Source organism: Neolamprologus multifasciatus, chromosome 5, assembly GCF_963576455.1.
Source record: "Neolamprologus multifasciatus chromosome 5, fNeoMul1.2, whole genome shotgun sequence".
In the NCBI taxonomy this organism is placed as follows: domain Eukaryota; kingdom Metazoa; phylum Chordata; class Actinopteri; order Cichliformes; family Cichlidae; genus Neolamprologus; species Neolamprologus multifasciatus.
In genome coordinates this window covers 18814622-18919767 of record NC_140443.1, presented here as the reverse complement: position 1 = coordinate 18919767, position 105146 = coordinate 18814622, and the positions used below count along the sequence as shown (strand labels likewise).

Genomic DNA, 105146 nt, shown 5'->3' with positions numbered 1-105146 from the left:
TTCAAACTTAAAGGAAGAAGAATTGGTACTCTGCTGCTCTACTTTTAGGGATTGTCTCAGTCTCCCTTGTGTATCCCTTAAGAACAAGACTAAGAACAGCTGTTGGCACTGTTGTAAAATGTAATGCCTTGGCAATCCTTCCTTTTCTTTAAAGCTTTTTGGCACTCATTTTATTTTATAATAATTTCTGACTTGTAAGGCCCCTGAAACAGTACCTCAGTGACTTTTTAAAGCTTCCCCAAAGCACTTCGAGGGACTACTGTTGTGCCAGAGACCAATAAAAAGATCCATTAGTCACACCTTTGGACTGTCTGTAACTGCTGACTTGACTTTAGCCAAAAATGAGCCAATTTCCTATCTGTGCTACACATAAACAACCAAAAACCAACTGCACATCTGTATGTTACATAAAAATTTAAAACAATACAGGAGTATGGAGTTCGAAATGCTGCTTCATCTCTGTATTTTTGCTGAAGGCAACACAACCTGACTGTGTTAGTAATTACAGGTACAGGAATTCTGGCATGTAAGACGTCCAGAAGACATAAACTGTGCAACGACAGAGGCGGAGGAAAGAACTGGTGCACAAGGATAACACCACACAGCATGACCAAATAGAGAAACCCACGTGTGATAGGCTCCCATCATTTGATATAAAAGGAAGAGCAAGCCACCACCAAGCACAGGCACCCAGCAAAGGTAAGTATCTTGGGGAGGTCATTTATTCCAGTACTTTGCCATATAATAGGAATCAGGCTGGTTATTCACATTTTTATGTTTCCAAACAGATTTTTCTTTAGAAAAAATAGAAAATTAATTTCTATTTAATACTATTTTAAAACAAAGAACCACTGACTTAACTGTCTAATTTGTGAATCTTTGTTCCTTATTTCAGAAGTCTGCAGTGAAGTCTGACAGGAATACCCATTTCTCATCTGGTGTCCTCCAGGGTAAATGTGATCAGTTTTCTTGATCAACAGTACCAGTGCATGAGTAGGACAGACACAAGAGTGGATCTTTATGAGCATCTCTTGTTGGTACTTATTGAATCCCTCTTCTTAAAGGAATAGCATGTTTGGCTGTATAAGTAGCTATAAGAGTGTGAATATATATAATATATACACTGCTGACAAATAAGATGAATGACTCCTCTCTTGTTTCCTCACTTGCAGTAAAGAGTCATCATGGGAGACTCAGAGATGGAGTGTTTTGGCGCGGCGGCCATGTATCTCCGCAAGCCAGAAAGAGAGCGCATTGAAGCTCAAAATACTCCATTTGATGCTAAAACAGCATACTTTGTGACTGAGCCCAAAGAAATGTACCTCAAGGGGAAACTTATTAAGAGAGAGGGCGGCAAAGCCACCGTGGAGACTCTGTGCAGGAAGGTGAGAGTAGTGACACTTGAATTTGTGCAGCTTCAAATGTGAATTCAGACTGCTCAAGTTATGAATAACTATATGGATATGTTAACTATATTTAGCATGGTCCAAATATCTGAAACCAGAGAGGTTTGGGTATATTTACATGTAACATGTAAGATATATTTGGAATTTTCAGAATCTGACAAACTCTTTTCAGCAATCAAATTTAAACTTGTGAGATTGCCCTGAAGCCATTCTTCACCACGTGATAGCAGAAAACATGGCATCACAACTGAGTGAAAATGCCATAACTGAAGTTGTTATGCTAAGAAAGAAGGAGCTTTTCTCAGCATAATGGTTAGACTGAAAGTTTCACTTGGTTCAATTCAAGCCAGTTATGTGAATTTCCTTTGGAGTTGAACCAAGCTGGTGTTGTAAAAAACAACAACAGCAACAACAAACAAAGCAAAAAAAAATGCAGGTGCAGCTATAATGCTAAATTAAAACACTTCTCAGAAGGAGGAAGAACAGAAAGAACAAGGCCAGACATACCCAGAATTTCACTGTTGATAAAGCATTCAAAGTTGTTTGACACCAGCCTTGAATCTCTAAAAAATACACCAAAGAATACTAGCACTCCTTTCTTCTGAGATACGGTCAAACCTCCGGTTTTCATTGCTGTGAACAAAACAGACAGCAAAATCTTTGCATGAACTACTTGAAGAGTAACAAAAGCCAAGTACTGTTAACTGTCACAGCTTAATGGGTGGATGAGTGTGGCAAGAATAGCATTGTCAGATTCATTGTCTGACAATGCTATTCTTGCCACATATTAAATCTGAAATACAACCATGTGCAAAGTAGACTAAGAAGAAGTAGCTTTTTGGACCCATTTGGATGCATCCCACAGTCAAAAACTGATCAGAAGGCCAAATGAATAATTCGAAATAAGAATGAGAATAAAACAAACAAGATTATAAACAAATATCACAAGTTAGACAAAACTGCTTAATTCTATCTGAATTTACATTTGTGCCTTCTTTGGCAGACTATCACTGTGAAAGAAGATGAAGTCTTCCCCATGAACCCTCCCAAATTCGATAAGATTGAGGACATGGCCATGATGACCCACCTCAGTGAGCCTTCTGTGCTGTATAACCTCAAAGAGCGCTATGCAGCATGGATGATCTACGTGAGTTGATCAGAACTCCATAGCTGATACTCGTGTTCGTGACAAAAGGAAGATCTGCATCATAAATGATCCTCTCTGACTCCACAGACCTACTCTGGGCTGTTCTGCGTCACTGTGAACCCCTACAAGTGGCTCCCAGTGTATGATTCAATGGTTGTTGCAGGATACAGGGGCAAGAAGAGAATTGAGGCTCCACCCCACATCTTCTCCATCTCTGATAACGCCTATCAGTTCATGCTCCAAGGTAATAAACCTTTTTAAGAGACAATGTGTCCTGATCATTTTGTAAGCTACAATTCAGAAATAAAACAGATGCAATTCAAAAGTGAACTTATTATTTTTAGCTTGATGATTTTGGTCTCTTACAGACAGAGAAAATCAGTCCATCCTGATTACGTAAGTACAAAGCATGCTTTTATATGATGAGCATTTCCAAAAGTATTATTTGCAATATCAAAATTACACCTCTAAAACTTCTTACTCTAACCAGTGGAGAATCTGGTGCAGGAAAGACTGTCAACACAAAACGTGTCATCCAGTACTTTGCAACAATTGCAGTGGCTGGAGGAAAGAAAACCGAGCAAGTTCCCGGCAAAATGCAGGTAGATGAAGTTGCAAAATATGAGATCTAAAAATCAATCAAAGAATTCCTGTACTCACAGCTCATGAACGGTGTCTTTAGGGGTCACTGGAAGACCAAATCATTGCAGCAAACCCACTGTTGGAAGCTTATGGTAATGCCAAGACTGTGAGGAATGACAATTCTTCACGTTTTGTAAGTTATTTTGGTGATTTTACCTTAATTCTGTGGTAAAAATTCACAGTTCATGTTCACTGTTGCATTTATAATTGAAACGTTATTCTCCTGCTTAGGGAAAATTTATCAGAATTCACTTTGGGACAACTGGAAAACTGGCTTCGGCTGATATTGAAACATGTATGATTTTTGTTTTGGTTTTACTTACAGTGGGGCAAAAAAGTATTTAGTCAGCCACCGATTGTGCAAGTTCCCCCACTTAAACTGATGACAGAGGTCAGTAATTTGCACCAGAGGTACACTTCAACTGTGAGAGACAGAATGTGAAAAAAAAAATCCATGAATTCACATGGTAGGATTTGTAAAGAATTTATTTGTAAATCAGGGTGGAAAATAAGTATTTGGTCAATAACAAAAATACAACTCAATACTTTGTAACATAACCTTTGTTGGCAATAACAGAGGTCAAACGTTTACTATAGGTCTTTACCAGGTTTGCACACACAGTAGCTGGTATTTTGGCCCATTCCTCCATGCAGATCTTCTCAAGAGCAGTGATGTTTTGGGGCTGTCGCCGAGCAACACGGACTTTCAACTCCCGCCACAGATTTTCTATGGGGTTGAGGTCTGGAGACTGGCTAGGCCACTCCAGGACTTTCAAATGCTTCTTACGGAGCCACTCCTTTGTTGCCCGGGCGGTGTGTTTTGGATCATTGTCATGTTGGAAGACCCAGCCTCGTTTCATCTTCAAAGTTCTCACTGATGGAAGGAGGTTTTGGCTCAAAATCTCACGATACTTGGCCCCATTCATTCTGTCCTTAACACGGATCAGTCGTCCTGTCCCCTTGGCAGAAAAACAGCCCCATAGCATGATGTTTCCACCCCCATGCTTCACAGTAGGTATGGTGTTCTTGGGATGCAACTCAGTATTCTTCTTCCTCCAAACACGACGAGTTGAGTTTATACCAAAAAGTTCTACTTTGGTTTCATCTGACCACATGACATTCTCCCAATCCTCTGCTGTATCATCCATGTGCTCTCTGGCAAACTTCAGACGGGCCTGGACATGCACTGGCTTCAGCAGCGGAACACGTCTGGCACTGCAGGATTTGATTCCCTGCCGTTGTAGTGTGTTACTGATGGTGACCTTTGTTACTTTGGTCCCAGCTCTCTGCAGGTCATTCACCAGGTCCCCCTGTGTGGTTCTGGGATCTTTGCTCACCGTTCTCATGATCATTTTGACCCCACGGGATGAGATCTTGCGTGGAGCCCCAGATCGAGGGAGATTATCAGTGGTCTTGTATGTCTTCCATTTTCTGATGATTGCTCCCACAGTTGATTTTTTCACACCAAGCTGCTTGCCTATTGTAGATTCACTCTTCCCAGTCTGGTGCAGGTCTACAATTCTTTTCCTGGTGTCCTTCGAAAGCTCTTTGGTCTTGGCCATGGCGGAGTTTGGAGTCTGACTGGTTGAGGCTGTGGACAGGTGTCTTTTATACAGATGATGAGGTCAAACAGGTGCCATTCATACAGGTAACGAGTGGGGGACAGAAAAGCTTCTTACAGAAGACGTTACAGGTCTGTGAGAGCCAGGGATTTTCCTTGTTTGAGGTGACCAAATACTTATTTTCCACCCTGATTTACGAATAAATTCTTTACAAATCCTACCATGTGAATTCATGGATTTTTTTTTCACATTCTGTCTCTCACAGTTGAAGTGTACCTCTGGTGCAAATTACTGACCTCTGTCATCATTTTAAGTGGGGGAACTTGCACAATCGGTGGCTGACTAAATACTTTTTTGCCCCACTGTATGTATTTATTTTTGAGGGAATTATCAGACTGCTTTGACTGCTACAAGGTAGATTTGTCATAACCACGAAACTTAAATCTGTACAGATCTGCTGGAGAAGTCTCGTGTGACGTTCCAGCTCTCTGCTGAGAGGAGCTACCATATCTTCTATCAGCTCACAACGGGCCACAGACCTGAGCTCATTGGTTAGGGAATTATACCAAAATTACACCAAAAAACAAAATATAGTGTTTATATATATATATATATTGTTCATTATGTTTTATGTATTTTGTTTTTCTCATTTAGAGGCTCTCCTGATCACCACAAACCCATACGACTATCCCATGATCAGTCAGGGTGAAATCACTGTCAAGAGTATCAATGACGTTGAAGAATTCATCGCTACTGATGTAAGAACAGCTTCACTCACGACCTTTCACTAATATTAATAACTATATAAACAGAACTCCGTGAAGCCTATCATATTGATGTTTGGCTTTGTTAATGGGGAGTTTGAATTAAAAATGTAATAAACGCTGAATCAAAAACAGCTTTCTATTTTACATTAGAATATAATGGGTTCTGTTTGTGCTTATTAAAACTTATTCATCATTTCACAGACTGCCATTGACATCCTGGGCTTCACCGCAGACGAGAAAGTTGGCATGTATAAACTAACCGGAGCTGTGATGCATCACGGAAACATGAAGTTCAAGCAGAAGCAGCGAGAAGAGCAGGCTGAGCCAGATGGCACTGAGGGTATGAAGAACATTGTGCACTTTAAGCACTGCTGATTTTGTCACTTGAAAGAGGACCTTTGAGGTAGAGGTTTATTTATTTATGAATTTGTGTTCATATAGTTGCAGATAAAATCGCCTACCTCATGGGTCTGAACTCGGCTGATTTGCTAAAAGCGCTGTGCTACCCGAGAGTGAAGGTCGGGAACGAGTATGTGACCAAAGGTCAAACTGTTCCTCAGGTACAGATGTTACAAAGAAAACACACAAATAACAAATGATTTCCTGTAAGACAGTGTCTTTAAACCAAACCCTTCAAGACACTAATACATATTGATAAGGCTTTTTTTTTTACCAATAGGTTACAATGGCACTATGGTTCTTAAATTTATAACCACTAATGATAAAATCAATATCCCTTCACTTCAAAATCAGGTCAACAATTCCGTCAATGCTCTCTCAAAGTCCGTCTATGAGAAAATGTTCTTGTGGATGGTCGTCAGAATCAACGAGATGTTGGACACAAAGCAGTCAAGAAGCTATTTTATTGGTGTCCTGGACATTGCTGGGTTTGAAATTTTTGATGTAAGTATGCAGAACTAACACTGCATAGTCTTATGTTCATGTTGATAATTATATAAAACATTTTCAGGGTTTAGGGTATGTCAGGAATAAAAGCACAGTCTTGTTTTCGGTGCTCTTGCTGACCTTATCTGTATTTTTTCAGTTCAACAGCCTGGAACAGCTGTGCATCAACTTCACCAATGAAAAACTGCAACAGTTTTTCAACCATCACATGTTTGTCCTGGAGCAAGAAGAGTACAAGAAAGAGGGCATTGAATGGGAGTTCATCGACTTTGGTATGGACTTGGCTGCCTGCATTGAGCTTATTGAGAAGGTGAGCCGTGTGCTGTCCATTTGTACACATAAAACAATAGAAAACAACTTGAAACTGTTTTTTTTATGCTTCATGTTTCATCATGGCAGCCGATGGGCATCTTCTCCATCCTTGAAGAGGAGTGCATGTTCCCCAAGGCAACAGACATAACCTTCAAGAACAAACTCTATGACCAGCATATTGGCAAAAGTGCCCCCTTCCAGAAACCAAAGCCTGCCAAAGGCAAAGCTGAGGCCCACTTCTCCCTGATGCACTATGCTGGTACTGTTGACTACAATGTTAATGGCTGGCTGGAGAAGAACAAAGACCCCCTGAACGACTCTGTGGTACAGCTCTACCAGAAGTCTTCAACAAAGCTGTTGGCTTTCCTGTATGCGTCACATGCCTCTGCAGAAGGTGATGATCATATTTTTAGGACAGAATTCAAAGTTTCTATTGTTTTCATTATATTTCAAAATGATCAGATTTAGTACAGAACAGAAAAAAATTAAATTATAAAATAAAAAATTATATTTAAAGTCATTTAAGTTTATATCTGACATTTAATGTTTCAGCTGAGGGAGGTGGAAAGAAAGGTGGCAAGAAAAAGGGTGGGTCTTTTCAGACTGTATCTGCTCTGTTCAGGGTAAGCATAAAAATATTATCTATTTTTTTCCTCAGATGCGTAGGTAGCATCCAGGGTTTACTTCTCATCATGTGAAAATTTGAATATTTTCATATTTCAGGAGAATCTGGGCAAGCTGATGACGAACTTAAGGAGCACTCATCCTCATTTTGTACGCTGTCTCATTCCAAATGAATCAAAAACTCCTGGTAAAGACTGGTAACAATAATGTAAATTAATGCATTTTAAGGTAAATGTAATGCCATGTACATGACTGAATTTAATATGGGTTTAAGGTCTCATGGAGAACTTCCTGGTCATCCACCAGCTGAGGTGTAACGGTGTGCTGGAGGGGATCAGGATCTGCAGGAAAGGTTTCCCCAGCAGAATCCTCTACGGTGACTTCAAGCAGAGGTGATTACTAAGAATAAAGACATTTGTCACAATCTAAAGATCAACTTCTCCTTAATTCATCATGTACCCCCAATCAGATACAAAGTGTTGAATGCCAGTGTCATCCCTGAGGGACAGTTCATCGACAACAAGAAGGCCTCAGAGAAACTCTTGGGCTCCATTGATGTTGACCATACCCAGTACAAGTTTGGCCACACAAAGGTACAGTAACAAAAAATGCAAACTTTTGTGGGTATTTTAAATAAACTGCTGCTAAATCATGATACTTTAAGCAGGTATTACAATTTTTCTTTTGACAATGCTGTATGTGCTCTGTATGACTATTTTTCAGGTGTTCTTCAAAGCTGGTCTCCTGGGTCTCCTGGAGGAGATGCGTGATGAAAAACTCGCTATCCTTGTCACAATGACGCAGGCTCTCTGCAGAGGTTTCCTCATGAGGAGAGAGTTTGTCAAGATGATGGAACGCAGGTACTGTAGGCATAGTAGCTTTACACACCAAAGGGGATTTTTACAAATGCAGATGACAACTTCAATGTAATTTCTGCACCAATTTTTTCTTTCTGGTTCAGCGCGTAGTTTTTATTACAGCTTTTCAGATCTAAAAATACCAATTTTTCTCAATCTTCTATCCTCAGGGAGGCAATTTACTCCATCCAGTACAACATCCGTTCATTCATGAATGTCAAAACCTGGCCTTGGATGAAGTTGTACTTCAAGATTAAGCCTCTGCTGAAGAGTGCAGAGACGGAGAAAGAGATGGCCGCAATGAAAGAGGACTTTGAAAAGACCAAAGAGGAGCTAGCAAAGGCTCTGGCTAAGAAGAAAGAGCTGGAAGAGAAGATGGTTACTCTCCTACAGGAGAAGAATGACTTGCAGATCCAAATTCAAGCGGTATGTTAAAATAACAAAGGAATTTGAACTATGTCTTTATGAATAAGGAAATCTTAATCCATTTGTATATTACTATTAATTTAGGAAGGTGAAAACCTTGCTGATGCAGAGGAAAGGTGTGAGGGGCTCATTAAAGCAAAAATCCAGTTCGAGGCCAGACTCAAAGAGACAGCTGAGAGACTGGAGGATGAGGAGGAAATGAACGCTGAGCTGACTGCAAAGAAGAGGAAGCTGGAGGACGAGTGCTCTGAGCTGAAGAAGGATATTGATGACTTGGAGCTGACCCTGGCCAAAGTGGAAAAGGAGAAACATGCCACTGAGAACAAGGTTGGTGCATCAGTCTCAAGGCTTTGAGGTCAAATTGTTTGCAAACTGCAAAGACGTTGTTTTTTGGGGTTATTTTTTTAATACTGTCAATATAGGTTAAAAACCTGGTTGAGGAGATGACTTCCCAAGATGAGACAATTGCCAAGCTGAGCAAAGAAAAGAAAGCCCTCCAAGAGGCCCATCAGCAGGTCCTCGATGACCTGCAGGCAGAGGAAGACAAAGTTAACAGTCTGACGAAGGCCAAGACCAAGCTGGAGCAGCAAGTGGACGATGTGAGTATTTTTAAAACTCATCTGAAAACCAACAGTCCACTAATACACTTTCTAAATCCATGAAATATCTCTGTCTTTGGTAGCTTGAAGGTTCCCTGGAGCAAGAAAAGAAGCTTCGCATGGACCTTGAGCGGGCTAAAAGAAAGCTTGAAGGTGACCTTAAACTGGCCCAAGAAACCATCATGGATCTGGAGAACGATAAGCAGCAATCTGATGAGAAAATAAAGAAGTAAGCAAAATGCAATTAATCAAATTTTGTATCTAATATAACTGCATTTGCTTAGCAGACAGCAGCAACGCTAAAGATCATTTCCCGACCAACCAGCACACGTTACTGAAAAACAAATCATAATAAAAACAGAACGGTTCGCCCACTCTTCCGCAAAAGTGAAAAAACAAAAACTCTCTATTTCAGTGTAAAAATCAGCAGTCAGAATGAGGGTTACCTATTTCAAGAGAAGAAATTTGGTTTGAACTTTTCCCCACAGGAAGGATTTTGAAATAAGCCAGCTTCTGAACAAGATTGAGGATGAGCAGTCTCTTTCTGTTCAGCTTCAGAAAAAGATCAAAGAACTGCAGGTTGGTGTATCTGACAGCAAGCTGCCAAGTCTATTACAAGTAACAAGTATATTCAGCTTTATTATTACAATTTGATTAGATGTCTGTTTCTTTCAACATGTGAATCGTAGGCTCGTATTGAGGAGCTTGAGGAGGAGATTGAGGCTGAACGCGCTGCTCGGGCCAAGATGGAGAAGCAGAGGTCTGATCTCTCCAGAGAGCTGGAGGAGATCAGTGAGCGGCTCGAGGAAGCTGGCGGGGCCACTTCTGTTCAGATTGAGATGAACAAGAAGCGCGAGGCCGAGTTTCAGAAGCTGCGGCGTGATCTCGAAGAGGCCACCCTGCAGCACGAAGCCACCGCCGCAGCTCTCCGCAAGAAGCAGGCTGACAGCGTGGCCCAGCTAGGAGAGCAGATTGATAACCTGCAGAGAGTCAAACAGAAGCTGGAGAAAGAGAAAAGCGAGTATAAGATGGAGATTGATGACCTCACAAGCAACATGGAGGCCATCGCTAAAGCCAAGGTACGATAAAGTAAAACATTTGACAAGCAAGAGAAAACATACATTTAACCTTATGTTTGTTTACATTTGGCTCTTGTGTCCATTACTTTAGATTATTGCAGCTTTTGTTCATTTCAGGCAAATCTGGAGAAAATGTGTCGCTCACTGGAGGATCAGCTGAGTGAGCTGAAGAGCAAAAATGATGAACATGTGCGGCAACTGAATGACATTGGGGTGCAAAGGGCAAGGCTTCAAACGGAAAATGGTGGGAAAACTATTTTTTAGCTATTTTTTCATTCGATATATGATCATATTCAAATGTGGATTGTTTTTTTCTTTCTTTCTTTTTTTCTGTCTCACCTTAGGTGAAATCGCTCGCCAACTGGAGGAGAAGGAAGCCCTGATCTCTCAGCTGACAAGGAGCAAGCAGGCTTACACTCAGCAGATTGAAGAGCTAAAGAGGCACGTTGAAGAGGAAGTTAAAGTAAGTGCACATTAAAAACACCTGCACTACCTCGGAGCTGATTAAACCACAATTTAAGAAATTAAATCATTTTTTCCAATTTTCTGTAAGGCCAAAAACGCCCTGGCTCATGCTGTCCAGTCAGCTCGTCATGACTGCGACCTCCTCAGAGAGCAGTATGAGGAGGAGCAGGAGGCCAAAGCTGAGCTGCAGCGTGCATTATCCAAAGCAAACAGCGAGGTGGCTCAGTGGAGGACCAAATATGAAACCGATGCTATTCAGCGCACTGAGGAGCTGGAGGAGGCAAAGTAAGTCTTCGGTTTTAGTTTTGTCCTATAGCAAACTACGTTTATAATAGAATATAAAGTCTGTTAACTAATTGTTACCAGGAAAAAGCTCGCCCAGCGTCTCCAGGATGCTGAGGAGTCCATCGAAGCTGTGAATGCAAAATGTGCCTCTCTGGAAAAGACCAAACAGAGACTGCAGGGTGAAGTGGAGGACCTGATGATCGACGTGGAGAGAGCTAATGCTCTGGCTGCTAACCTTGACAAGAAGCAGAGAAACTTTGACAAGGTACCATTTTCATTTTTGAGTTATTTATTTTAATCAAAGCTAATGAATCATGAATTATGCAAATGCATGGGTCTGCCTTATATCTAAGATTCTTGCTGAGTGGAAGCAGAAGTATGAAGAAACCCAAGCAGAACTAGAGGGATCTCAAAAAGAAGCTCGTTCTCTCAGCACTGAGCTGTTTAAGATGAAGAATTCATATGAGGAAGCTCTTGATCACCTGGAGACCCTGAAGAGGGAGAACAAGAACCTGCAACGTATGCAAAGCTTTAGATATTCAGTCAACTAACAAAAATACCAGACAGTAAGCTAACTGTGCAAAATTTTTAACGTTTTTATAACGTATTTCAATTATTATACCCAAGGAATTTTACCCAGTTTCTAATATTGTTTCATGTATTTTATGTTAGAAGAAGCGATGGTGACCCGCACTACTGCTCAGAGATTTAAGTCTTTCAAATGTTATACTGTACGCTACAATCAATGCAAGTTTGCATTTATTAGACATCAAGATCCACCGAAAGTAAGCAAAATAATGAATTCTGCTTAAACTTTAAACTGATTATTCTTTATTATCTTACAGAGGAGATCTCTGATCTAACTGAGCAAATCAGTGAGGGTGGAAAAACCATTCATGAACTGGAAAAAGTGAAAAAGACTGTAGAAACAGAGAAGTCTGAACTCCAGACTTCACTTGAAGAGGCAGAGGTACTGTTTGATAAAAAACTACTCTCCAATCAGCACAATTCAATTTTAATGATCCTGGAGCTACATGGTAAATATTTTATTTTTCAAAGGCTACTCTGGAGCACGAGGAGTCCAAGATCCTCCGCATTCAGCTTGAGCTGACCCAAGTCAAGAGTGAAGTTGACAGGAAGATTGCAGAGAAGGACGAGGAGATTGAACAGATCAAGAGGAACAGCCAGAGAGTGATCGAGTCCATGCAAACTACTCTGGATGCTGAGGTCAGGAGCAGGAATGATGCCCTGAGAATCAAGAAGAAGATGGAGGGAGACCTGAATGAGATGGAGATTCAGCTGAGTCATGCCAACCGCCAGGCAGCTGAATCCCAGAAACAGCTGAGGAATGTGCAGGGACACCTGAAGGTGGGTCCACTGAAGGATTTGCCTGAACTTTCTATCTGAAAGGTGTGCACTAATACCTCTTAACGTTACACATTTCAGGATGCCCAGCTCCATCTTGATGAAGCCATTAGAAGCCAGGAAGATATGAAGGAGCAGGTTGCAATGGTGGAGCGCAGAAACAACCTGATGCAGGCTGAGATCGAGGAGCTGAGAGCTGCACTGGAGCAAACAGAGAGAGGCCGCAAGATTGCTGAACAGGAGCTGGTTGATGCCAGCGAGCGTGTGGGACTGCTGCACTCTCAGGTTAGTTACGATTCAAAAACTTCATATGTTTTCAATTTGACAGGTGAAAGTCCGAATATGTAATTCATTATCTTGTATTTCCTTTCAGAACACCAGCCTTATCAACACCAAGAAGAAGCTGGAGGCTGATTTCATTCAGATCCAAGGTGAAGTGGAAGATGCTGTCCAGGAGGCCAGAAATGCTGAAGAAAAGGCCAAGAAGGCCATCACTGATGTGAGCCACCCTGATGAATGTCTACACAGTAACTCATTCTCTGGCAACTATATTAGCCTAACAGTTACAACAATACATATGATATGACATTTCAGGCTGCCATGATGGCAGAAGAGCTGAAGAAGGAGCAGGACACCAGTGCTCATTTGGAGAGGATGAAGAAGAACCTGGAGGTGACAGTGAAGGACCTGCAGCACCGCCTTGATGAAGCTGAGAACCTGGCCATGAAAGGCGGCAAGAAGCAGCTCCAGAAACTGGAGGCGAGGGTGAGTCTCATGAGAGCCATCTGACTGATTTGCTGTAAGCTGGGGAAACATTTTCTCTTTTAAAAATAACTGCACACATCCTTTGTCAAGGTCCGTGAACTAGAGGCTGAAGTTGATGCTGAACAGAGGCGCAGCGCTGATGCTATCAAGGGAGTGCGAAAATATGAGAGAAGAGTAAAGGAGCTCACCTATCAGGTCAGCTGATTACTACTACAAAACCACAGTAATGAAAATACCATGCTTAAATGAGTATTACATTTATACCAGAATAACTAATTAATGCTTTACAACAGACGGAGGAGGACAAGAAGAATATTGCCAGACTTCAGGATCTGGTGGACAAGCTCCAGCTAAAAGTGAAGTCCTATAAGCGACAGGCTGAGGAGGCTGTAAGTAGACCTGATTCTCATGAAACACACTGTGTATAACTCAGTGCACAGGGTTTAACTTCACTGTGGCTTCTTCTACAGGAGGAGCAGGCCAACAGTCACCTGTCCAGGTACAGGAAGGTGCAGCATGAAATGGAGGAAGCTCAGGAGCGGGCTGACATTGCTGAGTCTCAAGTTAACAAACTGAGGGCAAAGAGTCGTGAAATTGTCAAGGTAAAAATAAAAAGATCTAGCATGAATCAGATTTGTAGAAATATTCACCCTGTTAAAATCGAGACTATCCAGCCAAATTTTTAAGTGCCACTGTTTTGTCATTTCAGACCAAGGATGCAGAGGAGTGATGAAGAAATCAAGGTTGTAAATTAACAAGAAATCATACAATATGATTGTCTTGTTAGCTGTTCACATAAGCAAAGTGACAGTGCTGTGACAACCTAAAGTCAATAAAAGTTAGATTGATGCACCTTTTGTCTCTGTGCTCTTATTTTTGAATGACTCTGAACCTTTTTAAAGTCTCTAACACCCTGGTTATTGTTGTGTAAACCTATCAGTCTGGTTCTAGTGTGAAAGCATGAAGCTGCATTCATACACAAGATTACATGTGGATTTTCACCTTTCAAAAACAGAAATTTAACAGAGCACAAACAACAGAGTTTGTGTGCTTTTAGTTGTTCCAGGCACAAACAGATTTGTCCAAAATTCAATTCAATTCAATTCAATTCAATTTTATTTATATAGCGCCAAATCACAACAAATGTCGCCTCAAGGCGCTTCATAGATACAGAGAAAAGCCCAACAATCATATGACCCCCTATGAGCAAGCACTTTGGCGACAGTGGGAAGGAAAAACTCCCTTTTAACAGGAAGAAACCTCCGGCAGAACCAGGCTCAGGGAGGGGCGGCCATCTGCTGCGACCGGTTGGGGTGAGAGAAGGAAGACAGGATAAAAGACATGCTGTGGAAGAGAGACAGAGATTAATAACAGATACGATTCAATACAGAGAGGTCTATTAACACATAGTGAGTGAGAAAGGTGACTGGAAAGGAAAAACTCAATGCATCATGGGAATCCCCCGGCAGCCTACATCTATTGCAGCATAACTAAGGGAGGATTCAGGGTCACCTGGTCCAGCCCTAACTATATGCTTTAGCAAAAAGGAAAGTTTTAAGCCTAATCTTAAAAGTAGAGATAGTGTCTGTCTCCCGAATCCAAACTGGAAGCTGGTTCCACAGAAGAGGGGCCTGAAAACTGAAGGCTCTCCCTCCCATTCTACTTTTAAATACTCTAGGAACAACAAGTAGGCCTGCAGAGCGAGAGCGAAGTGCTCTAATAGGGTGATATGGTACTACAAGGTCATTAAGATAAGATGGGGCCTGATTATTTAAGACCTTGTATGTGAGGAGCAGGATTTTGAATTCAATTCTGGATTTAACAGGAAGCCAATGAAGGGAAGCCAAAACAGGAGAAATATGCTCTCTCTTTCTAGTCCCTGTCAGTACTCTTGCTGCAGCATTTTGGATTAACTGAAGGCTTTTCAGTGAGTTTTTTGGACATCCTGATAATAATGAATTGCAGTAGTCCAGCCTGGAAGTAATAAATGCATGAACTAGTTTTTCAGCGTCACTCTGAGACAGGATATTTCTAATTTTAGAGATGTTGCGCAAATGGAAGAACGCAGTCTTACATATTTGTTTAATATGTGCATTGAAGGACATATCCTGGTCAAAAATGACTCCAAGGTTCCTCACAGTGTTACTGGAGGCCAAGGTAATGCCATCCAGAGTAAGAATCTGGTTAGATACCATATTTCTAAGCTTTTCAGCACCGAGTACAATGACCTCAGTTTTATCTGAGTTAAGAAGCAGAAAGTTAGTGGCCATCCAAGTCTTTATGTCTTTAAGACATTCCTGCAGTTTAACTAATTGGTGTGTGTTATCTGGCTTCATGGACAGATAGAGCTGGGTGTCATCTGCATAGCAGTGAAAATGTATGCTATGTCTTCTAATGATGCTGCCTAGGGGAAGCATGTATAATGTAAACAGAATTGGTCCTAGCACTGAACCCTGTGGAACTCCATAATTAACCTCAGTGTGTGAAGAGGACTCTCCATTTACATGCACAAATTGGAGTCTATTAGATAGATATGATACAAACCACTGCAGTGCAATACCTGTAATACCTACAGCATGTTCTAATCGCTCTAATAGGATATTATGGTCAACAGTATCGAATGCTGCACTAAGGTCAAGAAGGACAAGCACAGAGATGAGTCCACTGTCAGAGGCCATAAGAAGATCATTTGTAACCTTCACTAAAGCTGTTTCTGTGCTGTGATGAACTCTGAAACCTGACTGAAATTCTTCAAATAAACCATTCCTCTGCAGATGATCTGTTAGCTGTTTGACAACTACTCTTTCAAGGATTTTTGATATGAAAGGAAGGTTGGAGATTGGCCTATAATTAGCTAAGACTGCTGGGTCTAGAGATGGCTTTTTGAGTAAAGGTTTAACTGCAGCCACCTTGAAGGCCTGTGGTACATAGCCGATTATTAGAGATAGGTTGATCATATATAAGATCGAAGAATTAATCAATGGCAGGACTTCTTTGAGCAGTTTTGTAGGAATGGGGTCTAAAAGACACGTTGATGGTTTGGAGGAAGTAATTATTGAAGTTAACTCAGAAAGATCGATTGGAAAAAAAGAGTCTAACTTAACATCAATGAAACTAAGAGTAGCTGTAGATAATATTACATCTGTGGGATGATTATTGGTAATTTTTTCTCTAATGATAAAAATTTTATTTGTGAAGAAGTTCATGAAGTCATCACTAGTTAACGTTAAAGGGATGGTTGGCTCAAAAGAGCTCTGACTTTTTGTCAGCCTGGCTACAGTGCTGAAGAGAAACCTGGGGTTGTTCTTATTTTCTTCAATCAGTGATGAGTAGTAAGCTGTTCTGGCTTTGCGGAGGGCTTTCTTATAAAGCAACAAACTATTTCTCCAGGCTAAATGATGATCCTCTAAATTTGTGACACGCCATTTCCTCTCCAGATTACGAGTCATCTGCTTTAGGGTACGTGTTTGAGAATTATACCACGGGGTCAGGTACTTCTGATTAGAGACCTTAGTTTTCACTGGAGCTACAGTATCCAGAGTCATACGTAGTGAGGAGGTGAAATTATTAACAAGATAATCGACCTCTGTTGGGGTAGCGTTCAGATAGCTGCTCTGCTCTGTGTTGGTACAGGGCATTGACGATGATAACAGTGGCTGGATTATATTCTTAAACTTAGTTACAGCGCTTTCAGAAAGACATCTACTTTGATAAAGTCCACTCTCCACTGCTGCGTAATCAATTATTGTAAATGTAAATGTTATCAAGAAATGATCAGACAGGAGAGGGTTTTCAGGAAACACTGTTAAATGTTCAGTTTCTATGCCATATGTTAAAACAAGATCTAGAGTGTGATTAAAGTGGTGGGTGGGTTCTTTTACATTTTGAGAGAAACCAATTGAGTCTAACAACAGATTAAATGCCATGTTGAGGCTGTCATTTTTAGCATCAACATGGATGTTAAAATCACCCACAATAATTATTTTATCTGAGCTCAGAACTAAATTAGATATAAAGTCTGAGAAATCAGACAGAAACTCTGTGTAAGGCCCAGGTGGACGATAGATGATAACAAGTAAGACTGGTTTCTGAGTTTCACAGCTGGGGTGGACAATGCTAAGCATCAGGCTTTCAAATGAATTAACAGTCTGTCTTGGTCTTTCATTAATGAATAGACTGGTGTGAAAAATTGCTGCCACACCGCCCCCTCGACCTGTGCTTCGAGATTTCTGGTAGTTAGAATGACTCAGGGGTGTTGATTCATTTAAACTAACATAATCATCCTGCTGCAACCAGGTTTCTGTAAGGCAGAGTAAATCAATTTGTTGATCAATTATTAAGTCATGTACTAACAGAGACTTGGAGGAGAGAGACCTAATATTTAATAATCCACATTTCACTGTTTTACTCTTTGGTTTAGATGTGGATACTGTATTGTTCTTTCTTTGTAAATGTTTAAGTTGTTTGTTGCTGGTTTTTAGTTTGTTTTTTGTCTTTTTGGAAGCAGACACAGTCTCTATGGAGATGGGTTTTTGGGGGGGTAGCAGGAGGAGAGAAGCTGCAGAGAGGCGTGTAAGACTGCAACTCTGCTTCCTGGTCCCAACTCTGGATAGTCATGTTTTGAGGGGTTTAATAAATTTGTCGATATTTCTAGAAATGAGAGCTGCTCCATCCGAAGTGGGATGGATGCCATCTCTCCTAACAAGACCAGGTTTCCTCCAGAAGGTTTGCCAATTATCTATGAAGCCCACATCGTTTCTGGGACACCACTCAGACAGCCAGCAATTTAAGGAGAACATGCGGCTAAACATGTCACTCCTGGTCTGATTGGGGAGGGGACCAGAGAAAACTACAGAGTCCGACATTGTTTTGGCAAAGTTGCACACCGATTCAATATTGATTTTAGTGACCTCCGATTGGCGTAACCGGGTGTCATTACTGCCGACGTGAATTATGATTTTATTGAATTTACGTTTACCCTTAGCCAGCAGTTTTAAATTTCCTTCAATGTCGCCTGCTCTGGCCCCTGGAAGACAATTGACTATGGTTGCCGGTGTCTCTAGCTTCACATGTCTGAGAACAGAATCACCAATTACCAGAGTTTGACCCCCAGCGGGTGTGTCACCGAGTGGGGAAAAACGGTTAGACACATGAACGGGTTGGTGGTGTACCTGGGGCTTCTGTTTAGGACTACGCTTCCTCCTCACCGTTACCCAGCCGTCTTTCCCCAGCTGCTTGGGATCTGCCGGGGAACAGCTAGCGGGGCCTACGCTATCTTCGGCTGCACCGGCTACAGGGGCCTGGCTAGCTAAGGGTGAGAGCAGGGTGCAAAGCCGAGTCTCCAGTTCAGTAATCCTGGCCTCCAGAGCTGCAAATATGCTACATTTGTTACAGATATCATTACTGCTAAAGGAGGCCGAGGAGTAACTAAACATCTGACACAATGAGCAAGAAAGTGCAGAAGGGACAGGTGAAGTAGCCATGGTGATAACGGGTCGGCTACGAGCTAAGCTAGCGAAACAGTACAGAGACAGTGAGTGAATACTTTGGCTATAAATTAGGTAGTGAGTACACAGAAAGTGTGCTTCGGATGAAGCACGTGAAGATTATACTGTGAAAAAAGAATGTATATAAAAGTTGTTAATTAAACTGCTAAGCAAATAAGCTACTCAGAAACACCACTGTGTTTGAGCAGGAACAGGAAGCGATACTATACCACAGAGCGAGCGAACACCAAGTGACAGCGCCACCGACCAAAATTCAGCTTCAGCTTTCAGGCCCCTCTTCTGTGAAACGGGCTCCCAGTCTGGATTCAGGAGACATACAGCCACCTTATTTTTAAAATTAGGCTTAATGTTTTCCTTTATTAACTATAAAGCTTATAGTTAGGGCTGGATCATGTGACCCTGAATCCTCACATTGTTACACTATAATAGGCCTAGGCTGCTGGCCGAGTTTTTTGTTCACTCACCCTATTCACTCTCTATACGTTTATACACCTCTCTGCATTTAATCATTAGTTACCATTAATCGCTGGCTCTCAACAGTGTGTCTTTTGTCCTGTCTTCCTTCACCCTCAACCAGTCACAGCTGTTGACTGCCCCTCCCTCAGCCTGGTTCTCCCAGAGGTTTCTTCCTGTTAAAAGGGAGTTTTTCCTTCCTACTGTCACCAAGTGCTTGCTTATAAGGGATTGTCTCATTGTTACATATATATATATATATATATATATATATATATATATATATATATACATTCTAATATAAAGGCTTTGAGGCAACTGTTGTGGGAATTAAGCACTATATAACTGAACTGAACTGAATACCTTCCAAGCTATCATAGCAACACTCTCATGCTCATAGTACCTAATATCTATTACAGTCTCAGCACATGAAAGCTCTTTCCATCATTTTTGGAGGCGTGTCAGAATGAAGTCCTGAGGATAATTACCTACAAGTGACCTATTTCTGAATGACATTGTTATCTGTATTAAACATCAAATATAAGAGTCAAATATAGTAGATGGCAAAACGTAATACATATATTAGACTATAAATAACCAATTAGAACATATAAAAAATAATCTACGATTCACCACTAACAACAATTGAATCTTCAATTTTTCTGCAGAACCTGCTATTCTATACATACTATACATACATTGATTCTTATATACATTTGTGTCCATGAGAAAAGAAATTATCCCATTTTACTGCCTTAGTAGTCAGTATTTTGAATCAAAGTACTATACTTTCAAAACTGTTTTCAAATGATGGGCCTACTGCTACTTCAAAATAAAACTACTTTTACTACTACAAGCATTTTCTTCTTCTTCTTCGCTCTGTTTAAGGGTCACTCAGTAGCATCCTCCTCTGTTACACCAACCCTCTGCATGTCCTCCATCCCTACATCCATGTATGAAAGCTTGTTTCCGCCACTAAAAAAATGCGATCCATATTCAGTTATCCAGTTATTTTCAGTTAATACGAAAATAACTGGAAATTTAGAGTTACGGTTAGCAGTAGGGGGGGTTAGTGGGGAAACAAGCTTCGACACACACCACACCCATTGCCCCAGACAAAGTTGTTTTTTTTTTTCATTTTTTATTTCTAAAACTTCGTATGAAACTTTGAAAACTTCTCTATTAACCTGGAGCAGAAATACTGAGCTGGGTGCACAATAAAGACAAACTTACCTGCTCTCCAGGTTGTAGCTCTTTGAACCAAACAAAGATGGCAGCAGGAAGTGACTAGTTGGCATAAGTACAAAAGCTAAATATCCATTCATTCAATACATGAATTATTAGGATGTTCAGTAAATGTTCGTATTACTTAATTATTTACTTAATTATTTTTTGGAAAACTGAGCATCTTATCCCAATGAAGTTGGGATGATTGCTTGATCAGACATCCAGGTTTAGGATAAATGACAGTCCATTCAAAACAAAACTTTATTAAAACCATTACAATACATTCAACATTTAGCCACCTAACATATTGAGACGCTGGACCTTTTGTAAGCAGAGGCCCTGCCCCGCACTGTGTGGAAATCTTAAAGACGGGGACGCGTTATTGCCGGAGGTCGCCAGAGGTCAGCATTGCACACTGCACATGCTGTTGCTGTCAGCGGGGAGTTGCTGTTACGGCGTGTAAATAAGATCGCAGATTTCTTATTTGCAGTCGAAATAAAGCTGATTTTTTTTTTTCTTTTTTGTTGTTGACGGATTTCGTCGGTTTCAGTCGATGCGGGGTCAGCTTTACGGACCGCGTGTGTGAGATGAGTTTCGCAGTGCTTTGGGATGCGCAGTGCGCTTTGCTGACTGGAACTGCTGCAGTGTAAACAAGACTGTCCGAGGCTGCAGCGCTGCTATCTGCACAATAAAACATACACAATTCCGCTCATAGCTGACTTCTAGGCTCGGAAAAAAAGAGCTGTATTTTCGCCGCGAAAAATCAGACATCTTTTTTTTTTCCAAAATGCGCAAGGATTTTGGTTAATTTTCTCCAGGGGAAGAAAAAAGAAACTGGAGCTCTTTAGGGATTTTCTCTCTTTTTAAATGTAATCAAACTAGACATCTGTCACTCGGCACATCTGCTACTTCTGGGGACACATAAAAGGTTTATCTCGTCGCCTGATTAAACAGATGGACCTTGGCTGCTGAGGACCCAACAACTCCTCCAGCCAAGATGACTGACAACCAGGAAACCCAAGATGCTGCTGCTGAGGACACGTCTCCGTCCGGGAGCGCGACCTTGCCGCTTCGTCAGCCGTGCGAGCGCCTTTCCTGCCACAAGAGCAGCGTGTGCTCCCGCTCCTACTTTGTGGTAGTGATGGTGTTTTTTCATGTTTACATCATTAACGTGATCGCGCTGCTTTTCTACGTGCACTACAACAGTGGGCAGGAAGACGCGAGCCGAAGTCGTGATGCTCCCAGCAGCGGCCACCAGCGCCCCGAGTCGCGACGTCCGCCATCGAAAGACGAGCTTCAGCGCGATATTTCTCTGCCACGGATAGAGGGAATAAGGGTGAGTTAGGGTGAGTACTTGAGGATGATGATGATGCATCGCTCCTTCTGTCATTCTCTCACACGCCTTTGATTTCCCTTTCAGGTGGGACATGTCCAGAAGGTGTCACTGGTGTCAGGGAGACTTCACGAGATGAGGACTTTGAGCCTGAAACCGCTTCTTTTTGGTAAGAGGCTGCACAGCCACGTAGCTAAAAGAAAATAAAAACGAAGATCTGCCTCAGATGCCCAAAAGGGGAATAAAAAAAGAAGTGCTGCAGCTTACACTTGGCTACTTTACCTTAACATAACCCAGACTGGGCTGAGTATTGTGCTACATCCAGGACTTCATAAAATAGGCAAGTAAGTCCTAAGGCAACTACTCTATTCAAAGTCGGTCCATTGCACATGGGATGCAATTAGGGTCTCACAGCTGACTGGGTAAAGGGCAGAAATGCATCTGTACCTGAAAAACATAATGCATCAGCGCACAGCATGCAGTGAGAATGCTTTACAAGTATTATGAAGTGGGTGAAATGTAGGCCTGTAGTCATTTGGATTGCTTCCTGATCTATTCACGTTTTGTTTTGTTTTTATAAGTAATGCGATTTCCTGCAGATTTTAAAGAGCTGACTCAAGGTTGATATAAGAAGATTTTCTGTAGGTTGAACTTTGGTTTGACAATATTTGAAATTTAAATTAGTCTGATAGTTATGTTTTTTTCCTTAATCAAGTAAATTTTGAAAATGTGAGACACAATATTCAGAATTTCCAAAAGTCAACAAGTCCATCTTTTAAATCAGTCAACAACTGGTTAAATTCCAGCCTGAGGAATGTAGCCTGACATTATAGAGTGGTACTTGTATGGCATCATTCTACTCAATTTGAGGACTCAAAGTGTTTTTCTTTTACCGGTCTCATTCACCCAATCACATTCACACTCATACACTGCTTTTATCTATACCTAACCACCGTTTTCTAACATTCATGTACATACTACTATTTAATGCAGGAAATTCAGGGTTCTTGCTCAAGGATTCTTTGAATTATGGGGCTCCATCCACCAACCTTCTGACTGACCTTCTTAACCAATTGGTAGATGACCCTTCCTACCACACTTTCTAAGCTACCCCATTAGTTTAAAAAGAGAAGATGAAGAATCAGACAGATAATGCTGTCTTAATTTCCTCCGTAGTGTTTCTTACTTTTTGTGTTTCTGCAGAGATCCCGGGTTTTCTGTCTGAGGATGAGTGCCGTGTGGTGATGCAGCTTGCCCAGCTGAAGGGTCTAATGGAGAGCCAGTTAATGGTACAAGATGGTCAGGAGGAGCTGGCCAGGGAGCTCAATCTCAGCCCAGAGGAGATCTTTAACCTTCTAGATATTAACCAGGATGGACAATTGCAGCTCCATGAGGTGTATGTCAGTTTGTGGACTGAGAGGCATAGTGCGCAACCTGAAGTATTTTTTTGTTACTTTTTGCTTCAGAGGTCTCTAACTCATTCCATCTTAAACACTATGACTCCTCCAGATACTGACTCATTCTCGAGTGAGAGATGGCATCTGGCTCACACCAGAGAATCTGCGAGAAATTTATGCTGGGCTCAAAGCTGACAAGGATGGCAATGGTAAGAAATTAACTTAATTAATCATTTCCACCAAGACCTTGTAAAAAAGATGCAAGGTAATGTGTATTCTGATTTTCCATTGAGAATTTACTTCACCTTGTATCTTTATCTCACGTGTCTCAGTGCAGCCCTTCACATGATTTGCTGTTATTTTTATAGGCTGCAGTGCTTTTGAGCTCTCAGGGCCACAGTAATTACCTCCTTACAAAAACAATGTATTTGTGGATGATTTTGAAAAGATTTTAGGTGGCAACTAAACTTACTTATCTTCTGCTATACATTTAATTTCTTTTCCAGTACAACGTTTTCAAGCAAGTTTCAGTGCTATATGTCCATGCTAGTAACAATGATGTGATAAGAATCTTAATCAAATATTGAGCTCTATTTAAACATAAAAGAGAGTTAAAGAGGAATTAAAGAGTGTAACTAGCAGAAAAGTGCTGCCAATCAGAGGTGTTGATTAAGTGATGTGGTGGGGAACTTGTGAACTTGACCCTGGGACTGAGGAGACAAAGGGATGGAACGTAGAGAGAGAAACATGGGAACAGGAAAGGGGAAAGCACACAGAGCCACACTACAGCTGTATTAACTAGACAAGACAGGGAATGCAAACAGACATGGAGACAGAACACGGGGACCGGACACAGGGACATGACTCGGGAGACAGGGATCACAAAAGGGACTAACATCAACCAAGGAACTGTAATAGAAAAATGCATAAGAACTAGAACATAAACCACTTCACTAAACCCACAAAGCTCAACACAGTGGGTCATCGACCCATGAACCATGACAGGTGTGTTAATGTGAGGCCATCTGTCCAAAGCTAAAGCTTGGCTGATACTGAGTAATGCAACAGGACAATGATCTCACTTACACCAACAAATCTACAAAAGGACGGCTGTTAAAGAAAAGAATTAAGATCTTGTAATCGTTCAGTCAAAGTTCAGAGGGTCTGGAGGTAACAGAGGCTTCAGGAGAGCTGTGCAAAAGTTGCAACAAGTTCTAACAAACCTCAGTTAACTGAAGCTACATTACTAAGAAGAGTGTAGAGAATTCTGCCGCAACAATGTGAGACACTGCAGAAAACAATTGCTTCAAGTTATTGCTGTTGCAGGATGTTCTATGAGCTAGAACTCATAGAACTCTGAAAATGTTCATATGACTGTACATCCTCATACTTTGGGTAGGTTTGCTGAGTCTAGAAGAGTTCAGGCTTCTGAGCAACGATGCTTTCCAGCGCTTCCTGTTGCAGCGCGGGGTGAAAAGGAGTCAGCTGGTGAGAAACAGCAGACACACGTGGTTGTACCAGGGCAAAGGAGCACACCAGGTCCTCCAAGACATCAAAGAGAGGTAAGAAAGGCAAACCGTTACTGGTATTCATCCTGTGCTTACATTTATTTAAAACATTTCTTTTCACTTGTCAAAGGGTGATTCGCCTCACTCGACTCCCACCCACATTAGTGGATCTTAGTGAACCTCTTCAGGTGGTTCGCTATGAGGAGGGGGGACATTACCATGCCCACCACGACAGTGGCCCAGTCTACCCTGAAACAGCCTGTACACACACACGCCTTGCTGCAAATGCTTCTACTCCTTTTGAAACATCTTGCAGGTGAGAACCTAGAAGCAGCACTTCTTAACAAATATATCCACGTTTGTTCACATATGAATTCATCTGTCTGACATCATTTCTGAACTACTCACTGTTGCTCCATTGTGACAGCTGGCATGCTAGTTTGTGTGACTCAACATTATCTTTCAAAAAATTGTGCACGCTTGTTGTTTGTGTGTGTGTTTGTGTGCTGTTTGCTTGCACTATACATGTGTGTGTCAATTTAAATCTGTGTTGCACACTTAGGTACATCACAGTTCTCTTCTACCTGAATTCTGTTGATGGGGGCGGGGAGACCGCATTCCCAGTGGCAGACAACAGGACCTATGATGAAGTGGTGCGTAATAGTCAGGAAAATGGTCAGGAAATGTGTGCAAAGTGTCCTGCAAACGTATTGTGTACGTTCTGCGCATGTGTTTCATAACTGTGGCGACTCACACATATGTCAGCAACTGCACAAGTATGACATCAGGCAAGCTATGTGACTGATTTTGAACATGTGTTTCAGTCTCTCATACACAATGACGTGGATCTTTTGGACACCAGAAGGAATTGTGACAAAAGTAACCTGAGGGTGAAGCCGACCAAAGGGACCGCTGTTTTCTGGTACAACTACCTTTCTGATGGAAGAGGTGGGTAAATGAAAGACAAATTTCCAGTAAAAAAGCAAAAAGAAAGTGCAGCAAACCAAACTGCGTATTATTTTCATTACGTATTTCCAGTACACAGATTGTGTACCAACATTCAAATACAATGTTTATGAATGACTTCATTCATAAACAGTGCAGGTACATAAATTTGTAGTTTTTGTACCTAATTTTGTTTTCTGCTCTCTGAACAAATTTAGAAATGGCTCAGACCATAATAATAACAAATGACAATGATCTGTTCTCGCAGAATTTAAATATACATCTTAAAAATACTACTACTTACTATTTTTACTACTACTACCCTACTAATAATGATTGATTAAGTAATCAAATTAATATTTTTCCTTAACTTTGATGTCCAAGCTTCTTTTTTGCCTTAGTGCAAGCTTCTATCTTACAGCATTGTCCCGCTTTCACCTACTCACGTCAAGATAAACATGTTTCCATATAAAGGGAAATTTGTAATATACTCATAGGATGCAGATTCCACTGGACTGTTGATTTAAATTGATTCAAATTCCCAAACAGTTGCATGCGATGTGAAAAAAATTGGACAGTGCACACATTTGTGAATCCAGTAATTTTGTGCAGGGTGAAAAAGTTTCTGTGCACATTAGCGAATGAGTCTCGATGTGTAATTTGCTTTTTTTTCTATGAAAAGAAATTCATAATCTTAGTAAGTGTTGAATAAGCCTAAAAATCCACCCTAAGAGCTTACATAGACTCAGTATTTCTTGGAAATTAGTGCATACCAACAGTGTTAACATGTTTACAATGTTAGATTTGCATGCAAACGTTTGAGACTAAACAGTGAATAGAGGCTGTTAATACTGATGGTTCACTCTGGTATATGATTGGTTGGTTTGTTGTCATAGAAACATATATTGGAGACATATATCTCATGGTGATGTTAGATCAAAGTGAAGAATACAGTAGATACAGTGTCAGGGATTCATGAATGTCTTTACCACAGTTGACTTTGACTTTGGTGTCAATAGGTAGAAGTAGATGAAAAAATAATGGACATCTGTACAGTCCTGATAGTTGATCAAATTGTTTACGCAATTAAAAGTTAAATGAGATCAAGAAAATATTAGAACTGTTGTTTTGGAGCCTAATAACGTAGAGTTAAATATTCATGTTAATACAGTGATAAATACTTCTAATCTGAACTGCAAAATGCTCTGGTTGCCACCAAAGTGTCAGTATGTTAATGTAAATTTGATTTTTAAATTAAAATAGTTAAAGGATGTTTTTAGTCAAAGGAAAAAAAACACATTTTTTCTTATTAGGTTGGGTGGGGGAACAGGACGAATACGCTCTGCATGGAGGTTGTATGGTCACCCATGGCACTAAGTGGGTTGCCAATAAATGGATCAACATTGATCCGGATTACCAGAGGCAGGTTCGCTACCAGCAGTTGGTGTTACAACAGCCAGAAGAGGAAGAAGATGACGATGAAGATCTGACTATGAACACAGGAATACAGAGTCCTAGCATCCATCAAGACTTGTAGCTTATCTGCCAAATAATACAAATAAGAAATCCCAGCCTTCCTCAGTCCTGTGCACAATGTCTTTGGTAACACCCCTTGTGGCCAGTATGTAGGGACAAGATTTATTCAGGGAATGAGGTCACAGTGGGTTTATGCAACAGTAAAGAGATGTTTTGTTGTTATATTTTTTTGCTTGGATATTGCTATCCTGTTATTTTTATCTACCAAAACCTCGTGTGTTAGAAGTATTGCACTAGAAACACAGTCAAGGAGTTGCAATTTTAAAAGCTTTTCTTTGCATGCGACAGATGTGCAACAATTGCACTTGAAAACTGAAAACAAAACCCTTTCAGTGTTCTACCTTCTTATTGCTGCCATTACCAAAAAATAGGCTCACACACTGTCAGTGTGATGCATGTTGCCTTTGTTTTTCTCCCTTGAATTCATCGGTATCTTTTCCATGTGGAATGCACAATACATGAAATGCACAAGATATCTTCCAGATTTCATTTTATTTATTATGTATTTATTTTTGAATGCACTCTCACTCTCCCACATTGAATAAAATAAAGTGAGCTCTTCTGTCTTGAACACTAGTCTTTCTTTTATGTAAGTTAAATAAAAAAAGTGTATGAAAATGAAGGAGACACCCTTATCACACAGTGGGATAGCTCAGAAAGTAATAAATTGATATTGCATAAATTCATTATTCCTTCTACTCAACGTTTTTCCACATGTGTTTGCATGAAGGCCTTAAAGTTTCGTGCTGGTATGCAGCTCCTGCAATCAAAAAAGTGTTTTAAATATTTAATCGTCAGCCATAACATATCCATACCCAGACGGATGAAAGTGTTTGAAAATGAAACCTGAATGCTGGCTGGACGTACCACTGACGGCTCATATCTTGGGATGGTTGTCGCTCCACGATGGTTTAGACAGTGGAGCACAGCGTCGTGTACGGAGGCAAAAAGATGCCTCTTTGTTATTTTCTCAGAGAAGAAGTCGCCATGCTCTAATTGTTCCACCACAGAGGCTGCAAACAAGAGTCTATGAGTGAATTATCACCACCATAAAGTGCAGCACAATACACCTGCAGCAGCAGTATTCACTTACCTTGACAACCAGCCATGTAGACATCTACATCAATCTCACTGAAGTCCTGGAAAATCTGTCGATATAATAAACCTCTGTTATTTCAATAATTTATATTAGAATGGATCTTAGGGTCAATTTTGCTGTGACAAGCTATGAATCTATTACAGAAAATTTTAAACACCAGCATTCAAAAAGTATGCTGCTCTGTGTCTATATTTGACATTGCTATTTAAAAACAACCCTTTTTCCCTGAATTATCTTAAAGTCTTATGGTTTTGTTCCAAGCTTTTAAAACAGCATAAAATGTGTGGGTATTTCACTCATGAAATAATTGCCTGCTTATCACTTACATTTTTCATGGTCTTGCTAGCCACTGTGTCAATGAAGTTAGCTGTGGAGAGGTCAAGAATGATGGAATGAATATCCCAGGTCCATTTGCCCAGGGAACCCAGAGAGATTCGCTCAAGATCCTGGCTCAAGGTGTCCTCACTGCTTGAGCCCAGAGTGGTGGTGTCCCCATCCTGCAGCTCAGACATCCATCCTAAGCTGGTGCAATCTGGATCTCCTCCTTTGAGGTATTCCCATCTACCGTCTGGTGTTCGGGGAGTGGTTGGGATGACAAACACTGTCCCGTTTTCCCTCTCAGTCCCACCCTGCTCGTCCTCCACTATAATGGTCCCATCTATGGATGTTTCTCTCCAACAGCCACCCTCTTCCTCCACAGAGAACTCTGAAAGTTGTCTAGCTGCCCTCTGTGCTCGTCTCTTAGGAGTTGGATATAAAGGAAATTATTGTTAATATTAGCTGTGAAGGTTTTAGGTTTAGAGGAGTTGGGCTACTGATGGCCCACATCTTTCATTATTCTTTCGACTGCTCCCTTTAGAGGTCACCACAGTGGATCATCTGTCTCCATCTCACCCTACCTGCAGCATCCTCTTCTATTACACCAACCCTCTGCATGTCCTCCTTCAGTATATCCATGGATCTTCCTCTTTTTCTTCTGCCTGGCACCTCCATCCTCAACACTGTGTTCAGCATATCCACCATCCCTCCTATGGACATCTCCAAACCGTCTCAGCCTTGTCACTCTTACCTTGTCTCCAATACCGCTCAACTAGAACAGCACCTTTAATATACTATATATAATCCTGTCCATTCTGGCCACTTCGAGTGATCATTTCCAGCTCTGCCACCTATAAATTGGCCTCCTGTCTTTTTTGTCAGCTCCAAATCGTGCATCATAGCATGTTTCACTACGTCTTAAACCTTCCTTCTCACTTTTTCTGCTGACCTTCTGTCTCAAATCACCTCTGACATTCATCTCCATCCTGCCTGCACTCTTTCGCATCTGTGTGACTCATATTATGTAGAGGACATATACTGGTTAAACTGGGAAAAGGTTGTTGAGGTGGAGCTGCCAGGCAGGAGAAAAAGGCCCAAAAAGGAGGCTTTTGGATGTAGTGAGAGATGACATGTATGTGGTTTGCATAAGAGAGGAAGATGCAGTGGGCGAGAAGAGATGCTGCAGTGACCCCTAAAGAGAGCAGCTGAAAAGAGAATAAGATACTGAACATTACTTCTCTCTTGGCCTGCCTCTTTGCCCGTCTCTCAGCCCGTCTTTCTCTTCGTTTCTGTTTAGCCTCCTGCCTCCTTTTGTAGATAATCATTTTGCTGATGTTAAGCCCACTCTGAAAACAGGAAGAAGAATAAAATACAGGATGAGGATAATATAAATTTAAGAATACGAAACATGAAAAATGCACACAAAAAAGGGTAGGGATCTTTAATTGTCTGGTTTTATGTTCTCAAACTGCTTTTGTCATGTGTGATAATAAATGATTGGAATTGGGACTGACAGGGTCATTTTGGTGATACATTTCTTTTTCCACTGTGCAAGACGATTTGATTATTGATCAAGAAAATAGTGAATGATCAGACTATTCAAGAGATAAAGTCACAAGTTGCAGTCGTGGGCATATCATTCTTACAGACCTTTTCTTTCAGGGCTTCCAGGTAGAGATCAGCATTGGCAAAATAAACTGTTGCAGACGAGCGGAATATAGTAACACCTGGAATCCCTCTCGCCTGTCAAACACAGAGACATCGTTAATTATTTGGCAGTCAAGGGAGACAAGCTTTTACTCATGGCTTTCTGCCTCACCTCTCTGTGCATTTCTATATCCACATAGAGCTCTGTACCTGGAATATTTCCCAGAACAGAGTATGTCGGCCTGAGAAAAGAAATAAGAGCACTTAATGTGTGTGCACATTATGTTTGCATACAGCCAATTTGTCTAATCTGGCAAATCCTGCAGTCTAACATCTTGTCCCTAATGCTGCATCTCACAAACAGCATGACTGACAGACTGCAGAGTGAATTGCTATGATGAGGTGAGAGGTGTCTTACAGCTGAGTCCTGAAGATAACCGTAAACAAAGCAAACGTGACGGATGCTGCCAGACCCAGGTCAAGATTGAGGAGCAATGTTGATACCCAGGTGACCAACCAAACCACCTATGAGACACAGGGTTACACTGCATTATCCCGTTCCTGTGACAATTATTGTGAAACTCTGTAACTACATTTCAATATGATTTAAAATGATACACGATCACAATGTGTTATCCTCTCACCAGGTCGATCTTGCTGCTCCTCCACAGTGTAACAATGTCATAGTACTGCTTGAACATCCCTTTCAAATTTACAAACACAATTGCTGATAGGACGGCCTAAAGCAACAAGAATAGTCAGGAATCTGGTCAGAAATGCCAGAAAATCTGTAAAGCATCATAAAAACAGTAAAGACATGCAGGTTATAACACAATCTGACCTTTGGCAGTTCCTGAAACAGTGTCCCAAGTTTAAGTATGGTCACTAACACAATTAGAGATGAGGCAACTCCAGCCATCTGCACAAACAACACAAAGATATGACAGCATGTGTGTAATACATATATTCCTAACATTTAGCAGTCCCCAAACAACTATTTGATTGCTTCTTGTCTCCATTTAGCTTTGGGTTTGCATAATAACTAAACATCATAAATGTCAAATTTCTGGTTTACTATCCTTTTTTTCCCTATTTTTTTTAAATTAAGGTACTCAACTGGGACATATTTGTAGCCAGTTTGCTGTACAGCTCTCGCACATGCAGCGCTTTTTTGGAATGACTTTGGCTTGTGATGTAACGCTTATTTCTAGGCTGCCTCTGTGTAAAGTTTTAACTTCAGGTGATCACTCACTTGTGTTTTGACCCCAGTTGTGTCTTGTATTAGACTTCGAGACATAGAGGAGCAGACAGAGAAGCACTGAAAGAAGCCTCCAACTGTATTACTCAGACCCAGCGCCACAAGCTCCTGTGACAGGGTGGAGACAAAGACACACAATTTGGAGAGAAAAAGATGAAAATAACAGATTTTTACTGAATGTAGAAAAAGTCATGGATTATTTGTTCTGAGGTCTTATTCACCTGGTTACTGTCCACCTTGTATCCATGTTTTAGTGCAAATGTTTTTCCAAGGGAAATAGTTATGGCGTATCCAACAATGGCCAGTGCAAAAGCATCACCAATAACTTCTCCGAAAAGACTCACATCTGGTACACTGGGGGAGCTTAAACTGGTGCACAGGTGGAGGATATGAAGGAAACCAGTTAGTTCTAACATGCTCGAAAAATAACTTAAGCAAAGTGACAGCAGTAGAAGATAAAGTTAAATGCATACCCACTAGGAATTTCTCCAACAACTGAAATTGTGTAGTTGGTGTTCAAGTGGGCATAGGAGGATATCAGTGTCCCTGCCACAATCTAAAATGATCACAGCAAACACGAATGTCACAAACATAAAGGTGCAAAGCTAAATTTTGCAGCACATGTCTACCTTAAAAATCAATCATTAAAATTCAGTCATTCGTATGACTAAATAGATGATGTGCACTTAATTATTAGCCATAATGTTTTGCCATGAAGTGCAAAAAGAGAGAGGCCCCTACGGTGCTGCTGATTCAGCTGCTCTTTTCCACTGTGTCTGTGCTTTTTCAGCACCGCTACATCAGCACAGAGCACAGAGGTGATAACCTAAAGAGCAGCCAGAGAGGTTCTCCTCCGGTCAACTTACCGTGATAAGCTCCACTGGGATGGGAACTGGCAGCTTTGAACTGAGAAATGAGTTGAGCTCCTTGGCTGCAATTAGAAGCACTATAGTCACAACGCTGACCAGCAGTGTGGGAAGATGAGTGTTTGGCAGCAAAGAGCAAACATCCTTCAGAGTCTGTAAAATTTTTTAAAAGTAGGAGGTGGTTATAGATTTAAGCTATATCTCTATCTATCTATCTATCTATCTATCTATCTATCTATCTATCTATCTATCTATCTATCTATCTATCTATCTATCTATCTATCTATCTATCTATCTATCTAGATATCTATATATATATATATATATATATAAGGTTATATAAAGTGACATAAAAGTGACATTGTACTGATTTTGCTCATATTAAGTCACGAGTACAGAATGGTGTCTTTGACAAGCCGTATTGCCTGCAAAGGTAGAAATCAAACTATGACAGATAGCTGATTTCAGTTTATCACATGCCTTGTAGTTAACTCTGGAACCACTCAGTACTTTTAAATACTTTTTCCAATGTATGCTTTAGTACTCTGAGACAAAAACAGATTAGGATGTGTCAAATCAGAAAAATCATTAAAAATGCATAAAAGATGTCTAAATGAAAGAGACAAAGTCCTAAAAGCATTTGTGCTACTTAGGTGAGAGCATATATGCAGCTCCTCTGTGAGTGTCAGTGCTGCGATTTAACACATACACTCAAGTTGTTCCAACACATGTAAAAGAATAAGGTAAGACTGTTTTATTAACAGAAACACAGAGAACACTTACTTACAATACTTCATAGTACTCACATACACCAATGACAGCGGACCACTAAACCGCGTAGGGAAAACTCCAAAGATGTACTTGAATTGTGCCACCACAGCATGGGCTGCTGCAGCTGTTGTGTAAGCTCGCACCAGAGGTTCAGACAAATATGTCCCCACAAATCCAAACTTTACCACACCCAGTAGCACCTGTAAATGCAATATTTTCAGTACGTATGTGTTAATGTAGCTGTAATAGCAAAATAGGGTGTTATTGTTTTCTGAGATGTTCCAGGTTTGCAAACCTGAATAAGTCCTCCTAGCACAGTAGCAGCTGCTGCCACTTGCACCCTGTATGAGTCCCTGGCAGTCACATCTACCTCTGCAGTGATGTTGGTCCCATTCGCTTTCTGGAAATCTACATCCGGAGCAAGTCTTTCTGTCACACTACCCACCATGATGCTGAGCACCGTAAATGTGCCTGAACACAATAAAACATAGCAACTCGTGTTATTACAACAGTTACCACAGCTGTCATGGCACAGTGTATGTCTCCCATTTGCATCACTACCTATGGAAACATGGCGTGATGTTCCAAAAAAGAAGTAGACCAGTGCTGGGTAGAGCGATGAGTAGAGGCCAAATACAGGAGGTAAAGAAGCCAGTAATGCATATGCCATACCTGTAGACGGCAGATGTTTTCTTACACCAGCTGACAGACAGGTATGTTTAAGGAGCTATGCTATTTGAATACAACTGGCAAGTCATACTAAAATATTCCCATACCTTGTGGCAGGTGCATTATACCCACACTAATCCCGGAGATGAGGTCTGGCATGCCGTAGTCCCAGACTGAGTACTTGGGGAGCCAGTATAACACAGGCAGTCTCCTCACTATACTTTGCTTGAGGTAAGGTGCGTTGCATCTGGGAGGAATTTGAAGAATTCAAGAAGAAGAACTGTGAAAATCTTTGTGCTGTAGAGCTGCTGGTAGGTATTCTTTAGGACCTTACCTTAAGGAATTCTTTAGCTGCTCACTTAGAGAAGAGTGGATATCAGCATAGGATTTCCTCTGTGTTACCTCTTCCAGTTTCAGTTCATCAAGCACATCCCTCTCCACTCTGAATCTCTCAGATCTGCGTGCTGACTCCATCTGTCTAACTCTGTCTGAGTACAAAGATTCTTTCTGACTGCAAACGTGCAACCAAAAGCAGATTCCAGAGAAGTGTTGTGGAAGCAGCAACTGCATCTGCATATGTACACCATATTGCCTAATGATTAACTACAGCCAGGATATTGTGGGCAGAGCTATTACAAAGATAGTGGACCGGATGAAGCAAAATATGTCATTATGTGCTGTAAATAGAAAAAGGTTAACTCAGTGATCATGTGTTTCCATTCATGTTGTTTTATTTTTTTCCATTCAGCAACAAAACTGAAGCTAATGAACCATGAACTGTCATTTTAAACCCAGCGTACCCAGGTAACTATTTAATGAAGTCTTCCTCAGAACAAAGTGACAAAATCAAACATGGGTTCTTTTAAAGCTTTACGTCCCTTTTTATGAGAAAGTCTGATTTCTGAAGCTTGTGCACACACAGTATGCACTGGGTCTTTAAGAGAACACAGTCATGAAATCTGAATCCAAACTCAGAGCAACATCTCATGCATTTCAGAGCGGCATGCATGTAACCAGGGCAAACAACCTGGAAAGAATTTCCCCAAATGGTGGGCAATTTAATTCTGATGAGTGAAATTATGAATGACAACATAAAATATAATAACAGTTATTGTTGTGACTGCTTTAAAACCTTCTCTTCAAGGATCACTCAAAACCTTCTGACCCACTTGTTGTCTGCCACAACACTATCTATTTTTGGGTTACCAGCTCAGAGGGCAGCAGCAGAGGAGGGGGTACATATCTTTGCCACGCATTTGCTCAGGCCTCTCTCACCCCACCGACTGTGACATTCGGCAACATCAACAACACATGTAGCCTGTTTAAAAACAGATATGCACTGGTCTTTTTAGACTGAAGACGGTCTTTTTAGTACGCCAAGAGGAGCTGATGCATTTGGTAAGACTGATTTTTTTAAAGGGAATAAATGCTGCAGTATGTGTCTGCTGTCATAGTGATCTGTTACAGTGTGCATGTTACTTTGCTTCTACACTTCTATATGTTGATCTATATATTGTACACAAAGGCTAATCTGAAAATGGCATGTCATCATGTCATGATGGTGGTGAAAATATAAGGCACTGCTTAAAGTCTCTTTTAGACTGTACTGATCTTAACTGAAACATTACTTCCTTTTTATCCACATAAGCTTGATTTGATCAAACTTTTTTAACCAAATTTCACACTATCATGCACCAGTGAAACATCGGGAGTGACAACCTTTAAATCTGTGTGCATTTTCTTCTGTTTTTCAGAAAAAGCCTCATTAGTTGTTCAGGGTGTATAAAACCTCCTGTTTAAATTTGTAAATAACATTTTCACCGACGTTTTGAAGCATAATGGATCTTACTGCTAAACATGGGCTGCTGCTGCTCGACCAGCTGAGGAAGATGAGGGACGCTGAGCATCTGACAGATGTGGTGCTGGTTGCTGAGGGCGTCAGCTTTCCCTGTCACAGAGTTGTCCTGTCCGCCTTCAGCCCATACTTCCGTGTTATGTTCACCTGTGGCCTGCGTGAGTGCAACAACAGAGAAATATTCCTGCGTGACACTCCTGCAGACAGCCTGGCCCTCCTCTTGAATTACATGTACTGCTCAGATCTTCCTCTCACTAATGGCAACGTACAAGGCATCTCCATAGCAGCTTTTCTTCTACAGATGGATGATGTCTTCACTCGCTGTCAGCTGCACATGATGGAGAACATGGATGCTTCCAATTGCCTCGGTGTATATTACTTTGCCCGTGACCTCGGTGCAGAGGAACTTGCTGACCAAGCTCAGCGCTTCCTGAGGCAGCACTTTGTCCAAGTGTGCCAGAATGAGGAGGTCTTGGAGTTGGAGGCCCATCAGCTTGGAAAGCTTCTGTCAACTGACGATCTGAATGTGTCCCGGGAAGAAACCATTCTGGATGTGGTCCTTCAGTGGGTCAAACACAGCACCCTGGTGGATGGAGAGGTACGTGTTCGGCATCTCCCAGAGCTCCTGCGGAAGGTCCGTCTGCCACTGATAAACCCTGACTACTTAAGAGAAGCAATAAAGAGAAACACAGCCCTCCTGGCTGATGCTGAGTGTCTGGAGATTATGAACGAAGGACTGGAGGCCACGGCTTTGCATCCCGCGGCTGCACCACGCAAACTAAAGCTGCGTTATGGCATGGAGACCACAGATCTGCTGCTCTGCATTGGCAATGACAGTGGCGGTATCAGGTCAAGGTATGGCAGCTATGCTGAGCGCAGCTTTTGCTTTGCACCGTCCACAGGGCGAATTTATTACATCACCTCACCTCGCTACGGAGAGGCTCTGGGGTATGTGTGTGCTGGGGTTGTGACTGAAAGAAATGACATCATTGTAGCAGGAGAGGCAAGTGCTCGCAGAATGGCACGACAGAAAGACACCAGTGTTGAAATCTGCAGGTAAGAAAAGATATCTGACAGCACTTGACTGATTTGCCTTTGGTTACCCCACATACAGAAGATACTAAATGTTGCCAGATTTGATTTCCAGGTACATGGTGGAGGCCCAGGGAAGCTGGGAGCACCTGACATCAGCAGAGTACCGTGATTCTTATGCTCTAGCATCACTGGGAGACACTCTATACTTGCTGGGTGGCCAGATGAAGCTGAAGGACCAGTTTCTCATCACAAACTGTGTGGAACGCTGGTCTCTGCAGGGTGGACCCTGGCGGAGCGCAGCACCCCTTCCTATGCCTTTGGCCTGTCACAGCGTGGTCAGAATGAAAGATCGCCTTTATGTGGTGGGTGGTCGAACCCCACAGGTGAGGCAAAATAAAAGAAATTCATTTTTTAGCTGTTTAAACACATTCACTTTAAGTCTTATAAACTAAAGATACTTCTTTTACACATTGAAGGAGAGCTCTTACTGTGTCCCTATGTGACCCTTCCCTGACTGCACCTGCTCTGCTTTGTCATATCATTGCTCCCCTTCGACCTTCCAGTCATACCGGATGGATGAGGAGCCCGACTGTCTTAGTAACCGCCTCTTGGAGTATGATCCAAACACCAACAAATGGACAGAGCTTTGTCCCATGAAATACTCAAAGTACCGCTGCAGTGCTGTAGTACTCAATGGGGAAATTTATGTGATGGGTAAGATTAATTATTTTGTTAAGCTGCCAATACATTTGAAGGTATTTTATTAGTGCCATTATGGTGGCCATCCTCTTTGAACTGCACTGATTTTTGTCTTTGGGAATGTTGCCAACTTCTTTCTCAGGTGGTATTGGTTGTGAGGGTGTGGACCGTGGACAATCCCGTCACTGTCTCAACGCTGTGGAGATTTACAACCCAGATGGAGATTATTGGAGGGATGGACCTCCTCTGCCATGTTCTCAGCTTTCACTGCGTACCAATGCCTCCAATGCTGGTGTTGTGGGAGGAAAGATTTATGTTTGTGGATATTACAAAGGAGCAGGTAATGAAAAAGTATCCATACCTATTATGCATAAAATATTTAGCTTTTTCCCCCCCTGTGACTGTATTTCCACTCTGTGTATTAACTATCCTTAGATCGCCATGATGACATAACAAAGGACATTCTGGAGCTAGACCCGTGGGAGAACCGGTGGACTGCAGTGGTTCGGCGTGCTTTAATGCATGACAACTATGACGTCTGCTTAGTGGCAAATCTCAACCCAAGGGGACTCGTATCCCCACCTGCAGACTTAGTAAAGCTGTGACAGCACTGTCAGTCAGATCAAAGTCTGCGAAGGAGAATTAGTGAAGGAAATTAATCATTAATGCACTTATTGCACAGCTTATGGCAATCACTTTTTTCAAGCAAGAAAGCTCTTAGTACTCTGCATGAAAGAGACGTCTATGGTTAATTGCTTGGTTGCACACCGGGAAGTAGGAAAGCAATTTGTAAATACAATATATTTGTTGCTTCTTAATGTGTTGTGTAACAGCTGCAAAGCGGATTATCCCAAACCTGCAGCTGTGTAGTATATCTGGAGTGTTATTAGCAGCTCCAGGAAAGGATTTTCTTTGAGGGATATATGATTATAATAGTGGACTTCACACTTTGATAAAAATAAAAAAAAATGATAGCAAAATTCTGGCACTCGGCCTGTTTTTGACAGGAAAAAGAATTTTCAAGACAACCATGCTGAAGTTTGAAGCCACTTAAAAAAGTTATTTTTTTTAAATTAAAGCACATTCATATTTATTGAACATATTCTTTTAAGTGCAGTGTAAATGGCAAGTAAGGAAAAAATGAACAGTTTACCATAAATTACATATATTAATTCTAATGGCTAAAATCAATGTAGGTGTAAAGGCGTGATTAGGTAACCACCACTCCTGTGTTCTAAGAGCCCAGTGCAAGTTGAACATGTTTAAAGATGCACTTAATAAAGCTGCAGTAAACTTGGTCATGTGTGTGTCTGGACAGACGAGGGCAATATTTCTTCTTTCTTTAGAAACTTGGATGATTCTTGCTCTAAAAAAATGGTTATTAAATGCATAAAATTGAAAAGAAAGAAAATAATGCTAAAACACACCCTGGGTCTTACAGATGTTTGTGCCAGTTTGTGAAATGTCAATAATCTCTTTCTCAGACTGGGGGTCTCTGATGCACTTTCCACCTGAATAGCTGTGCAATTAGGTTTCCTGGCTGCTTTCCTGCTCTGGTTCTGGTGTATATATAAATACATATAATAAAAAAAAAAAAGAAATGATAAGGTCAACAATTTTAATGCTTTGTGTACAACACAGTGCTCATCTTTTTACACAAAGACAAAAGGGAACACATTTCCAAGAGAACACAGGTCAGAACTAATAAATACAAATAATAAATATAGATATACTTTTAGTATTTTCTCCTCTATGCTCTGAAAATAAATAAAGAACGCATTTTGGCACCTTTAATTATTCTTTAAAAGTCTAATTCAGAATCAAACAGCTGCCACAAGCTTCCTGGTTGTACAGTGGAGCCCTGCTCTGCTGACAGCTTCTCTAAGATGGGATCTATTTCTGTGAGGCACACAGAGGTGCTGCTGTCCTGAGACCAGAAGCTCAGAGGCGTGATGAAACAACCTTCAGTTTCACTGGATCTCCTCTCTTTGTTAAGTGGCACCAGACTGCCTGGACGGACACTGTCCTTGCTGCTCACCGTGCTCATGTCACAGCTCTCAGGTTTCTGCTGTTTGTTCACGAGAGGTTGATGGTTTTCATCCGAGACTGCACCCTTACTCCTCTGTGACAAAACCAGGGGTCTCTTTTTGGGCCTTCTTTGTCTCTGAGTGAATTTCTGCTTTCCAGCGAGGTGGCTGCCAATACGACGGGGAACTTCAACCTGATGTTGTTCAGCGTTGTATGATGCACATGTAACCTGTGTGCCTTCAAGCTTGCTGTTGTGCAGGATGCTGGACACTGACTCCTCTGGTGCTGGTGACGTCTGCATGGCGTTATCCATCACTCCCTCAGAGCGGGGTTTGGACAAGTGCTCTGAGAGTAAGGCGCTGAGCAGCTTCAGGGCCTCTTCGAGCATGTGTCCTTGTCTTCCCTGTTCCTCTCTCAAACCCTCCAGACTACTTTTTAAGTTCTGCAGATGTGAGTCAAGCTCTGCTACAGTGTCTCCATTCTACAGGGTATAAATGAACAGTTATACTCCTCACTCATCAGAAACATTGCCAATTAAATCTCATTTCAAAATAAAGAACACAATAGACAACATCTTCACCTTTTGCACTGTTTCTTTAAGTTGTGTCATCACATCCTGTTGGGAGTCCATATTATTTACCAAAGTCTTAAACTGCTGGGAGATGTGGCCCTGATGATTGTCCAAATTATTTTGCACTGGGATGAACAAATAAAAACATTAAACACAGAATAAAAATGACAACGGCGTTAGAAGTGGATTGCTGCTTGGCAAGCAGCACCATCTGCTGGTGTTAATATTTCCTTTTCAATACATCAACTTAACCATGTTTTATAAAAACCCACAATTCAACAAGGAAACCTACAAGTTGATGTGAAACTGTCAATTTTTTCAGAAACTATTTGGCACACTGCTGCGTTTCTCTCAGTGCCAGCAACCAGCTGTTGAATCTGAAAAGAGAAGTAGTTTTGATTTTTTTGTTTTCAAATTAAAAACATTTTAAAGAGAAGGTAATCTGAATTTGAATAACTAGAATCAGTTTACATTATCACTTACATTGCTAAGTGTTTCTCTGATATGCTGGCATTCTTTGGCTAAGTGATCACTGTTAAAGCAAAAAGCGGGAAAAAAAAGGTTACGTAGGGATTTAGAGTTGCATATTTGAAATGACAAAAAGACGCACCTGTCCTTTTTTTCTTTTGCCTTTTTCTTGTCTTCTTCAAATTTATCTAGTATTCCTGAAGTTCTGGTTTTATCCTTCAAGTCTCCAAGGAGGAGAGGCTTAGTGTGATAACTGCTTGAAAACTTTGGGTCACTCCCCTAAACAGAGACAAAATACAAATGTTAGGAAAGCAAGAATTATTTAATATGTTTGTATGTGCGCGCTTATGATCCCATTAGTTTTTGTCACACACATAAACAGCTTTTATGGCATTGGAAATTCAGAAATGCTTATTTTTCATACAATGAACACCTACTCATTTCTTTACCATATTGTCTTTGTCATTTAAATATTTGACATTAATGTAAAAAAGGGCTAAGCTTTAACAATTTACAGGTAGAGTTAATTGGCTTTGGAAAAATCCAGATTACAGACAAGAGTTAAAACTAAATAAGAGCATGCTAGAAATTAACACAGTATTGCAAATGAAAATAGGAGAGCTGCAGCTCTATAAAAAGAGAATAATTAGCTGAATGAAAACAGGTGATCTGACTGGGGAATTGGGTTAACAGTAATAAGTGTGATGAAACAAAGACAGTAAAATGCACAGTGGTTTCATGTAAAGAAGGGCTACAGTCAAAGACCTGTAAATGTTAGTACAAGTGGGAGCCAAAGTTATAGATTTGGTTGAGTATGTAGTTTCAAGACTGTATAATATACACAAAGAAAATGCAAACCATTACTACAATATTTGCCTCGTCGTTTGGCCTTTTGTGAAGTTAACACGGTGGAGGGAAAAAATCAATACAGCATTGTATTGCAATTTTGATAGAAACACCAAATACTGATATTTTATTAAATAAATTTAAATATTCTTGGAATACTATGAACAAGAGCACTCATCTCCTGAAATAACATCAGGTGAGATCTAACAGATTGTCAACATGTTGCCATCAGTGTGAATGAGTCTTTGTCAATGAGCACAATTCGAGGGGACTTGACTCAACTGGCCGCTAGCTGACTGTAGTCTAGTTATATTCCCATAGAACAGAAAGGCTGGTGAGCACAAATAACCACAAAAAAAATATCCAAAGTGAGATCACTTCTCTTGTATTGGATAAAATAGACATTTACAAAGTTTAACTGTGAGGAATAATTTGCGTTCAAAATAAGGTGACAAATTGCAAAGTAAGTTATTGCAGTACTCCGACATTAAAAATTGCAATAATATCATATCCTCATTGAAGTATTGTAATACTATCATATCGTGGGGTGTTTGGTTATTCCCATTTCTAATGCTTGGCTTTGCATTTCGTAACCAAGAACCATCTGCAAGGTGAACATGGGAAATCCTACCTCTTGTGAACTTTGCTGGGAATTTCTGGAGGACAAACTCATATCCTGAGATGCACTCTGAGAATTTTCATGCCAAAACTGAGACTCAAAGAAGATCTGAGAGTCTGACAAACTGGAGAAACCACTGGTAGATGCATTTCTGTTTGCATTTTCATCCCCATAAAGTGTAACAATAGAGAAGAAAACACAAACACAGTCAAATTATGTAGCAAAACCATTTAGTAACGTTTTATTTTATAAATTGTGTTTACATAAAAAACTTCAAATGTTTTTAGAATTAAAGGGAAAATAGCAATGTTGTATGTCAATAACAACAGAGATTTAAGAAAAGAAAAGAAATCGTGTAGTGGCACATTTTAATTACCTGCTTCCAGTTGGGATATTTAGCATTTCCTTTATATTTCTTATATGATTCATTGCTTTTTGGTTATCTGTTTGTAAAGATAATAAGTTAGCCACAGTCTCATCTAACTGTCATATTAGCAGTACAGTAGCTGACAGGTAGATATTAGAAAGTTGTTCACAGCTAGAAAATCAATAAAGGCCTTCAGTAAAAAGTAATCTTGTTAACGTTAGTGTGTATAGATGTTATATCAGTAATTCACCACTGAAATATATTATTTAAATTACCTCACAGTTCTTACAGATGTTATTATTGATAGCTAGCTGTGTGGAACGTAATTAAAACTCCCGCCATCTGCAGATTCTGCGCTGCGTTCAGTGGCCGTCGGAATGTGTCCAACTGCAACACACCTGAATAAAATTAGTAGGTCATTATTAGTAAGACTATAGAACTTGATTGTATGCTGAGGTGGCAGTTTAGCCATTTGATTTATGTTACAGCAGCTCATGAGTGAATGAACATGGTGCAATAAAAAGTACTTTTAGAAGTACATTTTCCAAACACATTTGCTTACATTTATGTAAATTTACTTGAGTAGGGTTAGGGGTCCCCACCTCAGCATCCAGTAAAGTTCTATAGAGTCTTGCTAATGATCTACTGATTTTATTGAGGTGTGTTGCAGCAGGGACACCGGTCCTTGAGAAAGTTTTTCTTATCAGAGATACTTTATCAATCCAAGTATTTATTGACATGCCTTGCTCACCTACCCATGGATCTATCGGCATTTATTTTCAAACATCTGCAGAAATTAGATTAAAGATAAAAGCAATACAACAAGCTAAACAGGACTGTAAAGTGGTCCATTATTATTAAATGAATTATTACTAACACAATATTGTTTTGTACTTTGTTTAAAAAAATTCAGTTACTCTGTAAATCCTGTGAAAATATTTGAGTGTTCAAAACTGCAATTTATAATTTCCAAACCCTCGCAAATTCAAGAGCGTTGTGTGTACTGATCCATTATTAATATTATCAATATTACTGGTACTAGGAGGAGGAGGAAATGGAGAATGAGAAGAGAAATAAAACAAATGTTCTGCTTTTTATTCTTCTGTTCTTTCTCACAGGAGCGTCGCCGTACTTATGACTCTTATTTTGAAAGGCGTTTCCGGAAGTTTACATGCTAAATGTAAATCCGGTAGCTGTGAGCCAGTAGTTGTAGGATTTTCTGTTTGTGGGTCAACATCAGAGGTGTGTGGATGAGCAGTCTGGCAATAGCTGTTACTATCTGAGTGGTAACACCTCCGCGGCGGACGAGACCAGCCGGTTACTAAACCGCGCCTAGGAGTTTGGTCAGGCCAAAGCCTGGTGTTTGGCTGGTAAGTTAACTTTTTCTGGCTCCACATTCAGCGGCTACTGATGTTGTTAGATTGTAAATATATCCGATCATGTGAAAAGGGTTTAGATCTTCAACTCGGTAGTTGGGCGTTATTTTAACTGCTACAACAATCAAGTTAAGCCTTCAGCTCGGTGACAGGTGCTAGCTACTGTAGCTGAACCGCTGTGTAGCTTCATTGACGTTAGCTCGTTGCGTGCAGTTTTCTGATAATTTAGCTTTGCTGCTTTGCTCCTCAAATAATTGTATTGTGCTGCAGGGTTAGATGTAAAAGTGTAGTTTTTCCACAATAAAAAGTTGTGGGGGGAAATAGTGAAAACTACTTTATTAACAACAAAAAAGGGCTATGCATTTATTTGTGTTGTCATGAATGTTCAAACTGTTTAATGTTAACTAAATTGTAGTTTAGTATCAAGCATATACTGCATCTTCCACTGTTGTGATCAGACAAATGTATTCTTATATTAGCTAAGTTAAAGCAGTTAGAGACAAACATATTTACCTACAGTACTGTGCCTTGAGTCATCCTTCATATCTTATTTTGTTTTCTGAAGATCCTTTAAAGTTTTTCTTTGGACATTGGATGGTTTTTCATTCCTTTTCAGTCCATTCCTTGTACCTGACCATTTTTTAAAATTTTGTTAGACCACTTAACACTGACCTGTGAATCATTCAAGCATAAAAGACTCACCTAATTCAAAGGATGAAGCAGTGTTGTGTCTACCCATAACAGACAGCTTAGCACCTAAACAGTTTTTCTGTCTTTAGTCATTTTGTTACTAGTAACCTGTCACAAAACCACATAATTTGTTGCCATTTATTTAGCCGAATCTCAAAAAAAGAAAGAAAAAGTTGGCTAAATTTGACAGACAGAAAAAAGTATCTTAGCGACAACATGATTTGTAAAGTGTTATTAACTGAAAACTTAACATTTGCTGGCATGGTGTGCAGCATGACCTTAAAAAAATAAGGAAACAGGACAAGTTTGTTTAAGTAATCCAAACCGATTAATAGTATGTGAATGTAACTAACTGCCACAGGATCTGAAAGATCATCTGGCCCAGTTGATCCACCTACTGTTCACTGAACACTCATCAGAAATGGTCTGAGTGTAATCTTTAAGAAAGGACAACCATAGTATTCCAAATTATTAAATAACTGGAATGAAAATCAGCGGCAACAAGTGTTGCTAAGGAGTGATGAAATTGGATTTTTTTTTTGTTAAATTGTTGGTAAATCTTTAGTGACAATAGGGAGTGAATAATTCCTGTAACAGGAAAAAACAGATGCAGAACCTGACTATGGGAGGGCAGACATCTGCTTCGACCGGTTGGGGAAGAGGGGAAGGTGAAAGCAAATAGTTTTACAACAAACACTTGGCAGGTTAGACGGGCCCTTAACTGCAGAGGGCTCAAATAAAGTCTACAAGTTGCATTAGGGTTGAATAAATAAAAAATATATATGATTTAAGATGAGAAAATCTGAAGCCAGCTCTCATTACTTACTGGTTTTCTAAAAGGAAATTTAGCCAGTGTGTAGGCTTTATAGACATCCTGTTTATGAAATGTATTAAAAGTTGTGTCTGCTTTTTGTTTTGGTTTTTTTCCCCCAAGGGTTCAAATATGGCTCTGCCATTCCTTCTGGTCTTTGCTGCCACCGTGATTCTTATCAGACCCGAGACGCCTGTAACTAAGGTAGGAAATGAACGTTACCTAAGGCAAAAGACCAGCTCATGCTATGTTCTGCTGATGTCGATCTCTTAATCTACGCATGCTTCTCTGCTTACAGGCCCTACATCAGAACTCACTTGAATGTTGTGGTGATAAGCAAAGAGCTAACAGTTCATGCTCAAATGACACCCACTGTGAACCAGGTAGTGTGGATGTTTTTAATGTCTTATCACTGACGAACACTGGGAGAAATCATATTGGCCTTATTACGTTGGCTACCACTGAGATTTGACCTGTTTGACATCATTGTTGTTATCAGTATACGATTAGGCAGAGTTAAAAGACTCAGAATAGTATTTTGTATTTTGGAGATTTGTGCGTATGGTCTCTTTAGTCTAGTTGACCTAAATTATTCCCTATAATGACTCAGAATAATTCATTTCTGAAGTTTGGAAAAAGGCTTGCTGTGCATCGTACTTGTGTGTTAATGTTTAACTACGCATTTGAAGATCTCAGGGATTAAAGGTGTATTGAACACTTTGTTTACTTAAGATCAATGTCGGCTGTATGTGGACTTTGATATAAAATGAGTTTGACATCACTGATATAGATTATTTATTCTGTACAGTTGGGATTCAAAGATAAGTTAAAAACAATTCTGCCTTTTTGATACATGAATGGAAACAGAATGGGCTTGCATTTAGCAGCTACTTAAAGATATCCCTGGTACCCTGCCCTGGTACCTCATCGGATTATAGAAACTGCAGTTAATTTAGTGTATCAAACTGGAGAAAGACTTGTAGTTTGTCGCTACAGCACTATAAATACTCAAATCAAAGTGTGTAAAAATTCCCACTATGTAATACAGATGTCATTCTCTTGAATTTCACAGGATGTTTCCTGCGCGTCCTCGAGAACACCAACACCATCTGCATATTGTGCGACTCGGCAGCTGTCGATTTAGAAAACGTAACCGTCTGCACCTACAGTAAGGACTCTGGGCTCTCTGCGTGTTGGATTGTGTCGCGCATGTTTGGGTCGTTTGTGTTAACACGCCTTTTTCTGTGCTTTCTAGACTACACACTGGAGCGTAAAAATCATACAACTGTAACGACAGTTGTTCCTAAAATTGGTAAGATGTGCAGACTGATTTCATGCGGTGTAATATTCCTTGCATGGTTAGAAGAGACGGGAATGTTTGATGCAGTAAATGTCTGTCAGTTCATTTCCTGTTTTTGTGCTGTGTGTTTTTGTGCAGGTGGCCCTGGTGTGGCAGCCTCTCTACTTCTGGGAACGCTGTTGATCAGCCTCTTCCTGATACTCTCTGTCGCCTCCTTTTTCTACCTCAAACGCTCCAACCGACTTCCAAGTATCTTCTACCGCCGCAACAAGGGTGAGGAGCACTACACACTGACTCGCAGTGACACGCTTTTGGTATTGGCTTTGATTTTGTAACTTTCTTTTTTCCCCTCCAAATGCAACATTATGTTTTTGTTCTTTTTCAGCCTTCATATTTCAACCAAGTGAGACAGTAAGTGGATTTTGACTTTTTGTTTTTTGTTTTTTTTTAGTAGTAGTAGCATATTCAGAGTGTAGAATCTGCAAATCTGTTTTCAACTAAGCCTTTGTGCATCAACTGTTTAACCTTTGCTCTTTTCCTTCCAGGCTGTTATGATACCCTCCTCGTCAGGTGAGATGGCCACACTCTCTTTTGTAAACTGTAATCTTTGACCAGGAAGTATTATGTGAAGCAGCAGTATTTGGTATTGTTCATGAGGATGCATGGCAAATTTTTCTATTAAAAAAAAAACCTAAACAATACAAAAACACACAAAATGAGCTCAATCATGCTAATTGTGATTACAGTGAATATGTCCTCCTGTTCCTCTAACAGATGATTTTATGACCCTTAATTTGCTCTCTTTTCCAGTGAGGAAACCCAGATATGTCCGAAGAGAGCGACCCTCTGCTTCGTCAACACTGAACAGTGCAACCATCACGACAACTTCATCTGCTCAAGTTTATAATGTGTAGGGTGGGGGGTGCAGGTAGGAGAGAGAGCTCAGGAACGCTGTAAGATTTACAAAAGGGCGAAGGAAGACAAGATGACTCTAATAAGGATGGCCAAATTTAACTGTAGCTGCTTTTGCTGCATTCATGTCAATAGGGCTGTTAATCTTTCTCTATGTATTGAGAGTATAACAAAAAACTGACCAGTATCAAGTAACTAACTTTCTGGGGCTCTGAACTGTCTTGTACTCAATTAGTTATTTGTTAAAAATGAAGCAGACACACAGTCTAGCCGTCCCAGGAAAAATGGCTCGCGTTCATGTGCAAGTTTGTCTTTTCTCGTGGTGAATGAGAGTTGCTCGTCTCATGATCATGCCTCAGTTTAAGTGGAAATGCTGTCGGCAAGCGTTTTTTATCTGCTGCGTTTGGTCAGAGAATCTGAATGAAGAGTTTGGTGAACATGTGGATGCCTGTCAGGTTTGACTCGTAAACCGTTTGTCGTGTTGACTTAGCGACAGAACGGTAACATGCGATAGACATTTTGCTTTTACTTGTGTGCTATTTATTTGCATTTTGTAACTGTGCACTGAGTTTTACTGCTTAGAATTAGGCTGACAGGTTAAAAGACGTGTCATCATAGTTTTATTTCTTCTCTGGTGGACCAGGTCTGTAGGCACTGTATTGATGATGGATTGATTGTATTTTGTACTTTTGTTGTTGCCCTTGTATTTATTATTTTTGTAATCAGCCAAGGTGAATGTATTCCACGTGCATAACACAGAGCATGCATTGCAGTTACATGCTCTCTTTTTTTTTTTCATTCCATGAGCAGAGCCACTCCTTCACTCTTTGCATATAAAATAAGAGTTCCTGTTTTTTCCTGTCAAAATTTAGAATTTCCAAACATCCCCGTGCACTTTATACATCTGAGGTCTTCACTGGACTTTGGACCTTGATTTTATTTTATTTTATTTTTTCAAAGAAATCAATGTTGCTATTTAGTGTGATTGAGATTTTTTTTCTTTCTGTTGCATAGACGGCAGCTCTGTAGTTGCATTTTGAACATTACTTGATTACCATTAACTTTGCCAAATGTATGAAGAATATGGCTTTGTCCTAAATGCTGTTACTGTGATGACTCTGCCATTATGAGCTTTAAATGGAGCCAGGAAGCATTTAATCACAATGCGTCTGTGCTAATAATTGGGTATTTGAATTATGACAAGTGGCCTTTTTACTGTAGCTCCAATCCTAAACCCTATCCAAGTTCTACATTGTAGTTTTGATTCACAAGATCTAAAAGTTATGTCTGTCTTTAGCATGTGTGGAGCAATCTGAACCAGATAGAAGGCAGCAGTCATTCCATGAATATTCCTCTTTTCGCTTCATGTGTTTACTGTTGTACAAAAAACCATAAGCTAAAAACATGTACATATTGTTTTATACAAATGATGTATCGTTTTTGTAATGATGTACATATTCTAGTTTCAGTGCCATGAATAAATTCAGAAGATCTAAGTATTGTTTGCAGAAATAAAGCACCTTTCATAATCCAATGCAAAGTTGCCTTTTTTTGTCTTTACTGTTGTTTTGTAAACTCGAATGAATTCTATCCGCTGGTTGTCTTGAGAAGGGTAAAAGGTTAAATTGTTCAAATTAACTTGCAAAAAAACATTATTTATAACATTGACAATATTTTTACAATAAAAATAAGAATACAGAGAAAGCAAAACCACAGAGAAAAACTTTAAACAATATACAATCTATATCAATCGCAGAGAGTGCAAATCCCCCTGAAGGACAAAGGCTATACTACAACTTTACGATGTTTTTTTTTTTTACAACATGCTGATGTCAACCTTTTATTAAACATGCTAACTTCAGCCTTTTCCTAATTTGTGTGGACTATGACCTTGAGGCATTATTGAAAGTGTATTTTATGATCATCTTTACTTATTCTTTACAAACATTCCTATTCCATATGACTGAAGGTTTTTTTTCTACAAACTGTAAAGTCTTTAATCTGTACAAATGTTAACATATGTTTGTGCAGTGGGTGATTTTGTGAAACTTAATGATTTTTAGTGTGATGCCACAGGGTGTCATACTGAAAAAAATAAGTCTGTTGTGCAACTCTTTTAATGCGATATATTACTTGATATGATGTCTTGGCATTTCTTTTCAAGGTTGACCTTGGACGTTAACAGTGAAGGTTAAGGTCAAATGCTTTGCCATCCTAGGTGCTCGTGTCCCCCAAGACCTAGTATTTTGTTGTTGTTTCAAGGTGATCCATACAAAATTTAGGGTAAAACTTTAGGTAGTTTTTACTCATTTTCATTTTTGGTGAAACCCTGACTCGTTTTTCACAAAAATTAAATCAGCAGAGTTGTTAGAAGTGTCTACAGATGTGAAAACTGCAAAAAGCAAGACTACTGACGTTACAGCCAACAAAAATTTAAGAAATCAATCAAACAAGAACACTATCATTTCCTAAATGTTGCCCATACAATCGAAGAAAGAATGTTAAAAATAATTTTCAAGATAAAAGACATTTTATGAAAGTTTTTATGAAAAGATTTTGTTTTTTGGAAAATAAATGAATGTGTTCATGAATGACAGTAAAAATGTTTGGATTTATGTCGTGTTTTAATGTAATAATAGAACTCATATTGCTGTTATTATTATCAGGGTTAATATTTTGGGGTGCTGGAATGTCTCGTGCCTGGCAGTCGAGGGAAGGACGTTTGCACCAGGAGCTACATGTGACAGGACATACTACTCTATTTATAACATCTGAGTGCAAGGGCCCAGTCTGACATATGCAAGGGCAGATGGACATCGTAGCTTAACTATTCCTGCAGGAAAACGCAAAGCTACCTCGAAAATTGGATGATTTAAAAAAAAATAAATAAATAAATCTGCATCAGGTAAGCCTCTGTATATTTTACTAAAGCACATTTAACATAATATAGTGTGGTTATACAGCTCGTGGTTATGGATACTGCTGGTAAGATATTCTGCAGTATTGACCCACAATAGCTTATATTCTGATAATATTAATTAGGACAAAAAAGTAATATTAATGGTATTTTACTGTTACTTAAACAAAACCACAGAAAATGGCAAATGTATTGTGTTTGAGACATTGAGGCCTATCATAATCATTTTTGAGATTTTCCCTATGTTGAAAAGGCAAAACAAACCCAATGTAGATGTTTGTTAAGTTGATATGTTGTTCCCTGACACTGGGCAGCTGATTTGTTTTCATATCAGATTATATGACCTGTTTTCAAAGATCAGGGCCCTGGAGTATTTTGGGGTTTGTTATGGAGCTTGTGACTAAGGTGCTTTGGTGTTAGTTTGCCACTCTGAAGTCTCGCTCATTCATCAAACTTTGATCTGAGAAAGCTTTGCCCTCTACACAACGGCTTCCTTTAATGACAGGTGATTATAAGCAATGTTAAGCCTAAGACAAATGCACATGCTCTATATTTAACTCAAATGTGTTGATGTAACCATATCTGCTACCAAAGATACCAAGAATGGATTGTTATGCATCACTCAAGGCCACTTTAGTTAAGCTTATGCAAAAAAAAAAAATCTGTTTAAGTATAAATATATTTTCTTCTTTTTTTAGATTGAGGAGCATGTGAATTGTCAGAATGGATGATTTAGATCACAGTATTCACATTGCAGAGGATGACTGGACAAGCTTCTATGAGGAGAGTGAGGAGTGTAGTCTGCAGCAGCCTTCACTTGCCTGCCTTGATGATGCCAGCCTCACAGATTCAGAGGATTCGGGAAACCTAAGCTCAGCTGTCAGCCAAAGCCAGCAAGACTCACAGCAGAATCCTGATAATGACAAAGATGGAGATACAAGCAACACAGCAGAATGCACTGAAGAACAAAGCTCTAATTTGTCAGTGCCACTTAATCAGCCGGAGGATGCTGCAACAAAATCTGAAGAGGACTCTGAAGTATATCTTAAATGTCCTGCACCAGTCCCAGAGGAGACGGGTTACAGCGCTACAAACACTCTGCAAACTGAGCTACTGAATAAATCAGAGCATCTGACAAAAGATGGAGAAGTGCACCCAGAGAGTGAACCGCTTTCTTGTCACCAAACAGGATTAAATGTGAATGAGCCAGACACGACAGAGAGGGCTGTAAAGGAAGATGTAAGGAGTATTTCTGCAAGAGCAGAGAAGGAACGCTGGTTTGTGACAGTGAACAATAATCCCGCACGATGGCGAGCACGTCCCACCTCTGTAAAAAAAAAACAAAGACAAAAAAAACCCTTTGAGAGAGGTCATGCGTGTAACACTACTCAGGAGAACTCACCTGAAAGTGGTGTAAAGTTAGAGATGAATGAAAATAAACCTGCATCTCAGGGAAGAAGGGAATCTAAATCAAACCAAAACCAAAAATCAGGCAGCAACCCAAATTATGAACACAACGTGGAGGTAGGAGTCATTTCAGAATCATCACAAGCGGCTTTAATATCTGATGAAGAAGACAATTTTCCATCACTCAAACAAAATATTCTTAAGCCAATGATGAAGAGAAGCAAAAGTGAACCAGACAGCTCAGCTTTGATGGCACAAGACCCACTCACGCATTCACAGATGGAGAATGAGGAGTGCGATGAGCTTGAAGACAGTGCTGAGTTCCTCTCCGTTTACAGTTATGATTCAGAAAGCTATTTGTCAGCAGCTGAATCAGTGGAGGAAGCTCAGCATCCTCCTCAACACCCAGAAATGTGCCGCTCGTTATCTTTGACATCTGGCTGCCAAAAAAAAGATGCTGACTCTACACAGGACAGACAAATGCATTCTTCTTTTCCCACCAATGTGTCAGCTGCCAGCTGTAAAGTTTATGAAGGTACCGGCACTGTGCCTTCCCCGATGCATCCATCTGCCAACCAAAGAAATACAAGCATGCCAGATCATATCCCCCCATGTGAAAATGAAACACACAGCTTGATACTGTTGGACACACCTGGAGCCCAAAGACATAAAATCAATCTTTCAGTACCTGGTTTCTCTAAGGAAGAACAGCCCTCCCATCTCTGTGTTCCTGATGTAACAGTAAAACCTTGCTCTGAGGAAGACTGCCCAGAAACATATGCCAAAGCTGAGGGTCACAGTCGACCCGTGTACGCCATCTCTGCTTTTTGGGATGAAATGGAAAAATTGACAATAAATGACATTTTGCAGCTCAGAATGAATAGAGGCTCCTCACCTAGAGAAACAGGAGAAGCCATGACACCAAATGTAGATGAATCCCCAACAAATCATGACCCTCTGGTTGACACTGTGGAGTATAATTTGTCTTGCAGCACTCCCATGGATATTTCAGACACAGCAGACTCAGACTATTTTACGCAGGCCGATGAATCTAAGCCAGACCAATCAAGCTGTGAGTTTTCCACCTCAGATTTTGAAGAGGAGTACTGGCAGTTTGTTGGCGCCAGCAGGGACCCCAGCCCTGACCCTCACAGAAAAAACAAGCACAGCAGGAGTGACTCTCCATTCTTCTCAAACGATAAGTCCACGTGCTCCGAAGGCAGAGAGACGCCTGTGCCTTTAGAGGACTTTGCAGGGCAGTGTTTTGACAGCCAGAAGCCCCACACTTTGTCCTCAAGCACACTTGCATTGCCTAGACAGTTAACCAAAAGTAAAAGTATGCAGAATATACAAACTCTCAACAGAGAGAATGCATCTTTGCCTGCTTTACTTGGTAATGATGAAAGTAGTCTGTTTTTTAGCAGATGTCAGTCTTTGGCAGAAAACACTGCTTTTAAACTAAGTGACAGCCTGGAAACACAAATTCCTCTGTCTTTTCTATCCAGCACAGACTTTCTTGATTACCAAATATCTTACCCAGAGGTGTTTGAATACTTTTTCACAGAGGATAAAGTAAACTCTGACTCCAGGCACTTCACTGTTTATGATCCAAAAGACATCTCCGTGCCTCCTGTCTTTGACTATGCTCTTTGTTCATGTAGAGATGAAATGTCTTTCTCTCCTCTTCACTGCAATGAGGAGAAACCCATCCTCATTTTCTCTTGTTCTCATCCTACCGTCAGAGAACTCACACTGCCCAAGGTGGGCAGTGGGTTTGTACTCAATGTTTTCTTGAGTGCAAACTCTGATGAAGTGGATGCCATCTCTCCCCTGAGAATTGTGTCTCATTCTTTCATTCAGGCCCACCAACATGGATCCACAGTAGAAGCAGCCGTGGGTGGATCTGCCAGCTGGAAAAGTTTACTGCCAATAAGAAAAATTCACTTCCATGATAAAGGGAGCATATGGTGCAGAGGATCTGGTGACTGGGTGTTTCCGGTTGACTTCGAGAAGATACCCAGCAGGAGAGAAGATCCAGGGGCACCGGTGCTGAGTGTGGGAAGGGTCTCCCCGGCGTCCTCGCAGCTGTTTAGAGAGCTAGAAGAGCAGCATTTCATTTTGGAAACTATACAGACAACAAGTAAACATGAGCTTACGTAAAATCAGGAGACATAAATGTAAAAATGCAACATATTCAATTTCACTTTTTGCTCTTACAGGACACCAGGGCATCTTCTCCACACTGAAGCAGTCAGACATGTGTTTAGTCTGCATTGCCTTTGCCTCCTGGGTACTAAGATCCTCTGATCCAGAGGCTGCTGATGCCTGGAAAGCAGGTACGATCATTTCTGAATTTATATTCCTCTATCAGTCATAGTCAGTCGTGATGTTTTTTCCATTACTGTGCTATGTTTCCTGATAAAATTTAGGGTAACAATTTATGATTGGGCACCCTATTCAGTAGTTCATTTTGAAAGTACTGAATAGGCAAATTTTAAGTGATTAGTATTTTTTTTGGTATTTTTGTAGAAAAATAAATTATTTTCCCATCTTCCATCAAGTACACCTTACTCTTGGGGCACAGGTGATGTTATGGAGAGGCTCAACTCTAAGGTACTATATAGATAAGAAGACACTGTACACTCATTTTGATAGTTATGTTTGAATTGTGATTATGAAAAATCACATGTTTTTATTTTTTTATGTAAGTTGGTAAGGAAGAACAGACATTGTATTTATATTGGTAAAATAAAAGGCGCAAGATTGATCTTATGATGTAAGGAGGGGAAATATGGTTTGTTTCATAAATTACAATTAAATTGCACACTACTAAAAATTACTTATGCAGTACTTTAAATCACTTACAGTACAGATTGTGTCTCTTTTCCTGTAACATTGTTGAAAGTGAGGCAAAGTTAATCAACTTCATAATATGACCCGCGCCCCAAAAAGCACAGTGTACTTACAACGTAAAGGGAACGTATGGGGAGATATCGTTTTGTACTTAAAATTAATTATAAAGTACTTTGAATTACTTATAGTATAATGTGTGTCTCCTTTTCTGTAAGCTACCCAAAATTTAAGCAATACATAAAAGTACCTAGGCATTACTTACATTTATTTACAATTATTAGTTTTCCCCTGTAACATACCTGAAGTTATGCAATACTTACAATTACTCTTGAACTATAAATTACTTACATTATTTACAGTCTAATTATTTATTTTTTTCCTTTAAACACTTGATTTGTACCCCCTTATTCTAGTGTACCTACTTTTAAGTATTTGTAGGCAAATTTAATCACATTCCATTTTCAAATCAAATACACTGAAATTCCATTTAGTTACTAGAGAATTGCATCTTTAGTTGTAGGCTTTATTATGAAGTTTTGCCAATTTTAGTAAGGAAAATAACTTTTGCCTTAAAACATTAAACATTTCCCCTGTCACATGTTTGTGTACTAGGTGAGCAAACATGAAAAGTTGAAATTCAAAATAACCATGGAAATGTTTTTCAGCTCTACTAGCAAATCTGAGTGCACTATCAGCTATCCGGTACCTGCGGCAGTATGTGAAGAAGAGGAATCCTCAACCTGAATTCTGATATGTACATACAAAACAAACTACTTCCAGCCATTCTCACTTGGGTCCATGGATAAAAAGAAATCCACTGTATTTATATTTTGCAAAATGTCTACAGTTAAAATGCATACACAAAGTTTAAAGCTGCAGCCCGGCATGAATTGAGAGAAATTAAAGTTGTTTCCAGCCTCAGTTGTTCTGGTGCAAAGTATGGACAGTATGTGACAAAGATATTCAGAATTTATAGCTTCAGTGTGAAAGAACAACAATGCAGTTTAGAGCCACAAAGCAGAGATTTTACAGCGATATCAGGCATTTTAATGTTTTATTAACTTCAGTGTGTCACTTCTGGGTAGGTCTGTGTTGATACAAGGACCATAACTAGACATTTTAGATTTGCTCACCACCTTCCACTTTGAATGTCTTGTTGTGCTAAAACACACAGCTGCATAATGTCAGAGGAACTTAATTTTGACCAGATGGAGAGTGTAAGTGGTTGTCTGTGTGGAGTAAGAAAGGTTTTGCTGTAGATGTCTCATATGTATTTTGCTGTATGTTGTAGGGAAAGGTTAAATAGGTGACAGAAAAGCTTTGAATACAAACGGTGGCTTGCAAATGTCTTTGTTTGAGAGAATCTTAAGACAAAGTCACGTCTGTGTATGATCGCACACTGTGTGATTTAAGAGGTGTTTAGAGGGGATCTGCCATTTTTCAAACATTTTCTACAAGATGAAATTATTCAGCTGAATAAGGTTAACTCAGCTTATTATTGTATAAAGATGTGAAAAATTCTGGGTAAATTAAAATAAATAAACTGATTTAGTGTCAAAATTGTTTGTTTTCTTCTTGCTTCTGTTATCAGGTAGGGGGGCACAGAGGCACAAGTGGGGAGATGTTGGTTTAAAATGATTAAAAAGTCAGGGCAAGATCTCCTATGATGATGTCACATCCTGCGGGTGTACAAATTTCAAGCTAAACGAATTTCTCATTAGTACCTTCAACAAAACACAAAAGACAACAATTTATGTTTAGTTGGTTTTAGTGTCTCAAATTTATCTTGTTGCACTTGTGAAATGACAATTTTGTTCAAAGATTTTCATGTAAATGGTTGTTGTCAAAACACTTCATGTGATTTGCTTTTAGTGCCACAAATGATTAAATGCAATCAAATCAAGAATGAGAGCCTTTTCCTCTGTCTGAACACAAGCTGAACTTCACAACCTCCAGAAATGTAAAATTAGCTGCAGAATGGTTGTGCTAAGACATTTTCACACATGCACATCAGCCCTGGTGGAGCTGTATGCGAGATTGGCAATTTTGTGACACACTGGATTGGACTCTAGATGGATTATAACGTGCCAACTCCCTAGAAGGTGTCTGAGGGAACACAGTAAGAGAATTAACTGCCTTAACCAAAGTGAGTATTTCAAGTACTGAAAATGCATTTAATGTGGACCATTTTCTGTTTTTGTAACATGTGTCAGCATTGGGGGACAATAAGCTCATGAAAACAGGAGCTCCCATTGAACTGTCACAATAGTGTTCCCTCTACTACACTTTTAGTGTCTCTTTGGGAAAAAGGAAGAGCAGGAAATGCAAATAGGACATGGTGTCAATTCAGAAATATTTATTGAAATAAATATGTCATGGATACACTTTCATATCATGTCACATAAATACTGAATTTGGGCAGTTCTTTTTAAAAATGTTCAAGCTGAAGTTTCGATCCAATTAAGTTGTTCTCATTAAAACTGTAAATACGCTTTCCTAATAAAATCAATTAAAACACTGTCTGTAAAGACAGATCATGGTCCAATTATAGTCACTGCAACTAATAATACTATATACTGTTTTTAGCTTATGACTTACTTTTGTGCTGGATCAAGGGTCGAGTGTTCACAACTACTGTTATATCAACTCGCTCATATAGGTACAATCTCAAAAATGAGTGAATAAAAGCTTCGGTTATAGTGTGAAAAGATATCTTGATATATAAAACTTTCGGATTTAAACAAATATTTAGCAGATTTAGGAGTACATACAACCTCTACTATGCTTTCAAAGGCTAAACACCACAATGCAACTTGCTACTCTAGTTTGGTGAAAACTGAAGACTGAGTCATGCTAGGTTATTACAATCATCCACACATTGATTTAAATGTCATTCTGTACAAGGAAATCTTTTAGAAATCATTACAGAGATAGTTATAGTTGACACCAAAGTCAGTCTGTTTTCATATCCTTTATAAGAGCTGAAGTTTAGCTCATTTTTAAGTGACTGCATAACAAACAAGTTTTTTAGAGTCACTTTAAATCTCACATAAGAGTCAGAATAATAATATTATTATTAATAATGCTATTATTATCAGTGTTGAATATTATAATAATAAAGTAGTATAAATTTTCTAGTGATATGAAAATCTCAGACGGACTTTGACAGTCGCATTAAGTGCTGAACAAGGAATGCACATAAAGATCCACAAATATTTTTCTAAAATATATTAAAACAAACAAAAATGACACAAAATATTCTCTTACAGTTTCAAAAGTACACAGTATTGGGTAAAAGTTTAGAGTTTCAGGGCATGCACCTCCTTGGACTCAAGATGGCTTGTCACCTTCTTTCTTCAGACGGCTTTTGACAAACAGAAAAAGAGTTAGATGGTGCAATGATGTGTAACAATTGACATGAGTTCCCCTGAGCAGTGTTGACTGCATGTTGGACATTTTGGCAAATAATGTAAAAGTACCACTGAAAAGTACCATTTCAATTTGTACCTTGCGTAGTTAAATGGTCAAATGTGATTTCAGATAGAGAATTTTATCATTCAAATTACTAAAGTGACTGAATAGAGAGCGCTCACCTGTAATAATCCTCCTGACCTGGTAGAGGGCCTCCATGCAGGTGATGCCCGTGCAGCCACTGCTGCTCCATTGCCATCCTCTGCAGCTCTGCAGACTGAGCATGCATGGCCTGAAGCTGATGAGCTGCAGACATCGGAGGAATTGGGCCCTGCAGCTCTCGTGGATACGCTGCTCCTTTTCAAATTTAAACAAGGTCACAGTGAACCAGTGGAACTTAGAAATGAGTCAAGATGTGGTCTGTGACTGAGTACATTAAAGACTACAAACCAAATAGTGGGTGGCGCAGCATCTCATGATCATGAGGAAGATCGCTAAGTAAAGGGTTGGGGATTGGGCCTGCAGGGAAAGGGAATCGGGCCAAACGTGGTCCTGTTGCCAGAGGATCCACTAGTGGATGAGGGCTTGAGCCTGTTTGAAGAAAAAAGAAAGACCTATTGTAAAAAGCTAAAGTAATATTAAGACCTTGATATGTTGAATACTGCTGAATAATTAACTTCACCTTGACCAAGGGGGTCCTGTTGGTGCAGGTGGAGGTGGGAGTGAATGTGAGAGTGTTGGTGATGATGGGGTGTAACATTAAGCATCTGCAGCCTGGCAGCAGGATCAGTCGCCACTGAAGCCATCCTCTCAGCGTGAAGCCGCTCTGCAGTGAGTCGCTCAGCGTAAGTCAGCTCCGGGCGTAGCTGAGGTGCCGCCAACACCATTCTTTCACGCTCTAGGTGGTTCAGCCCAGGATGGAACGGCGCAAAGGGATGTGGGGGCCCAGGTATGTGAGGAAGACCTAATGGCCCATGTCTTGCAAAGTGCTCCATAGGGTTCGCAGCAGGGTGCAAGGTTTCCAGGTCTGGGGGTTTGACCTCAAAGCCAGGCTTCATCCTCTCGCGTAACTCCCTCTCTCTGAGGTTCCTCAGCTCACGCTCTCTGAGGCTAGGCTCAGCACTGTACAGGCCAGGCATGTGATAGGCCAGCAAAGGGTCACCAGGGGTCAGGGACACATAGAAAGGATGGTTGCGGTTGGTGGGAGACATGACATGGGGTCGGGCGTATTCACTTAGGGTGCGCAGGGCAGGTGTGTCTGGGCCAATGTAGGGAGGAACGGCTGCTACTGTGGTGGGCGGCTGCTCAAAGGAGGGGCGTCCGTGGCCTTGAGCCACCATTTGAGCCTCACTCATACGACTGTCATGAGAGGAGCTGGATGCTCTCTGTAAGCAAATGAGAGTATGAGAGATAACTGTTGACATGTTTTATGTAACAAAAAAGGGAAAAATGAAATTAAAAGAATACTGCACTTACAGCACTTCTGTCGGCCTCCCTTTCTCGCTCTCTCTCTCTGTCCTTCTCCCTTTCCCGTTCTTGTCGAGCACTGAGCTCAGCTTCTCTCCTGGCCTTTTCCACAGCTTCCTCTCTTTTCTTGGCCAGCTTGGAGGATGGCAGTGGAGTAAAGAAAAGGTCTGTCCTGGCACATGAGTTGTAGCCACGATCCAAGTGCTTGATAAACCTGAAATATTTAACAGATATGCATTTATGAGCACTGAGTATCAGCTTCATGTGCACAAAACTGCATTACAAATCATTCAAAAAAGTTTAGCTTTTATATTATAGACGCAAAGTCTAATGAAATTTAGACAACACTCTCATTTAATGTTGATTTGCTTGCAAAAATATCTATTTTTAGTTTGTTCTTTAAATGAAGCATTGAGATTTTTCTTCACTTAACCTGAAACTCATTTATGTATGTTTATTAAATTACTCTCAGCTATTAAGAAACTTTATCAAGAACCAGTATTACAACATTGTTTATGCTCATCACTTATCTGGAAATGAAAATAAAAGTAGACGTTATGATTTTGATCTAAGTCTCCCAATACAAAGAGCTTCAGACACATTAGTAGATTTAAAAGCCTGGTGAAACATTTGAAGGGCATTTTGGATCAACTTAAGTTCTAGTCGAAGAATGAATCATTTTGTGTGAACTTCCAGACTAGCTGAGGGGTTGGTGTGAGTTTATTATCCTGCCAATTATGGTGTTTTCAATTTTTTTGTCACGCTTTACAACAAATTAATAATATCAAAATCTAAATTTTGACTGGAGACAAACAGAAATACATCCAGTCAACTTGAGGTATTTTCTTTTCACATCTTTTGGGACTGGTGGAAAAGCAAAATGTGCTGCAAACTGGCCCACGGTTAAAGCAGCTACTGTAACAGTAGTTCCCATGACTACTTGTATATGAAAAGTGTGACTTGTATTGATACATAAAATTACCACCACAGTCTACAGTCCATTTCAGCTGCATTGTTCAGCTCTTTGACTCTGCTCCAATACTTTCACTCTTTTAGGTGTCATTGCTCTCACACATCTTTTTGTTTAAAGCTTCAAGAATCGGTGTAAAGAACAATAAAATATAAAACTTAAGAAAAAATACTGCCATCTTGAGATCACAGAGACTTACATCACACAGACTCTCACACACCCTTTTGCACTGGACTTTGATTTTTATCTCAGCTACGCTCCTGCATAGTTTAACAAGTGCATCATACTGAGTTGTGATGCTATCTGCTGACACAAACACACTGAAAAGATGAAAACAATACCAGCTATTGTATTGTGGCTGGGAAAAATTCACTGCACACTGATTGCCCAGGACAAAAAAATATCAGACAAGCAAGTTCAGAGAGGAGATAATGAGCCTAGCGGAGAATTTCTCAGCTGAGTAAAGATGAGATATACTTTATTGTTCTCAGACATTTCTCAGACAGAAGTGCTGAACGCGAAAGGGAAACATATTTTTCTCACAGGTCAAAACATCTTTTAAAAGGAGAAAAAAAATGCTGGACTGACATTTCTCGGGTGATTTTACTGCACCTGTCAAGTAAAACCTGGATTGTTTTTTTGCAATTTTACATAAATACTGACTTTAAAAAAAACAAACAAACAAACAAAAAACATACCGTGCAGACTGACTGGCATGACTTGCCATGTTGACAATGGTTGGCTCTGGTGAGGGGCTTCGAGGTGGAGACGGTGGGCTCTCAGCCTCCTCCATCTCATCAAGAGGTTCCTCTTTAACCTGAACTTGTGAACCTCCTGCAGCGCTGCCAGACGAAGGTCTCAGAGGAAGAGATTGGAATGATGGCTGGAGGCTCGGTACTGGGCCAATAGCAGCGGGTGTTACAGAGGTGAGGGGGTGTGAGGCTGCAGCAGGTGAGTAAGAGGAAGTCATGTTTTTTCCAGAGTTTGTCTGCACCTGAGAGATCACTGGAAGCTGGCCTGGAAGTGAATGCACAGGCAAAGGTTGTGGCATAAGCTGAAGAGGTGGAGGGGGAGCACCTGGGGGATGCTGATTGGGCAAGGAATTGAGAGGCTTTAGAGCAGGAGGCGGCGGAAGATTAGAGGGCATCTGGGGGAAAGGTGTAGCAGACTGATGGGGAAGCTGTTTGTGTGAAGGTGGAATAGGAGTAGTGGGAGGAGGCTTAACTTGAGGACCAGGAAGAGGAGGCTGGTGGAGCTGACCATCCCTAAAGAAGGATGGGGGTCGTTGGGGGGGCAAAGGTGATGGACCATGCAGCTGCAAAGGCTGCGCAGAGTTGAGAGTGGATGGGATCTGAAATGCAGGAGGAACAGGAGACTCCTGTTCCAATGATGATGGCAGAGCAGGTGGACCGGAAATACAGTGAGGGGTGGGCTGTGCACGGCTATTTGTGCCCACTGTGGCAGCTGACTGGCCAGTGGCGGCCTGAGGGGGATCTGGAGAGGGAGGAGGGGGGCTCTGAGCTGGATCCGCAGAGGGTATGCTCCCCAGTAGCTGGGGAGTGATAGGCTGTGACGGGAGGGCTTGGGGGACCGGTGTGTCAGCTAACACAGCAGTGGGGGCAACCGGCTCTGATGGAACACCGTTGGGCTGGGCAGATGAGTCAGAATCACTCTCGTTGCCCTGCTGAGGGCTGGGAATGCTGGGAGAAGAGCTTCGGTTGTCTTGATCGATGTCTTTGGTGTCACTGCTGCCATCGTCCTGAGCACTGCGGCTCTCTGAAGAGCTTTCCTCCTCGACCTCACCCTCACCCTCTGAACGCGAGCTCTGTGGATCCTGGAGGAACACACACACACACACACACACACACACCAAAAACCCTGGTTCATATTGTACTTAAAAGTGAATTCATGTCTACAGTAACTGTGTTTTTATTTGTCTTATCAGCTGGAATGAAGTCAAATTGTTCCTTTACACTATACTGAATAACAACAGGTTTAGTTTGCAATAAGTGCTCATGTGCTCTCACCTGTGTCTTTGGCCTTTTAGGTGTTACTTTCTCAGGCTCATCGGGCTCCTGAGCAGCACTTTCCCGTACACGTTTTGCTGACTTTTGTGACATGACCTCCTCTTTTATCCTCTGCAGAGGACAAAAATGTTATTACTCTCCACAAATTAGATGACTCCAACCGACAGAACTATACACGCATCGTAATGCTGTGCACACAGCTGTTTAAATATTAGCTTTGGTAAAAGACCGAAGGTTGAGGCACACAACGATGTGTGCTGCAGGTAAAGTTTCTGGGCTGCCTTTCCTCATCACAGCCATCCCTCAAGACTCTCTCCATTTAAAGCAATGCATTATCAGGGACTGTGACATCTAGTCCTTTTCCTGAAAAATTATGTGGTTGTCAAGGCAAAAAAAAAAAAAAAAAAAAAAAAAAAAACACACTCCACTGTTTGGCAGCAACCAAACTGACCCACAAACAACCAAGCTAGTATCACAAGATAATTCCAAACAGGTCCAACAAGTATACAAATAGGTAATCATGCTCTACCTTGTTTGTTTTCTTTGTGGAGTCGTTCTTAGTATCTGTGGAAGACGATCTCAAAGAATTGGAGATGGATCCACTCGGGGAGGGCTGGTTACTGGACTGCTGATCCTCACTGGTCGGGGAGCCTGTAAGCCTTCTGTGGCCACTTCGTAACGATGATAACTGCTTTAAAAACAAAACAGAACACACATTTAATATTGTTAAAACCCAAAACAAGGATGACAAGTATCCCTTACTCGCAAAACCTGCAAAGAGGTGAAGCAAGACTTAAAGCTATGAAATCGAATTTAATTGTAATCTAATGTCATTGGTAATAGTGAGTGTGTGGCTGATCTGCCAGCCTCACGCTTACAGGTGCTCTGCTACGCCGTGTCCTCATGGCATGCTTGCTGTTCACTTCTTCCTCCACTTTAACAGGTTTAAACATGAACGGAGCGCTTCCTGACTTTGGGGCTGACGGCAGACATCCGTGTTTGTTTTCATAAGTACGACAACTTGTACACAGCAAAGGGTTGCCTCTCCCACCCTGGTGCCAATCCTTAGAAGCTGTAACAAGAAAAATGGCTTTAGGTACAAGTTTCACTGTTAACTGTTTAAAAACAGCTTTCTTTCTTTATCAGCCACTGTTCTAAAACTAAAACTCACTTGTTGTGCCACAATGACTGCAGCTCTTGCTTTCCTGTTCACTGTCTTCACTATCAAGATCATCATCACTGGCAGAACTTGCATCCACTACAAGAAAACAAACAAACAAACAAACAAACAAACAAACATGCCAAAAACAGCTTAGACCAACACAAAGTCCCGCTCATAGGACTGCCAAACCTCTGGATTTTACAATTATCCCTCCATTCAACAGACTTGGGAACACCTTTCCAAAGAAGCTTATGAGGATTACCTGAATAATTTCGAGACTGTGCGTTCAAAGGAGAAGCTGCAGATCGGGTTTTTGCTTTGCGAGAGGACGGCTGCCTGCGCTGCTGTCGGTAAGCTCTGGTTCCTGCGGCCTCTGGTGTTTTCTTCCAGTGGTAATAGAAAGTGATCAGTTCTCCCTGATGACAAGAACACAGATAGTCATGTTATGACTGTCATGTTATGGCTTTCTGATCAAAGATGTGACAACAGTGACATGTTACAATCATTATAAATTGCTTTGTCTGCAAAAACATAATGTGAAATTACAGTCTTTTTGCTGGGGAGAAAGTCTTTCCGAATGCGGAAGAAATTTTTGCCATATTGTCTCAAGCCTTTGATGAAGCGTTTCTGTAGGGAGCAACAGAAAGGAGGCAAAACAAATTGAATGATATTCAGGCAGAAAACTATTACAGACAGGAGCTTTCAATAAACATGCAATTGATTTACCTTGTAAAACTACTGATCTGCTTTTTAAAACATGTAGCTGTTACAGACGCAATGCTACTGCAGAGATGCATCATATTAGAATCTATCTGGAGAACCATTTAAGATGCAGGCAAACTGCCCAAATAATAATAAAACTAAATACATCTACACTACCCGCAAATACTAAATGTGTTAAATATATTTAAACCCTTTAGAAACTGTATAAGTTCGCACAAAGATCTAAAAAACCTTTAATGCCATATAACTAAAAAAAAAAAAAAAAAAAAAGGCTCTCACCACGTCGTCTCCCGACCAACACTTTTCAATAAGTTTTGGCAGAGGCTTCTTAACAAGACGCTGGAGAGCTTTTGCTGCATCATAGTGACTTGCATGAAGCTAAAATTGTAAAAAAAATTGTGGATTTTAATACATCTGCAATAAATGGTGCTGGAAAATAATAATATGACTCAAGTTCTTCCTCATACCATGTTCAGAGCATTGAGTGTGGTGTCATCACGGGAGGCTGCTAAACATCCATCCTCTGTGGATCCACCATCACACATCCCTGCAAACGCCGCCATGCTCCTTGAAAATAAACAGAAGTATTTATGTTAACAAGCGAAACCAATGCTGAAGGGGTACCTTTACTCTTTCTTAGTTTGGCATTACTTTTCATATGAAGCTATGTTACCTGCTTACATGATATTTAATAAATCAGGCAAAAAATAAAGGAGAGAACAGCAATGCAGCTTAAGAGCAAGAAAAGCAACATTTATATCATTGGAGCACTATTTTTTTTAACTGACAGGCAGTGTTGGTCAAGTTACTTGAAAAAAGTAATCAGTAACTAATTACTGATTACTTCCCCCAAAAAGTAATCCCGTTACTTTACTGATTACTTATTTTCAAAAGTAATTAATTACTTAGTTACTTAGTTACTTTTTAAAAACACGATTTACAGCCTGAATAGGTGATAAAGCAGATCTTTCAGCCCAATTCTACTTTTTCTACATAATCCATCATACAAAATGTAATCAAATGGAAAAGTCCCTTTTTAAAACTTGTTTTATTAGTTTTAATCTTTTAACTTTATGCATCAAGTAAAAATTTAATTATATGCAACATTCTCTGACTGGAAGAAATTTGTTTAATATTTAAACCTATTTTCTGCACATTCCAGCACATAAAATAAAATATTTTTTGTGTTTACACTCACTCTTTCAAATAGATGCAAGTAAAACACAGCAGAAAATAAATAAAGTCAAAGACTCAGCGGTCCTTTTGCTCTATTTTCACCTGTAAAGCAGGTGGGCGGAGGTTTACCTTGGTGCAGGTGTGCCGCAGCGGTCAGTGGAAGAATCCGCGAGTTTCTCTGTGAATTTCCCATTACGTCATAGCGCACTCGGTGTTTGCTCGGAAGTTTAGGGGTTTTTTTCGCTGTAAAAAGAAGTTTTCTTCCCACGCACAACGGACACTAATTTTTATGTCACTTTCTATGGAACCAAACTTAAAGTAAGGTCAGTACTTCCACGCTTTAAACGCTGCACGCTCATACTCTCTCCTGCACTCGATATATTATCCATTGTTGCTCTGTACACAGCTGTTTTCACAAACGTCGCACTTGCTTACGTCACTGTCATGAGACATTCTCGCAAAAAATCGTGGTTTTAGTAACGCAGTAACGCAGCGTTCCTACGGGAAAGTAACGGTAATCCAATTACCGTTTTTGCAATAGTAATCCCTTACTTTACTCGTTACTTGAAAAAAGTAATCGGATTACAGTAACGCGTTACAAGTACCGCGTTACTGCCCATCTCTGCTGACAGGTACCGACGAATGAAAAATGTCACTGAAATGCTGAATACCAACAAACCACCAACACACCCAACTGTAAAGCCAGATTAGATACAGCAGTATTCACTAAATCACTGCATCACCGCCTCAATATTTTCTAACTTTAACATAATCGCAGCAAAAAACTCAAAACAAAAAGCACAATAGAGTCTGAACTGACTCAAATCTACTGCAACCAACCAGAAAAAAAAATTATCTAACAACAATAGCAAAACCAAGAGTGGTTCTATGTTGCATGTACTTCCTCATCTGTAACACTTTCCTGATGACTGTGTCAAAAGTGGGCCGGTAAGACTGGCTCTCTTTGCCTTTTAGTATTTTTACACCAATAATGGTACGTACTGCCAAAACACATTAAAGGTTACATAACAGTTTTAGATTATTTTGTAATCAAAAAGTTACATCTGTATTTAGCTGTTCAGTAAAGCCACTGAGTTATTTACTATTAGATGTTATTGTAAATTATGTTAATCTGAATTTCCGAAGAAATTTTATGCATGCAATTTTTTTTTCATTTGCAAAAGGTGCCAAGACTTCCACTTACCGAGCAGCTCTGAGGTACATGAGAAGGTCACAGTCATTGACCCCAGGCGTCCACATGAGCTCCTCACTCTCTGTTTGAGTTTGCAAACCAGGCACAGGCCGCGGCTGCAGCTCTGGGAGCTTGGCCTGCAGTGCAACAAACGAAAGGCCAAAACCACAGCAATTAAATAATCAGTACAAGGGGACAACAAAAGCAAAACTTACAAAGAAAAAGCTACAAAAACACATTATTAGCATGTGTATGAAGTAAATAATGGTTAGAGGTTTTTCTGGTTATCAAATAGGTTTAGCAAGCTGAGTTACATAATAGGATTTTCATGAAGAAACTAACATTAGCTATGAAAGAAACATTTACAAGGGATGCATGTATATCTTTCTTTAATTCACACAGGCTCAAATATATAAATATTTTATTTATTTGTTATTAGTCCTTTATTTATCCAGGTAAATATCTCATTGAGATGAAAAATCTCATTTCCAAGAGAGACCTGGCTCTTGGCAGTGCTGACAAAGCCGAAGCCTATTAACTTGATTGACAACTGGTAGTTTCTCTTTGCCACCTTAAAAAGGATTTGTTTGACAGCACTCATTGGACTGACCAATACCTAGAACAATGAGAAAGTCCAAGGAACTCAAGATCTAAGGAATATATATATATATAAAAACACACACACACACACACACACGCACAAAGAGCAGAATAATACAAACAAAAAAAATCACTGGAAACAGCTGTGGTTATCATACAAATTGGTGCAGCCCTACTAATAACAAAAAGTTGTGAAACTGCAAACCTGTGCAAGTCCCTGCAGGTTTGAAAGACACATGTTTAGCTACATTGTTCAGAAAACACCTCCTAATCTCAACAAGTCTTATGGAACTGACTGTACAGTGAGTCTAGTAGCTGGTGCATTTCTTAATTATAGTTTATTTATAAAAATAAATAAATAAAATAAAGCAGCTACCTGATGACTTGGCCCCACTCTGATCTCTCCCTGTGTGCTGTTTAGGCTCCTGAAATTACAGAAGAAAAACAAAAAACAGGCAGCATTACATTTCTACACCAGAGCAAATTAAACTCAATTGTTTTAATTAAATGCAGTCTAAAATGCATACACATGCATTTAACAGGTAATTAGCGCTGTACAGTATGTAGTCAGGCACAAGATCAATATTTGCATGTAACTTGTCAGTGCAGCTTCCCTCACACAGACTGCACAGTGATTTCAGCAGTGCGATAACATCCCGCCCCTCCGCCTCTGTGGGCCAATCTCAGCCGTGAGCCGCGACGTTTCCTTATATTACATGAATGAAATCCGACGCTACAGCCATCGCAAAACCCTGTCAATCAATCATACATGAGCTGCTAATTTCTACGGACACCATTACGAGAACAGTGTGTGCTACTTTTGGAGATCAGACTGACAGTAAACCCTACCCTGCCTAGTTAACCTAAGCATTCCATAATAAATATCAACATTAGCATGCCTAACATTTTGACACCGATTAGCAGTCTCTCATGTAAATACATGCCTCACGGGAATTCCACAGCCGATTCAATAAATGTTTGCAAACTCTACCTAAGGTTAATCTAATTTACTGACATTATTTACACGATAGCTGCAGAAATAACTGTGCCCAGAAAAGCGTTTTGACAAGCCCGTGCCATTAGCTGCTAACTAGACAGTAGCGTTGCGCTGTTATTTTGGCTAGCTTGTTAGCCAGGCACGAACTTCGTGACCACTGACACTCCGACTATTTCACACAAGCTGCTCTCAAAGTAACGCGGGGAAACACTAAAACACACATTTCAAGACAACTAAAGAATGCGACGTAAATGAAGGCGGCGAGTTAATGAAGTTACCTCCGCGGACTGAACAGGTCGTCCATGTCGAAGGATGTTTGGATGTGGCTTGTTGACACTACGCAGCGCAGTCAGCGGGCGATACACACAAACTATGCGAATCCCCTATTACATGGCTATTCAAAATGGAGGCGGTGTAGTGGAGGGACTCGCTCTATTTTTTTTCCCTGTGCAATGACCTCAGCAGCCACAGCTAACACTTCAAAGTTGCCTGGGTGTACATAACTGAGCATGTGCCGCGGATCAGCAGCAAGCAGCGTAAACGATACCGAGGCTTCATGATCATCATCACCACCACCAGCAGCTGCTGCTGCTACCGCTGCTGCACAGGCAGCCATGAATCAAACAACACACCATACTGTGTGTACTGCTGCGGTTATTAGACAGCATTTTGAAACACATCACACCACATTGACCGCCACCTACACAAGCTGTGATTTAGACAATACACTTAATGCGGTTCAGCTTTTTTGTTGTCACATTTGCTTTGAGTTCACCACAAACAGAAGTAAACAAAATAACCATTAAATATTACATACATGTACATTGCAACCCGCCATATTGCAAATTGTCAATAATAATAATAATAATATATAATGTAACAATAACGTTAAAAAATAAATCATTATTATTATTATTATTATTATTATTAGTTTGCACACACTCTTCATGGGAATGACTGTCATGGTAATATGGACTTTTAATGATTTGTATAAACTGCGTTTTTCTCGCGCTCTCTCCAGGGTCAAATACTGTACGGCAAACATTTTTAATGTCTATTTAAAAAAAACAAAAACAAGAATTGGGTGCAAAATTTAGAATTTATTTTGGATTTTCTTTAATCCACACAGGGTCAATAGTACACACACAAACATGCACTTAAATCTTTTATTAGGTGGTGCTGAAGGTTCTTTCATCGACATCTAATTAGTGATCAAAACTGACTACAAGTAATAAGTTTCTTTTTGCCAGTCGCTGGACTGAACAATACTCTGAACGATAGGAAATCCAATGAACTCAGTGGACATCTAAGAAGAATTGTAGAACCATTTCTAAACTGCAGATTCCAGGATCTTCATTACAAACATCTGTACATAAGTATAACAACGATGTGTTAACACTTTTGCAAATATCTGGAGGAAGACCTAAAGTGTCACCCTCAGATGACAGGAAGTTGTTTGAGATATTCAGGAAGAACCCAGAAACCATCAGGGCTCATTGGAAATTGATGGAATACCAGCATCACTGTCCACAGTTAAGCGTGTTTTTAATTCTCCCTCGGCCCTCCCAGAATCTGGTTCTGCTGGAGGTTTCTTCCCCTTAAAAGGGAGTTTTTCTTTTCCCACTGTTGCCAAGTGCTTGCTCATAGGGCGTCCTTTGATTCTTGGGGTTTTCTCTGTATTATTGTAGGGTCTTTACCTTATAATAAAAAGTGCTTTGAGGCGTTACAGCTGCGTTACCTGAATGACAAGAGGCATGTATGTCCTGATATGCTCTAAAATTATACAAGTCTGAATATTCTGAATCTTCCTGCATCTTTGGTTTGGACATTTAAGATTTTACGGGAGAATCACATTTATATTAGGGTTTGCGATTTACTTGTAATAGTTGAGGATAGCGTAAGCCCTATTTCAAAGTTGATCCTCTCATGTCTGCATATGAGAAGGAAAAACACAAAACAAAAACTAAAAGCAGTCAGACAAACGATTCAATGAAGCTGGCAGGTCAAAAGATAATTGGAAATAGATTTGAATGTTGTCAGCAGCCCCCCTTATTTAGAGGTAGAGTCATCTCATTTTCCAAATAGGTTCATTGTTTTTAATTTAACTGCTGACCCCCCCCAAAAAAAAAAAAAAAAAGCTGTGTACAAGTCAAACATCTGGAAAGATACTATGAAGATCACATTGTGTAGGCATCTTAAAAATTGTAACATTTGTAGAAATGTTTAGCTGATTTAGAGTTTAGCAATGTGTTAACATAGAATCTAGAATTATTGTAGAGACATTGACACTGCCCTCAATGTAATAAAGGCCTGATGGTGTCCTGAATTTAGGAGCAGAGTATAGGAGACCCTCCCCAGTTGAACTGTGAAAGTAAAACAGAGAGGAGTTAATCCTGAGAGGAAATTCCCCAGAGAATGTTTGGGTGGGGGTCTCAACATTTGACCTGGATAACTGTGGTCTGGAAGGGAAATGGGTTTTTATGACCTCTAGGGAGTCACCTACACCCACAGTGTTTTAACTGTCACGCACACTCACTTACGCGCACACACATACATACAGGTATGCGTACACAGTCACACACGAGCACTCACATAGACACAGACACAGAGTTTGCAGCACACCGTAGGGGGGTTTTATGATGGGGACACCTCTATAAAGCTGGCTGTAACTAACAAAGGGGTGAAGATTTTGCAGAGGGACACACCGGCCTCGTCTTCCCTTCTAGAAGTGCATGCTTAAATGAAGATGAATAAAAATAAATAAAAGTTTTGTGAAAATAACTACTGAGTTCCGGTGCCGTCTCTGGAAGTTTCGACGAATAAAAGAACAGGGGTAAAACTGATTTCGTAACAGTTTTGGTGCCGAAACCCGGGATTCGCTCGAGGCCCAGAGAGGATGAATTGGCAGAGCTGAGATCGTGAAACGAGGCGAACAGAGAGCTAGCTCACATGATTAAAAGGTAAGCACGACCTGTTTATTTTCGAACCGTGCATATTGTTTAAAGCCTAAATTATCTGTTCGCTAAGTTGAACGTATCGCAGTGTAAATTCACTCAGTAGAAAAAAAGGCGGCTAGCGTCCGTCTCAGTGCGTTAAAGCAAGAGACTTTTGTAAGATCTCCAAGTTGATGTTTAGCGTACTGTGAGCGACTAAAGCAAGAGACTTTTGTAAGAACTCCAAGTTGATGTTTAGCGCCCCGTAAGAACATCTCAGTGCGTTAAAGCAGGAGACGTTTGTTACGGATTAGTAGAATCGGTGTTTCATCCGTCTTAGTTATTAGGAAAAAGTGGCGGTGATCCGTCCTCGTGCGTTAAAGCAGGAAACGTGTGTTACTATTAGTTAGAAAGCGGGGTTTAAGGCCTCGTCGCCAGCTGAGAGCTGTGTGTGTCACGGGTTTGGTTACCCCACCTAGTCTCGGACGCGGGGCTAGGACCTGTGGGGGCAGGAGATCCAGGGTGGTGACCTGGGGATTCGTGGCTCCTTAAATAACTAAGTCGGGGAGAGGTCCCTGTCACAGTCTGAAGTATGCATAAAAGCAGGATCGGTTGCTTTCGCCGGTTAGATTCCGAGCTGAGTTGAACCAGTGCCTGATGCAGAAGGAGGACGGTGTAGTGTGTGTGAAAGCACCGTTAGAGTCGGTGTCTCGTCTGAAGTACGGGAGTCAATTAAAGTAACAAAAAGAATTTGTGTCTAAAAGTGTGTGTTTGTGGTGTGCAGAAATTGCGGCAGGAGGCTGTGTCGCGAATTGTTGCAAGCTGTGAAGTCAATTGGGGGGTTTAATTTGGTTTTATTTTTTATGGGGAAGAGAAACTGCGGTATCCAGTCCGTGGTGCAGTTTGAATAATTCGTGAGGCAAATGTGGCGCGATCTGAAGATCGTGAGCCTAATTGTCCTAGTTGGGTTGAGGTGTATAAGAGCGGACGGCACCCGCTCTTTGTTCTGATTAGGGCGTTGTCCTGAATCAGCAGAAGTGTCTCGCAGAAAGTTGGGACTGCAAGAAGTATGAAGTGTTTTTGAGCCAGCCTCGAGGGGCGGGTTCACAGGTGGAACGAACGAGGAGTAAAATGTGCGTGTGTGTGTGAGAGAGAAAGAAAAGGTGGGGGTGAGTGACCAGCCTGTGAGTGTGTGTGAATTCTTTGATGACAAATAGGGAGATAAAGTAGATTAGTTGATTTTCTGTGAAATAGTAATAGTCAAGAAGTCGTAGTTATCAAATAGGAGAAAATGAACTAAAGTAAATAAAGCAAATTAAAAGTGGATTAGCGTTAAAGTAATGATAAATAAATTGATAAAATTAACAGTGACATTTAAAGCTGACCAAGTATTCATGGATGAATGGAGAATTTGATTGCTGACTGTATGAGAGCTGTTGGGGTGAAAGGAAAATGAGGTTGGAGGAGTGAGTTAACAGGTTAATGTGTGGGTGTAAAACAATGAGGTAAAAAAAAAAAGAGAAAGAAAATGATGAAAACAAAGAAAATAAAAAGTGTGGAAGTGTGAGTGGGAAATTGTCTCCAACTGGGGGAAGCAGTGACACTACAGGTCACCTTCTTCCCCTGCTGGACACAAAACAAAAACATAATTTGGAGTGTTGTGGATGAAAATAATTAACAACAACATCAAGAAGATTTTTTGTGTTTGCGGTTAAGATCAAATAAAAATTTCATTTTTGGGGTTTAAGTCAGTAGAGTTCAAAACAAAATAAGTAGAGATGTGTTGCTTTAGGAGTGATTAAAACATCTGGAGTCACACTGAATAATGAAAGTCTCTCAGTCTGTCGTTTACAGGTGGGGAACGGACCTGGATCAATTCTCCATGGGCAGCAGTCGGAAGAAATTTATAGGTTAAAATCATTAGAAAAAATAGAAACACCCAGCCGGAATTTTTGGCTGAATTGTTTTGCAGCTTCCAGTCCTCATCCTGAACAAGCAAGCTCCAAGGAAGCTAATCTCTCCCTGAAGACACCGAGTGCACTTCCAGAAGCACGAGCATGAACATCAACAGTGGACAGCAGTCCAAAGAGACAATACCAGAGTTCTGAGCAGAGAGGTCCAGCAGCACTATGGGCAAACGGCATCAGAAAGAGAAGATCCGCCATCTAGATTGGATGGATGGAGATGCGTTTCCAGCAAGCTGCAACCTCACTGTGTGTGAAGGACCTTTGAGAAGACTGTCTGAGCTTGACATTTGCCATGTTTGGAGTGAGATGGCATTGAAAGAGACAGTGGGACAAAGAGATACACGGGACAAAGCTGAAGAGAACTGACTGCCATTGGACTGAAAAGTGGGAGAGAAGAACGGAGAGAAAGGAGCAGAAGAGGACTGAGGCTGCTGTTTTAGTTTGGGGAATCAAATTGGGTTAAGGAATCCGGGGAGACAAACGACTGCCTGGAAGTGGAGGATTGACACAGTGTCCAGACCACCACAAAAGGGGGAGGAAGACAAGCACTGAGGTATGCAAAAGTACTGTTAGAAAAATGGAAAGTGACACCACACATGCACATGATATGCACTAGAGATAACACAAAATCATACACAAAGTCGCACACATCCAAAGAGGGTATTTTTAGAAGGGGTTAACAACACACAGCGTGGTTGCCGATGGTAATCTGCAAGCATTTGGGGTTTAGCTGTACCTGACTATGACAGAGTTTTTCATTTAGATGTTTCTGAAACAAAATTTGGAGTGAATGGAGTTTTGTTTCAGAAAAAAGGGGGAAGGTACATAAAAGGATACATAGAAATAGAAAATGTATTAACCCGACTAACATAAACACACACACACACACACACACACGTAATGAAGCTCATTAGGATCAAAAACAATTTTAAGTAGGTCATACTGTTACTATCATCCTGTCTGGTTTATTGAGTGGGTTGAGAAGTGATACATAGACGACTGAATTAGTATTATTTTGGGGAACATGATAGCAGGGGTGAACAGAATCCTGCAGCCAGAGTTTAAAAGAGTGAAACTAGCAGATTTTTTGTTTTGTTCTGTTTTGTTTTTGTTTCTGAAGTATGGGGAAAGTTTTACCATGGCACCAAGTTTTAGATTTGGTGTTTTTTCACCTATAAGAGAGAATATTCTGTGACAAGTCCTACGACCGGGCTTCTGTATTTTTATTTACTTTTGTTTTTCAGTTTTATCTGTTATTTTTCATTTTATTTTTATTTTTTGAACAGTGCACTGATTTCTGTTTGTGAATTTCTTTTCTTTAAGCAGATCTGCACGACGGGAATTAAAAGTGCTACACGTCGTCGAGAAAATTGTTGCAAGTGAGTTTCTCCACATTAAAATGGGCTCTGGAGAAAGCCACTTATTTGGGACAATTAGAAAATGAGAGTCCCTGCCTAAAAAGGATTCAGCGAGGTAATCCGACCCAAAGTTCTTCTTTTTTCTTTTTGAAATGACGTCATTTTGCTGAGGATGGAAATCAAATGCGGCGATAGTTTCCACTATCAGCAAAGAAAGAAAGAATGGATGGATGAATGAAGGAATGAATGGAAATAAAACAAACTGACTGACTGGTAAAAGCTGACAAGACTTGACCACGACTCAAAGTTAACCTCCACCTAGACAGGACAAAAGGGTGGATGAATTTATGTGTTTCTTTTTACAGGAGCAGAAAGATGACAGCAACATCCGAGGTTGCATACCGATTTAACCTTTTACGTGCCACTTTCTGTGTTTGTGAATCTACCAGGGGTGTGTTATTCATGGGCTTGTGTTGCTCACAGAAGTTACTGTGATAAAGTGTGTACACACCTGCGCAGCGCTAACATTTGCATTTTCTTTTCTACAGTATTACAGTTCTTCATGTGATTTGATGATGTGATTTATAACAGAACAATTGGTTGATGTTTGTTTCTCTATTACAGGATTGATGATGCTGTTACACTGTGTTGTTGGGAAAATGTTGAAGGTTACTTTGACGATGTGAATAACGTGAGAAATTTCCTGTGTTGAAACCAGTGTCATTCCTTTTACAGCAGGCTTAATTTTATGGCCTTTTACGGCACCTCTGGAACCTATCGACCTGAGCCTGACCACCAGGATTGTCTATGTGTGCTCCTAATGTTTGTTTTTCTTTAAGAGTGGATGTAGAGCATTCAGCAGAAAACAGACAAGTGACATGAGGAAACAAATAAGATGCAGTGTTTATGGAATAGTTGAATATGAACTCATTAGCTGGCCACTACTGAGCTCATAGTGATAAAATGGGTGGAGTGACATTGTTTAAGGAAAGTCACTGATTAAATTGTGGAATAAATTGGGACGATTCATGATTTGGGACAAATTATGGTAATAATAGTGATTTAATGATTGGAGAAAACCTGCACATGATACTTGTCTTTTATGCTGAATACTTTATCACTCTTATGATCTACAGTTGGTTGCAAATGTGAAGTTTGATTTAACAGATTTGTCTTCCAGGATACAGGCTCCAGGTGGAGCTGGGAGTTAAATAAGTTGAACATGTAACTGCTGATTAATGTTTTTACACAGGGTTACAGGTTGGAGTATGGTTGCTCCAAGTGGGAAACCCTGGAGATTGTTTTAGAGAGAATGTGCAACATTCTTGTACATGTCTCATTGGGGAGTTGACACATGGTGGAAGCCATGTGGGGAGAGGAGTGTTATTTTTTAATCTGTAGATGTCGTGGGGTGCCATGACGAGAAGGAGTGGCTGAGAGGATCGTCCACAAGATGGGAGCTGAGGCCAGGAGAGAGGCTTCAGGAGGATCAGAGATCATCTTCAGCACAGCAGACATCACACAGAGAGCTGAGCTACTGAGCTTCCAGGAGATCAAGAGGAGACTTCCCACAGCAAGATTTTAAATAAAATGAGAGATTCATCGTTGACATTGAGGAAGACAACTAAGGTGTACGACGTGCTCTGCCTTAAATCTTCAGCAGCGTTGGACGTGACAACTCGAGGGATGGAGAGAGCATGCCAAGCTCCAAAAGTGACAGCGCAGAGGAAATCCAGCGATGGAATTGTGTTTCTGTGTGAAGCACAAATACTAGGAGACTGGGAAATAGTTGACACCACTTTTCCCAAGGATGAAGATCACCTAAAGTGTGTCACTTTGCCATGCAGATTTGATGCTCTGCAGAGAAGCCTTCTGTGAGGGAGAGATGTAAACAGACGAGCCTTTCATCTACATTTAATTCATGTCACCTTCTCTAGGCTGGTTGAGGGGGAATTGGAGAGAAACGGTAGTGTCAGGGGTGACTGTTGTAATTGTAACTGTGATTTTTCTTAAAAGTGAATTGCCCAGAGACAGATCTGAGTCCACTCCGGGGATACCACCATCACAGGCCACGGTGAAGCGAACCAAACGTAGTGAAACAGGTAAATCAGATGAGTGTTTTGATTATTATGGCGGTATAGAGTTGGATTACGTTAAAGGGTCCACAATCTCGTATATATTTGATCTTTGTGCTGTCATTAAATGCAAGGGCTTGCTGAACAGTTGGGTCCAACATCTTTAATGGCAGTACAAAATCGGATGGCGTTAGATATGTTGTTGGGAGAAAAAGGGGGCGTTTGCGCGATATTTGGGGATGTGTATTGTACTTGTATTCCAAATAATACAGTTCCCGACTGCTCTGTGACCCGAGCGCTGGAAGGTCTGAGAACGTTGTCCATCACATTGCATGAGCATTCAGGAGTGGATAACCCGTTGGAAACGTGGATGACCTCTGTCTTTGGGCAATGGAAAGGTTTCATTAGGTCAGTTATGGTTTCTTTGTTTGTTTTTATTGCAGTGTTAGTGACATGTGGGTGTTGTTGTGTGCCTTGTATCAGAGCCTTGTTCGTAAGACTCATCATGATGCCACTTTTGGGAAATGGGGAGTCACAGTATGAAAACATTATGGTGAAAGATTTAGTGTAGTTTTATCTGCCATAGGGCAGATAAAAAGGGGGATTTGTAGAAATGTTTAGCTGATTTAGAGTTTAGCAATGTGTTAACATAGAATCTAGAATTATTGTAGAGACATTGACACTGCCCTCAATGTAATAAAGGCCTGATGGTGTCCTGAATTTAGGAGCAGAGTATAGGAGACCCTCCCCAGTTGAGCTGTGAAAGTAAAACAGAGAGGAGTTAATCCTGAGAGGAAATTCCCCAGAGAATGTTTGGGTGGGGGTCTCAACATTTGACCTGGATAACTGTGGTCTGGAAGGGAAATGGGTTTTTATGACCTCTAGGGAGTCACCTACACCCACAGTGTTTTAACTGTCACGCACACTCACTTACGCGCACACACATACATACAGGTATGCGTACACAGTCACACACGAGCACTCACATAGACACAGACACAGAGTTTGCAGCACACCGTAGGGGGGTTTTATGATGGGGACACCTCTATAAAGCTGGCTGTAACTAACAAAGGGGTGAAGATTTTGCAGAGGGACACACCGGCCTCGTCTTCCCTTCTAGAAGTGCATGCTTAAATGAAGATGAATAAAAATAAATAAAAGTTTTGTGAAAATAACTACTGAGTTCCGGTGCCGTCTCTGGAAGTTTCGACGAATAAAAGAACAGGGGTAAAACTGATTTCGTAACAGTTTTGGTGCCGAAACCCGGGATTCGCTCGAGGCCCAGAGAGGATGAATTGGCAGAGCTGAGATCGTGAAACGAGGCGAACAGAGAGCTAGCTCACATGATTAAAAGGTAAGCACGACCTGTTTATTTTCGAACCGTGCATATTGTTTAAAGCCTAAATTATCTGTTCGCTAAGTTGAACGTATCGCAGTGTAAATTCACTCAGTAGAAAAAAAGGCGGCTAGCGTCCGTCTCAGTGCGTTAAAGCAAGAGACTTTTGTAAGATCTCCAAGTTGATGTTTAGCGTACTGTGAGCGACTAAAGCACATGATATGCACTAGAGATAACACAAAATCATACACAAAGTCGCACACATCCAAAGAGGGTATTTTTAGAAGGGGTTAACAACACACAGCGTGGTTGCCGATGGTAATCTGCAAGCATTTGGGGTTTAGCTGTACCTGACTATGACAGAGTTTTTCATTTAGATGTTTCTGAAACAAAATTTGGAGTGAATGGAGTTTTGTTTCAGAAAAAAGGGGGAAGGTACATAAAAGGATACATAGAAATAGAAAATGTATTAACCCGACTAACATAAACACACACACACACACACACACACGTAATGAAGCTCATTAGGATCAAAAACAATTTTAAGTAGGTCATACTGTTACTATCATCCTGTCTGGTTTATTGAGTGGGTTGAGAAGTGATACATAGACGACTGAATTAGTATTATTTTGGGGAACATGATAGCAGGGGTGAACAGAATCCTGCAGCCAGAGTTTAAAAGAGTGAAACTAGCAGATTTTTTGTTTTGTTCTGTTTTGTTTTTGTTTCTGAAGTATGGGGAAAGTTTTACCATGGCACCAAGTTTTAGATTTGGTGTTTTTTCACCTATAAGAGAGAATATTCTGTGACAAGTCCTACGACCGGGCTTCTGTATTTTTATTTACTTTTGTTTTTCAGTTTTATCTGTTATTTTTCATTTTATTTTTATTTTTTGAACAGTGCACTGATTTCTGTTTGTGAATTTCTTTTCTTTAAGCAGATCTGCACGACGGGAATTAAAAGTGCTACACGTCGTCGAGAAAATTGTTGCAAGTGAGTTTCTCCACATTAAAATGGGCTCTGGAGAAAGCCACTTATTTGGGACAATTAGAAAATGAGAGTCCCTGCCTAAAAAGGATTCAGCGAGGTAATCCGACCCAAAGTTCTTCTTTTTTCTTTTTGAAATGACGTCATTTTGCTGAGGATGGAAATCAAATGCGGCGATAGTTTCCACTATCAGCAAAGAAAGAAAGAATGGATGGATGAATGAAGGAATGAATGGAAATAAAACAAACTGACTGACTGGTAAAAGCTGACAAGACTTGACCACGACTCAAAGTTAACCTCCACCTAGACAGGACAAAAGGGTGGATGAATTTATGTGTTTCTTTTTACAGGAGCAGAAAGATGACAGCAACATCCGAGGTTGCATACCGATTTAACCTTTTACGTGCCACTTTCTGTGTTTGTGAATCTACCAGGGGTGTGTTATTCATGGGCTTGTGTTGCTCACAGAAGTTACTGTGATAAAGTGTGTACACACCTGCGCAGCGCTAACATTTGCATTTTCTTTTCTACAGTATTACAGTTCTTCATGTGATTTGATGATGTGATTTATAACAGAACAATTGGTTGATGTTTGTTTCTCTATTACAGGATTGATGATGCTGTTACACTGTGTTGTTGGGAAAATGTTGAAGGTTACTTTGACGATGTGAATAACGTGAGAAATTTCCTGTGTTGAAACCAGTGTCATTCCTTTTACAGCAGGCTTAATTTTATGGCCTTTTACGGCACCTCTGGAACCTATCGACCTGAGCCTGACCACCAGGATTGTCTATGTGTGCTCCTAATGTTTGTTTTTCTTTAAGAGTGGATGTAGAGCATTCAGCAGAAAACAGACAAGTGACATGAGGAAACAAATAAGATGCAGTGTTTATGGAATAGTTGAATATGAACTCATTAGCTGGCCACTACTGAGCTCATAGTGATAAAATGGGTGGAGTGACATTGTTTAAGGAAAGTCACTGATTAAATTGTGGAATAAATTGGGACGATTCATGATTTGGGACAAATTATGGTAATAATAGTGATTTAATGATTGGAGAAAACCTGCACATGATACTTGTCTTTTATGCTGAATACTTTATCACTCTTATGATCTACAGTTGGTTGCAAATGTGAAGTTTGATTTAACAGATTTGTCTTCCAGGATACAGGCTCCAGGTGGAGCTGGGAGTTAAATAAGTTGAACATGTAACTGCTGATTAATGTTTTTACACAGGGTTACAGGTTGGAGTATGGTTGCTCCAAGTGGGAAACCCTGGAGATTGTTTTAGAGAGAATGTGCAACATTCTTGTACATGTCTCATTGGGGAGTTGACACATGGTGGAAGCCATGTGGGGAGAGGAGTGTTATTTTTTAATCTGTAGATGTCGTGGGGTGCCATGACGAGAAGGAGTGGCTGAGAGGATCGTCCACAAGATGGGAGCTGAGGCCAGGAGAGAGGCTTCAGGAGGATCAGAGATCATCTTCAGCACAGCAGACATCACACAGAGAGCTGAGCTACTGAGCTTCCAGGAGATCAAGAGGAGACTTCCCACAGCAAGATTTTAAATAAAATGAGAGATTCATCGTTGACATTGAGGAAGACAACTAAGGTGTACGACGTGCTCTGCCTTAAATCTTCAGCAGCGTTGGACGTGACAACTCGAGGGATGGAGAGAGCATGCCAAGCTCCAAAAGTGACAGCGCAGAGGAAATCCAGCGATGGAATTGTGTTTCTGTGTGAAGCACAAATACTAGGAGACTGGGAAATAGTTGACACCACTTTTCCCAAGGATGAAGATCACCTAAAGTGTGTCACTTTGCCATGCAGATTTGATGCTCTGCAGAGAAGCCTTCTGTGAGGGAGAGATGTAAACAGACGAGCCTTTCATCTACATTTAATTCATGTCACCTTCTCTAGGCTGGTTGAGGGGGAATTGGAGAGAAACGGTAGTGTCAGGGGTGACTGTTGTAATTGTAACTGTGATTTTTCTTAAAAGTGAATTGCCCAGAGACAGATCTGAGTCCACTCCGGGGATACCACCATCACAGGCCACGGTGAAGCGAACCAAACGTAGTGAAACAGGTAAATCAGATGAGTGTTTTGATTATTATGGCGGTATAGAGTTGGATTACGTTAAAGGGTCCACAATCTCGTATATATTTGATCTTTGTGCTGTCATTAAATGCAAGGGCTTGCTGAACAGTTGGGTCCAACATCTTTAATGGCAGTACAAAATCGGATGGCGTTAGATATGTTGTTGGGAGAAAAAGGGGGCGTTTGCGCGATATTTGGGGATGTGTATTGTACTTGTATTCCAAATAATACAGTTCCCGACTGCTCTGTGACCCGAGCGCTGGAAGGTCTGAGAACGTTGTCCATCACATTGCATGAGCATTCAGGAGTGGATAACCCGTTGGAAACGTGGATGACCTCTGTCTTTGGGCAATGGAAAGGTTTCATTAGGTCAGTTATGGTTTCTTTGTTTGTTTTTATTGCAGTGTTAGTGACATGTGGGTGTTGTTGTGTGCCTTGTATCAGAGCCTTGTTCGTAAGACTCATCATGATGCCACTTTTGGGAAATGGGGAGTCACAGTATGAAAACATTATGGTGAAAGATTTAGTGTAGTTTTATCTGCCATAGGGCAGATAAAAAGGGGGATTTGTAGAAATGTTTAGCTGATTTAGAGTTTAGCAATGTGTTAACATAGAATCTAGAATTATTGTAGAGACATTGACACTGCCCTCAATGTAATAAAGGCCTGATGGTGTCCTGAATTTAGGAGCAGAGTATAGGAGACCCTCCCCAGTTGAGCTGTGAAAGTAAAACAGAGAGGAGTTAATCCTGAGAGGAAATTCCCCAGAGAATGTTTGGGTGGGGGTCTCAACATTTGACCTGGATAACTGTGGTCTGGAAGGGAAATGGGTTTTTATGACCTCTAGGGAGTCACCTACACCCACAGTGTTTTAACTGTCACGCACACTCACTTACGCGCACACACATACATACAGGTATGCGTACACAGTCACACACGAGCACTCACATAGACACAGACACAGAGTTTGCAGCACACCGTAGGGGGGTTTTATGATGGGGACACCTCTATAAAGCTGGCTGTAACTAACAAAGGGGTGAAGATTTTGCAGAGGGACACACCGGCCTCGTCTTCCCTTCTAGAAGTGCATGCTTAAATGAAGATGAATAAAAATAAATAAAAGTTTTGTGAAAATAACTACTGAGTTCCGGTGCCGTCTCTGGAAGTTTCGACGAATAAAAGAACAGGGGTAAAACTGATTTCGTAACAGTTTTGGTGCCGAAACCCGGGATTCGCTCGAGGCCCAGAGAGGATGAATTGGCAGAGCTGAGATCGTGAAACGAGGCGAACAGAGAGCTAGCTCACATGATTAAAAGGTAAGCACGACCTGTTTATTTTCGAACCGTGCATATTGTTTAAAGCCTAAATTATCTGTTCGCTAAGTTGAACGTATCGCAGTGTAAATTCACTCAGTAGAAAAAAAGGCGGCTAGCGTCCGTCTCAGTGCGTTAAAGCAAGAGACTTTTGTAAGATCTCCAAGTTGATGTTTAGCGTACTGTGAGCGACTAAAGCAAGAGACTTTTGTAAGAACTCCAAGTTGATGTTTAGCGCCCCGTAAGAACATCTCAGTGCGTTAAAGCAGGAGACGTTTGTTACGGATTAGTAGAATCGGTGTTTCATCCGTCTTAGTTATTAGGAAAAAGTGGCGGTGATCCGTCCTCGTGCGTTAAAGCAGGAAACGTGTGTTACTATTAGTTAGAAAGCGGGGTTTAAGGCCTCGTCGCCAGCTGAGGGCTGTGTGTGTCACGGGTTTGGTTACCCCACCTAGTCTCGGACGCGGGGCTAGGACCTGTGGGGGCAGGAGATCCAGGGTGGTGACCTGGGGATTCGTGGCTCCTTAAATAACTAAGTCGGGGAGAGGTCCCTGTCACAGTCTGAAGTATGCATAAAAGCAGGATCGGTTGCTTTCGCCGGTTAGATTCCGAGCTGAGTTGAACCAGTGCCTGATGCAGAAGGAGGACGGTGTAGTGTGTGTGAAAGCACCGTTAGAGTCGGTGTCTCGTCTGAAGTACGGGAGTCAATTAAAGTAACAAAAATAATTTATGTCTAAAAGTGTACAGTAAAATATGTAACATATGCACAATAAAAAGAAATAATCACAATGTATTGTGTCAACTCCAGCAGATTTTAATAATTATTTTACTCCACAAAAAGAGAGAAACTTAGGATGGAAGAAAACTTTATTGTAGAGTCAGAGTTCAAGTAGTTTCAGGTAGTTCTCTATTCAGTATTACAGCAGGTTTTATGTGAGTAGTTCTACATTTATCCTTATTGCTGAAATGTATTTTCATTTATTAGCAAACAAGTTACTGTGCATTTGTGTGCATGCACATATTTGTAAAGTCTTCACCCTTTTACTCTATCACTGGTTTTCTGAAGTTTTTTCCAGCAAAGCGAGCCTTGTCTCCCAAATCCTCTTCAATTCTGTAGTGAGAGACTCAAAATTAGTTCTGCTCTTTAAATTAGTAAGAGGTCTTTTCATCACACTTAACATTTGATACAAAATTTACTTTCAATTAACTTTTAAATTTACTGTTGCCATCTTGACTGCAAAAAGCCGTTGTGATGACGATGGGTGGGTCTCACTTTTAAGCTGCATGCTCATTAGCCAGTGAGTGGGCTGGTTCATATCACAAATAATGACCCGAGACAAGTGACTGAATGCATAAACTCAGCGGAAAGATGTTTATAGAGGTCAAAACACTGACTTCTGTAAACACACTAAAGCCATTTTCCCATAGACTTCTATAGGAGCAGAAATATTTTTTGCAACCACAACTAGCGCCACCTGCTGGCCTTATGATAGAATCCAGGCTTAACCTCCTAGGACCTGGGATCCACATATGTGGACATCATATTTTGGGTTGTCTAGACCAAAATACTACATTTTGCTCTACAAGGGCCTGAAATCCACTTACAAGGACATTATACTGCCACTGTTCTATCAAAATTTAAAGCAAATGTCCTCATATGTGGATCTCATTTTTCTCAGAAACAAAAATCAGGTAAAAACAAATGAAAAACAAACACGTAATCCTTTGTTTTTACATTAATCAGGTCCCAAACAACTCAAATAGCAAAGAGGAATTAAAAATGCATGCCATGAAAGAGTTCGGGTCTTAGGAGGTTAAAACACTTGTTCATGTTTTACACTTTTTATGCTCATTTCAGAAAAGCATGATAACACTTGTGAGTTGAGTAAAGCTCACCTGAGAATCTGGTTGTATTTGGCCAAACGCTCAGAGCGGCAAGGAGCTCCGGTCTTGATCTGAGTGTGTCAAAGCATTGTTTATTTTAGCATAATACATTTGCTCAAGTTGTATTATTATAATTAGGATGGACTTTCATTTATATACTGCTTTTCTACTCTTCTCAAAGTGCTTTAAAGTCAGATTTAACCATACATTCATACAGTGCTTTATTCTATACATTGCAAGCACGTCATCTATCTAAAATCCACATCCAGTTTAGGAACACCAATCCCCTTCTCACAGATACGATACGGCATTTGGATTCTATACAAACAAGTGTCATTTTATGTTCTAAAAAGTCGAACCTTTACATCAAGTATTACCTGTCCAGTGCATAAGCCGACCACCAAATCTGCAATAAAGGTGTCTTCAGTTTCACCAGATCGATGGCTCACCATCACACCCCAGCCGTTCTGCTGGGCCATCTTACACCTGCGGAGAGCAACGAGATTTTCCTTAAATTCTACATGGATGATGCAATTCCAACAATTCATGATTCTTTTCTCACTCTTTTCACTTTCTTCTTCCCTCCTCTCTTCTTTGCATTTTAAGGTCTACCAATGACGTTATCATTCGATTGCTCTGGTTAGCATTAGCTTGTAGCATCATCAGCGCTGTCACCAGATTAAAGCTTAGTTGGGATATTTGGGCAAGACTTTTAGGGTTTCCCTGAAATGAAACATGTTGGGAAGATTTGATTACACTTACAGTACTTACAGTTACTTATAGTAACCAAGGGCATAAACACATGTATACTGAAGAGAGAAACCCATAGAACCATGTCACGAAAGGTTGTCCTACTTACTTAAACAAAGAAATTATTTTATATACTTTGCTGTACCGACAAAGTGATCATGATACATATTTCACGCAAAATGAAGCAAAAAGTTTTTTGTAAAGTGACATATAAAGTGTCCTCGACTCAAGTAACATTACAGTCACGTCACCCATACCTTAAAATCTAATACTTATATAAACATTTGTATGAGTTTCAAAGGTTCACTTACGCCCTCATGGATTCAGTAACTGTGCCAATCTGATTGACTTTAAGCAGCAGACAGTTGCAGGCCTTCTCCTCCACAGCCTTGCTGATGCGATTAGGGTTAGTCACAGTCAGATCATCGCCAACAACCTGGATGTCTGTGCTGCCAGTGAAGTTGGTCCAGGCTGCCCAGTCATCCTGGTCAAATGGATCCTCAATGGACACCACTGGAAGGACAGTTAAACAACATTACTATGCCTTGAGATACTTTAAAACCTAATAAGTCCAAGACTTATTAAAAGAAGTCCTACAAGACAAGAAACACCAACAACACAATCTGATTGTTGCACTTCTGCAATTACATTCAATAGAGGAATATTAGAAATGTAGCTTTAAGTTATTAAGTTAATTGATTTTATTGGAATTTTTAAGTAGTAATAAAGAGGCCAACATCCAGCAACCATTGCTGCTGTATACAAATGGCACATTCAGTCAATGCAAATTTATCAAATCCACATTTAACTGATCATTAGGAAAAAAAATCTAATTATTTGAGTTCATCTGAAAACTGTTGTGCTAATTATAGAAGCAAAAACTATGCTTTACTTTAAAATGACTACTTACAACTCGGATTATTTGCAAAAAATAGACAGTTTCGGGATTTTACCTGGATAATCCTTCACGAAGCTCATGTAGAGATCAGCCAACTCGTCGGGTGTGATGTAACGACTCGGGTCATCAGGTGACTTGAAATCCAGGTCATATTTTCCATCCCTGTAGAATTCAGATGCTGCCACATCCATGCCAATCACAACCTCATCTGTGTACCCTGCTTTAGCAATGGCCTCCTTCAGCAACTCCAGAGCTGCAAGGTTAAACATCACATATGAACAAACGTGTTCATTATTTGTTACTGAAAGAATATTCCCGTATAACTTGTGTGTAACTTCTTTTACACGACATTATAGATTTAATAAGACACAACAGAAATACATCCTTAGCACAAATGTTTACCTTCCTGATTTTCCAGAATATTTGGAGCAAAGCCACCTTCGTCACCCACATTAGTGGCATCCTGGCCATATTTCTTCTTGATGACATTCTTGAGATTGTGGTAAACCTCGGCTCCAATGCGCATGGCTTCTTTGAAGGTGCTAGCCCCGATGGGCAGGATCATGAACTCCTGCATGGCAAGCTTGTTGCCTGCATGAGAGCCGCCGTTGATCACATTGAAGGCCTGATGAATGCAGAGAATGGAAAAATAAGGCTTGTTAGAATTATAATAAGACGTTTACTGAAAGGTCAACTGAATGAAGACAGGCCAGCAAATTTATGCCATCAGATAAACAAAGTCTCACCGGCACAGGCAAGATGACCTCTGGGTTTTCTGCGAGGTCAGCAATATGGCGATACAAGGGGACTTCTTTCTCTGCTGCACCAGCTTTGCAAACAGCCAGAGACACACCTAGGATGGCGTTTGCTCCAAACTTGGCTGTTAGTTGTAAATGAACAAAAAACATAATGTATATAAATATTTCAAATGTAATAATATTGCATTAGTAATAAAAAAAAAATATCAGGGTGGACCACCTTGATTCGTCTCACATTGAAGTAAATGGATCTAATTTGACGGTAAACGCTTAATGACAATCATCTTTAAAGGTGCAATATGTATAACATACTCGTCGAAAAATGTCACTGTTTTTTCATAACAGCATGCAAACAGCCTCTTCAGATCCTATTTCGTGCAAAATTTTGGTCGTTTTTTTTTTTTTTTAATTGTTGCTGGGTTCACACCCCGAGTTCCTTTTCCTAGCCCCTAGGACTGCAGGATGCCAGTAGCCAGAGCAGAGGACATTATAAGATGAGTATACTACATTTTAATAAGTGTTGCGGAGCATCTGGTGACATAGAGAGCAGGATGATTTCTAGTTTGTGTCGCAGCTATAACACGATGCATGAGGGGAAGAATAAACCTACCATTACTGAATTTCCTCAGTGAGGGACAATAAAGGATATTTCCATTCTATTCTATGCTCGCTACATAATCCTCCAATCCAGTGGTCATTTGCAAAGGTCTTAAACCGCTGTTGCATTAACCTTTTATGGGCACCTTTCTTTAAACTCGACTGATAACAGGTTAAAATAAAAGGTTCTTTTTAATGTAATTTTGGACTGAGGGGACAAAGACTGCACATTCACTCACTACTCCATCTTAAACACAGCATTTGAAAACCTTTTAGTGCAACTAGAAGATAACAAAACTGTTCTCATTGGAACAGTTTTGCAATTCTGCTGATTAGATGCTTCATTTGTTTAACATCACCATTAAAGGTATGAGAAATCTGTCATCAAGCAGACATTTATGAAGACTATGCTGTAGTGTACATAATAGTACAGATGCTTCTGTCACTTACATTTGTTCTCTGTGCCATCCATGTCAATCATCATCTGGTCAATTCTCTCTTGCTCAACCACAGACACATCCTGAGCAGACAGTAAGATTCACATTAGCATTTCATCATCGATGGAAACCCTTCCAAAGGTTACTTAGCATACATATTAGAAAATGCAGACACTAAATGATCTTACTTGGCCAACAAGTGCAGAAGCAATGGTTGAATTAATGTGCTCTACAGCCTGTGAGACTCCTGTGAAGGACACATTAGAGATTATTTTTTCAAAATATTATGGGCAACCCTTGCAATCTCAATATTAAAGCCATAGATTTAGCAGAACGTGCAACTTTTGATTCTAAAATTCATACTTTGACACAAAGAAAGAGATGTTTGCGTAATTAACTCTGTTACTTCCCGTAGTCAGTGTTTTAGCAGCTATGTTAAAATCAACATGCAAATCATCAATACTGAAATGACAGCATGCTTTACAGGCAGCCCACCATGCACACTGATCGACTACTAAATGGACACCTTTTTATTTTAAATTAGAAGGACAGGCAATGGGAACTCACTAACCCTTTCATATCTGGCAAAGAGAACAAGAGAGAGAGAATGGCAAGTTGTGATAACTCATAGAAAGACAAAAAAGAAATACAAAAGTCAATATTTAAAGTATTTTTCTTAAAAAATGAATTATACTTTAAGTAATAAAGCTTCTTTATTAAAAACCAAACATGTTTCAACAATTTCATGAAATTAAATAAAGGAAATGTGTACAAACCTTTCCCAAGGTAGCGAGACTTGTCGTTGTCCCTGAGCTCCAAGGCTTCATAGATTCCTGTAGATGCCCCGCTTGGTACAGCGGCCCTAAACAAGCCTGGGAAAGGTACATGCAAACAGAAGCATGACAGAAGAATAAAAAATGGCTAAATAATAATAAAACAAACAAAACAAAACGTGCATAGATAACCACATCTTAAGGACAATTTAGGTAATGAACACTATTTTAACTACAAAAAACAAAAACCGGCCCAGAAGGCACATTTAGGCCTACCCTTGTCAGTGTAAAGGTCAACCTCTACCGTGGGGTTACCACGAGAGTCGAAGATCTCTCTGGCGTGGATCTTAACGATGGACATGGTGCAGGACCTTGAGAAGAAACAGAGCTGCACTTGTTAATATCGGACAAAAAAATAAAAGCTGTTGTAAATGTAATAAACATACAACAAAAAATAATATGTACGTTTCTATTTGAATTATTAAAACATGTCTCCCATACCTCTTTCACTCTCTCCCCTCTGCGAAGCTCTCAAACAAAAATATCCTGACCTAGCTGCAAGCTTAAGAGCGCCAACATGCATGCTAGTATGCTAATTGGATTAGGCCTCCTCATCTGATTAATCACATGGCAGCTGGAAATGGTTGTGTCTGTCACAGCAAGGTTGAGCTTCCAGTTACAGTTTGTTTGTGTTGATGCAGAAAAACATGAAGGATTTTAAGGTTTTCATGAAGAGTAACAATGCTATCGTGATTACACTGACTCCTTTTTTGTGCCAATACTACCCACATGACTAGACATGTTCAGTAATCTTTTCCATTTGCTTAACAGATAAATAAGCCAAAACATAATGAGGATTGCTAGAAACCCAGTAAAGAAAAACAGAAAACACCAAAACAACAACAAAACATTAGAGAAACAGCTCCCCAATATTATCCAATTCTCTTAGTAGGAACAGAAGCGGCAACTCTGAGAAGTCCTCCGTTCTTGCTGTCTGTGCCTTAGGATAACAGGGTATCTATGCCCACTGATCTGCCACTGCCAGTTATTCCTGATGAGATGGGATTTAAGTTGTTTTTTGTGGACTCATCTTCAAATAGCAATATCTAGAGACACACTTAAATCTTTGTAAGTCAAATATCTGCCGCAGTGTCTTCAGGAATATGCAATTTCAAAAGTGTAGCAGAATTTCAAAAGCATGCTCTGAGGCTTGAAAATTCATTCATTGAAGCATAAAGGTCTAAGATCTAAAGGCTTATGCATCAGGGTCTGATAAAGACTTCATAATGGATTTGCATTATCTGATTTGCTTAATAAACTGTTCCATGACCTGGATGACTGAGAACCTCTGCAGACTTCATGAAAAATAATGCAGAATAAAGGTGGTCATACTAAATATTGACTTTCAAGCTATTAGAATTGCACAAAGCCGTTTTTATCTTATGTACCGTGTGTCCAAGCATGCTCCAAATAAATCACTGCCACCATTTTATAGAGAAATATTTTTTAAAAAGCTATAAACACTATATTTGATTTTTTTTGGCAAAGAATATTGATATTTAATTAGCGTGAATATATAAATATTTTTACATTTTAACACCTTTTCTTACATGACCTCCATTAATGCAAAATATAATGATTGTAAAGGGACACATACTCAAGGAAATCTGAGCTTAAGCTTAAAAGTTGGCATTGTGAAATTAAAAACTGAGCAAGTAAAGGTGGTTGAATGGGAAGATACAACCCCTCAGTTAAAGATAAACACATAAATGTAAACTAAATGCAGAATGTATGAATGACTTTTTTTTAATATACGGACCTCGATCGTAGCAGCAGCGCTGCTGATGGGGATGGTTGACAAATATCAGCTAGCTAAACTTTACAGAGAAAACGAACTATTAAACAAAACCTACCAAAAATTAATTACCTTAATTAATCGTGGCCCAGAAATAATTACCTTGACAACAGATGCAGAAAACTTTGAGTCTGTTGGAGAGCAGGAGAAAAACTACCGGGTACAGTGCGAGCGAGAAGAGACGAAGAAGAAGAATAGTGCCTATGTGCGTGCTGCCGCCCCTACAGTTTCCAATGTAAACTACAACCCCATCAGCTTCTACAGTAGCCTGTGTAAATCTTGTAGGTAAAAATGTCTGTGTTCAGTGTAGACTTTTAACAGGAACCATTCTATCTATCTATTTTGCATACAAACGCAAACTGCTTGTATCAGTGTGTCTGAATGGGTGAATGAGGCGTATTGTTTGATTTCTCTATCAGGGTAGAAAAGTTCTATATAAGAACCAGTCCATTACCATTTACTGTTTGCATATAGTTGCAATTTAAACTGGCTTTTACTTTATTCATCTGTATTAACTTTCATGTTTGGTACCAAGAGCATACACATTTTTAAATGAAATAAAGATTTTTCTGATAGAACATCCTAGTTTTACATTGGTTGCACCATATGGCTCAGAAAGCACACAATACCAACGTATGTATGAGTTTAGCTGTTTGTTAAATCCATTTTCAAGAGACAGCAATCCTTTTTCAGCTAGCTGTAAAGATGACATGGGGTCCTCTGTATGACAAAATATTCACTTTGCTTTTGTTAGTTTTTTCCTAAGAAATAAGAGCCACTTGTTTATAGGTGTGCCACCCTGGCATTTAAAAGCATATAAACTGCTTATTTAAGTAATTATTTTGAATTTATTATCATTTAAACACACTGCAGGGAAGGTGAGACAAACTCCTCATTTCACACATCAAATGTAAACCTAAATCTGTCAACAGTCAAGTACAGTCAAAGGGCAAAGTTACCTGAATCTTTTGAAGTCAGGTGATAATAATTATTGTTTGATTCACCTTTAATCTGAAATATTTCAAGACATTAGCCTTAGATTACCTGGGCAGGTTACACCAAGCACACCATTTAAAAAAAAAAATCTAAATACATGTTTCTTTAAAATGTTACAAAATAATGTGATCTAAAAAAAATACTATTATCACACTTATCGATGAGTGACAAAATAAAGGAAAAACCTAAACCTTTGACCCTAAAAAAGGGATATGGCAGTTTGTTCATACAGTAGGACACATTTTTCTGGGATGCTTGGGTCCAGTTCTTTGCTTTGACAGAAGAGTAACTGCAAATCAAAACAAGATGCTGAGAGTAAGCTGGTTTATCCTGTCATGGAATGAATCTACCCTGATGGGAGTGGCCTTTTTGTGCAAAGCTGTTATGCACTCATCTGTATTTCATTCGATCCCACTTAGTGACCTGTTTTTGTTGTTATTTCAGATTCTCCCCAAATCTGATCAAATGACGGGTTACTTATTTGTGCATCTTCTTTTGTGTAATGACACTTTTGCGCATCACGCCCTTGATGCCGCACCCTCAGGCTTTCATATCAAGTTTCATTTAAGCACTTTTGGCTCTGCTGTTCTTACCTAGCACTCATAATCTTGTGATCAGAAAACATAACACGTGGGATCTTACACTAGTAAATTTGTCATGTTTCCTGTTCCCTTTTTGACAAAACAATCTGCATTTTCTTTATAAGATTTCACAATACTTGATAATGGCAGTCACTTTTTTGTTTTTAAAGACGGACAGGAAACGCTGGCTAAGACAGCAGAGGAATGGCATGTGGCAAAGGCCCAGCTGGCTGGCTAGGACTTGAACTGGGGTCTTAGCTGCTTTTGCATCCTAATCCAGTTAGACTCTAGGTTTCCCCTAGCAGCTTTGCTTTTTGTACATCTAAATTGACCCTGCCTTCTGAGATTTTTAAATCTATCCCAGCTTCTTCTTCTTCTTCTTCTTTATTGCACCATCACCAGCAAACAAGAACAACCATATGCTACATTTGAAAAAATGAAATGTGAAATGACGAATATCATCTTTATCATCTGGTAATCTTAATCTTTCTTGTGCTAGTATGTTTCTAGTATGTTTGTTAAATGCTTTCTCAGTGATTAAAATATATATATATATATATATATATATATTTATTTATTTATTTATTAGGGGTGCAACGATACTCGTATTGATATTGAACCGTTCGATACAGTGCTTTCGGTTTGGTACGCATATGTATCGAACAATACAAAACTTTTTATTTATTTTATCAACTTTTCTTCTGACGATGCTGTCTGTGTTGAGCGCTCAGTGGATCTGCGTTCGACTACTCCGTCTAGGCTGCACTGTCGAGCGCAGATCCACTGAGCGCAGCGCAAGCTAGCAAGACAGAAGCTCTTGAAGCTCGTTGCAACATGGCAACTGCCTCGACGCTAGCCGAAATTGAACCTCCCCCACCCTCATTCAGATCTGGCGTTTGCAACTATTTTGCTTTTCATGTGAAGCATGACCCTGATGGTAAGCGCGTCATGGACAAAAGTAAAACAGTATGTCGGATGTGCCACGCAATGCTCAATTGGTGGGAACCAATGACTATAAAAGAATGTAGAATAATAATAAATGACAAGTTGAAAAGGCATGAACATTTTTTGTAGCCGTGACACCAAAGTATCAAACCAAACCGCTAATTTTGTGTATTGTTGCACCCCTAATATATCTATATAGATATATTAGATATATATATATATATATATATATATATATATATATATATATATATAGATAGATAGATAGATAGATAGATATAGATATATAGATAGATATAGATATAGATATATATATAGATATATAGGTATATATATGTGTATATATATATATATATATATATATATAGATATAGATATATATATAGATATATATATAGATATAGATATAGATATATAGATATATATAGATAGATATAGATATATAGATAGATAGATAGATAGATAGATAGATAGATAGATATAGATATATAGATATATCTAGATAGATATATCTAGACAGATAGATAGATATATCTATATATATATATATATATATAGATATAGATATAGATATATAGATATAGATATATAGATATAGATATAGATATATAGATGTCACACAGTGGAAAATTGTGTTTTTATATTTTGTTTTGGGATTAGACTGTGTGTTGGTACATAGTGTTGATTTTATTTGCATGTTTTTATTGTAATAGTGATATTGCATGTTTTTTTGTTTTTTTATTGATATTCCTATTGCATGATTTTATCCCCATATTTATAGTGTGTGTTTGGTGTTGTTGTATAGTATTTTTACTCCACTGTGTATTAAGCGGACAATTGTAGGCACCTGTGAGGTGGGGGCGTTCCCCGAGGTGGCCTATCAGCCGCCAAACGGACTTAAGGGAGATAGTGAGCACAAAGACGAGAGAGGAGAGACACACGAGAAGCGAGGAGCAGGAAACAAAACGTGTGCAGCCCAGCACCTGTAAAGAAAGACCGGCCTGCCTGTGGGACGTCACGAGATATCCGACGATCGGCCAGCATAACCCGGCGATCCAGTCCAGACGGACAAAATAGCAACAGTGGGGGGCGACGCTTGAAATCCACAGTAGGGCAGGGGGACGCCTCTGCCTGCATTTGGCGGGGCTGCGAGGGAGGCCGCGTGCAGGTGCGGAGAGTGGCTGGACTGCACGGCCGCGTACCGTCAGGCGGAGATAGGAGCCTCCTCCCTGGTCTGCTGCTGGCGAGTTTTACCATCCTGGAAGAGGAGTTCCTTTCCTGTCTCTTCTCCAGCTAAGGAACATTTGCCCGCATGTGTGTGGCTGGACAAGAGGGAATATAGGACTCTGGGGGGGGAAGTTTTTATCATATAAAAAAAACATTCATTTAGTTTTGGTTTTTAGTGTATAGTTATTCCTGCCGGCAGGGCTTTTAGCGGGTTGCGAACATTATTTTTATTGTGTAGCGGGGATTTTAGCCTGTATTTGGGGGTTCTGACTGTGTTTTACCCTAAAAATAAATGGTGTGTTTAAAGCTGGCTTAGCTTCTGTTCTCCGAGCGCTGACCCACTCACTCCCTTTCCGCTTGTATATATACGGACGTGGTGGTTAAGATTTAGGTCCACCAGTTTAGCGGCTACATAATTTTGGCGTTTGTCGACAGGATACAAGTTTGGGGAGCAGTGTTCAGCGCCTGGAGTGCAGATATAGAGATGATGATGCTAGTGTATCCGGGTGCTCCTTGGGTACCAAAATACAAGGGTCCTGAAGCAGATGTTTCATATGGAGACTGGAAAGAACAAATACAAGGTTTATTGAATGCTGAAGAAATAGCTGAGGCCTGGAAAGTAGAAATTTTAATTGGGGCTTTAAGCGGTGAGGCAAAGCGTCAAGTAAGCGTGTTAGAAGAAAAAGATAGAGACCAGATTAGGAAAATATTCGCATATCTAGATTCTCTATATGGTGACAATACCTCCCTAGCGGTTCTGAGGTCGCAGTTTTTTAGCTGTATACAAAAACCAAATGAGTCGGTAAAGTCTTTTACCTTAAGGTTGAGAGAGTTGCACTGCAGGCTACAACAGCGCAATCCAAATCAAGCACCTACTGAAAAGTGTTTACAGGAACAGATGCTGCTGGGCCTGCGGGAGGGCCCGTTGTCACAAACCCTGCGAGCCTATGTGCGTCACCATCCAGAAGAGGATTTCGCAACAGTCCATCGGGAGGCGTTGCTCCTAGAGGAGGAACAGTTGGGACACCAGGGATTACAAACTACGTGCTTGGCAGTGGGTGAGTCCAGGTGTGCTAAGCCACCTTATGAACCAGACTGGAAAGAGACATTTAAAAAAGAAATTATGGAGGATGTCAAGGGTCAAATGCGAGATCTTGTCAAAGATGTTGTTAATGAAATTAAACCGCTCTTGCCAGCAAAGCCCAGCCGGCTCAGCTTTTAATAAATCAAGGTTTAAGCCAAAGCGTTCTGGGTATGCTAATAACTGGACCCGAGAGGGAGAACCCATTTGCCATCGTTGTAAACAACCTGGGCATATTGCTAGATTCTGTCCAAGCACACTAGACCAGCAACCACCTTTAAACTAATAAACCCCACTGCTGAGGCCCAGGCGGTGGGGACAAGGGACATTTCAAACAATCAGGGGGCCAGTACAGCTTTTGTGGGAGAATGTCCACTTATTGAGGTGTGTATGGGAGGAGTTAAAATGACGGCATTATTAGACACAGGCTCTCAGGTTACACTGGTGCAGCAGCAGGTAATGGATCTCCATTTCCCTGAAGTGAATAAAACTGACACACCTCTGTTGTTCGCCTTAAAGGCAGCCAATGGACTTGAGATACCATACTCAGGCTATGCGGTTATGGATTTTGAGGTAGAAGGGGTGGAGATACCAGGAAAAGGGGTTGTGGTTGTGAGAAACGACTGTTCCACACACCCTTTAATTATTGGTATGAATGTTATTAGTGCATGCTGGAATGATGTTTTTGCCAAAGGCAAGTCTGCTTTTCACCCTCAAAAGCTGAAGTCCCGCAGAGCATGGAAAGAGGCGTTTGCCGTCTGCCAACAGACTGTCACCACCAAGACTGATGGCTTCCTAGGCTATGTTCGACCTGCTAGCCGCAGGGGAATCAAGGTGCCCCCAAACTGTGAAGTGATGGTCTGGGGCCGGACGTGTAAAGGCAAGGGTGGGACAGAACGCTTGGCACTAGTGGAGGCATTACCTGATGCTGGACCCTGGGGGGTGGCCCGAACCCTGTCAGTAGTCAAAGGAGGGAGGCTCCCTATCCGGGTCTGTAACCCTAATCCATATGAAGTGACTATAGGATGTTACCAGAAAATGGGCCAGTTGTATCAGGTGGAGGAGTCGGATGTGGAGTTGGACAGTGACCTTAGCCTGACAATGGGATCCGATGGTGTGATCGAGGTGGGCGTAGTTGAAGCAGCTGGGCCCGAAGAGCCTGCGATCCCTGAAGAGGAGGTGAGTCAACTGATTAACAGCATAGACTTGACCCCCCAGCAGAAGGCTGAGCTCCAGACCCTGCTGCAGAGGTGGCGAAAGGTGTTTGCTGTGAATGAGGAGGATTACGGAAGAACTGATTTGGTCCAACACCAGATCCACACAGGTGATGCACCACCCATTAAACAAAAATATCGCCCTTTACCACCACTGATGTACAAAGAGATTAAGATACTTCTAGCAGATATGCTGAAAAAAGGTGTCATTCGGGAGAGTAGCAGTCCCTGGGCAGCCCCCATTGTGTTGGTGAGGAAAAAGGATGGCAGTTGGTGATTTTGTGTAGACTACAGGAAATTAAACACAGTAACTCATAAAGATGCGTTCCCACTCCCCCGAATTGAAGAGACTTTAACATGTCTGACCAGAGCTGAGTGGTTTTCCACACTAGAAATGGAAATGGATCCTAAGGATCGGGAGAAAACTGCATTTACCACTCCTCTGGGTTTGTTTGAGTTTGATCGCATGCCTTTTGGACTCTGTAATGCCCCTGCCACCTTCCAGCGCCTGATGCAGCGGTGTCTAAGTAGTCACCTTTCTGAATCTGTTCTGGTATATCTGGATGGTATAATAATCTACTCACCTGACTTCTCTACTCATCTACAGCAGTTGGAGAATGTCCTGCAGAAGCTGTGGCAACATGGGCTGAAGCTGAGGCTGGACAAATGTAAGCTGTTTCACCGTCAGGTGAAGTTCCTGGGGCATCTTGTCGACCAACAAGGGGTAAGACCAGACCCTGAGAAAATCCAAGCTGTCCAGAACTGGCCTGTTCCCTCTACCACCCGTCAGGTCAGAGCCTTCCTTGGCCTGGCAGGTTATTACAGGCGATTCGTCCCAGGGTTTGCTAGGTTGGCTTGACCTTTAAATGCTCTGCTCGTGGGAATTTCTAGCAGGTCAAGCATGCAGGTCCAGTGGTCTGCTGAATGTCAGGAAGCCTTCAACAGTTTGAAACGTGCTCTTACCGAGCCCCCTATTCTGGCTTATGCAGATTTCCTGGAGCCCTTTGCACTTTATACTGATGCCAGTAATCAAGGCTTAGGTGCTGTGTTAGCTCAGGTGCAAGATGGCAAGGAACGGGTGATTGCATATGCCAGCAGGAGCCTACACCCCACTGAGCGAAATGACAAAAACTATAGTTCCTTCAAACTGGAACTTTTAGCTCTAAAATGGGCCATCACTGAGAAGTTCAAGGATTACTTGACAGGTGCCAAGTTTGTCGTGTATACCGACAACAATCCCGTGGCCCACTTACAGAATGCTAGACTTGGGGCAACAGAGCAACGCTGGGTGGCACAGCTGGCATCCTTTGACTTCGAGGTTAAGTACAGGGCTGGAAAAGAGAATGCTAATGCTGATGCTCTCTCTAGGTTTCCCACAGACTGTCAAACAGCCTACATAAACACCACGAGTGCTCCACGTCTGGATCCACAGGGGCTGGTGCCGCAGATGAATGACTGGAAGGAGGCGCAGGAAAAGGACATGGATCTGCGCATCCTGAGGGAGTATGTGGAAGAGGGAATTCCCCCTGATGCACCAACGAGGAGAGCCCTGCCTAGCCCTGTACAGAAGTTATTACAGCAATGGAGAAGGCTGCCGGTTTGTGAGGGTACGCTGTGCAGAGAGGTAAGGGACCCTAACACTAACGAAATGTACCTTCAGATCCTATGTCCTGCAGAGAGACACAAGGAGGTGTGGGAGAAGTATCATGAGGCAGCGGCGCATGCGGGAGTGGAAAAGACACTGTCCAGGATACGTCGCTTCTTTTATTGGCCCAGCATGGAAGAGGAGGTGCGTGAATTCCAGCTAGGGTGCGCTGCGTGTAGCCTGCGAGATAGAAATAGGCCTAGAGCCCCTTTGCATCCCATTACTGAGTCGTATCCCCTTGAGGTTGTGGCCCTGGACTTTCTTACATTGGGGAGGCCCACAGACAGGTACCAGAATATTCTGGTGATGACTGATCTTTTCACACGGTACGCCTGGGCAGTTCCTACCAAAGACCAGATGCATGCTCTTTGGGCTCACGTGATTCAGACCTTCGGTTGCCCGACCAGGCTACACTCAGATGGAGGTGGAAGTTTTGAGTCTGCCCTGATGTACCAGCTGTGTAAGTGCTATGGCATTACGAAAAGCAAGACCACCCCATACCATCCGGCTGGAAATGGTGGGGTTGAGAGGATGAACCAGACATTGCTGCACATGCTTCGGTCCCTAGAGTCAGAGAGACAACAGAGGTGGCCAGAATATCTCCCAGAGCTCTTACAAGCATACAATAATACTGTCCATAGTGCCACAGGGTATGCGCCGTCGTACCTGATGTTTGGGCGGCATTTGAGACAGCCGGTGGATTTAAACCTAGGTGTTGAGCGGGAATCCCCATGCCACGACCTGGGAGGGTGGGTTAAGGACCATCACCAGAAACTATCTTTTGCCTATGAGATGGCTAGGAAGAAGATGAAGGCAGCAGCCACCCAAAACAAGAGGGCTTATGACCGAAGTGCGCGGGCCCTGCCATTGGTGCCAGGCGAGAGAGTTTGGATAAGGGACAGGAATAGGCAGGGACAAGGCAAGTTGCACCCAGGTTGGAGCTCAGAGCCGTATGTGGTAGTGGAAGAGGTTGGCAATACAGGTGTAGTGTATAGGGTGCAGCCGGAGAAAGGGGAGGGGGGGGGGGAGAAGGTTCTCCATCGGAATGCACTAAAGTTGTGCATTACCCCTGCAGCAGACTACCACTCAGAGGGGCAGGGAGTCAGCCGTGAGGGAGAGATGCTAGTTGAGCCTCCATTTTATGGTGTTGCGCCTAGCGCTCCAGCCCAGCGGCCGGGAGAGTTGTCAGAGGTGCGCCGCTCGACGAGGCCTAATTTTGGTCAGCCACCTGCCTGTTACAGGTCGCTTGACTAGTGTGACAGGGACTGTCACAGGTAAAATGTGGGGGGATGTCACACAGTGGAAAATTGTGTTTTTATATTTTGTTTTGGGATTAGACTGTGTGTTGGTACATAGTGTCGATTTTATTTGCATGTTTTTATTGTAATAGTGATATTGCATGTTTTTTTTATTGATATTCCTATTGCATGATTTTATCCCCATATTTATAGTGTGTGTTTGGTGTTGTTGTATAGTATTTTTATTCCACTGTGTATTAAGCGGACAATTGTAGGCACCTGTGAGGTGGGGGCGTTCCCCGAGGTGGCCTATCAGCCGCCAAACGGACTTAAGGGAGATAGACCTGTGGGACGTCACGAGATATCCGACGATCGGCCAGCATAACCCGGCGATCCAGTCCAGACGGACAAAATAGCAACAGTGGGGGGCGACGCGTGAAATCCACAGTAGGGCAGGGGGACGCCTCTGCCTGCATTTGGCGGGGCTGTGAGGGAGGCCGCGTGCAGGTGCGGAGAGTGGCTGGACTGCACGGCCGTGTACCGTCAGGCGGAGATAGGAGCCTCCTCCCTGGTCTGCTGCTGGCGAGTTTTACCATCCCGGAAGAGGAGTTCCTCTCCTGTCTCTTCTCCAGCTAAGGAACATTTGCCCGCATGTGTGTGGCTGGACAAGAGGGAATATAGGACTCTGGGGGGGGAAGTTTTTATCATACAAAAAAAACATTCATTTAGTTTTGGTTTTTAGTGTATAGTTATTCCTGCCGGCAGGGCTTTTAGCGGGTTGCGAACATTATTTTTATTGTGTAGCGGGGATTTTAGCCTGTATTTGGGGGTTCTGACTGTGTTTTACCCTAAAAATAAATGGTGTGTTTAAAGCTGGCTTAGCTTCTGTTCTCCGAGCGCTGACCCACTCACTCCCTTTCCGCTTGTATATATACGGACGTGGTGGTTAAGATTTAGGTCCACCAGTTTAGCGGCTACATATATATTACAAAATGTAATAACTGATTTAACACAAAAAAACCCAAACGTTTATGCTTTTAGTCCTTACTGTAGAGCATCATATTTTTATATTTGTTCATAATATTGTGTCCACCATCCTTGTTTGGATCAGGGTGATATGGTGTGTGATATATCACGTGGTCAGTGAGGCACTTTCTTTTGCAGACAGAATTACTGAGGATGCTTAAGGTCTCTATCCAGACTGATACCTCAAGACACATGGCAGCCAGGGACAGTAGCTTTTGTCTTTAACTTTTTCTGTCTTCAACTTTTTTATATATATCTTTTGGGTTTTTAGCCTTTATTGCAACAGGAAAGCTGCTGGGAGAAATTCCAGGGGCGCCTCATACTGGGTGCTGGTTTACTCAACCCAGTGACCTAAACCAGCATTCAGTCTTTTGGCTTTATTTCTTCTTTTTTTAAAAACCCTTATAGTAAGTTGCAGATCACAATGTTCCCTTTACAATATAATAAAACTGAGAATTACTGGTGTTTTATAAAATATACCCTTACATTCCAGGTTTCAATCCAAAATAACAAGTGTCTTTGTGCACAAAACCACGTTTGTAAAACTGTTCTGGTGCAGAAGAAAGTGCTTGCATAAAGTCTTGACACAACCCCAGCAACATCTTTTGGATAAACTGGAACACCAGCATGCTCCTAAACATCAGTATTCAACCTCATACTCCTTGTTTGGCTGCATGTCAGCAAATCCTTGCAGCCAAATTCCCAAGTCTTGTAGAAAGCCCCCCAGATAAGTGTAGGCTGAGGAAGGAAAATACTGCAGCCCATAGGTCTGTGATCAGTCAGTCAGAATTTTGGTTTAACTTGAGTAACTAACATCAGTGTTAACCAGAGATGGGCAGAACGTGTTACTGTAATCTGATTACTTTTTTCAAGTAACGAGTAAGGGATTACTATTGCAAAAACGGTAATTAGATTACCGTTACTTTCCCGTAGGAGCACTGCGTTACTAAAACCGTAATTTTTTTGCGAGAATGTCTCATGACAATGATGCCAGTGCGAAGTTCGTGACAACAGCTGTGTGCAGATCAACAATGGATAATATATCGAGTGCAGGAGAGAGTATGAGCATGCAGCGTTTAAAGCGTGGAAGTACTGACCTTACTTTGAGTTTGATTCCATAAAAAGTGACAAAAACATTAGTGTCCCTTGTGCGTGGGAAGAAAACTTCTTTTTACAGCGACAAAAAAAAAACCCTAAACAAGCACAGAGTGCGCTACGACGTAATGGGAAATTCACAGAGAAACTCGCGGATTCTTCAACTAACCTGCACCAGAGCACACCTCCGCCTACCCCACTCCTGCTTTACAGGTGAAAATAGAGCAACAGGACCGCTAGTCTGTGATTTAATTTATTTTCTGTTGTGTTTTACTTGCATCTATTTGAAAGACTGAGTGTAAACACAAAAAATATTTTATTTTATGTGCTGGAATGTGCAGAGAATAGGTTTAAATGTTAAACAAATTTCTTCAAGTCATAGAATGGTGCATATAATTTAATTTTTACTTGATGCATAAAGTTAAAAGATTAAAACTGATAAAACAAGTTTTTAAAAAAAAGAGACTTTTCCATTTGATTACATTTTGTATGATGGATTATGCAGAAAAAGTAGAATTGGGCTGAAAGATCTATCGCTTTATCAACTATTCAGGTTGTAAATCGTGTTTTTAAAAAGTAACTAAGTAATTAATTACTTTTGAAAATAAGTAATCAGTAAAGTAACAGGATTACTTTTTTGGTCAAGTAATCAGTAATTAGTTACTGATTTTTGACATATTGACAGAGCTGTGAGTTAACACCAGTGTTGGTCATGTTATTTGAAAAAAGTAACTTGACCAACACTGGTGTTAACTCACAGCTCTGTCAATATGGACCTCCGTTAACATATGCATAGGCTTTTATTGAGGAAGTAAGGGAATGGTCTTTGTATTGTGTGCTCTGCAGTTAATTTTGCAATTGACAACTACAGCGAACCTCAGGTGTAAAACTTAGCAACAGAAGGAAAACTTTAATATTTCAGGGGAAAAAACCCAGACAAAACTGAAACACAATCACACGTTTTTTCATAAAATGTTTAAATGAAGCTGTAAGTGAATGTAATCACATACACTACATGGACAAAAATGGAAACCCATGCCATGAAGGTCCCGGTGCACAGTTTTTGTGCTGATGTTAATGCTGTAGGAAGTTTCAAGCACGGCTGTTATTGTGTCAGCAGACTGATGACAACTTTTCAATTCAATTCAATTTTATTTCTATAGCGCCAAATAACAACAACAGTTGCCTCAAGGCGCTTTATATTGTACAGTAGATTGCACAATAATACATACAGACAAAAGCCCAACAATCATATGACCCCCTATGAGCAAGCACTTTGGCGACAGTGGGAAGGAAAAACTCCCTTTTAACAGGAAGAAACCTCCGGCACAACCAGGCTCAGGGAGGGGCGGCCATCTGCCGCGACCGGTCGGGGGGAGGGAAAGAATACAGGATAGAAAACACGCTGTGGAAGAGAGCAAGAGATTAATAACAAGTATGATTCAGCAGAGAGGTCTATTAACACATGTTTAGTCAGAAAGGTGACTGAAGAAGAAAAACTCAGTGCATCATGGGAGTCCCCTGGCAGCCTATGCCTATTGCAGTATAACTAGGGAGGATTCAGGGTCACCTGGTCCAGCTCTAACTATATGCTTTAGCAAAAAGGAAAGTTTTAAGCCTAATCTTAAAAGTAGAGATAGTGTCTGTCTCCCGAATCCAAACTGGAAGCTGGTTCCACAGAAGAGGGACCTGAAAACTGAAGGCTCTCCCTCCCATTCTACTTTTAAATACTCTAGGAACAACAAGTAGGCCTGCAGTGCGAGAGTGAATGGGGTGATATGGTACTATAAGGCCATTAAGATAAGATGGGGCCTGATTATTTAAGACCTGAGGAGCAGGATTTTGAATTCAATTCTGGATTTAACAGGGAGCCAATGAAAGGAAGTCAATACAGGAGAAATCTGCTCTCTCTTTCTAGTCCCTGTTAGGACTCTTGCTGCAGCATTTTGGATTAACTGAAGGCTTTTCAGCAAGTTTTTAGGACGTCCTGATAATAATGAATTACAGTAGTCCAACCTAGAAGTAATGAATGGATGAACTAGTTTTTCAGCATCACTCTGAGAAAGGATATTTCTAATTTTAGAGATGTTACTTGAAGTAAATGGAAAAAGCAGTCCTACATATTTGTTTAATATGTGCATTGAAGAACATATCCTGGTCAAAAATGACTCCAAGGTTCCTCTCAGTGTTACTGGAGGTCAAGGTAATAGAATAGAAGAATAGAATAATCCTTTAAATTTCCCACAAGGGAAAATTTGGATGTAACAGCTGCAAGAAAGACACATATAAAAACAAACAGTACACAAGACACAGAACAGAAACATACACAATTTTTACATATTTACATCCTTTTAGGCACTGTGCGTCTCAGCACATGCCCATACATGGTCTGTCACTTCATGGGTTATTTGCTGTGGTTCATAAACTGTTAAACTTTGTAATAACACCACTTCAGTTGTTCATGGCTGACTTGTTGCAACCTTGCTCTTTAGAGACCTATTCTTTCACAAAAATGAATAAAGGCAGATTGCATGGATAGGTGCTTGATTTCCATAGACCTGCAACAACAGAATGGGCCAACACCTGAACTGAAAGATCAGGAGGTGTGGCCTAATACCTTCATCTAAATAGTGCACCTAAAAACATTTCACAATTTTCCCATCTTGTACAGATAATCTTCAGATGAAGCCCCATTATATTATAATTATTATAAAGCAATAATATAATATTGCTTTTTGATTTCCTCAAGTATTTCCATCTAATACAGAATACAAAATCTACAGTGAAACAGTTCAAAGGAAATTAGGTCATCTTTCAGTAAAACTTGAAGTGAAACAGTAGCTGTGTAGCTGTTTACATATTTACCAAGCAAACAAAGGTTGCTGGTTCAATTCCAGCAGGAGACATAAATCAAATTTGTGTTGCGTGGCTGGGATGGTCATCTGGTGTAAGACAAATATGCAGGGCTACTTGTGCCAAGGGAGCAGCTGAAAGACTTAAAAAATAAATAAATATAATAAAGGATCAAAAATAAACAGCACACAGCCATGCTGCCCTATTTTGATGAAACACAAAATATTGTATCTGGAAATACAATCAGCCCAATAGTGCACTATAATGGATTCTACTTTTTTTTCTTTTTTTCCACAGAATTCAGAGGGATAGCGTTTAACTTTCATAAAGGTTATCTGATGGATTTACAAACTAATCTGTTACAGTCAGCCGAGATCACTTCACAAGCGAGAAGTGAGACCTCATTTCAGCAGCCGTTTCATCCTTTGAAACCACATTTGTTGCATGGATTTAGCACCTCTTTAAAATGATTAACTTAGCTACATACAGCAGCTCTGTCAGTACAGAAGTCTTGCTCAATGGCTGTTTAAAAGCATTTGTGTCAGTAAGGCGGTTTAAGGGAAGGTTGACCTTAACGTGAGAGAAGCTACTGTAAAAAACCAAAACAAACTTGTTTCAGACAGTGGATAAACTGAGGGGCTGCGCGAAGGCCCAGTACAAGATAAATTAAGAATTTTGAGCTGTGAATCTCTTAATCTCCTTTTGAATAATGCAGAAAAGAGAAAGTTGTAGACAGTTTAATAAAAAAAAAAACAATTTTTGCAAAATTCAAGTAAGATTACACTGGAAAGTATCATATAGTCCACTGCTTGCACACTTTAATGTATTAGAGATTTAATGAAAAAAATAATTTTTCATATTTCACTAAAAATATTTTCAGTCCATGAATTCAACATGTTTGTTGTTCTACTGCCTTACCAAAGGTTTTTTGTTGGGTCTGTTATAGTTCTGTCAGACAGTCAAGCCTAAAAAATCCCCACGGCTCCTGGCTTTTTCCAGGGCAATA

The 105146-nt window shown here is 40.6% G+C and overlaps 9 protein-coding genes across 15 annotated transcripts; 5 read left to right on the top strand and 4 right to left on the bottom strand.

Annotated features, from left to right (window-relative positions):
- Nucleotides 1–823: 823 nt before the first annotated feature.
- Nucleotides 824–14060, top strand: LOC146518424 (myosin heavy chain, fast skeletal muscle-like). Its single transcript, XM_085159899.1, has 40 exons — nt 824–950; nt 1173–1385; nt 2410–2553; nt 2641–2797; nt 2922–2949; nt 3044–3155; nt 3236–3328; nt 3427–3490; nt 5210–5308; nt 5412–5515; nt 5726–5864; nt 5966–6084; nt 6278–6427; nt 6570–6740; nt 6830–7136; nt 7295–7365; nt 7466–7553; nt 7641–7758; nt 7836–7959; nt 8090–8226; nt 8394–8649; nt 8734–8976; nt 9072–9248; nt 9332–9477; nt 9737–9827; nt 9938–10327; nt 10445–10571; nt 10672–10790; nt 10881–11077; nt 11159–11342; nt 11431–11596; nt 11923–12047; nt 12137–12445; nt 12524–12727; nt 12816–12941; nt 13037–13207; nt 13298–13402; nt 13501–13596; nt 13678–13809; nt 13917–14060. The coding sequence occupies exons 2-40, from the start codon at nt 1185–1187 to the stop codon at nt 13935–13937; spliced, it is 5811 nt and encodes a 1936-aa protein (XP_085016025.1). The 5' UTR covers nt 824–950; nt 1173–1184; the 3' UTR covers nt 13938–14060.
- Nucleotides 14061–20754: 6694 nt separating this feature from the next.
- Nucleotides 20755–27684, top strand: p4htmb (prolyl 4-hydroxylase, transmembrane b). The gene is made up of 9 exons (XM_085158577.1): nt 20755–21730; nt 21815–21896; nt 22931–23121; nt 23237–23333; nt 24524–24686; nt 24763–24948; nt 25195–25285; nt 25457–25580; nt 26891–27684. Exons 1-9 carry the CDS (start codon nt 21392–21394, stop codon nt 27112–27114), a joined length of 1497 nt encoding a protein of 498 aa, XP_085014703.1. The 5' UTR covers nt 20755–21391; the 3' UTR covers nt 27115–27684.
- Nucleotides 25891–34866, bottom strand: slc26a6l1 (solute carrier family 26 member 6, like 1). Its single transcript, XM_085158602.1, has 17 exons — nt 34076–34866; nt 33849–33988; nt 33368–33744; nt 33108–33272; nt 32302–32454; nt 31909–31991; nt 31657–31804; nt 31430–31543; nt 31019–31096; nt 30822–30917; nt 30596–30702; nt 30350–30419; nt 30181–30273; nt 29766–29876; nt 28539–28952; nt 28207–28261; nt 25891–28126 (listed from the first exon to the last, which is right to left on the bottom strand). Exons 1-17 carry the CDS (start codon nt 34315–34317, stop codon nt 27813–27815), a joined length of 2760 nt encoding a protein of 919 aa, XP_085014728.1. The 5' UTR covers nt 34318–34866; the 3' UTR covers nt 25891–27812.
- A 137-nt stretch (nt 34867–35003) lies between these two features.
- On the top strand, nt 35004–38930 carry kbtbd12 (kelch repeat and BTB (POZ) domain containing 12). Its single transcript, XM_085158568.1, has 6 exons — nt 35004–35139; nt 35496–36652; nt 36744–37014; nt 37195–37345; nt 37473–37670; nt 37766–38930. The coding sequence occupies exons 2-6, from the start codon at nt 35580–35582 to the stop codon at nt 37933–37935; spliced, it is 1863 nt and encodes a 620-aa protein (XP_085014694.1). The 5' UTR covers nt 35004–35139; nt 35496–35579; the 3' UTR covers nt 37936–38930.
- Nucleotides 38931–38934: 4 nt separating this feature from the next.
- On the bottom strand, nt 38935–42628 carry iho1 (interactor of HORMAD1 1). Of its 2 annotated transcripts, none has more exons than XM_085158583.1 (8): nt 42505–42628; nt 42239–42305; nt 41875–42013; nt 40540–40676; nt 40413–40461; nt 40222–40306; nt 39939–40054; nt 38935–39839 (listed from the first exon to the last, which is right to left on the bottom strand). In XM_085158583.1, exons 2-8 carry the CDS (start codon nt 42289–42291, stop codon nt 39132–39134), a joined length of 1287 nt encoding a protein of 428 aa, XP_085014709.1. In that variant the 5' UTR covers nt 42292–42305; nt 42505–42628; the 3' UTR covers nt 38935–39131. The 2 variants fall into 2 exon arrangements, with proteins under 2 accessions (XP_085014709.1, XP_085014710.1); XM_085158584.1 differs by having other exon boundaries at nt 42480–42617.
- A 755-nt stretch (nt 42629–43383) lies between these two features.
- On the top strand, nt 43384–48852 carry c5h1orf159 (chromosome 5 C1orf159 homolog). The gene is made up of 9 exons (XM_085158590.1): nt 43384–43599; nt 45230–45310; nt 45405–45489; nt 46179–46274; nt 46362–46418; nt 46545–46679; nt 46792–46817; nt 46952–46976; nt 47217–48852. Exons 2-9 carry the CDS (start codon nt 45239–45241, stop codon nt 47318–47320), a joined length of 600 nt encoding a protein of 199 aa, XP_085014716.1. The 5' UTR covers nt 43384–43599; nt 45230–45238; the 3' UTR covers nt 47321–48852.
- Nucleotides 48853–48978: 126 nt separating this feature from the next.
- On the top strand, nt 48979–56401 carry perm1b (PPARGC1 and ESRR induced regulator, muscle 1b). 2 transcript variants are annotated; one of them, XR_014873965.1, is made up of 5 exons: nt 48979–50223; nt 50934–53782; nt 53862–53978; nt 55161–55779; nt 55855–56401. XR_014873965.1 is itself a non-coding variant. In XM_085158564.1 (4 exons), the coding sequence occupies exons 2-4, from the start codon at nt 50959–50961 to the stop codon at nt 55244–55246; spliced, it is 3027 nt and encodes a 1008-aa protein (XP_085014690.1). In that variant the 5' UTR covers nt 48979–50223; nt 50934–50958; the 3' UTR covers nt 55247–56401. The 2 variants fall into 2 exon arrangements, 1 of the variants encoding a protein (XP_085014690.1); XM_085158564.1 differs by having other exon boundaries at nt 55161–56401.
- A 435-nt stretch (nt 56402–56836) lies between these two features.
- rereb (arginine-glutamic acid dipeptide (RE) repeats b) lies at nt 56837–68833 on the bottom strand. Of its 4 annotated transcripts, none has more exons than XM_085158562.1 (17): nt 68499–68833; nt 67600–67648; nt 66636–66760; nt 64723–64822; nt 64535–64633; nt 64079–64159; nt 63795–63948; nt 63542–63628; nt 63249–63442; nt 62900–63061; nt 62371–62481; nt 61042–62177; nt 59383–59587; nt 58589–59291; nt 58357–58497; nt 58089–58257; nt 56837–57859 (listed from the first exon to the last, which is right to left on the bottom strand). In XM_085158562.1, the coding sequence occupies exons 1-17, from the start codon at nt 68522–68524 to the stop codon at nt 57826–57828; spliced, it is 3576 nt and encodes a 1191-aa protein (XP_085014688.1). In that variant the 5' UTR covers nt 68525–68833; the 3' UTR covers nt 56837–57825. The 4 variants fall into 4 exon arrangements, with proteins under 4 accessions (XP_085014688.1, XP_085014687.1, XP_085014686.1 ...); XM_085158561.1 differs by having other exon boundaries at nt 58089–58263; nt 62900–63058; XM_085158560.1 differs by having other exon boundaries at nt 58089–58263; nt 68499–68832.
- Nucleotides 68834–83136: 14303 nt separating this feature from the next.
- Nucleotides 83137–90466, bottom strand: eno1b (enolase 1b, (alpha)). Of its 2 annotated transcripts, none has more exons than XM_085158582.1 (12): nt 90342–90466; nt 88661–88755; nt 88388–88483; nt 87800–87858; nt 87625–87694; nt 86566–86699; nt 86222–86444; nt 85875–86072; nt 85233–85434; nt 84549–84657; nt 84184–84242; nt 83137–83398 (listed from the first exon to the last, which is right to left on the bottom strand). In XM_085158582.1, the coding sequence occupies exons 2-12, from the start codon at nt 88743–88745 to the stop codon at nt 83329–83331; spliced, it is 1305 nt and encodes a 434-aa protein (XP_085014708.1). In that variant the 5' UTR covers nt 88746–88755; nt 90342–90466; the 3' UTR covers nt 83137–83328. The 2 variants fall into 2 exon arrangements, with proteins under 2 accessions (XP_085014708.1, XP_085014707.1); XM_085158581.1 differs by lacking the exon at nt 90342–90466 and adding an exon at nt 88886–89034.
- Nucleotides 90467–105146: the final 14680 nt, after the last annotated feature.

Excerpts from the sequence above, each read along its gene's own strand:
- LOC146518424 (XM_085159899.1), top strand. The coding sequence starts at position 1,185 with ATGGGAGACTCAGAGATGGAGTGTTTTGGCGCGGCGGCCATGTATCTC. Across the intron at positions 5,865-5,965 it reads TGAGCCAGATGGCACTGAGG|TTGCAGATAAAATCGCCTAC; the intron begins GTATGAAGAACA and ends GTGTTCATATAG. Across the intron at positions 12,446-12,523 it reads ATGTGCAGGGACACCTGAAG|GATGCCCAGCTCCATCTTGA; the intron begins GTGGGTCCACTG and ends TACACATTTCAG.
- p4htmb (XM_085158577.1), top strand. The coding sequence starts at position 21,392 with ATGACTGACAACCAGGAAACCCAAGATGCTGCTGCTGAGGACACGTCT. Across the intron at positions 23,122-23,236 it reads GACAATTGCAGCTCCATGAG|ATACTGACTCATTCTCGAGT; the intron begins GTGTATGTCAGT and ends TGACTCCTCCAG. Across the intron at positions 25,581-26,890 it reads CTACCTTTCTGATGGAAGAG|GTTGGGTGGGGGAACAGGAC; the intron begins GTGGGTAAATGA and ends TTTTCTTATTAG.
- slc26a6l1 (XM_085158602.1), bottom strand. The coding sequence starts at position 34,317 with ATGCAGATGCAGTTGCTGCTTCCACAACACTTCTCTGGAATCTGCTTT. Across the intron at positions 31,992-32,301 it reads TCCCAGTGGAGCTTATCACG|ATTGTGGCAGGGACACTGAT; the intron begins GTAAGTTGACCG and ends TGATCATTTTAG. Across the intron at positions 28,262-28,538 it reads CTAGCAAGACCATGAAAAAT|ATTTTCCAGGACTTCAGTGA; the intron begins GTAAGTGATAAG and ends TTATATCGACAG.
- kbtbd12 (XM_085158568.1), top strand. The coding sequence starts at position 35,580 with ATGGATCTTACTGCTAAACATGGGCTGCTGCTGCTCGACCAGCTGAGG. Across the intron at positions 36,653-36,743 it reads ACCAGTGTTGAAATCTGCAG|GTACATGGTGGAGGCCCAGG; the intron begins GTAAGAAAAGAT and ends TTTGATTTCCAG. Across the intron at positions 37,015-37,194 it reads TGGGTGGTCGAACCCCACAG|TCATACCGGATGGATGAGGA; the intron begins GTGAGGCAAAAT and ends TCGACCTTCCAG.
- iho1 (XM_085158583.1), bottom strand. The coding sequence starts at position 42,291 with ATGAATCATATAAGAAATATAAAGGAAATGCTAAATATCCCAACTGGA. Across the intron at positions 40,677-41,874 it reads CCCAGCAAAGTTCACAAGAG|GGGAGTGACCCAAAGTTTTC; the intron begins GTAGGATTTCCC and ends GTCTCTGTTTAG. Across the intron at positions 39,840-39,938 it reads TTAAAGAAACAGTGCAAAAG|AATGGAGACACTGTAGCAGA; the intron begins GTGAAGATGTTG and ends TATACCCTGTAG.
- c5h1orf159 (XM_085158590.1), top strand. The coding sequence starts at position 45,239 with ATGGCTCTGCCATTCCTTCTGGTCTTTGCTGCCACCGTGATTCTTATC. Across the intron at positions 46,275-46,361 it reads CGTAACCGTCTGCACCTACA|ACTACACACTGGAGCGTAAA; the intron begins GTAAGGACTCTG and ends TGTGCTTTCTAG. Across the intron at positions 46,818-46,951 it reads TATTTCAACCAAGTGAGACA|GCTGTTATGATACCCTCCTC; the intron begins GTAAGTGGATTT and ends TTTTCCTTCCAG.
- perm1b (XM_085158564.1), top strand. The coding sequence starts at position 50,959 with ATGGATGATTTAGATCACAGTATTCACATTGCAGAGGATGACTGGACA. Across the intron at positions 53,783-53,861 it reads GGAAACTATACAGACAACAA|GACACCAGGGCATCTTCTCC; the intron begins GTAAACATGAGC and ends TTGCTCTTACAG. Across the intron at positions 53,979-55,160 it reads TGCTGATGCCTGGAAAGCAG|CTCTACTAGCAAATCTGAGT; the intron begins GTACGATCATTT and ends AATGTTTTTCAG.
- rereb (XM_085158560.1), bottom strand. The coding sequence starts at position 68,524 with ATGGACGACCTGTTCAGTCCGCGGAG. Across the intron at positions 64,160-64,534 it reads GTTGGTCGGGAGACGACGTG|AAACGCTTCATCAAAGGCTT; the intron begins GTGAGAGCCTTT and ends TGCTCCCTACAG. Across the intron at positions 63,443-63,541 it reads CAGTCATTGTGGCACAACAA|CTTCTAAGGATTGGCACCAG; the intron begins GTGAGTTTTAGT and ends TTCTTGTTACAG.
- eno1b (XM_085158582.1), bottom strand. The coding sequence starts at position 88,745 with ATGTCCATCGTTAAGATCCACGCCAGAGAGATCTTCGACTCTCGTGGT. Across the intron at positions 86,700-87,624 it reads GGATGGCACAGAGAACAAAT|CCAAGTTTGGAGCAAACGCC; the intron begins GTAAGTGACAGA and ends TACAACTAACAG. Across the intron at positions 86,073-86,221 it reads TATTCTGGAAAATCAGGAAG|CTCTGGAGTTGCTGAAGGAG; the intron begins GTAAACATTTGT and ends TTAACCTTGCAG.